At 39.7% G+C, this 144,179-nt stretch overlaps 6 protein-coding genes and 2 pseudogenes across 6 annotated transcripts; 5 read left to right on the top strand and 3 right to left on the bottom strand.

The window, feature by feature from the left end:
* Positions 1-16,694: 16,694 nt before the first annotated feature.
* LOC146723840 (uncharacterized) lies at positions 16,695-20,598 on the top strand. Its single transcript, XM_085480995.1, has 5 exons — positions 16,695-16,798; positions 17,465-17,519; positions 18,102-18,318; positions 19,494-20,279; positions 20,336-20,598. The coding sequence occupies exons 1-5, from the start codon at positions 16,695-16,697 to the stop codon at positions 20,596-20,598; spliced, it is 1,425 nt and encodes a 474-aa protein (XP_085337121.1).
* Positions 20,599-66,129: 45,531 nt separating this feature from the next.
* Positions 66,130-67,358, bottom strand: LOC146723839 (uncharacterized; annotated as a pseudogene).
* Positions 67,359-73,587: 6,229 nt separating this feature from the next.
* Positions 73,588-74,103, bottom strand: LOC146723838 (uncharacterized). The gene has a single exon (XM_085480994.1). The coding sequence runs from the start codon at positions 74,101-74,103 to the stop codon at positions 73,588-73,590; it is 516 nt and encodes a 171-aa protein (XP_085337120.1).
* A 3,260-nt stretch (positions 74,104-77,363) lies between these two features.
* Positions 77,364-96,137, top strand: LOC146723837 (uncharacterized). Its single transcript, XM_085480993.1, is given in 9 exon segments — positions 77,364-77,600; positions 93,680-93,797; positions 93,941-94,202; positions 94,485-94,649; positions 94,804-94,898; positions 94,994-95,126; positions 95,865-95,936; positions 95,938-95,992; positions 96,087-96,137. Coding segments are annotated over 9 exon segments (1,188 nt in total).
* Positions 96,138-97,231: 1,094 nt separating this feature from the next.
* LOC114937904 (uncharacterized) lies at positions 97,232-102,364 on the top strand. The gene has a single exon (XM_029311580.2). It carries the CDS (start codon positions 97,232-97,234, stop codon positions 102,362-102,364), a length of 5,133 nt encoding a protein of 1,710 aa, XP_029167413.2.
* A 1,723-nt stretch (positions 102,365-104,087) lies between these two features.
* LOC146723836 (uncharacterized) lies at positions 104,088-108,791 on the top strand. The gene is made up of 10 exons (XM_085480990.1): positions 104,088-104,257; positions 104,403-104,439; positions 105,349-105,434; positions 105,510-105,627; positions 106,837-107,098; positions 107,251-107,421; positions 107,541-107,631; positions 108,102-108,238; positions 108,536-108,668; positions 108,741-108,791. The coding sequence occupies exons 1-10, from the start codon at positions 104,114-104,116 to the stop codon at positions 108,789-108,791; spliced, it is 1,230 nt and encodes a 409-aa protein (XP_085337116.1). The 5' UTR covers positions 104,088-104,113.
* Positions 108,792-109,336: 545 nt separating this feature from the next.
* LOC114928149 (uncharacterized) lies at positions 109,337-114,793 on the top strand (annotated as a pseudogene).
* Positions 114,794-121,297: 6,504 nt separating this feature from the next.
* Positions 121,298-122,008, bottom strand: LOC146723835 (uncharacterized). Its single transcript, XM_085480992.1, has one exon. The coding sequence runs from the start codon at positions 122,006-122,008 to the stop codon at positions 121,298-121,300; it is 711 nt and encodes a 236-aa protein (XP_085337118.1).
* Positions 122,009-144,179: the final 22,171 nt, after the last annotated feature.

Genomic DNA, 144,179 nt, shown 5'->3' with positions numbered 1-144,179 from the left:
TCGTAGGCTCTTCGGCAGCGAAAGGGGTAAACTCCGATTTGAGAGTAATGGTAAATAATTTCATACACCAAGGAGCAAGTGTTCGTAGGCGCTACACTCTTCGGCAGCGCCCCGGTTATACCAATTCGCTACACCTCTTTGTCAGCGAAAAGGCCGTTCCCCGCTCTCGGAGATGTCCTACGTTGTATATGTAAATTTTACCTCGGATCAGAGCCAATAACTGAGCTATTGTGGTATTAATCAATTAACTTTTATTCGATGAGTGGTTACAGAAATAATTATAAGTCTAAAGTACTGGAGTAGTCCGTAAGAATAGGACAACGGAAAGGATGACAGTCGAAGTTCGCCGGAGAACTATAGGTTACGACAAATGTTTCGTTAAGATTGTAATCTGCGAGGCACAGCGTTTTTCTAGCCCTATTTATACTCGAAATTTTACCACCTCCATCTATGAATTTTGAAAGGAGGGAGGCCCTTATCTCGATTTGTTTATAAGATTTTGTTTATAAGATTTGTTTATAAGGTTTGTTTATAAGGTTTATAAACAACCCTGGCGATCCTGCATATCGGATGTTAGTTTAGGATAGGTCCAGCTGAGAGCGATGAAAATTTGCCAATACGTGGCGATAAGCAAATTCTAGCGATCCCGCGTATCGGATGTTAGTTTGAGTTAAGATAAATCTAACCGAGAGCAATAAAAATTTGTCGGTACGTGACATTTCATTTATATCCTTATTTTTATATTTTATATTTTTATATTCGAACTTACACACACAGTTTAGAACACGAGCGAAAAACGATTTTGAAAAAAATTTATATAAATTGATGAATAACGCCGGTATTCGGCAAAAACGATGGAAAATGTGCGCAATCATATGGATGTAAAATTATTAACAAAAATGGGACGGACGGTACGGTGCGGAGGCAATGATCGCGAAACCAAATTTTCATAGTACAAGCATATTTTCGGAAAAATTAGTTGCCATAGAATTACGCAAACTCGAAGTTAAATTCTACAAACCAATCTACCGTCGACATGTGCATACTCGACGTATCAAAAGTATGTCTTTATGAATTTCACCACGAATACATGTCACCGCTCTATCGTGACCAATTGTAGAGTAATGTACACCGACACGGATAGTTTAATATATCAAATTAAATGTCAGGATGTCTATGAAAATTTGAAACGCGACATCGCTCGATTCGATACCAGCGATTACGCCGCGAATAATGTGTACGGTATCTCGCTCGCAAATAAAAAGGTGCCGGGTCTGATGAAAAATAAGAATAACGGCGCTATAATTGACCGAATTCGTCGGGCTTAGAGCAAAAATGTATGCTTTGCGGGTGGATGATAAAAAAGACACTAAAAAGCAAAAGGTGTCAAAAGTAACGTCGTAGCGCGTAGTATAACATTCGATGATTATACGCGCTGTCTTAATGACGAGATTGAAATGACGCGTCAGCAATCATGTATAAAATCGAAATTGCATAAAGTGTATACCATCAGCGAGACGAAAATTGCTCTAAGTCCCTACGACGACAGCGGTATGTCGTACCTGATTCGACCGACACCTTGCCGTGGGGACATTATCGAATACCGTTGTAAATAAATTATATTGTAAGGACGTATTAATGGGAATTATATATATATATTTTGTTATATATTTCATATATTTCATATATGTTATACAATATATATATTATGTTATACAATGATTGAATAAAATACATTAAATAACATTGTTTTTATGTATCCAAGAGTTGTTGCGAACTGTCGAATCCCAGCCATTTCACATAAACCTCGTCACCCCTCCTGCGCAGTATTTTCTCCACGAGGTACACATCCGGATAATTTGCGCGATGCAGCTCATGCTCGTAAAAACGCTCCAGCGATAGATGTCTTGCGATTAATCCTCGAGTAGATATGTTACGGGATTAGTATGCTGCACTTTAAACAATCTCAAACACCTCGGTTTGTCCAATTTGGCGTGTATCCCTTCTCGAAAAGTTGTTTGTACTTGCTGACGCGTACCTGATCGCCTACTTTGAACTTTGCCGGGCCCGCGATTTTTACACGATTGTTACACGGTAAGCCAAGAATCTTCGGCGATCGCGGGGGGTAACGTCAGCGTGTTGCATACCAATTGTTCGATGCTTGCGTCCGTTGTAATCTGATACGAGGCGTGGCAGCAATGTCGAACCACTTGTAAGTACCATTCAGTCGTAAACATCTTCCACATGTCGTTCTTTAGCGTGCGATTGAATCGCTTCGACGACCAACGCCTTCAATATCGAATAGTAGAAGTGATTAATGTCATGTCTTCGCATAAGTCGTTGCACAATCGGCGTATGTAAAATTCCTTTCCGTTATCGGTTTGCATGTTTTTCGGGCATCTATTGCTATCCCCGAATTATCTTGGCGATTGCGTCAGCTGTCTCGCTTCCTCTCCTTTACTACTTGAGTGGTACAGCCCACGCATACTTGCTCAAAACAATCGATGATGGTGAGTATGTAGTGGTAACCTCTGTTGAAAACGGGAGTACGGACGCATCTCGACAATGTCGGCTTGCCATAGATCATCGTATCTCGCATTATTGACATGTCTTCGAGGGAAATTTTTCTCGCTGACGCGTGCAACTCGTTTACCAACTGCCGTCTCTCCAAATTATGTTGCTCGTTGTTATTTTCACATTCATTCTCGTTCTTTCGGGTTCTTTCGGGTTAAATTCTCGTTCTTTCGGGTTAGTGCCTCGTGTTCGGATTTGTTGCCTGTTCTTTTGATATTAAATTCTCGTTGTTTCGGGTTCTTTTGCGTTCGTTGCTCGTTGTTTCTCGGGTTTTTCGGGTTTTGAAATTCTATTTGTTTCGGGTTCTTTTGCGTTAGTGCCTCGTTTTTTTCGGGTTCTTTTTTGCATTCGTGCCATGTTGTTTCGGGTTCTTTCGCGTTGTTTCGGGTTCTTTCGGGTTCTTTTGCGTTCGTGCCTCGTTGTTTCAGGGTTCTTGTTGCGTTCGTGCCTCGTTGTTCCAAGTTCTTTTTTGCGTGCTTTCGGGTTAAATTCTCGTTCTTTCGGGTTCGTGCCATCGTTGTTTCGGGTTCGTGCCTCGTTCTTTTTGGATTAAATTCTCGTTGTTTTGGGTTCTTTCGGGTTCTTTTGCGTTCGTGCCTCGTTCTTTCGGGTTCTTCGGGTTAAATTCTCGTTTTTTCGGGTTCGTGCCTCGTTCTTTTGATTAAATTCTCGTTGTTTCGGGTGCCTTTCGGGTTCGTTCACATTCGTGTCTCGTTGTTTCGGGTTCGTGCCTTGTTATTTCGGGTTCGTTCTTCGCGTTCGTTCACTCACGTCCTTAGCCCATTCGAAAATCGTTCCTGACTCGATCACAGCCGTCGTCCCAAGTCGGTTCTCTGATCCGTTGTAGCCCGCCTTGGCCCCGGTTCGCAGCCGTCCTGACCTGTTCGCAACCCTTACTGAGTTTGTGATAGCCTTGTATGTAAACCCTTTTAAAAGGACTTTTTGTAGCCTCGTTCGCAGCCCGCTTGACTTTTTTCCGGACCCCAACCCGCTATTAGATGCCTTTAAATCTTTCCTTTTAAAATAGGGGTTTTTTCCAACCCCCAATCCCCAATCGGGAAACCATTTTTGGGAAAACCCGTAAACATAAACAATTTTTTTTTTTAAAAAAATATAATAAAATTTTAAATAAATTTTTTTCTTACCTTCCCATTCGTTTCCCCTTTTTCCATTCTTCGAAGTCATATCCGAAAAATTCCCCCCCATTCTGCACCCTTAATGTATCGTACACCGGGCCCTTTTGACCCCCCAAACCAACAACAATAATAAAATAGGGAAAAACAACAAAAAAAATTATTAAATTAATATTTTTTTCCCCCTCCATATTAATTAATTTTTTTTGCATTTAAAAAAAACCCTACCTTTTTTTTGGTGAAATGTCCCGACACTTCGTTGATGACCTTTTGGGGAAACTTTATGTTTTCAGGGGAAGTTTCCGCTCCCCCACGGGGCCTGTCCCCCCCCATTTAAAAAATTTTTTAAACAAAGAACTATATCTTTTTCCCAAAAAACTTTCCCAAAGGGGTTAAAATTTTAAAAACATCTCGCTTTCGAAGAGCCGCGGGTCGCATCCATGCGAAGCCCCCTTAAAGAGGCCCGCGCTTTTCCCCATCCTTTGGCGAGAGAAAAACGAGTCCAGGGGGGGCGGAAACGCGAAAAAGACAGTGAAGAAAAATCAAAGAGAGAGCCCAGCCTTTAAATTTGGACTTTGAAATAAAAAACCCCAGCTTTGAGAGTGGAGAAGAAGAAGACGGGCTACAGCGAGGGCGCAGGGCGAGAGAGAATGGGATGGGGGCGGCTGGGGGCGAGAGAGAGGATTGGGGTTTTGGGGCCTGCGGCGAGAAGATTCCCATCGGGCCTGCGGAAAAGAAAAGGAGACGGGGAATTTGACGCGAGAAGAGAATGCGAAGGAGGAAAACTTTTTTTTTTAAAAATTTTAAATTTTTTTTTTTTTAATAAATATATTTTTTAAATTTCTTTAAATTTTTTAAACTTTTTTTTTTTTTACCCTTTTTTTTTTTTTTTTTATCATTACCGCTTTTTTTCTATAAAATATCGAAGGGGGGAAAACCCTTTTTTTTAAAATAATAAATTTTTTTGGGATAAAAATATATTTTATTCAAAATTTTTAAATTCCCCCCGGGAAATTGGCTTTAAACCCCAAGGGTTTTAAAGTGGAGGTTCCCGGTCGGATTTAAAACCCCATGTGTATGTGAATTTTGCGTGTGGTTAAACGTGTAATTTTATAAAAATAAATTTATAAAATTAAAAAAAAAGATACAAATATAAAAAAGATAATGAAAAAAAACCTTTTTAAAATAAACATATAAATGAAAATAAAAATTATGCAAAATAAAAATATATAAAAATATATAAAAATTTTTAAAAAAAAGGGCCGTCGGGGCGAGGGGAGGTACGGGGTTTGGGGAATTCAACGCCGGGTTAAAAGCGACGGAGAGCCGGGGGGGTTCCCACCCCATGCTACGACACTTTGCGAGAGGGAAAGACCCAGCGGCCTGCTGCGATTTGGGTAGAGAGAGCTCAATCCCGGGGGGACTTTTCCCCTGGGCACCTGCACACGAAATAAATATTTTATTGTATTTTTTTTATAGTTTTTTTGGTTTTTTTAATTATTATATCCCTCATTTTGGCAAAATTGGGAAAATTTGGGTTGGCCCATAAAATTTTAAAAAATTTTTTCCGGGAAAGTCGCTGCGTACGGGATGGGGGGCACACCCCCAAACCCTTTGGGCCCTCGGGGCCTCTGGAAAAATATTGATGACGCGAATTTTTCCCCCTTATCCTCAAAAAACAGGAAATGCAATTTTTAAATTGACGGCCCTTTTTAACGGCGTAGGGAATAAATTACGCACACCCTCGTTTTTCTCGGGGGAAAAAAAATTAAGCTCGATTCCCCAAAAAATTTTCGCGAGAACGACCCCGACCACGCAAATAAAGATCACTTTCGTATCCTCACGGGGAGTGGTTTTTTCCCAATTCTTTTTTTAAATCCCCCCCCCGCCATCGCCCTTCTTAACAAGGGTCCCGACATCCCCCCTCCATTTTTTTTCTTTTATATCCTAAGATGATTTCACCTCCCTGTGGGACACGGGGTTTCGTAAAAAATCCGGCGTCCGTCGCTGTCGTTTGGTCGGAGATCGTGATGGACCCCCCACTCGTCATCAAAAACCGTCGATCACAATTTTTTTTTCCTTTTTTTTTTTCAAAAAAACCCCTTTTTGCAAAATTTATGAACAACCCTTTAATTTTTTCCCCCCATTTCCCGTAAAAAGTATACCACAAAATTTTTCCGGACTGGTCAGGGTGCGGTCAAAATCCGGGACGGAGGGTTTTGGGAGAGCGAAATGGGTTTCCCCTAAATTTATATATCTCGTTAAAAAAAAACCCCCTTTGTGCTTCACTGCGATCGAACTTATCTCAAAAAGAAAATGACGGCCCAAAAAAAAGACCCATCCGCTGCGAAATTTGGGTTTTTGCTTTTTACACCTCGTGAAAAAAAGGGGTCTCACACATTCACTACAATCCTCTTTTTCACGCGTGAAAAACTTATTTTCAAAAATTTGCTATCCCTTTTGCATATTTTTTAACCCCATTTAATAAACCCAAATAATAGGCTCGGGGTAAAAATTCTGAAAATTGATGCCCGATGACGCCCAGGGTGGGGGGTGCGGTTCTCTCATATCTTTTCCTCTATTTTTTGGGCCCAAAATCATAACCCAATGATTGGGGTTTTTTGGCATGAAAAACCGAGGGTTTTAAGGGGTATTCCATTTTGGGCCCAAATAAGGGTTTTTTCACAGTGAATATTCCCCCCAAAATTTTTGAAAGGACGCTGATAAAAAGCGACTCGCTTTGGTCGTTTGGGAGGGAATCTGGGGCTTTTGGAAAAACCCCCATCACTTTTTTAAAATGTCTTCGTCCCTTTCTGGGAAATATTTTAACCATCTATTGTATGGGGTTTTTTGTACCCCCCAATTTTCCGCGATTTTTTTTACGAATTGACAACTGATTCACCGGCTTCCCGTTTAAAAAAAAAGGGGTTATTTTTTTTTTTTTCATCATAAAATTCCTCGAGAGCCCAAAACCCATCTCCAACATTCTAAAAACACCTCGAAGACTATTCCCCGCTTCCCCCATTTTTTAATTTTCGGCATTTTTTTCACATTTTTTTCCCAACATTTTTTTTTTTAACCCCTCACCCCTATTTTCGCTGACATTCGCGGGAAATCCTAATCACGTGCTGGACCGTCAATATGCGTTCCACCACGGCCAATTGTAGTGTTCGGGCAGCGACGATATGTCTGAACCTCCGGTCCGTCTTAAATATGCCCCAAAAGCTTGCCCCACAAATGCTCAAACAAAAATATTCCCGCCCAAGGTGGCCTTGGGGGAACGCTCCAACAGGCGCGTTCAACATTCCCCGCTTTTTTCCTCCATTTTTGAAAAAAATTCCTTTACTGCACAAAAATAACATTTTAAATTTGCACACTAAACTTTTTTTCCACAGCTATTTTTCCTTGAGGAAAATGCCCTCCCCCGGGTACTTTTGGCCGGGCCAGGGGCCCATCGGTCCTCTTTATTATCCCAAATAAAACCTTTTTTGTTGGTCAACGTACAACAAAAAATTTAGTTTAAACTTTAAATTTTTTTTTGGCGCTTTTTTTGTTTATAATTCCTGCCCCGCTGGTTATGGGCCCCGGGGTTATTTTTTTTTCCCTAAATAAAAAATAAAAAATCCGCCGCTTTTTGGGGGAGGTCCCCGGCTGGGGTGATATACAACTCGGGAAAAAACATTTTCGCAGGGCCCGAGGCCGAAAGCGGCCCGAGGTTGCGGGGCAGCGAGGTCGCAAGCGGCAGGTTCCCGGCCCGGAGGTCCCCAAGGGGCCAACACTTTAACCCTGAAACTTTACCCCCGCTGATATTTCTTAAAATATACGATAACGTATAGTCTTTATAAACCCCCTTTGATTGTGGGAAACCAAAAGCCGTTTTAGGGGGCAGCCCTTCTTAAAATTTTTAAATTATCTTGATTTTCGGAGAATGTTTGTCGGCGCTCGGACCCCAACGGCACCCCTTTTTTTAGAATTTAATTATATTTCTTAAAATTTATAAAAGAAAAACTTGGGGGAAAAAAACCGCAACCCCCTTGTTTTCCCTTCGCATCCCAAAGGGCGGGGGCTCTTTTTAAAAATTTTGGGTTATATTTCTTAAAATTATAAGAAAAACTATGAAAAAGAAAAACGCAACCCCTCCCCCCTAAATTGCCCGGCACGGCCCCCTTTTGTAATAGATTTTGCGGGAAGGGTTTTTCTTTTTTTTTATAAACATTTTAAGGTAACATGTTTCTCCTTATCAGGGGAAACCCGAGCGATAAGATAAGCTTATCTGCTGATAAGACTCCCCCCCCCGGCTTCCCTAAACCCCCCCGCCCCCGAAAAAAACCCCCCCCCCACGCTCTTCCTCATTGCTTTCCCCCCGGGTTAAAACCTTTTATTTTTCCTACTTGCCCGGGGTCACGGGCCCCTAATAAAAATTTGGGGTTTAAACCCCCCGTGGGGGGCTCCTTATTTCCCGGAGGGGCCCCCCGGGCGGGCCCCCCGGGGCCCTGCGAATTTTGCTTGATGAAAATTTTTTCTTGCCCGTTTCTTTTTTTTTCCTTGCCCCTTTCCCCCTCGATTTTTCCCTGTTCCCCCCTTTTTTTTTCCCCCGGGAAAATCCTACGAGCGCGCCCCTTTTTCGTTCCTCCCAAAAAAAACCCCCAACAATTTCGAACTTTTTTAAAAACCGGAAAGGCTGAGGGGGGCCCAGGTAGTGTTTTTTTTCGCGTCTTTTTTTCCGGGGGCCCCCCTTTTGCCTCTCGCGAGAGAGTTTTCCATCCCCTTTTTTTGCCCGGAAACTTTTTTGGGGAAAGGAGGAACAAATTTTGGCCGGGATCTAGGTTTTTTAACCCGGGAGGAGCAATCCCGAAAATCGGTGTGTGAACCAAAATTTATCGGGCTGATCCGGACGTGGTTTGGCCCCCCTTCTCGGGCCCAAATTGTCCTTTTCGGGCCTTTCCTTCCCCCTTTCTTCTCTCTCTTTTGCTTCCTTCCGGGTTTAACACGTACTCTAAAGCAAAAAAGGGTCCCCCGAAAACCCCAAAAAAAACGCTTAAAAAAAAAAATTATAATAAAAGTAAATTTGCGGGGGCAGAGCGCGGGGGGCGCATTCTCCTACCAAAGAAAAAACGCAAAAATTATTTTTCGGGTGCCCCTCTTTTCTTAAAAAAGGGTTTGGGGAAAGAGCAAAGGTTTCCCAAATTTTTCCTGCCTTCCCCGGGCCCGGGGCCCTTTGGGGCCCTTTTGACCCACCCAAAAAAAAAAAAATTTTCCACGTCACAAAATTATATTAATATTATTTTTTTTTTTAAAAGTCCGATTTTTTTTTTTCCCGGTTTTTTAAACCCGGGAATATTTTGGCCGGGATTATCTCCCTCGTAAATTTTTGATTTTCCCAAAAAGATCCTTTCAGAGAAAAGGGTTTTTTTCTTGTCTTATTACCCTCTTGCCATCGTTTTAACCAGTGTGATCCTCATTTTTTGTTTTAGGGGAGTTCCTAGGAGTATGGGGAAAATTTCCCCGATAAAAAGCCCCTGCACTCGAGGAGGGTTTTTTTTATATTTTTTCCCTTATGGAATAAATTTCAATGAGTTTTTATGTTCGACTGAGTCTGTGTTCATCAAATTGTGTGGTGGGACGAATACGTATATAAAAGTATATAAAAGTTTGCCCTTCGTCCCGGTGTATTTTTAAAAAATATATTTCAAACTTTGTGGGCTATTTTTAATGGTTTTTTGGAGACCTTATTTTTTATCCTTTTTTTACACATCAAAGTTCCATAAGGGACCTTCAAGGGAATCACTTGGGTTTTAAATCCATCGATCGGGGGCCCTGGTATTTTTTCTTTTTTTATTTCAGGAGTCTATAAGAGGGGGCTTAAAATTGGCCCCCTTTTCTGTCCCTTTCGAGCAGGTTTAAACATGCAAATTTAAAAGAACAAAAAGGGTATAAAAAAAAAAAAGAAAAAAAAAAGGCCCCTTTATTTTTTTCAAGGGTTTCTTTTAAAGTTAAATTAAATGAATATATGTATAAATTATTAATTTGTTTAAATAAATATAAATAAAAAAATATAGGTTAAAAATATAAAATTTTGAAAATAAAAATTAATAGTACTTCTTTTAAAGCGTACTATTACATATTTTTTAAAATTTTTTAATTTACGCATTTTCAAATAATAGTAATTTTTACGAACGCCTGCGAGAGAAAGGATCGCGCTGCACGAAAGGATGAGTCACTTTTGTATTAAACTGACTTTAATATTTAAAACAATTAAGAACGAACACTTTAACAAACTTTTACAATCTTAATTAATTTACAGAGAAAATCGAACTCAAAATCAAAGTGCGGAATAAGGGCGGTCGTCAACGAATTTTTGCGGTTTTACAAATCTGCGGTTGCGTTATGCGGTTCACGGCGGGAAAAGCGATAAGGCCCGGATTTCGGGTGCGAGCTCTCTTTTATGGGTTTCCGAAGAAAAACCCACCTTTTCGGGAAGCGCCAATTATTGCGAGCAATTTTAAGTGTGCTCGAGGTGGACACGAGGGCACAGCTCATTATTGGCCGCTGTCAAAATTAACGGAAGACGGCTGGCAGAAAGCATGCGCGCGCGGGTGATCGCGATAATTATTGGTAAAAAAGAGGCGCCCGTGGTAAGCCGCGCATGCTCACTGAAACTAATTATTCGGCGGAACAGTTGTGATACCGTTAATTGTTGATATTTTGAGGAATGTTTTTTTGAGACAGATTGATTTATGTCGCTGTGTTTCTCCGCGAAAAACATACAAAAAACGATTTGCTGTAAATATCGATTATTCTAGAATCTTCTAAAATATTATTCGAACAGAATATTTTATTTTATTCCACGGCTAATATTTTCTGATGCATTTTGAACAGTATATTACCTAACAAGTGCGGGGGATCGTAAATCGGCCAAGAGTGCGGATGTTTGGCGCAAGAGGCAAAGCCGAGTGTGACAATCCCCCACGATCGGCCGACTTATGACCCGCACATGTTGGCTATAATATTTTGTGTGACCGCGTGGAAAGGGAGCCCTTTCTAAAATCCCATCATGTGTAGAAAGAGCGACTTTTCGCGCGCGGTTGCACAAAGTAATTTAATATAAATGAGATAAGGAGTATATAAAACAAAAATATATCTATATATATATACACTCTCTCTCTCTCTCTCTTATATAATATATACATATATATATATTGTAACCGTTGATTTATTTATTCCGTCGGATCGATAAGGATCCGAGAAATAGGGCCGATGTAAGTGGCCGACGGCACACCTTCGGCGCGGAAAGCGGGAAATTCGCGAAGACACCAAAATTATGTTTTCTTGGGCGCCAGGCGCGGGATTCGCGCTACTCTGAAAATTTTACAAATCAACAGATAATCTTCATAAACCGTAAATCATCCCCGAAAATTTCCGCGACGGGCGATAATCGCCTCGCTCAGATCGTCAGGGGGTAGAGGGAAAGTTCGGACGGGAGAGAGAACAGAATTCGAGAGTGGCTATTTAAAAATCGCTCAAATGTAACAATCATCAAATATATTTTGAACAATGGTGAACGGAGAACAGACAAAAATAATTGTATAAAAGTGTTGAGTAAGAGGTTGTACCCAAAAGAAAAATTAATATTCTTTCGATAAATTACGGATGGAAATCCGCTCACTGATCGTTCGTGAGAGGACAGAGAATTTTAGTAACGCCGAAAATACGAAGAAAGCGAAGCCGTAATTTTTATTCGGACGATACAGTACGGCTTATTTACGGCCGAGACGCGGCGCGTTGTTATTATTCCGCGCCTTTGAGAAGACCTGACGCGGAGATATCGGGTGACACGCGGGACCCGGAAAGTAAATTCGCAACATCTACATGTCGAATAATTATTAGCGCACGAGACTTAATAAGGTCCGTGCGACGTAATTAATTCTAATGATTTTAGGCAATACAAAATCTCCCGTAATTATAACTAGGGTCCCGCGCGACTTTCCCTCGAGATTGATCACGCCGGTCCGTCCCCCACACAATGTTACAAAGAATCGGAAAAATCTACGAATAATGTGTTGAAAGTTATGTGGGTAGGTCAAATAAACGATTTCTACAGTCGTAATTATAAAGGTTTTCACTCTTTAATGAAACTTTATCTCTCGTGCGCCGTACTTGCCGAACGTAACACAAGACAAGGCAATACTATACAATCTCGTTCGTCTTTCGGCAGCAAAGGGAACAGGTGCCGGAGAGGGGGGAATATAGCCAAAGTCAAGCGCGCTGCTTATACGAGCGTGTTATCGCGGGATATTATAGACTATATACTATATATATTAGAAAAAAAAATGTGAGAGCTTTGATTATTTTAACACCCTCACCGCTTGAACATTTTCGCAAGGTAGACGGAGAGAAAATTTTGAATTGCAATTTAGACGTTTAAAGCGTTTTTTTCGGTCTACAATGCCTATTTCATGTCGTAAATATTTGAACCGATCTCGTGGTAAACCTTTTGTAAGAATGTCCGCCAGTTGATTTTGGCTTGGAATATACTTTACATCAATTTCATGTTCAGCAAATTTCTCTCGAATGAAGTGATAGCGCACGTCGATGTACTTTGTGCGACTAGGAAACTCGGGATTTTTAATAAGCTTTATTGCGCTTTGGTTGTCTATCATAATTGCGATCGCATCTACACATCGACGCCCGGTATCAGACAGATGTTTTCTTAATCAAATCGCTTCTTTCGTGGCTATGCTTGCGGCGATATATTTAGCTTCGGTTGTACTGAGGCTCACGGTTGCCTGTCGCTTTGAGTTCCACGTAACTGGGCCGTTCGCAATTTTAAAAATATATCCGCTAGTTGAGCGACGTGTATCAATATCCGCAGCGTAGTCGGAATCACAAAAACCAGTTAATTGAAGGTCAAACTTATTACCACTATAGATTATTCCAAAATCTGGAGTGTCCAGCAGATATTTAAAAATCCGTTTCACTGCGCTCCAATGGGATTCGTTATAATTATTTAAGCACCGACTAACGACTCCGACCGCGTAGGAAATATCAGGCCTCGAGACAGATGCTAAGAACAATAGAGCACCCACAGCCTCGCGATATGGTTTATTTTGACATTTCGCGTCTTCGACATCAGCTGATCGCAGATTCACGTGAGGATCAGCGGGAATTGACACGGGATTTGCGTCGGACATTTTGAAACGGAGCAGCAAACGATCAATATAATGTTTCTGGTGAACAAAAATGACGTTGTTTGGGCGGTCGCGTTCGATCTCCATTCCGACGAACATGTTTTCACTGCCCTCAGTCATCTCGAACGCGGTTTTTAGGGCTTCTAGAATTTTGTTTAAAATGTTTCGTAATAAGGTTAGTATAAGCCCATCGTCCACGTAAAGCGCAAGATACACTTTCTCTTTTTCAAATTCACCAATGTATATACAATGGTCGGCGTTGCTTTGTTTGAAATTGAACTGTTGCAGAAAATCGTGGAATTGTTCATTCCAGCATTTCGCTGCCTGCTTGAGACCATATAAGGCCTTGTTTAATTTACAGACCATATCTTTGTCGCTTGTTTCGATTCCTTCCGGTAGTCGCATATAAATTTCCTCGCTTAAAACTCCATTTATAAAGACAGTTTTAATATCAAATTGACCTATTTCTAAATTTTCGCATGCGGCGATTGCTAAGAGTACACGAATCGAGTCGTAGCGGACCACGGGGGAGAAGGTTTCGGTATAATCTAATCCGGCCTTTTGCGAAAAACCTTTCGCGCAAAAGCGGGCTTTAAAGCGGATATTGTTTTCTGCGGGGTTTTCTTTATTTTAAAGACCCATTTACATCCGATTGTGTTATGATTTTTGGGCAAAGGGACCAAGGTCCACGTGTCATTCTTTTCATGAGCTTCGAGCTCATCCGCAATTGCCGATTTCCACTGATCCGCGTTTTCCTCTGTGGTCGCCTCGATAAATGTCGTTGATTCATTAAAAATCGCGACGCTCGCCTCGAAACGTTCTGGTGCTTTTACTGACCGACGGTCTCTAAGATTATACGTGTTAGCGCGATCAGTTTGTCTCGGTTCTTCCGTTTCGTCTGTTGGCTCTGAAGGATCGTTTTGTACATTTTCGACAGATGCGGAAACATTTTCAATTGGATTACCGATTCAAATGGACGTTTTCTCGGATCAGGTGTCTAACTTATCATCGGAAATTTCGTTAATTATGACATCTTTTGCCACTATAATTTTATTTGCCGATATATCGAAGAGCCGATAGTTAGCAGATTCGCCTTGATAGCTTACTAGAATTACTAGAATTAACTTTCGCGATTTGGAATCCTATTTCTTCCGGTGCTCTTTAGGCACGTGCGCGAACGCGTCACTATCGAATTTTCGTACGTGTGACAACTCAGGCTTTTTATTATGCCATAGTTCGAACGGGGTAATGTCTCGTGATTGCGTCGAAATGCAACGATTCAATACATACACGGCTGTGTTTACAGACTCGGCCCAAAGACGCGTCGATAGGTTTTTAGCGAGCAACATGGTGCGGGCGCACTCTACAATCGTTTTCATCTCCCTCTGCGCGCGACCGTTTTGTTCGTGAGTATATGGTATTGATGTCTCGAGGGTAATTCCATAAAGGCCGAAATAGCTACACATTTCTTTGTTGCAAAATTCAGTGCCGTTATCAGTTCTGACGGTCTTAATTCCGCGTCCTGTCACGTCCGGCCGTATAAATTTTTTCGTTTACTCCAAGTTCCTTAAACGCTATTAAAAAAGCGCGCCAAAGCCGGCCATGACGCTTAACTCCACCTAAAAACTAAGCGTGGCGCTTCGTAGCGCCTAAGGATCTCCCACCACGGTGAGAGCCCTTACTCCGGAGAGTGGGAACTCCCCCTCTCCAGGCCGCCGCAGGCCCGAGCCGCCGAAACGAAGGACCTCAGTGCAGTCCCGAATTTCGGCAGTTCTCTGCGCGACACCGAACAGTACAGTCGCACTTCTAAATTCTAACTCTAAGTCCAAATTCTAAATCCTAACTCTAATTCAAAAATTCTAACTCTAAGTATAATATCCTAACTCTAAAATCTAAATTCTAAGTCTAAGTCTAAATTCTAATTCTAAGTTCTAGTTTCGAATTCTGTACTACTATACGAATAAACCAGTGTATTCATGTGTGAAAACCAGTGTTTAGTACTCTTCAAAACTTCCACTCCCGTGATAAAACACGACAGCGCTTAAATCTGTCATACGGCGTTTGAATTCAGAACAATTCAAAACTGTGTCTGGAGCGGACCACCGCTCATCACAGTTAGAATTAACATTCTCAGCAATTGCCAAAATAAGGAACTGATAGTGAGGTCCGCCGCATATCAACCCTCCTTATTTGAGTAATTATTCAGAGGATGCATCAAATTCAATATGCCTAAGACCCGTCGCGCAGGAAGAAAGAATCAATTACGAAAACTAAACCGACTTTATCGCGAATCAGCGACCGAGGAATATTCTCAATTCCTCGAAGTGGAATATCAGGCCGATCCTGAATACGAGAACATTTTCAACATTAAAAATAATAACAACGACGAACTCCTACCGTGGAGGTGCATACCAATAACTTTCCGACCACGACGCCTGCCGCCGCCCAACATCCCAGTGAACGACCCTCGCCGCACGCACTACCTCCAAGTACGAGCCGACACGATCAAGAAAGTGCTACTAAAGGTAAGTGAAATTCACGTTAACCTAAGGAATCGCGCGTGTTAGCAAATTCAGAGACGCTTCTACCACGTGGAAGAGAACATTCTAGAAAAATCTCCGACGCATTTTCCTCTTTTCCATCGTCACTGCGGAAGCTATAAAAAAAGGTCGGGCTATAAAACTAGGGTCGACCACCACATGCGGTGCCACCCTCGGAATTCGAACACGGAAAAACGCAAATAGTTCAATCTCTTAAAAATCTTTGTGTCTCAACAAACAACTTCGTAAATCCGTACAACAAAGTAGTCATTTAAACAATAATCAATTGAGAACACTTTCGATTTACCGACATACGTTCTTATACCGACATTACCAACAATATACCGACATTACCGACAATATACCGACATACGTTCTTTTACCGACGTTATCGACAATATACCGACATACGTTCTTTTACCAACATTACCGACGATATACCGACATACGTTCTTTTACCGACGTTACCGACAATATACCAACATACGTTCTTATACCGACATTACCAACAATATACCGACGTACGTTCTTTTACCAATTGGTTATCGACACCTTACTGGCACCTTACCAGTGTTTTACTGAGCAATTACCGACGGTTTTACCGACGACTACTGACTTCTCGATTGCTGCCGGGTTCACCAAAGATCTACGAGCTAATGACGCATTATCAATTCGATTACGCAACAAGCACAAATGTGCCCACTCACCCTTAGAGGTATAACCCCTCCTCCAGAAGTTAATCTCTTTGTACCGTTTGAACCCTTATTCTATTGCCAAGTTGGTGTCGGGTACATCCATTTTGAGACTAAGGCAGCTCTCTGCATTTCATGCTACTCCACCTTACCTAGAGTCTCGAAACTACTTTGGACAAGGATTTGGAAGCATACTTTAATCATAGGCGGAACACCCATTGGAATAAATTGCGGGGTCTGCAACTTCCGACTTACCCTCACGCGAATTGGTGATTTGTGCGAGCTTTGCCAGTCTACGTACGAAGATTACTTACGCAACCCCAACGACGTTTCGCATAGAGCAATCGACGAAGCTATCTTTATTACAGTAGAGTCACAGGTAGGTCCCATGCAATAATCCGATCACCTCAGTTCCAGCGCGAATAACCTCAGATCGCGGGTATCCCCGGGGAGAATCGCATAGATTCGCGTACCCGTAATAGCGATCGTGTCTCGTGGAAAAAGCCGAGCTCTGCATTCAAATTTTCGCAGCCGCGACCCCACGAGACGTAACACATTCTCTGTGTCATGGGAAACAGGGATCGGTTCGCGACCATTACTGTCATCCAGAGGCACGAGACGATGTGGTACAGGGATGTGCCGCATCACCATTGCATCGACTACCTGGAAAGGTTGTTTACAATATTCCTGGGCAATATGTGTCTAGTATGCCAATGATGTAAGTATATATATATTAAAATACCAAAATAAAATATAATAAAAAAATATTAAATTATTATATTTCTGTGTGCAGGTGCGGACAACAATGATTGATGCGGCCCTCTCTATCGGGCCCGTTGAATCCAGGCGTGGATCCCGAGCCACCGAATCTCTCTCGCTGCTACCTCGAGCCACTGGCTCTTTCTCGCCGCTGAATCCAGGCGTGGATCTCGAACCGCCGTAACTTTCTCGCCTCCGACGGCCTTTTTTTTATATATTTTTATATATCTTGTATAATTTTATATATTGTTTATATGTTTATTTTATATAATTTTTATTTCATATATCTTTTTATATATTTGTATTGTTTGGGAAAGATTAAATTTCCGTGATTTCCGCGCGCCTTTGGTATACGCTACTGAGCTCTGTGTAGTTGTGTACACCGATAGATTGTTATCGCGTACGCTCGGGCAAAGCGCCGAATTCTGAGCGAGTTTCCGCGTTTTTCGGGAAGAGCGATGTAGCACGGAGAGACAGTCTTGTACGACGAACCGACCGGTAAACACGTTCACGAATTCCAAATCTCTGGAGAACACTCATATTCCAAAGACAAATAAATATTGCTTGTTCTTAATTAGAATAAGGAAAGACAAGTCCCCGCTATTCATCCTTGCATATCGACGCAGTCCACAAGTGAGAACTAGGGGAAAATTCAAAAAAAAAATTCAAAAACATGGTCCTTTGAGCCGGATCTGTGTCGAGAAATTAACGGATGGATTCAAACAAGATACACGTGCAATCAGTGCAACTACTCCAAGTGAGCAATTCAAAAATTGCGCAGCTTTATTCTACTCAGTGGCAGCTCCATTCTACGCATCTTACGAGGGTCGAATTTCAAGGCCGTTGCGCAGTTTCCGAAAGAAAAGTCCAATACAAGACGATTCAATTCGCCGCTAATTGGCGCATCAAGAAATTTCCGTACGAGAAGAAAGTATTTCGACTCACCGTATATACATTCTACATTCCAACACCGTGTTTACCTTTCAAGGTCGAGCTCTGCAAGACAATAGATCGAAATGGAAAAGGCTATATTTGCGTTCGATACGAATTTACGTTATTTAACGAACTCCATAACGAATCCATAAGGTTGGAGGAAAGGCATTCAATTTCCATAAGGTTGGAGTTGATAACCAAACTTATGCCATCACTAAAGGACGATTTCAACTTTTGCAAAATTACTGGAATAAATGCCAGGAGAATGCCGCTATCATTTAGGCAGAAGCGACCGACGCAGACGCGGAACAGCTTCCTTTCTTCAAGAACAAGCTGCTAGACAAGGCGGAGGTCTTGTACATGCAAGCCTACAACTTCTTTCAAGAAAAAATCGAGGCATTCAACGTTGCTTCAACTTCCATTCCTGTACCAACGACGCCCACAACGACGCCCACCAACGAGATCCAATTACCGAAAATCAACTTGCCTTCTTTCTCCGGTAATGTAATCGAGTGGCTAACCTTTCGCGATTTGTTTCTTGCTCTCGTTAAAAATTGCAGCTCCATATCGCAAGTCGAGAAATTGCAATATTTGTTATCCGCGATTACTGGCGACGCTGCTAAGTTGATTTCCCATTTTTCTCTAACCGATAGTAATTTCGATGTTGCATGGAAGGACCTTACGAATCGTTACGAAAATCAACGCGTTATTCTTGACGCATATTTCAACCGTTTATTTTCCATTCCTACGGTTTCTGCTAACGATCTGTTCGGGTTAAAACAATTATGCTCCAATTCATCGGAATCGATAAATGCTCTGCGTGCCTTGAAATGTTCTGTAGATGAATGGAATATGATTTTAGTCTACATTCTTGTACAAAAACTAGACAAATTGTCGAGAAAAGATTGGGAAGTCAGCTTAGGTTCAGAGAGGAGATATCCTACGATGGAAAAACTATACGCGTTTCTAGATACACAAATTTGTTCGCTTGAGGCTGTATCCAAGGACGGGGATAACTCAAAGTCCGCAAACGTAAACTCATCCGAAAAGAGTTCCGGTGCTCGCTCAATTCCAAATACGGTACGAAAAAATAATATAGTTTGTTCTCACCATACAAACACTACAAGTACGTGCGCTCTTTGTTCCGAAACACATCGTTTAATGCATTGCGAAAAATTTCAAGCATTAAGCATTTCGCATCGACTAGAGTTTGTTTAGAAAAATAATATATGCAAAAATTGTTTGACCAAAGGTCATTACGTTTCTAATTGCCGTAGTTCCTTTACTTGCTTAAAATGTAAAAGACAGCATTATACTTTATTACACGAGGATTCAAGGTCAAGTTTAACTACAACAAAAGACTCTGGAAAATGCGATGACGCGTCCAACGTACATTTACACGTGAACGCGGGAGTTAAACCCGTGCTCCTGGCTACCGCACGCGTTTGTATAGGATCCGAAAACGGTCGATATGTTTACACGCGAGCACTTATCGATCAAAATTCCGATGCCACCTTTGTTTTGTCACGAGTCGCTCAAATGTTGAGAGCTCGCTTAATTTCAACACGCGTGAAGTATCTGGCATCGGTGACACTACATCTAATTACGTTCAACATGCCGTTTCTATTTCTATAAGCGTGACTAATGAAAATGATACGATTCTTTATACCAAAGCATTGGTCGTTCCAAAAATTACAGCGTACATTCCACCTTATTTTCAATTACAAGAGATTCCGTTTCTTTCCAAATTGAATCTAGCCGATCCAAATCCAAGCTCAAATGATGCAATCGAAGTACTTCTCGGTGCTGAATTATACGGTTCAATTTTGATGGGTGATTTAATGAAAGCTTCTAACAATGCTACACTTGCACAAGAAATTATATTCGGGTGGATCATTTCAGGCCCTATTTCAAAACAAAAGGATAGTCAAAGAATTCACGTTCACCAAGCAACTTCTGGCAATCTCGATTTCGAACTCCGACGTTTTTGGGAGCTGGAAGAAATTCCAACGACACATGTTCTCTCCGAGGAAAATCTTTGTTGCAATTTACATTTTCAAGAGAGACATATGCGCGATTCTTCAGGGCGCTATGTTGTCCGTTTACCATTCAAGTCTGGTCCTTCGATAAGAATCGGCGAGTCAAAATCAGTAGCTACGCGTTCCCTTGCGCAACTAGAGCGATGTTTAGCCAATTCTCGTGAAGTTTCAAGGCAATACGTCGACTTTCTTAACGAGTATGAAGAGCTCGGACATATACAAAAAATCGAAAACGTGCAAAACTTCTTCCAACCGACGTTTCTACCTCATCATATAGTTATTCGCGAGGACAATACTACAACCAAACTTCGTGTAGTGTTTAATGCCTCGGCAAATACCTCGAATAACACTTCTTTAAATGATCATTTTATGATTGGTCCAAAGTTACAAGCCGATCTTACGGCGATTATTCTTCAATGGCGTTTATACAAATACGTTTTTTCAGCTGATATTCAGCAAATGTTTCGACAAATACAGGTTCATTCAGACGATCGCCAATATCAATTGATATTGTGGCGTACGAATCCGCGAACAAACCAGCCCATACTTATTCATTAAATACCGTTACTTATGGTACTGTCTGCGCACCTTATCTCGCCCAACGCGTGCTCAACCAACTTTCAATCGACGAGAATTTGCGTTTTCCACTAGCTCAAGCAATTTTGCAAAATGAAATATACGTTGCTGATGTCTTATCCGGCGGCGATGATAAACCGTCCACGATTGAAAAACGCGACTAATTAATCTCCTGTTTACGAAGCGCAGGCATTCATCTCAGAAAATGGGCCAGCAACGATTTTGAAATTCTACATGATATAAATCCTGCGAATCACGGTCTAGCAAGTTCCAAACCTTTCCAAGAAGGTGAACAATTAAAAATACTTGGTATTCAATGGACACCTTGCGATGATAACTTCTCCTTTGAAATAAAATTCCGTCCACCATCTACCGACATTTCGAAACAAAAAATCCTTTCTACGATAGCGAAAATATTTGATCCCCTCGGATGGTTGTCTTCGATCACGATATCTCTCAACATTCTACTGCAAAAACTATGGAAATTTTTCTACGGATGGGATGATATTCTTCCTGCGGAAATAACAACCGAATGGAATGCTTTTTGCGAAAGAATGTTACACTTGAAGACTCTGCAAATTCCTCGTTGGTTAGGCTTCGAGCGTAACATTCAGTGCTTACATTTGCACGGCTTTTGCGACGCTTCGTCTAAAGCCTATGCAGCGGTAGTCTATTCAAAAATTGTCACAAACTCTGGCAATAGTCATGTTCGACTTCTTATGTCAAAAACCAAGGTCGCTTTGATTAAAACGATTTCGATTCCACGACTCGAGCTCTGTGCGGCTCAGCTGCTAGCTCGCTGTATTTCGTTTACTATTGACGCAATGAAATTGCAAAACATTTCTGTGTTTTGCTGGAGTGACTCGACTATTGTATTAGCATGGTTACAAAAGGCTCCATCAGACTTAAAAGTATTCGTAGCTAACAGAGTGTCTTCTATTCAAACAAAGCTTCCTACGGCGACATGGCTACATGTGCCAACAGAAGATAATCCCGCGGATCGCGCATCGCGCGGCATAAATCCAGCTTAGCTAATGCCTTCAAGTTCTTGGTGGAACGGCCCGGCATGGCTAAAATTTAACGAGGATAATTGGCAAGCTCAACCAACAATAAATTGCAACAAAGATGATTCCAAATTGAAAGCTTCAAATTCAGTCCATTCGCATCATTCAAATCAAACGGAACCTTTTGAATTACTCAATCATATGTCCACGTGGCCGCGCTTACTACGTGCCACCGCATACGTCCTTCGATTCAAGTTTTGAACGAGAATCCCGGATGTTGCTCAATTTCTTTCTATTTTGCAAGTCGATGAAATAAAAACCGCGCACAAATTCTGGATTAAACAGATGCAAACGGAATACTTTTCAAAAGAAATCGTCGCTTTCAAAGCCAATTCAAGGTTACCAGTTCGATTCTCCATTCATTCTTTCGATCCTTTTCTTGATCCCTCCGGTATAATACGCGTGGGTGGTCGACTTCAAATGTCTGACCTTTCATATGATCGTAAATTTCCGATTTTACTTCCAAAACATCAACTTTCTAAGCTCATTATTGATCAAATTCATAAGGACACCCTTCACGGCGGTGTACAATTAATGCTTCGCACGTTGCAAGAACAATATTGGATTCTGGGGGCGCGAAGCATGGTAAAAGGTTGTATCCGCAATTGCGTGATATGTACTCGGCATCGCGCCATAACCGGCGTACAATTTATGGCCAACCTTCCTACATTTAGAGTAACTCCGTCCCGTCCATTTTGCCATACGGGACTTGATTACGCCGGCCCCTTCGCAATTCGAGACGCTTCCGGCCGCGGACGTAAGTCGCACAAAACATACATCTCGCTATTTGTTTGTCTCGCTACACGAGCTATACACTTAGAGCTCGTTCATGATTATTCCACGACTGCGTTTCTCGCATCTTTCGAACGGTTCGTAGCGCATCGTGGCATTTCATCCGATCTATATTCCGACAACGCGACTACCTATCAAGGCGCGGATCGCGAACTTGTTACAGCGATCCGACAGACTCAAGCCGACGTAGAACTGCAGGCGAATTTCGCGCCAAAGCCAGTTCAATGGCATTTCATTCCGCCTTCCATTTTGGGGGCATGTGGGAGGCAGGTGTTAAAAGTGTTAAGCACCATTTGCGACGTATTCTTGACCCCTGCACACCTACGGTCGAAGAGTTTACCACTCTTTTATGTAACACCGAAGCATGTTTAAATTCGCGCCCGATCGCCCCACTTCATGACAATGTAAATTCTTGCAATGCGCTTACACCAAGGCATTTTTTAATTGGTAGTGACATTAAATCAATTTCAAGTCCGAGCGTCTTACATATCTCCGAGTCACGACTCAATCGATGGCAATTAATGCTTGCGAAATACGAACAATTTTGGAAATTGTGGAGTCTTGACTACTTGAACACTTTGCAGCAGCGTTTCAAATGGCAGAATCGATCTGATGAATTTCGCATAAACGATATTGTTCTAATAAAAAATCCTAATTTATTTCCCTGCAGATGGGAGCTTGCGAGAATAATCGAATGTAAGCCTGACAAGGATGGCTTGGTGCGAGTTGCTCAGGTCAAGATCGCGTCTTCTACTTTTGTAAGATCTATTGTTAAACTTTGTAAATTGCCAGTAAGTCCGGATGGTTCAGCGTAATCTAAATTCTATAGGTTGTCTCCAATGATTGCAGTTCAATGTGTAAAGATTTATCCCTTACTGTCATTTGAATCCCTTGGCGATTCAACCCGAGGGGTATGTTTGGGCCCTCTCGTTGTCCGCCACCTTGTCGTGGTGAGAGGGCTCACCCTTTGCAAGAGGATACTCTTGCGAGGGGTGCCAAGAGCGGACCGTACCTCCTGTAGGGAGGTACACCGGCTCTCCGGTATAGGAGGGCACCCTCAGGGACTCTGCAGGGGGGGGGTCATGTGCCCCCTCCTGTGGGATACGGGTCTCGCGCACCCGGAGGTCCCGAGCTGGTGTGTGTGTTTATGTCGGGAGCGCTGGATCAATGATCCCACAGGCCATGTCGACGGGGACTTCGGTCCCCGGCAGGGTCTCCCATGTCGAACGGGTGTGGGTGAGATCTGGTTGGCTCCCGACATTGGGTGAATGTGTGTGTAGATGAATGGGCCTGGTGGGGCCAAAAGGGCTTCGGCCCGCCACCCTTGGAAGGCCACCAAGTAAAAAAACCAAAAATCAACATGATGGGACGACGACGTTTTAAGAAAAACGTTACCGGCCCAGGGGTTTCGGATGCCCCAGGGCCCGGCGGAGAGGGGGGTGTCATCCCGGCCCCCACTCCGTCGTCAACAAGCGACGGGTGTGAGGACGATGACACGAGGTCGACGGGTTCGTCGACAGACATGTCGGTGGTGGGGTGTAATAACCCCAAAGCGGAGAGGCCGAAGATGCTCCTTCCAGGCCTCGAATGGGAAAGGGACCTGGCTCCGTAGTGGAGCGAAGAGGATATCGATGTCCCCACGGAGAGGCTCTTCCGGAGGTCGATGTACGTCTGGAAGACAGTAAGGAAGGAGGTTGATGAACTCAATGAGTTCATCTATGAAGAGGTCCAGACGGAGGGAAAAATGAGTCCCATGCTGAAAGAGGCGACGGGCTTTGCCGGGCGCACATGGCGCATGGCGTATCAGCTGGTGAGCGTCGTAGCAGAGCTTACGCGTAGGGAGTGCGTCCGCCTCGGGCGGGACGAGGAGGAAAACGCAAGGCTCTGCAGGGACATGGGGACTCAGACTCAGGAGGAAAGGGGGGTACCAGCGTAGACCCAGACCGAGAAGGAGAAGGGGACGCCTGCGACAGTGACTCCTCTGCCGGGGGAGTTGGTGAACAGATTCGAGGAGATATCCTCGGGACTGGCCGCCAGCTCGGACCGGCTGGAGCTAGTCGAAAGGCGTCTCGCGAGGATGAAGGCTGGTCGAGCTGGAAGAAAGGCTCGGGTGGCTCAAGAGGTCTCTGGGGAAGGGTGCCGGATGGAGATCGGCACGGGGACAGAGACAGAGACGGGGACGGGGACGGACGACACAGGGACGGACAAGGGAAGGACGGGGAAGGGGACAAAGGGGAATATGGAGACATGGGCAAGGGTGGTGCGGAGAAAGAGAGGGGGGAGAATGAGGGAGGAGAATGGAGGAGGGGCTGCCTCAGACGGAGGCAGTGGGAGAAGGAGGGTTGGCGATAGGGCGACAGTCGCCAATGTGATGGGGGCGCCGAGGTGCTATCGGTGCCTGTGTGTTGGGCACACATGGCGTCGGTGCACCTCGGCGGTGGACAGGGGTAGCCGCTGCTACCGCTGCGGCTCCCCTGGCCACAAGGAGGTGGGGTGCCTGTCCGGCCTTAGGTGTCCGTTTTGCGTGGACTTCCGACGGCCGGCCAGGCACCGACTCGGGGGTCCGGGGTGCCTGACGGCACCTCCGGCGGGGTCGAAGGGAGGGGGCGTGCCGTCCTGTTCCTCTCCGTTGCTGGCTGTCGCGCCCACGGGCGCGGCTGGTCGCGGCGGTGGGGGTCGGGGGGCCCGCCACATACCGGCGTCGACGATCGACGCCGGATGAGGGTGGGGGGGAGCATGGGAGCGCCTAGGTGGGAAGGAGGGGCCCCACCGGTTGCGGGTGAACTCTGACTCCTAATGGGGCGGAGGGAGGTCGCAACCGGGGGGACCAAGAATGAGGGGGGCCACGTGTCCCTGGCGGGCGGGCATTGCCCTCCCGTCCGGGGCGCCTGGGCCTCTCTCAAGGACGGAGACGTGACGTGTGGGGCCCTCTTACCGGGAGCCATAAGGCACCGGTGGGAGGGCAACACCGTCCACGGAAGGGGGTTTCTCTCCTTCTGAGAGGAACCTCCTGATGAGGGCTCTCTCAGTGAACTGCCGAACCGGACCACCCTCTTGGGGGTCCGGGGGTTGCGATACTGGGGGGGCGAGGGGCGATGGCTTGAGCGGGAGTTCTCGAGCCATGGCTCCGCCCCTCAAACTCTTTGAGAGGGCGCGGCGTGAGGTCGATGTCGCCTTGCGCCGCAACCGCGAGGAACCCGTACGATGACGGAGGGAGGGTGTCGCCTTCCGCGGCACCCTCCCAAGGAAGGATAAGGCGGGGGGGCGGCCAGTCGGCATGGGATACCAGCATCCTGGTCGTCCCCCATTAACGCCCTGTGAAGGACATCCTCTGGGGTTTTAGTGCGGTAGGTCCTGTCCCGGCTCTCCGGCCCGCTACGGCGGACCGGCCAGGCGGGGCAGGGAGTCCCACATAACCCCCGCCTCTACCCGGAGGCAGATGGTACCATGAGGTTTCCCCAGAGTAACAAAAAAAAAAAAAAAAAAAAGGGGGTATGTTTGGGAAAGATTAAATTTCTGTGATTCCCGCGCGCCTTCGGTATGCGCTACTGAGAACTCTGTGTAGTTGTGTACACCGATAGATTGTTATTGCGTACGCTCGGGCGAAGCGCCGAATTCGGAGTGAGTTTCCGCGTTTTTCGGGAAGAGCGATGTAGCGCGAAGAGACAGGCTTGTACAACGAACCGACCGGTAAACACGTTCACGAATTCCAAACCTCTGGAGAACACTTATATTCAAAAGACAAATAATTATTGCTTGTTCTTAATTAGAATAAGGAGAGACAAGTCCCCGCTATTCATCCTTGCCTATCGACGCAATCCACAAGTGAGAACTAGGGAAAAGTTAAAAAAAAAAAAAAAAAAAAAAATTAAAAAACGTATTTTTTTATAATTTTTTATAATATATAAATTTCTAATTTATACAATTTTATCAATTTTATATTATAATAATTACACGTTCACACACACGCGCACACACACACACAAATTTTTGTAAATATACAAATACACATTTTTTTATAATAAATTACATATTATATATAAAAAAATTGTACAATTAAACCTTGTCGTTTTTCTATCCCTTGCAACACCCCGCTAGCATATAAAAAAGTAATTAAAAAAAAAATTAAAATATAAAAAATCATTCTCTGTATCAGCATCTCTTCTTTCTCTCGCAAATGCATGGGAGAGCGCGCGCCTCTCCACGTGGGCCTGTCTTTCGCCGCGCCGGCTCTCTCGAACGCGAGATGTAAACATTCGGCACTTGGTTTGTTTTTTGAAATAGATAGCGCCTGGCGATATAGTCCTTTGTGAAGATTTTTTAAGTGGGACCTGTGGAGAGCGGTCTGTTTTTGCAATGGGCATCATGTTTCGAGCGGTCGTCGAAGAAAGTGATATAGCGTCAAAAATGGGACCACGTACAGTAGACAGGGTCTTCCACAATTTAGTAAGTATAGTAATTTAAATACAAATAAATGTAATATTTTATATATTTAATAGTAATTATATTTCAGACGATCCAAGCCAATTCTCTTCTTGAACGAGGATACTGGCTATGGAGAAGTGGCAGAAAGGTAGGGAGTGGCGGGAGCCCACTGAGGAACAGTGGGTGAGATGGCAGAGGGCGCGAAGGCGGGAGGAATTGGATCACCTGTGGAGCGACGTTCAGTGGCTCCGCGATTTAGAAGACCATTGCCCGGATATCATGGCAAACACGTTCGACCTGATGGAACTGTTCGATTTACCAAAGCCGTTCATTTGGGGCTCGATTCTCCGAGAACTCAAAGGCGAGGACTGGAACGGTAAGAATAAAATTTAAAAAATTTTTTAAATATAATAAAATATTATAATGTTAAATTAATACATGAGCTTCCGGTTTCAGTGAGTAGAAGAACAGATCGTGTAATTTTTTTCCTGCGTATAAGAATTGATCCTCGTTTTTTTCTGGCCCGTAAGGGCAGTCATTTACAGCTATTGGCCTGGCAATCTGGAGGCCCTCCCTTGAATAGAGGAGGACCCTTAGTTAAATCATTGCCCCTAACTTACGAGGATTAGATTAGATACGTTTATTGTTGCCCCAATTGGAGATTACAAGGCGCTTTTTTCTTATTTAAAGGAGCGATCCCAAACCTTTATGCTTCCATTTATATACAATCCTTAACCTATAACTTAAACCTATAACTTAAACCTAATTAATACATTTAAGACAATTCTATTACATGACACGGAGGGATTGGATAGGATACAAGAAAGTTATTTGAGATGGATGCTAGAAGTGGATTGGGGAACGCCTGGGTATATGGTAAGGGAGGATTAACTCCTCCTCCATGTCTGCTATCAACATATTAAAGAGAAGTGGACTAAGCGGGCACCCCTGTCTCACTTCCCTCCCCGTTCAGAACTTCTCCCCCACCTTCTCCTCTATTCTAACCCTGAATCCTATTTCTTCTAACACTTCCTCACATCTCCTCACCGTCTTTTCCTTCACCCCCCTCCCTCTTAACGCCGCCATCAACTTTACCCTGTCCACCGAGTCAAACGGCGCTCTCAGGTCTACAAACAATAGCACCAATTGTCTTCCTTTCCTGCTTATTTGCTTGTTTATCAAATAATTCAGCACATAGATGTTATCCACCGTTCCCATCCCTTTCCTGAATCCAGTTTGATTCGGCGGCAACATTTCTCCACCTCTCCCTTCAACCTCTCTGCTAACACCGTCGCATACACTTTATACAATGACGGTGTCAACGTTACCCCCCTGTACTCTGACACCTCCCTTTCCTCTCCCCTCTTCAAAATTGGCACCACCAGCCCCTCACTCCACTCCCTAATCCACCCTTCCCCCTTCCAAATCCTATTGCATATCTCCCATACCCACTCCCCTATTCCCTCTCCTCCATATTTCCACACTTCTCCCGGTATCCCATCCACCCTTTCTTTCTTTTATCTTGTCTATCGCCCTCCTAATTTCTCTCTTTTCTATCTGATCTTCCCTCTCCTTCTCCACCCTGCTTCCTCCCATTACTACTCTCGACTCTGCCCCTCCTAATAGATCCCTAAAATATCTGTTCCACTCTTCTATCTCAATCCCTCCTCCCATTCCTCCTTTACCCTTTCCCCTTTCCCTCCTAACTACCTCCCAAACCTGCCCCTCCGTCCTCGCTTCCATTGCCTTCCTCGTCTACTCCTCATTCTCCTCCTCTTTCTCCTTTCTTTTTTTTTTTTTTTTTTAAGTCAGGAAATTTGTCTAAACCAAACTTCGCGTCCTGACCCTTGAGGGAGGGCCAGGAAGCTTCGTGGTGGATTCCCGCCCGTAGTATCCCGAAGGACTATCGGACGGGGTACCGACCTAAAACCTGACTATAGCCCCTGGTCGTTAACGGGTATTGTCCACCGCGGAACCACTAACGCATTACTTCACGGTGGACACCCATGACCTGATTCTGTAAAGGACACGTCCCCGGGCAGCAATCGCTGACCCGTCCAATGCCCTCACCCAGAGAGGGTAAAGAGGAGTGAGCCGGGCTATCAGCTCACCCCCGACCATCCCGAGGCCAACGTGCAATGGAATTGGAGCCCCCACTCCTCTTCCTGCCGGCCTGGTTGGCGAGGTGACCGCAGTCACCAAACCCCACATGAATTGACGTCACAGGACATCACAAACTCGACGTGTACATATACACAACCACAATAAAACCAACTAGGGGCCACAGGCCCAGCTCCTAAAGAGCCCATATTATGGCGCAAAGGCCATCCACAGATAAGGGCACTATGGCCGACCACAAAATAAGAGGGTGGAAAAATGGACATCCACCCTAAATGTGTACAAATGCACAACACAAACATTAACTTGGCGGGAGCGAGGAGTACACGGAGCTGCCTCACGACAACCTCCCCGAAACCCCCGCAACCCACCGCTACCTACTAAACGTAGAAACGGACTAAGGACAGAGGGCGTAACCGGGCCAAAGGTCCCCATTTTACTGGGGAGCAGTAAGGCCGCAGCCCTCATAACAACATTAGACAAAAATACTAATCCGACATTAACTCCGTTGGGGCACAGGAGGATGCAACGGACACACTCCTTGGCACACTCCGTCGCCCCTCCGCAATCCCCGACGGGCCCGCCACTGGACTGGGGACTCTCTCCTCAGTCCCTTTGTCAGGGCGCCCTGGAGTCTGCCTACGCTTGGAGGGGGCAGACTTCCTACCGCCAACTAATTTGCGAGGGGGCATGTACCTCTTCGCACATGCGCTGGAACCTGCGCGATGATTCGCCGGCTTCCCGCTGATGCCGCAGGAGAGACAATGGGGTGGCGCTTCGCATCTAGCTGCCAAATGCCCCATTTTACCGCACTTAAAACAGCAATTGCTGCGATCAACCTCAGAGCCACACCTATTGGACGAATGTCCAAAGGCATGGCATCTGAAACACTGAATGGGTCGACGGGCCAACGGAGTAACCGTCAGCCTCGTCCACCCCACCCCAATGCTGCCCTGAGTCCCTACTTTGCGAGCAGCAACCGCCGGACACCGGACCCAAAGAGATCCAACTCTGGATTTAGGGGAGACACGTATCTCCCCCGCCTTCAGGTCAGCAACACTGCATCCTCCTGATGCAGCCACAGCTGCTAGGATTTCCTCCCTACCCATGTAGGGCAGTATCCCCCGCACTCGCATCTCCTCCATACGAGAGGGGCGGCCAACCCTTACACCACTATCAGGCGGGAACAACCTACGGAGTTCGCTCGACAGGGCATCCGCCTTACAGTCGGAGTTCCCTCCAGGGATGGACACCAGGATGCTTCCCGTGACACCCCGGCGCAAACGGGTGCCAGCAATCCCAAGGCTGGTCAGGTCCACCTCCTTCATAGCCCTTGATAGGAGCGATGCGTACGTTTTCTCCCGCCTCTCCCCCTCAACCGTCAGCGGAACCACCGACTTAGAGGGGAGCCTGACGGGAGGACGGATCCGCTTCCCCCCCTGGGCAGAATTGCCCAAAGGAGCAGAAACATCTTTAGAGGAGGCACGTCTAGGCCCACGCCTACGACGTCGCCTCCCACCCTTCTTGGAGGACCCGGGGCCAGGGACATCCGCCGGAACCTCCGCAGAAGCGGAAGCGGCGGAGCCCCCAGCCACGGGACCAGGCCCCGGCACAGGGCTCTCAAAGGACGCCGGTTTATGTGCCATCCCCACCTTTACGCGGTGAGAGCTGGAAACGTCGAGGTACCCCCTCGGCGGCTAACGGGGCAATGGTTTCGGGCAGAGTGTGTGTACCGACATACATCTCTGGGCATTGGCGGGGTTTTTCGGCTCCTCTCCCGAGTGTTACGGTCACGCTCGAACGCCGGGTGAACGCCTAGGCCTGTAGGGCGGGGACAATTGTCCTTAAGCCGTGGCCAGGGGAGCTGAGGACTCTAAAAGTGTCTCGCGGCGCACTAGGCGCGAATCCGAGGGAGCTTTTCCCTTCGGATTAGCCGTCCATAGGAGGAGGGACCCATAGCTTGGCTCAAGTCCCAAATCTTATGGAGACACGGCACGGGTGCCTCATTTGTGGGGCACTCACGGGGGGGCGGTGGCTTGGGGGGAGACGGCTTAGCACCGGCGAGCCTCCTGGGAACGACCGTCTCCTCGGTAGTAGACCATATCTCCAGGATGGGAGATAAGCGGGTAGGCGCAGCCCTCCGTGGGACTTGGGCAGTGGTGATGTACCGGCGGGCTTTAGCCGTGCCGGGGTGATCCGCTGACCTTGTCCCATAGATCGCCTGGGGTTTGCTCGCGTGACCACCTTCTCACTCACTCAAAAGGGTGTGGAAGGAGATGGTCGTGAGGATTGTGCTTAATCCTCCGGAAATCCGTAAGCACTTTTATTTCGAGCCATTTACATCGAGACACGGATGCCCACCGGGGCGCGGTGATGTCAAGTGACGGGACATGATCCCAGAGGCTGACATCGCCAGCAACAGGGGTCCGCCTTTCCCCTCGTATAAAAACGCGGAGGCGGGGACACGGGCAGGGATGATGATGGTTGCTCGAAATTACTCGAGTGATCAGACATCATACAAACAGGGGTTTACTTTCCCCCTCGTATAAAAACGCGGAGGTAGCCGGGACGGAAGTGTTTCTGTTTGCAAACACTACCGGGGCTGCGATCAGCCGACAGCACGGGGGTCCGCCTCCCCCTGAAAAACCGGAGAGCGACTAGGGACTTTGGCAGCGGGGAAGAAGAGGGTTGTGCTTCACCCTTCGGAAATACGGAAGCACATTACTTCGAGTCACGGATGCCCGTCGGGGCGCGGTGATGTCAAGTGACGGGACATGCTCCCAGAGGCTGACATCGCCAGCAACAGGGGTCCGCCTTCCCCCTCGTATAAAAACTCGGAGGCGGAGACACGGGTAGGGATGATGATGGTTGCTCGAGCTCACCTCGAGTGATCAGACATCATACAAACAGGGGTCTGCCTTCCCCCTCGTATAAAAACGCGGAGGCAGCCGGGCTGGGAGTGTTTCAGCATGGTAAACATTTCCAGGGCTACAGAACGGAGGTCCGCCTCCCCATGAAAAATCGGAGAGCGGCTAGGGACGTAGATCGCGACCCTCCACCGGGAGGTCCGGGTAGATTCCCCTGATGCTCAGGCAACAGGGGTAAAAGGGCTGAAATACCATCACCTGAGCTCGCTAAGGGCGCACTCATGGAAACCCCTCCAGTTGGAGGGGCCCCAGACCGCCCCGCAAGCAAGGACCTAACATTGGTCAAAACCGCTGACGCAATGTCGACTCTCAGTTCGGCAAGCCTCCTATCCAGGATTGCCGAGAGGTCCGCAACCGTCAAAGGATGCGATCCCGGCAACACCTCTTCTCGTTCCGCCACGTTCGATGTGGATTCCGGAGAAGACATCGCTCGCCTCCTTTTCTTTGGAGCCTTCTCTAAGACCTTATAGAAGGCCTCCTCCTCCAACTGCGGGAGAACAGCCCGAACAGCAGCCATCTCACCGGCCACTCTATCGCGCTCCCGCTTGAGAGCCGAGATCCTGTTCCTAAGCCCCAGATTTTCGCTCCAAAGAGCTTCAATCTGGAGGTCCGCCTCGAGGACAATACGTCCCTCCATCTCGTGGAAAATGTTCCCTAGTCTCATTGAAGATATCCGGAGATCCCTGGCCACGATCGGATCGAGACCAGTAACCTCGGACACCTTCTCCACTTGGGAAGCGGACGTCTCAGCCAACCTGCGAAGCTCCTGGTTGGTCACGTTCTGCAGGCTGGCTCGGAAAACTTCATCTGACGGTATGTTTTCCACACCTACCGCAGACAGTTCCGGGCCAAGATCTGGGTCCAAGACCCTGCGAATGTCCGCAAGTTGGAGCTCCCGCTCCACCGCTCTGTTGAGGCGCTCCTTAGCCTCGGCCAGCCCAGCGTAATCCCCGGTTTTTTTTGGGCGACCCCGCGTTTTAGTACGTGCTTTCGACTTACCCGATCCCCTGACTGGGTACTGTTTCCTCCCAGTCAGGAGCCTCTTGTCATGTGGGGTCCACTCCACATCCATCACGTCCTCGGCAGAGGAAGGGGATGAGATAGAGAGAGCAGAGGGTCCCGCAGACTGCTGGTCCTCATCTCCACTGACCCCACGCACCACCTCCGGAGATCGAAGAGGTTGTGAACAGACACTGTCCACCTCATTCACCTTCCCAGTTAGCGAGTCCGACGAGTCAATGGGCACCACCGGCTCAAAAAACTGCACACACACATGATCGGCACAAAAGACCGTCTCTCCTCGCAAACATTTCTGGAAAAAATCGTCCACATACCACGAAAGTACCTTGTATTCGCTCAATACAAGATACCTCCGCACTTCCCTTTTCAAGAGAACTTGGCGGATAGACGCAGCAAGTTCTCTTGAATCGACACCACGGTCACGAGTGTCCCAGTCACGAGCTAGGCTTTGTAACCGCGTACGCACCATGGCTTTCTCACTACTCGGCACTGTAGCTGTCCTGTCTGCAGCCCCAGCCGGCAAAGCTGCAGACGACCTGTCGTACGATGACGACATGGAGGGAGCCAGGCCTGCACCCCCCCCCACGCCGGTTCCCAGTATCCGATCCTGGGACGATCTCTTCTTTTTCGGACCTCTCTATGTTTTCTGAAAAAGAAATTGGTTTTTTCTGTCGGGGGTTTTCCTTCCCCTTAGGAGGTTGCCTTACTCAGCTAACGGGGCCTCCCCCCCGGGTGTTATCTTCGGTGTTTTCCTTCACCTAGTGCAGTGGACAAGTCCTTATTAGGGTCTGCACACCCATCACTCCTCATTCATCCTTCGCACGCACTCCAGCTCGGGTACCTCGGGATTGCGACACCCATACACTGCAGGGATGAGTCCGCAGTGCCCCTGAGGGGTCTTTCTCCTTCCTACATTATCTCTTGTACTCCTTTTTTCTTTTTCCGTATTTTTCTCCTTTCCCCTCTATCCTCTTCTACCTTTTCAACTCCTTTGCCACCTCTCTTTTCTCTCTTCTACACTCCCTGTCAAACCACCCTCTCTTTTTCTCTTCCCTCTTCTTTCCTTCCCCCTTTTTCCCCTTTTCTAGTACTTCCTGTATCTTCTTTTTCTTCTCCCATTCTCCTTCTATCCCTTCCTCTTCTTGTTCGTTCCTCTGCTTCTCCCATATTTCCCCTATCCTCTCCCTAAATTCCTCCTTTCCCTCCTCCGTCCAGCTCCATCTCCTTTTCCTCCTTTTCCCTTTTCTTTCTCCTCCTCCTCCTTTCCCTGTAAACCATACTATTACCGGCATGTGATCCGAGTCCACCTTTTCTCCTATCTCTAACTTCACAATTTCCTCCCTTACTTCTTCATTCCCTATTACATAATCTATTACCGATCTTCCATTCGGCCCCATATACGTCCACCCCCTTCCTCATCTCCTGCTACTCCTATATTCATTATCGCCCACCTCCTCTCCTCCAACCTTTTCACCATCCTTTTCCCTTCCCCATTTATCTTTGTATCTTTTGATTTTCTCCCTTTTCCCTCTCCTCCTTCTTTCTCCCCCATCACTACTCCTCCCCCTAAATTTCCCGTTCTTGCATTAAAATCCCCCCCCCCCTACTACCGTTCTGACCCTGCTTCCCTCCTCCTCCATCCACTCGTTCATCTCCCCTAGTTTCTCCTTCAGCTCTCCGTTAATGTACACTCCCACCAACCTCCATCTCTCCCCTCCTCTTTCTATCATCACCTCCACCATTCCCCCTTTATCCGCTTTACACTTTCCTTCTATTCTTATCCCTTTTCTCACCCCCACTATAATTCCACCCATTGCTCTTCCTTTCCTACTCTTTCTCTTCGCATATTGCGCCTCCCACTTAAATCCTCCCGGCATCCTCCCTTTTAATTTTTCTCACCTCTTCTCATCCACCCATGTTTCTAGAAAAAACATTACATCCCATTCCCCTACCGTTTCCCAGAAATCCGCGTCCTTATTTTTTAAACCCGCCACATTCCAATATGCCACCTTCCATCTTTCCTCCCTTCCTCCTTCCTCTTTTCCTTCTTCCCCGCCTCTTCCTGGCCCTTTACCTCTCCCTTCCCTCCTCTCTCCCTTTCTCTTTTTCACCCTTCCTTTCCCATTCTCTCCCTCCCATCCTTTCCCGTCTCCTGTGTTGTCTCCATCCCTTTTCCTTCCATTTCCCCCTCTCTCCTCTCTTCCCTCCTCTCATCCCTTGCTCCTTCTTCCTTTATTTCCTCTTTCATCTCGTCCCACCTCCACCATTTACCCTTCATCCAAATTCTTTTATATCTTACCCATGCCCTCCTTCCCTCTCTTTCTTACCCTCTCGCCATCTCTCCTAATCTCCACATCATCCTTCTTTTTTTCCACATTAGATCTTCCTCAATCCTTTCCTCCCTCCCTCTCAATCTTCTTTTCTTTTCTATTATTTTCCTTTTAACCTCCATCTTTCCCACCCTTACTAAGGCTATACTTGTCCTGTCCCTTCTCCCTTCCCCTATTTTCCTCACTTCCTCTATTTGCCCCTCTACCTCTATCTCTTTTAATAATTTCTCCACCTCCCCTTTCACCCCCCTTCTCCTCCCTTAATTTCTTTTATAAAAACATTTTTTTTCTTTTCTTCCCTTTCCTTTCTCTCCCATTTCCATTCCAACCTACTAATCCTACCTTTTCCACCTCCTCAGTCTCTTCTCCCTTCTTCTCCTTCCCTCTCTCCCTTTTCTTTCCCATCTCTAGTTCTTCCATTCTCTTCCCCATCTCCTTAATCTTCTCCATAAACTCCTCCCTTTCCTTCCCCCACCTTTTCTCCCTCTCCTCCATTTCCTTTTTTAGCCCTCTTACCTCTTTCCTTATTTCTTCCTGTCCTCTTATTCCCTCCTTAATCTCTTCTCTAATCTCTCTTCTTATCTCTCTCATTTCCTGAATTATCTCTTCCTTCCATTCCCTCCCCATCTCTCTTATCGTCTCCCCTATCCCTCCTATCTCCTCTCTCCTTTCTACCTTTGGCGATTTTATCACCTTTTTGCTTCTCCTGAACGCCCACTCTAAATCCCCTATCTCCTCTCTCTCCTTTTTTAGCCCTATTTCCTCTAATTCCTCTCTTTTCCTTTTCAAAACTTCCTCCGTTGTCCCTGTGTTCCCTCTTCTCTCTCATTTCTCCACCTTCTTTATTCTTTCTATCTTCTCCATTTCTTTTCTTTCCATCTCTCTTCTATATCTCCTTTACTCTATGCCTAGTGACTTCCCCTATACCAGCGACTCGTTCCTCTGCTACTAGTGACTTTCTCCGCACCTACACTTGTCCCCTTTCTTCCCACTCCTTCTACACCTGCTCTCCCCTTTCCTAGTTCCCTCCTATCCCCTCGTTCCCCTGACCTATCTTCCTAAACGCTGACTCACTCTTCTTGCATCACTTCTCTTGCTTCTCACTGCTCTATTCCCTTCTCACCCCACTTGCTTGCACTCCCCTTGCATTCACTACCTCCAGCCTTTCACTCTCTCTCTCTCTTTCTCTTCCTCACACCTCTAATACTCCACTTAGAAACACTCACTGACAGTACCTCAACCTTCTATCACGCAACCGGAAACGGAAGTTCCCCTAACTTACGAGGATCGGTGAGTGGTAATGATAAACATAACCTATAGTCGATGATCTGTCGGAAATAGCGCTGGTAATTTCGACCCGGCAGGAGTACCGCGCGCACGCGCATCTCAGCATAATCTGGCGCCATATATGAAATATATTATCGTTAGCTATGCAGAACCAAGGTCCATCTGAAACTCACAGCTCGCACACACAAGAGGCAAACTGACACCAAGTGATTAATAAAAAAAGGGAAAAATCTAGCCCGGGTACAACGACAACTAACAAAAAGCAAACCACGATAAACGATTATTGGCTTAAAAATTCGGTCACTACGAGCAACTCCTTTGAAGCACTCGATATAGAAGGGACGCAAGAGTCAGCAACCGGAAATACGAAGATTGACATAAATGGAGAAGAGGAAAAGATAAAATCACCTCCCATATACATAGATGGGGTAGAAAACATAGCGCCACTAAAAAAAGAACTGGATAGAGTCGCGAAAGATCAATATACAATAAAAATATTAAAAAACAATCAAATTAGAATTCAACCGTTATCTACAATTAAATACATTTCTATCATGGAATCTCTAAAACTAAAAGACAGTCATGGATGTACATACCAATGTAAACAAGACAAAAAATTTAAAGTGGTGCTAAGAAACATGCACCCATCAACCGATATTCAGGAAATTAAGTCAGAAATAGAAGCATTGTGAATCATAAGGTTATAATAATAACAAATATATTGGAAACGAAGACAAAAAAACCGCTACTGTTATTCTTCATTAAAATTTAGCCAAGAGAAAATAACAAAGATATTTATAATATTAAACAAATACGCGTGTGTCTAGTGCCGTGCTTCGTTGCCTTCTCGCTTCCGACCGTCCTTTCCCGCTTTCCGTCGCGCACAATTTTTGGTCCTTCGAGCCGGAGTTATCCGGAACCTCCTGTCAATCCGGTGCCACGGAAGCACTGGTCACCGACACTTAATCACGATCGCTTCCGTGGCACCGGATTGACAGGAGGTTCCGGATAACTCCGGCTCGAAGGACCAAAAATTGTGCGCGACGGAAAGCGGGAAAGGACGGTCGGAAGCGAGAAGGCAACGAAGCACGGCACTAGACACACGCGTATTGTTCGACAAAATTATTATATTTACACTAACAATAATTACAATTTAATAAACCGCACAGAGATTAATCGAGAGAATTAGCCGAGTTTAGAATTGCCGATTGAACTGTAATTGAGAGAATAGCAGTGTCGAATATAAAGTACTGAGTGTCCGCAAGCAACGGAAATAGAGTACGAGAAAAAACAAGCGATTCCTTTTGTATAAGCACACTCTGTTCGCGACGAGCAATCGGAAAAGAAGCACCGCGGTCACAAGAGAGGAGGTTTATATAGGCCCGTATTTCGAGAACCTTCGCGAACATTTTTCCTTGTTCGATCGAGATGTTAAGGGCGAAAGTACGTTTACGATAATTATTTACCTTTTAGCAAGTCTTATTTTGTTGTTATTGGCACTTGGTTTTCTCTCCTCTCGCGCGACCGCGGTGTTTACGATTTAAATGAAAGTTAACGCAAGCGCTTCTTTTTCGCAGGCGCGAGGTATATGTATACTTGTGCGGCCGAGCGCGATTTAAATAATATTAAAATCTGCCTGTTACAATTTAAGGTTTTATATAAGTAATGTTAGTTATGTGCATGCTGCATGCTTATATTGCATGAATTTGAATGTAATATATTAATGCCCTTCCTTTCAGCTTTCTTTATCCGTTTGATTTCGAACAAACAACTTTTAAACATGATAATCTCGTTCAAACAACCCTATAAAAGGAGGGATATAGTCCAATGCATCAGATGTCAAGCTTATGGCCATACAAAAAATTTTTGTTTTAAAAGTTCTAGATGCGTGAAATGCGCAGGAAAACATCAAACTGCGGACTGCTCCATGAAGCAGAAAAGTAACGAGGTTAAATGCTATAATTGCGGAGATAATCATCCCGCTAGCTATAAGGGTTGCTCAGTCCGTAAACAACTCCAACAAAAACTCTTTCCCAGTCTAAAACAAAAGAAAATCGAAGTACAAAATATCTACTCAAACCAGTACAAGGAACATACTAATAAAGAGGAACCAAGCCCGCCTCAACCCAAAGCTAGTTACTCACAAGCACTAAAAAATGGTAAACAAAAGCAGCAGCAATCCACAATAAACAGAAATATCGATACTAATAATAATAGACAAACATCAACCATGACAACTACGCCCGAACATTGTGTAAACAATAAACTCGAGGACGTAATCACTCAACTTATGGTAAAAATGGATATAATTCTAAATTTACTTACAACAGTAATTGCAAAATTGTAGAGATGGCTAAGTTAATTAAAATAGGTATATGGAACGCTAACGGGCTTGCCCAAAGAAGCCGTGAACTAAAATATTTTCTCTATGAACAAGATATAGATATAATGCTAGTTGCGGAAACACATTTCACAAAGAAAAATTACGTGAACATTCCGAGATACACAGTATATAACACCTTGCATCCCGATGGCAAAGCGCATGGAGGGACTGCTATCTTAATTAAGACTAAAATAAAACACCATGAAAATGAGTCATTTAATCAAGTCTTTTTACAAGCCACCAGCATAACCATTCAGGATAGATATAGTCCGATAACGGTAGCGGCCATATACAGTCTGCCTAAACATACTATTAAGCAGAAACAATATTTCCGATTCTTTACTACCTTGGGAAATAGATTCGTGGCAGGCGGTGACTTTAACGCCAAACATTCCTTGTGGGGCTCAAGGTCTGTTGTATCCTCACCAAAAGGAAGACAACTATATCAATTTATGATCAAGAATAATCTACATCCAGTTTCCACTGGTGAGCCAACATATTGGCCTTTTGATCGCAGAAAGAATCCAGATGTTGTAGATTTCTGTGTAGTGAAAGGTATTCCTGCGGGCCGGTTCGAGGCAGAATCCTGTCTTGATCTGACCTCGGATCATTCACCAATTATTGTTACCATTAACGAGGAGGCAATCAAGAAAGAAAATTCTCCAACTTTACATAATTTCAAAACTAATTGGAATTTGTTTAGGGAGCTACTAAACGAACGAACTAATTGTAAAATAGCTCTCAAAAATGAAGAAGACGTTGAAATTGCAATCGAATATATTAATAAGACTATTCAAAAGGCAGCCTGGGAATCAACCCCTGTTAAGAGCGGAAATAAAGATGCAATTTTATGTCCAACCAATATTAAAGATAAAATATTAGAGAAGAGAAAACTGAGGAGAATTTGACAGAGGACGAGATCGGCGAGTGACAAAGCGAAATTGAACAAAGCAATCAAGCAACTTAAAACCTTGATTAATTACACACAGAATAAATCTGTTGAAGAATATCTTGAGAAGCTCACCCCGACCGAAGCTACAGACTATTCGTTATGGAAGTTAACAAAAAAAAAAAAGTCCTCAACAATTTATTCCTCCGATTAGACAGAGAAATGGCTCCCTCAGGGGCACTGCGGACTCATCCCTGCAGTGTACGGGTGTCGCAATCCCGAGGTACCCGAGCTGGAGTGCGTGCGAAGGATGAATGAGGCGTGATGGGCGTGCAGGCCCTAAAAGGACTTGTCCACTGCACTAGGTGAAGGAAAACACCGAAGATAACACCCGGGGGGGAGGCCCCGTTAGCTGAGTAAGGCAACCTCCTAAGGGGAAGGAAAACCCCCGACAGAAAAAACCAATTTCTTCTTTCAGAAACATGAGTGGCTCCAAGAAGAAAGCGAACGTCCTGGGTTCGGATACCAGGAACCGGCGTGGGGGGGGGGGGGGTGTAGGCCTGGCCTCCCCCTCGTCGTCATCAGACGACAGGTCGTCCGCGGATTTGCCGGCTGGGTCCGCGGATGGGAAAGTGACAGCGCCGAGGAGCAGGACGGTAGACAAGGTGGATGACCAACTCATCCGACTGGCCACTGCCTGGGAGGAATTAGGCGAGGATGACGATCCGGATAAGCTCGCGATCGAAATCCGGCATGTTCTCCAGGACGAGAACGTTCGCGCCTTCCGATGGCTTGGCATATACAAGCTCCTGAAGAAGTACCTTCGAAGGTATTCGAAGGAGTGTGCCTCAGAGGACAGGTGTGCCCTGGAGACGGTGCAGGAGGAATCTGACCTCCGGAAAAACGAGGTGGAGGAGACTCGTGGGGACTCGCCGAGGGACACGATTCCTGAGGTGAGCCAGCTGGGCGATGGCGCGTTGGGCGCTGTCCTCTGCCTCCCCTGGGAGGTCCGATGGCGCGCTTGACGTGTCGGAGCCCGGTGTCTTCCATAGCCCGGTGGAAGTCTTTGACAGGGAGCAGGCCCTGTCGGATAACTGCCGGGCTTACGCGGAGGAAATTCGGAATCTCAAGGGGCGCATCTGTGAATTGGAGGCAAGCAACCAAAAACTCCGTGAGGAGTTGGAGGTTGTGCGTGGTGCGACGGCCCACTCTCCTCCCTCTTCTGGGGAGAGGAAGGCGCCTCCTGCTAAGAAAAGGTCGCGACGGAGGCGGGACAGGGAGGTGGTCTCTGAGCCGGAATTTTCTGGTAAGGAGACCACTTCTGAGGTGCGGAGGACTCTGTTTGAGTCCTCCTCTGAGGCGACTTCGGGGGGAGATCCACACCAGCAGCTTTTAGCGCGGGTGGATCTCCTCATTGAGAGGCGCGTAAGTGGGGCGCTCGAGGACCTGAGGAGGACTGTAGAGTCTCTCAGGTCCTCTTTGGATCTTCGGGGGAGGGGGACAGGGTCGCCTGTCTCTGTTCTCCCGGTCAAGGAAGTTTCCCCCGTCCTCTCGACGCCTGTGCGTGGGAGGCAGGGTCGTGGTACGAGAAGGAAGGTTTCCTTCCCGGGACTCGGGTCTTCGTCCCCGTCGGTGGCTGATTCGGCTGTCGGGGGGGTGCGGGGCCCGGGTCCTGGGAGGGTTCGTGTGTCCGGACCTTCCGGTTCCGGACTGGGTGTTCGGCGGGGTTGTTTAGCGCGGGCTGCACGCGTTCCGAGTACGTCGGCGGTGCAGCTCGTTTCGACGGGGGGCCGGTCCTACTCGGACATTTTGAGGGAGGCGAAGTCGCGCGTCGACCCTGCGGAGTTGGGCATTGGCCCGATGTCAATGCGTTTCGGTGTGACTGGGGATCTGCTTCTGCAGGTCCCTGGAAAAGACACGGTGGAAAAGGCTGACTTACTTGCAGGTAAGTTGCGAGAGGTCTTCCTGGAGAAAGGCGTGGTGGTCTCCCGCCCCCAGAAAACCATGGAGCTTAGGCTCCGTGGGACTATGGGGGAGGGGATCATCACGCGTGAGGAAGTATTGGAGGCGTTGGTGTCTCTGGGGGAATGCAGCGCGGGGGATTTCCGGATCGGGTTGATCCGGCCTCTGCCGCGGTCCCCTTGGAGCACCCTATGGGTGCGCTGCCCGGTGGCTATTGGCCGTAAGGCCTTGCTGGCGGGCAGCTTAAAGGTAGGATGGAACACCCTTGGGGTGGAGCTGCTTCGCGCCCGCCCCTTGCGGTGTTTCAAATGCCTCGAGTTGGGGCATGCGCGAATAAACTGCCCGTCTCGGGTGGATCGTTCGCGGTTATGTTACCGCTGTGGTGTGGGTGGACACCAAGCGGCGGGGTGTGTCGCCACCCCTTGCTGTCCGACTTGTGCGGACGGCGGGAGGTCGGCTGACCATGTCCTGGGTGGGCGGGGGTGCGGTTCGCTCCCCTCTCCATCCGGGCAACTAAACTCCGGGGTGTCTGATAGGCGCCGGTCTCCGGGTCGTCCCGATGGGGGACGGCCTATGGAGACGGAGGCTGCCTTGGCGTGCGCGCAGGCTCCGGGGCCTCCTGTCGGGGGGGCTCCTGATAGTCCCGAGTGGGTGGGGGTGGACTGCAGTCGGGGGCGGGGGAGGTCACGGAGAGGTGGCTCCCCTGTGCCGGGCTGCAGCTCTGCTCCCATTGTCTAGTGTTGTTTCTTGTCCATTGATCGTAGTGTGTAGCGGTGGGTGCGGGGGGTTTCCGGGGGGGATGCCGAAAGGTGACCCCACGATCTCCCTGTCCCGCCAAGTATATGTATAGTAGGTAGCGGCGATGGGTGTTGAGTGTCAGGGAGGCTGCCGAAAGGTGACTCCGCGGCCTCTTCACCCGCGCCAAGTCCATGTTGATTGTTTAGTTTTGTTGTCTTTCGTTCATAGGTGGGAGTAACAACCCTCCCACCTTTATTGTGGTCGGCCTCTGTGCCTCATCGTTGGCCCCTAGAGGGCTGGGTCTGTGGCCCTTATTTGGTTTTTGTTGTGGACGTGTATATGTTTTGTCCACTTAGTTGGTGACGTCCCGTGACGTCTAAGTGTGGGGTGGGCGGCTGCGGCCGTCTCACTTACCGAGTTCGGCAGGGAGAGGGGTGGGGGCCCCGATCCCATGGCACGTCGACCCAGGGAAGTCCGGGGGGAGCTAGTAGCCCGGCTCCCTCCGATGCCCTTTCGGGGCAAGGGTATTGTCTTCTCCGGGGGGATGCCTGTAGTGTCCTCTCGGGGGGATGTGTCCTACCTACAGGACGCCGGTCGGGTGTCCACCGTGAAGTAATGCTAACGCGGTTCCGCGGTGGACATAACCCATACGACCAGGGGCTTCAGTCAGGTTTTAGGTCGGTCCCCCGTCCGATAGTCCCTCGGGATACTACGGACGGGAATCCACCACGAAGCCTCCTGGCCCTCCCTCAGGGGTCAGGACGGCGAAGTTTGGTTTAGGCAAATTTCCTGACTTAAAAAAAAAAAAAAAAAAAAAGACAGAGAAATGGCAAATGGGCAAAAACTAACAAAGATAAAGTAAATATTTTCACGGAACATCTAAGCAAGGTATTTGAACCGCATTTCACAGAAATTCCTAAAGAGAATGAGATATTCGATTATCTTGAGGCGCCTATACAAATGGATCTTCCTATTTCAAAAATTAAACCTAATGAAGTTGGTGAAGTAATATGCAATAATTTAAAAATTAAAAAGGCACCAGGATACGACCTAATTACGGTAAAGATATTGAAAGAGCTACCATCAAAAGTCATAAGATTAATAACAATAATCTAAATGCAATAATAAGACTAAACTACTTCCCAAAACAATGGAAAGTTGCCCAGATAATACTTATACCCAAGCCTGGAAAAGAACCTGAAGAATTAACATCCTACAGGCCAATAAGTCTATTGCCGGTCTTATCTAAAGTGTTAGAAAAACTACTTGTTAAAAGAATTAAACCAGAGATAGAACGTAACAAATTCGATAAAGCATTCGATAAAGTCTGGCACTTAGGACTGCTATATAAAATTAAAAAGTCTTTACCGCACAACTTTTATCTTCTTCTAAAATCGTATCTCACTGATAGACATTTCATGCTTAGTTACCAAGGTGAATTCTCAGATCTACAGTCCATCAAATCTGGTGTGCCTCAGGGAAGTATTCTTGGCCCTCTGTCATATCTTCTCTTTACTGCCGACATACCGACAACTAAGCAAACCGTTACAGGGACATTCGCAGATGATACAGCCATTCTAGCAATTCACGAAAACCCAGAAGTTGCGTCTAGGAATCTTCAGAGAAACGTCGATAGGCTACAAGAATGGCTAAATAAATGGCATATTAAAGCCAATGAGCTTAAGTCAACACATATAACATTCATCCTCAAAAAAGGCAGTTGTCCTGTGATCAAGTTAAATAAGAAGGAATTACCACAAGCTGATAGTGTAAAACACTTAGGAATCCATTTAGACCGTAAACTTACGTGGAAGACTCACATCTGGAATAAGAGAAAGCAGCTAGGATGCAAGCTCAGGAAAATGTACTGGATACTAGGCAATAAATCCAAACTATCACTCCACAACAAAATACTTCTCTATAAAACTGTTTTAAGGCTAATCTGGACTTATGGCGTTCAACTATGGGGATCAGCCTTTAATTCGAACATTGAAATCCTTGAAAGATTTCAATCCAAAACATTGAGAACAATGGTAAATGCGCCTTGGTTCGTAACAAATAAAATCATACGAAGAGATCTTAAAATTGAAACTGTAAAAGAAGTCATATCTAAATACACCTTGAAGTATGCATGCAGACTTGATATCCATCCTAATCTTTTAGCGAAGGATTTTCTTGAGGAGAAATCCGACGTAAGAAGATTAAAGCGATACAAATTATTGGACTCTAGTTTGCGATTTAATCACACTAACTTTTGACATTTTGTTTAGTATAGTAGGTAATAGATCAACGTAATGTTGGTAGTACTATGGGTGACCTCCAGCGGGAGCTAACCCACACGTTAATTTTGTTCCTGTTAGACCTTTTACTGAATGTCTCATCAGACAGATTGTAAATATTCTCTAGAAGTTAAAAAAAAAAAATTAATACATTATTATTTGTTCTGCTTACAGACCCACCGTCCGACGTTCCAGTCAGAAGACCTCAGCCAACGCCGTCGCCCCACCACCGCCGCAACTCTCGTCTCCGCAATCACCCTTTTTATCATTAAGGTTTTATTTTTTATTTTTTATATTTTTATATTTTCATATTTTTTTATTTTACATATTTTATTTTTTAATTTTTATATTTACACACACACACAGTAGAGAGGGTTTGGAGTCTAAATACCGCGGGAGTAACGAACCGTGAGGTCCTTATCTCTACTGTGACACACACACACACACACACAAATGTAAATTTACTCATATTTTCTAGATTAAAAAATATTATTATCAAATAAGTGTATTTATTTTAGATTAAAATGTCCTCCTTACCTCTTGTTTCCTTTTAAATTATAAGTCAATAAGTAAATATATAAAGAAATTATTAAAAATTATTATAAATTATTTTAAAAGCTCTCTGAGATGAACATCTCGCGTCTTTTCTCTCGCATCATCTTGTCGCTCCTCTTTCCCTCTCTTTGCGCTCTCCTGTGAACGCCCCGCGTTACCTATTGCATGTGTCTTGCATTATCTCACGCGCTATCTCTTTCTCTCTTGCGTGCGCCTCTCTTCTCGCGCGCGCCTCTCTTGTCTCGAGCCGTCTCTCTCTCACTCTCACGCTGCATCTCTCTCACGTCTCTCTTCTCTCGCGCTCGCGTCTTTTTTCTCGCTGTGGTCCGTATTCTTTCTCTCTCGCGCTGTCGACGAATCCAGACATGGCCCGTCTTCTCTCTCACGCTCGCGTCTCTTTCGCTGCCGCCGAATCCAGACATGGCCCGTCTTTTCTCTCACGCTCGCATCTTCTTTTTTTTCTAGTGGTTGCTCTCTCGCAATCCCTAGCGTAGCGTTCTCGCATGATAACTCTAGCAAGGAGCTATGCATGAAAGCTGGGAGAGTGCGCGCGTATGTAAAAAAAGTACACCATGATATAGACATATAAGTATTTATTTGCCTTATATTTAATACATAATTATATATAAATTTTTCTTCCATATTAAGAACTAAAGACTAAAGCTCGCAATCGAGTTGGTGCTTGTTGAAGGCATTGCTAGCGCGTATCGCATTCGGCAATTCTCTAGCATCTGTTACAGCGGATGCAATATTAGAGAATTGCGTAAACTTGATGTCTACTGTTGCAGTTAGTTTTGTCAATCGATCAAACGTTAGCTCGATGCATGGATCGAGCTCGAACATTCGGTGTAACTCAATTCGACCATCATCATGCGCACGTCCGCTGATTCAAGACTTATGAGTTTGGTGTCGTTTATTTTGTGAAATCGCACTGTTAGCGGCCCGACACTTATGAAATTATACACATTGTTGTTGGGGGAGTCATTGTTCAGATAATTTTGAATATCGCGTGATGTTGCTCGTAGAGTCCTTTTCACGTTTTGATAGATAGTATTAGCTGTTTTCCCCGATGATCTCCTACGGCGATCTCCACATAACTCGGCAAATTAACTCTGATGCCAATTTGTGTGCGTGCGTGCGTGCTTGTGTGTGTGCGTGTGTGCGCGCGCGCGTGTGTGTGCGTGCGTGTAAGTGTGTGTGTGTGAACGTGTAATTATTATAATATAAAATTTATAAAAAGAATGATAAATTATTAAATTAAGGCCATGTGTAACAAGCAATACGATATTATTTTATTATTTAGAAGAAAATTCTTAATTTGAAATAATAATTACACAAACGTTTCGAGCACTACTTGCTCCTCTTCAGTGCGCAAAAAAATAGTGATAATAAATAACGATAATAAATAAATACATAAAATTCTAATAAAAAATCCGCAATACATAGTCAATATAAGTTATATAGTTAAGTCATAGTTAAAACGCAAAATATATTTACAATGAATTGAAACCATCAAAATAGTTCAACAAAGTAAGAACCCAATTAGAAGCAGAATGATTCGTCCGGTTATTCATAAAATATTTTAGAATTATTAATAAAAACTCGGAGTGACACTTATACATTGCTCCAAACGAACCACTTATCGTTATTTGACGAAAGTCCCTCGATCTGGCAATGATTATGTCCATCCTCTCCAAATTATTTGATATTTGTTAACTGAATTTAGAGAATTTATTCAATTGTAAAATAGGATTCCACTAATGTGTATGTAAAAAAAGATTAAAAATTACAAATTAAACTAAATACTAAAATATTGAACCTTTATGCTTACAAATTGTTCCGAATAACTTGAGATGACGATGCTTCTAATTGTTGTTGGCCTTATTGTTAGTACTTGACTGTTGTCTAGTCTTTTAAAAAGTCGAATAAATAGGTGTCAGATCTCACAAAATAAACATTTACATAAGTCTAAAAATTCGATATTTCTTCTAGAATGTCGAAATACGCGTTGTTAAGCAATTCGGTGTCTGTGTTATTATTTATACCATGCCTTTGTTCCTTGATGTGTATCATTTCCGAGATAAGTCTTTTATAATAATTAGATTCAATATCAAGTATTTTAACGTTATCCCAATCAAAAGCATGTTTTTTATCTATAATATGTTCAGAGACCACAGAATGCTTGGAGGAATCAAATTTAATATTATTCATATGCTCTTTTAGTCTAGTGCGTAATTTTCTTTTGGTTTGCCCAACATACGAAGCTTCACAATCCTTACAATTAATTTTGTAGACAACATTATTATTATTGTTATGCACGTTTTTGTCCTTGTGGACTTTAATTAATTTGTTAAGATTATTTAGACAACGGTATCCTACTCTGAAATCTGATTTTTTTATTGTCGATGCTATTGTCTCAGAAATGTTATTAATGTATGGAATGACAAAAAATTTTCTCTTGCTATTATCTTCTGCAATTTCTTTTTTTCTATTGTTGTTAAACTGTCCATTGTTTAAAACTCTTATTCTCTTATTTATTTTTTTATAGATTAAATGAATAGGGTAACCGTTGTCCAATAATATTTTAATACACAGTTCTAAATTTTTCTTATGATATATGGGATGAGATAATAACAATGCCCTATTAATAAGATTATAAATTACTCCTATTTTATGGCACATAGGGTGACTCGATAAAAAAGATAGTACTCTACCTGAACATGTCTTTTTTTGAAACCAATCTAAGTGTATGACGTTATCTATTATTTTAATGTTTAAATCTAGAAAATTTATGCTTCTATTAATTTCGTATTCAATCGTAAATTGTAGTCGTTGATTGTAACTATTAAACTTATTTAGTACACTATCAATTTTATTCTTTGGTGCCACCATAATAATGTCGTCTACATATCTATAATATATTCCAATACCAATGTCCAATTTATTAATTATTGATTCTTCAAGATCTTGCATAACAATATTAGCAATTATTGGCGATAACGGGGAACCCATAGGTGTGCCATAAACTTGCTTGTATACAATGTCATTGAATGTGAAGTATGTTGAAGACAATATAAATTTAACCATGGAAATGAATTCATTTTTTGGAATTAATGTATGTGTATTGATATAATTCCATCTATTGCTCACACTTTCTATTGCAAGATCTATCGGAATGTTAGTGAATAGTTAAACCACGTCTAATGATATTAGAATATCTTCCGCACCAATTTTCTTACCCGCTAGCTTGCTGTAAAGTTCAAAACTATTATTTAAATTACTTTTTCCCGTAGGAATACTATTTGAAATGATTTTATGTAAAAATGTGGCTATCGAGTAAAGCGTGGTATTAATCGATGACACAATTACTCTAAATGGAGTATCCTCCTTGTGTATTTTTGGGAGACCATAACATTTTGGAAGAAGGGAGTCGCTGGAACGTAGTGAGTAATATTCTTTATTAGAAATGTACCCTTTTTTTTGCCATTTCTTAAGAATATCGTTTAGTTCCTTTTCTATTTTGGAGGATGGGTTCTTTTTTATGATAGAATAGGTGCTATTGTCTTCAAGTAAACCTTCCATCTTATTCGTGTAATATTCTTTTGTCATCGCGACTGTTACGTTGCCCTTATCAGCCCTTGTAAAAAGAATATCCGGATTATCATGGCAAAACCTCCTTGTATATTTATGCATACTAATCAAATCTTCATGAGTTAAATTAAACTTAGTTTTGCCGTGTAAAAAATAGGAAAGTTGTGGAACCAGATTGTTACGTAATGTATTTAAATTTTTCATGTTAGAACTAGTGGAATTCCCTTCTATATCTTTGATAAACTCGTGTATGGCCAACTTTTTGTCATTCTTAAACGGCAGGCCGAATTTACTTCCAAATTGTAATAGATTAGTGACATTGGTAGGAATTATTGTGTCAGTCAAATTAATAAACCATTTTTCGTTAGTACTGGTTAGAGGATTAATATGTTTGTCTCTGAATTTATTAGGATATATGACAATGTCTTTGTTTCTATTATTGTTTACTGAAATTGTTGATTGTGGAATGTCTATTTTGTTGATGGAATAACTAAGTTTAATCGGTTTGATATTTTTCAGATATTCGTCTTGTTTCTTTTTAATTAGCCAATTAAATTTGTTATTATGTTTGTTATGTAGTCTGTTATGAAACATGTCAAATGAGATGAAATGATGTCTTAAAATTTCGTTCCATATGTGTACTGGCAGTTTGTTAGCCACATATCTTGAAATATTGTAAAGTTTACCATGTAATAAATTAATTAGTCTATATAAATCTCTGATTTCAATATTTAAAATTTGTTTTTTGAATCTGTACAGCAAGCTATCAAGCCTTTTTTTCGATCTAAAGTGATGTAAACAAAATTGATTCCTACAATACGACGTCAAGTGGTTAGGTAAGACATCAAAATTTTTACAATGTTTTAAAAAATTCAACTTTGATCTAGCTTTGATTATTTGATAATTTAAATCAATCCATTGCTTTAACCTCCATGTTATTTCTCCCCCAAATGAATTATATAAGAAATTAAAATTGAAACGATGAAATTTAAACGGAATATTAGTATAACGCATTTTCAGGCCAGCGTAAAAAGCAATGCAAAATTAATACCTAATCAAACCATCACATACCAATGTTCAGCTCGTATGACAATAAAAACAATGATAAATTATTAAATTAAGGCCATGTGTAACGAGCAATACGATATTATTTTATTATTTAGAAGAAAATTCTTAATTTGAAATAACAATTACACAAACGTTTCGAGCTCTACTTGCTCCTCTTCAGTGCGCAAAAAAATAGTGATAATAAATAACGATAATAAATAAATACATAAAATTCTAATAAAAAATCCGCAATACATAGTCAATATAAGTTATATAGTTAAGTCATAGTTAAAACGCAAAATATATTTACAATGAATTGAAACCATTAAAATAGTTCAACAAAGTAAGAACCCAATTAGAAGCAGAATGATTCGTCCGGTTATTCATAAAATATTTTAGAATTATTAATAAAAACTCGGAGTGACACATATACATTACTTCAAACGAACCACTTATTTGACGAAAGTCCCTCGATCTGGCAATGATTATGTCCATCCTCTCCAATTTATTTGATATTTGTTAACTGAATTTAAAGAATTTATTCAATTGTAAAATAGGATTCCACTAATGTGTATGTAAAAAAGATTAAAAATTACAAATTAAACTAAATACTAAAATATTGAACCTTTATGCTTACAAATTGTTCCGAATAACTTAAGATGACGATGCTTCTAATTGTTGTTGGCCTTATTGTTAGTACTTGACTGTTGTCTAGTCTTTTAAAAAGTCGAATAAATAGGTGTCAGATCTCACAAAATAAACATTTACATAAGTCTAAAAATTCGATATTTCTTCTAGAATGTCGAAATACGCGTTGTTAAGCAATTCGGTGTCTGTGTTATTATTTATACCATGCCTTTGTTCCTTGATGTGTATCATTTCCGAGATAAGTCTTTTATAATAATTAGATTCAATATCAAGTATTTTAACGTTATCCCAATCAAAAGCATGTTTTTTATCTATAATATGTTCAGAGACCACAGAATGCTTGGAGGAATCAAATTTAATATTATTCATATGCTCTTTTAGTCTAGTGCGTAATTTTCTTTTGGTTTGCCCAACATACGAAGCTTCACAATCCTTACAATTAATTTTGTAGACAACATTATTATTATTGTTATGCACGTTTTTGTCCTTGTGGACTTTAATAATTTGTTAAGATTATTTAGACAACGGTATCCTACTCTGAAATCTGATTTTTTTATTGTCGATGCTATTGTCTCAGAAATGTTATTAATGTATGGAATGACAAAAATTTTTTCTTGCTATTATCTTCTGCAATTTCTTTTTTTCTATTGTTGTTAAACTGTCCATTGTTTAAAACTCTTATTCTCTTATTTATTTCTTTAAAGATCAAATGAATAGGGTAACCGTTGTCCAATAATATTTTAATACACAGTTCTAAATTTTTCTTATGATATATGGGATGAGATAATAACAATGCCCTATTAATAAGATTATAAATTACTCCTATTTTATGGCACATAGGGTGACTCGATAAAAAAGATAGTACTCTACCTGAACATGTCTTTTTTTGAAACCAATCTAAGTGTATGACGTTATTTATTATTTTAATGTTTAAATCTAGAAAATTTATGCTTCTATTAATTTCGTATTCAATCGTAAATTGTAGTCGTTGATTGTAACTATTAAACTTATTCAGTACACTATCAATTTTATTCTTTGGTGCCACCATAATAATGTCGTCTACATATCTATAATATATTCCAATACCAATGTCCAATTCATTAATTATTGATTCTTCAAGATCTTGCATAACAATATTAGCAATTATTGGCGACAACGGGGAACCCATAGGTGTTGCCATAAACTTGCTTGTATACAATGTCATTGAATGTGAAGTATGTTGACGACAATATAAATTTAACCATGGAAATTAATTCATTTTTTGGAATTAATGTATGTGTATTGATATAATTCCATCTATTGCTCACACTTTCTATTGCAAGATCTATCGGAATGTTAGTGAATAGTGGAAACCACATCTAATGATATTAGATAAATACTCTTAACAAATTAATTAAAGTCCACAAGGACCAAAAACGTGCATAACAATAATAATAATGTTGTCTACAAAATTAATTGTAAGGATTGTGAAGCTTCGTATGTGGGCAAACCAAAAGAAAATTACGCACTAGACTAAAAGAGCATATGAATAATATTAATTTGATTCCTCCAAGCATTCTGTGGTCTTCTGAACATATTATAGATAAAAAACATGCTTTGATTGGGATAACGTTAAAATACTTGATATTGAATCTAATTATTATAAAAGACTTATCCGGGGAAAAAAAATAAGGAAAAAGGCTGGAAAATAAAACACGGGGAAACCAATTGTTAAAACGCGGTTTCGACATTCTAAAAAAAATAGAATTTTAGACTTTTTAAAAAGTTTTTTTGTGGATCTGAACCCTTTTTTGACTTTTAAAAGACTAGACAACATCAATACAACAAAAGGCCCAACAATTAGAAGCATGTCCCCAAGTTTTGGAAAATTTGTAAAAAAAAGGTTCAATTTTTATTTTTATTTAATTTTTCAATTTTTAAACTTTTTTTCATACCATTATTGGAACCTATTTTACTATTGAAAAAAATTTTCAAAAACATTAACAAATATCAAAATTTGGAGGGGAGGCCCCTAATCATTGCCCGACGGGGACTTTTGCCAAAAACGAAATGGTTCGTTTTGGGGCAAAGTTTTGTGTCCTCCAGTTTTTAAATAATTCAAATATTTTAGAAAACCGGACGAACTTCTGCTTTAAAGGGGGTTTTTTTTAACATTTTGATGGTTTAATTCTTGAAATAATTTTGGGGTTTTAAAAAAGTTAAAATTAAACATTTGACTATGTTTCGGATTTTTTTTTTAAATTTTAGTATTTTTTATTTTCGTTATTTTTTTCCCCCTTTTTTTTGGCATGAAGAAAAGGGCCAAAAAGTTTGGTTTTTTTTTTTTTAAAAAAAAAATTTTCCTTCTAAAAAAAAAAAATTTGTTTGCTCTTTTCACCCTTTAAAATTTAAAAATTATATTTTTTTTTGTCATACAGCATGGGTTTTAGGTTTATTGTTAATTTGCATTTTTTTTACGGGCCTAAAAAAAGGTTAACAAATTCCTTTAAAAATTTTCTTTCAATTTAATTTCTTAATAATTCTTTGGGGGGAAAAAAACAGGGGGGTTAAAGCAAGGGATTGTTTTTAAATTATAAAAAAATCAAGCAAAATAAAAAAAAATTTTTTTTAAAACTTTTTGTAAAAATTTTGTTTGTCTTCCCAAAACCATTTGACGTCGTATTGTGGGAAAAAAAATTTTTTGTTTCATCACTTTTTTTTGGGAAAAAAAAAGGTTTTTTTAGCTTTGTACAGATTCAAAAAAAATTTTTTTAAAATATTGAAACAGAGTTTTTTATGACAAAAAAATTTTTTCCCTGGAAATTTTACAATTTTTAAAAGATAGGGGGTAAAATCCAGCCCCGGGGGAAAAAAAAATTTTTAAAAAATCATTTAAATCTCTTTTACATGTTTCATAACAGACTACATAAAAAAACTTTAATAAAAAATTTTTAATTTTTGGAAAAATTTAAAAAAAAAAAAAGGGGAAAAAAATATTAAAAAATATAAAACCCTTTTTAAAAACCCTATTTTTTTCCTCAACAAAAAAATTTTTCCCAAAAATCAAAAAATTTTAAAAAAAAACCAAAATAAAAACCAAAGCCCTTTGTCATTTTCCTAAAAAAATTTGAACAAAAAAATTAAAACCTCTAACCGTAAAAAACAAAAAATGGTTTTTTAAATTTGACGGGACACAAAAATTTCCTCCCAAATTTTTCCTTTTAATTTTTACCCCCAAATTGGGGGGTTTTAAATTTTGGGGCCCCCGTTTAAAAAAGAAAAAAAAGGGCCCATACACGGTTTTTCAAAGTTTTTAAAGGGGGAAAACCCCTATTCAAAACATAAAAAATTTAAAACTTTTCCAACCCCTTGGGGTTCCCCCAAAACTTTCCTTTTTTTCCCCCCGGGGGAAAAAAAAATTTTTTTTTCAACCCTGAAGTTTTTTTTTAATTTCAAAAATATAAAAAGGGGGTTTTTCCCCGGGGAAAAACCCGGATATTTTTTTTTCCAAAGGGGAAAAGGGGGGAAATTTTTAAAATCGCGATGACAAAAAAATTTCACGAATAAGATGGGGTTTCTTGGGGAAATAGCCCCATTTTAAAACTTTAAAAAAAAACCCAAACCCCCCAAAAAAAGAAAAAACAAAAAAATTTTTTAAAAAGGAAAAAAAAAAAGGGGGCCCTTTCTAAAAAAAATTTAAATAACAAACGTTCCACCACCCCTTTTTTCCCAAAAAATTTTTGGGGCCCCCCAAAAACCAAAAAGGGGAAAACCCCCTTTGGGGTAATTGTGTTTTGTTAATCCCCCCTTTTCTCGATAGCCACATTTTTCAAAAAAATCATTTCAAAAATTTTTCCTACGGGAAAAAGAAATTTTTAAAAAATTTTTTTTTTAAAACTTTACACCCCCAAAGCGGGAAAAAAAATTGGGGCGGAAGTTTCAATTCATTAACTGGTTTTCACTTTTCCCCCTAACTTCCCCCATAGATTTTGGCAAAAAAAATGTGGAAATAGAGGGGAATTATATAATAACATACTTTTAATTCCAAAAAAATTCTTTTCCCATGGAAAAAATTTTATTGTCAAAAACCCAATTTTCCCCCTTTAATGAAATTTTTAACAAAAGTTTTTGGGGGACCCCCATGTTTTTCCCCCTTAAATTCCCCCAAAAATTGCAAAATTTGTTTTGCAAATTTTTAAAAAATCAAAAATTAAAAAATTTGGGGCTTTGGGTTTTGGGAATTTTTATGGGATATGGCCCCACATTATTTTTGGGGGGCCCCAAAAAAAAATTTTAGTGAAACTAAATTTTTTAAATATTTCAATAAAAGACTAAAAAATTTACGATTAACCCCAAAATTAAATAAAACATAAATTTTCTGGATTTAAAAAATTTAAAAAAAAAAAACCCCATCCCCAAATTTTTTCAAAAAAAAACATTTTCCCGGGGGGGGGTTTAAATTTTTTTTTTTTTGATCCCCCTAGTGCCTAAAATAGGGGAAATTTTTAAAAATTTTTTAAATGGGCTTTTTTTATTATCTCATCCCATTTCTAAAAAAAAATTTTGAAGGGGGTTTTTAAAAAATTTTTGGACAAGGGTTTTCCCTTTTTTTAACTTTAAAAAAATAAAAAAGGAAAAAGATTTTTAAAAAAAAATGGAAAGTTTAAAAAAATAGAAAAAAAAAAAAATTGGAAAGAAAATTTAGAAGGGGGAAAATTTTTTGAAAATTCCCCTACTTTTAAAAACATTTCTGGGGGCAATAGCATGGGCCCAAAAAAAAAATCAGTTTCAAATTTGGATACCGTTGTCTAAATAATTTTAACCCCAAAAAATTAAAGTCCACAAGGAAAAAAAAGTGCAAAACCCCAAAAAAATAATGTTTTCTAAAAAATTTTAAAAATTTTTAAAGGGGGTTGGGGGAAAGCTTCTTTATTTTGGGGAAAAACCAAAAAAAAAATTTACCCCCCTAACAAAAAAAGGGGGATATGAATATTTTAAAATTTTGTTTCCCCTCCAAGCATTCTGTTTTTTCCTGAAAAATTTTAAGAAAAAAACAGTTTTTGTTTGGGAAAAAGTTAAAAAAACCCCTTATATTAAAACAAAAATTTTTTAAAAAAAGACTTACCCCTTTGGGGAAAAGATACCCTCAAGGAAAAAAGGGGAGGGTTTAAAAATAATAACCCGACCCCAAAACCCTTTTAAAACCGTTTTTTGCCCCTTTTAAAGGGGTAATAAATTTTTTTGATTTGAAAAAATTTTTATTTTGTGAGTTTCTCCCCCTATTTTTTCGATTTTTTTAAAAAGACTGAAAACCCAATAAAAGACTAAAAAAAGGCCAAAAAAAAATTTAAACATCGATCTCAATTTTTTCGGAACAATTTTTAAGCATAAAGGGGTTCCCAAAATTTTTTGTATTTTTTTTTAATTTGTTTTTTTAATCTTTTTTTTCAAAAACCCCATTATTTGGAATCCTTTTTAAACAATTAAAAATTTCCCAAAATTCAGTTAAAAAAAAAAAAATTAATTTTGGGGGGGGGTGGACATTTTTTATTGCCAATCAAAGGGCCCCTTTGCCCAAAAAACCCCAAAAGGGTTTTGTTTGGGGGGAATTTTTTTAAATGTAAACCCGATTTTTTTATTAAATTCTAAAATTTTTAAATGAAAAAACCGGACAAACTTTTTTTCTTCTAATTGGGTTTTTTTTTTGGGGAATTTTTTTTAAAGGTTTAAATTTATTTTTAAAAATTTTTTTGGGGTTTTAAATTTTGACTTAACTATATAACTTATATTGACTATGTATTGCGGATTTTTTATTAGAATTTTATGTATTTATTTATTATCGTTATTTATTATCACTATTTTTTTGCGCACTGAAGAGGAGCAAGTAGAGCTCGAAACGTTTGTGTAATTATTATTTCAAATTAAGAATTTTCTTCTCAATAATAAATAATATCGTATTGCTCGTTACACATGGCCTTAATTTAATAATTTATCATTGTTTTTATTGTCATACGAGCTTGAGCATTGGTATGTGATGGTTTGATTAGGTATTAATTTTGCATTGCTTTTTACGCTGGCCTGAAAATGCGTTATACTAATATTCCGTTTTAAATTTCATCGTTCAATTTTTAATTTCTTATATAATTCATTTGGGGAGAAATAACATGGAGGTTAAAGCAATGGATGATTTAAATTATCAAATAATCAAAGCTAGATCAAAGTTGAATTTTTAAACATTGTAAAAATTTTGAGTCTTACCTAACCACTTGACGTCGTATTGTAGGAATCAATTTTGTTTACAATCACTTTAGATCGGAAAAAAGGCTTGATAGCTTGCTGTACAGATTCAAAAACAAATTTTAAATATTGAAATCAGAGATTTATATAGACTAATTAATTTATTACATGGTAAACTTTACAATATTTCAAGATATGTGGCTAACAACTGCCAGTACACATATGGAACGAAATTTTAAGACATCATTTCATCTCATTTGACATGTTTCATAACAGACGGACCTCGTCCGGGATCAAACGAACAACGAGCTACAAAAAATAATTAGGAAAATGACCACCCAACATTCGCCCAGACTAACTCGTTCACAAGCTCCGCTGCGAACGCCATCGAATACGGAGACTCTTTCGGAGGAAAATGTGCTGCAAACTGCGCTCCGGGAAATCAGAGAGCTGCGAGAACAACGAGAGCAGGAGCGCACGCAATTCGAAGCTTTACTGCGACAACGCGACGAGGAGCTGCGCCGGCTAGAGCAGAGAATCGCCTCGCGGAATGAAAACGAGCTAAGTCCTCCCAATAATATCGCTTGTAACTCCGATAATAGAGCTTGCGGAGATATTAGTAGTGATCTTCGCGCGAGAATCGGTTTTAAAGTAAAACCCGATACATTTGACGGGAAAGTTCCGCTGCGGGAGTTCCTCTCCCAATTTCTTTTGGTCGCGCGCGCGAATAATTGGGACGAATCCGCGAAGACCGTTGCTTTAGCCGCGAATTTAAGGGGAAAAGCGCGAACTGTGTTAGAAAATATAGAAAATTTAGATAACCTCAGTTTTACTGAATTAAAATCAAAATTAGAATTACTTTTTGGGGAGAAAATCTTACTCAAAACTATTATTCTTTAGTCACGAATCGGAAACAAAAATTCGGGGAGGATCTCGCTTCTTTTGGTGCCGAATTAGAAAGATTGTCGCGACTCGCATATCCCGAATGTCCTTACGCGGTGAGGGATAAAATCGCGTGTGCGCAATTTATCTCTGCTCTCTATGACGGTTTCTTGAGGAGGACCCTTCAATTAGAAGGGATAACCTCTTTAAATTTGGCCGTTGAAAGGGCAAAGATTATAAAAACTATTCAAGGGGAAAATTTTGAAAGAAAGAAGGAAAATTTCGGAAAATTTAACAGCGCGAATTTCCATAAGGTGGAGAGGAACGACGCGCGAAAGGATTTTGATAAAAAATACGGGAACGATAATAAGAACCATGAAAACAGCGCGCGAAAATCTGATTATGAAAATAGAAATCCTTCGAGAGGGGGATGGCGAAGAAACAATTTTTCCTCAAAGGGCAAAGAATGTTGGACGTGTGGTAAAACGGGACATTTTCGATTTGAGTGTCCTGAGGAGAAGGGAAACGCGGTTTAGTTGAGCTGTGCGGGGTGAGCTCGACTTTTTCCGAAAAAGCCCCGATATCGATTCGATTTGTAGATTTTAGTGTTGGTAGAATTAGAGAAAATGATTTTTGTTATCTCGGAAAGATTAATGATAAAAAATGTTCTTTGAAAATAGACACGGGCTCTGATGTTTCACTTGTAAATAAAAAAATGTTCAATAAGGATGTAGAGAAGATTCGAATTAAAGATTGTAATTTGAAATATCCTACAGGAGAAAAAGTTTTAATTAATTTTCTAGTAGAAGTTAGAGTAGATATTGGAAGATATTGTGTTTCTATTTCTATGTTTGTCGCCGCCATAAATGATAATTGTATTTTGGGAACAGACTTTCTTAAAAAGATTAATTTACAAAATATTTTTGATGATGAATTTAATGAATTAGGGTCAAAAGAAAATAAAACTTTTAATTGTTCTAGAATTGAAAACTCTTGTAAAGTTCCAACTATTTTAAAAAATCTTTTTGAAAATAATTCTTTGAATTTGAAAGAAACAGAGAAAGAAATTTTTGCAAACTTTTTAAATGATTTCTCTGATGTATTTTCTGAAAACATTGTGGCTGGCAACTGTAGTGTTGTAGAACATGTTATTAACATAAAAGACTCTCTCCCCATTAAGCAGGCACCTCGTCGAATTCCCATTCATTTAAGGAAGGAAGTAGATAAAATTATTGAGGACATGAAAGAACAAGGAGTTATAGAGGAATCGCGAAGTCCATGGATCTCTCCGGCCGTTATGGTGAAAAAGAAAGACGGCAGTATAAGATTTTGCATCGATTATCGAAAATTGAATAATGTGACGGTAAAAGATTCATATCCTCTTCCCAGGATTGACGATATTTTAGATCAACTCTCAGGTAACTCTTGGTTTTCCACATTAGATTTAAAGAGCGGTTATTGGCAACTAAAAGTCCGTTCCGAGGACAAAGAAAAGACGGCTTTCTCAATCGGCAGGGGTCTGTGGCAATTTACAGTAATGCCGTTTGGTTTATGTAATGCTCCCGCGACTTTCGAACGATTGATGGAAAAAGTCTTACATGGCCTTTTATCAAAAAAATGTTTAGTATATTTAGATGATATAATAATTTTCGGTAAAACTTTTGATGAAATGTTAGAGAATTTGAATTTAGTATTTTCGCGATTGAGAGAAGCTAATTTAAAAATGAATCCAAAAAAATGTATTTTCTTTCAAAGAAATACGAAATATTTGGGACATATTATTTCAGAAGAAGGCATTACTACGGATCCCGAAAAGATTATAGCCGTGAGAGATTGGCCGGTTCCCCATACTAGAAAACAGTTACGAAGCTTTCTCGGTTTTTGTTCGTATTACCGTAAATTTGTGAAAGGATTTTCTTCTTTGGCAAAACCCCTTTATGTATTAACAGAAAATCAAGTTAAATTTGTTTGGGGAAAAGAATGCCAAGATGCTTTTGAGAAATTAAAATCGATGTTATCGTCTTCCCCGATACTATCTTTTCCTAAGGGAGAAAATGAATTTATTTTAGATACTGACGCGTCTAATATCGGTATTGGTGCAGTGTTATCCCAGAGACAGATGGGAAAAGAGAAAGTGATCGCTTATTTTAGTAAAACGCTTAGCAAGACTGAGCGGAATTATTGTGTGATTAGGAGAGAATTGTTAGCAATAATAGATTCCTTGAGATTTTTCCGTCACTATCTTTTAGGTAGAAAATTTGTAATTCGTACAGATCATGTATCGTTAAAATGGTTGATGTCTTTTAAAGATCTGGAAGGACAATTAGCTCGATGGCTCGAAAGACTTCAAGAATTTGAATTCGAAATTATTCATCGAAAAGGACAATCTCACGGGAATGCCGATGGATTATCCAGGCGATCATGTGAAGCTTTCGGATGCGAATACTGCGCTAAAGTCGAGACGAAAAACGCAGAAGAAAGAGAGAAAATGGTCGCTCGCATTATGCTTGTGGGAGAAAATCTGGAAGAGTGGCGTCGTGCTCAGCAAAAAGATCCAAACATTTCATTTATTATACGAGGGAAAGAAACAGGAAAAAGACCATTGCATTCGGAAGTTCCTACCAAGAATGTTTCGGCTCAGATTTATTGGTCTTATTGGGATTCTCTCGTTTTAAAAAATGGAGTTCTCTATAAGAAATGGGAAGCCCCAAATCTTCAAACTAGTTTCCTTCAGTTGATAGTTCCTCAAGATCGGATCAAAGAGATTTTACAGGAAACTCATGATTCTCCGTTCGGAGGACATTTCGGAGTTAACAAGACTCTTGAGAAGATTCGAAAAAGATTCTTTTGGGCAAATTGTAAACAAGACGTAGAGAAGTGGTGCAGAACCTGCAAGATATGTATAGCAAAGAAAGGTCCTTCTGGAAAAGGAAAATCCCCTTTGCAAATTTATAGTCTGGCTATATAATCCTAAGAGAAGTAAAGGGAAAGCCCAGAAATTGCAGAATAATTGGGAGGATCCTTATTCGGTTATTAAAAGATTTAACGACGTGGTATATTGTATCCAAAAGACTCCTAGGCATAGGAAAAAGGTTGTGCATGCGGATAGGATAACTCCTTTTCTGGAAAGGGATAAGGATTGTTAGAATAGATTAGAGCCCGAAAAATGTCTATTCTATGGAAGATTCAGAGGAAAATTTGAACAGATAAAAGTAGGGTGAATTAATTATTGCGTAATCTTCTTTTTCTTTTACAGAATCTCCGAAGAAGAGAAATTTCACTCGAGGGAGAGGTTTCGATTAAAGGAGTGTTTGCGATTTTGCTTTGGGGAGAAACGGAGTTTTCTGGACATGGCGGAGAAGCCGATTTTCGAACTGAGCTTTCCAGGAAGAAGGGGTTTCGTCTTCAGTTCATTCTACGAAGACTGCCTCTCTCGCGGTTTTTGATCCGTGGTTTTCCCGCGGGACTTCGGGCAAATGCTGAGGCAGGGACTTGAGGAGTCCATAAGGGAGCACAAGATGACTCTACGCGGGATTTCGATTGCATGTATTTCCTTTAGATCGTCCGCATACGCATCCCACGCTTGTTGAATCTCGTGCGTCAACTGATCATCCCAATTTAAGTTCGAGGACCATGTCCCTTGCATGATCAACTTAGCACAAATTGAAATAGGACTAATTAAACCTAACGGATCGAACAGTTTTGAGATTGCCGATAGTACTTCGCGTTTTGTTTTAATAGAATTGTTTATCAGTTGACTGGAAAAGTGAAAGATATCGCGTTCAGGATTTCAATTTAATCCCAATGTTTTTATGGTATCTACAGTGATCGTGACCGACGACGATTCTTCGTCCGAATCAATCGTTGCAAATTTATTTACGATTTCTTTGCAATTCGAATGTAATTTATGAAGTTCGAATCCGTCGCTATTTAGCAAATTCTTTAATTGTGCAATTAAATTGATTGCGTCAGTCGTGCACTTGACGCCTGTCAAAATATCGTCGACATATAAATCATTTAATAGTACATGTGACGCTTCGCTAAAGTCACTGATTGCATCGCCAGCCAATTGTCTAACGCACCGTATCGCTAAAAAAGGCGCGCACGCTAGTCCGTATGTTACGGTGTTTAATTGAAATTCTTGTATAGGATCGCTCGAAGAGAATCGCTACACGATTCTTTGATAGTTTCTATCTTTTTTGTGTACCAAAATTTGTCTGTACATTTGATTTTAATCGCCTTTTACTTTGAACGTTTTCAAATTTCGCTCTTCTTTTTTTTCCTGATTTCCAATATTCAATGACTTTTTGTTTATATTCATCATCAACTTCATCATCTTTGGAAGAGTCTAACTGTAAGTCAGAAGATGTTTCATCCGCAAAATCAGAAATGTCGTCATCTGTGATTAAAATAGGACCTTAAATATCATTTTGATCTTCAAAAATTAAGGTTTCATGTGTTTCTACAAAAAAGGCATCATTCATTGAATCTTTTATTAGAGTTTCTAATTGAAAACTAAAAGTCCTCTCATCGTCGTTTACAGCAGATTCAAAATCATACTGCGATTGATCAAACGCTTCTTGCAAAAACCGTATAATATTTTTTAGATTCATAGCGGACAGTGATACCAAACGGCGGAGAATTTCCTTTTTCATCAATTAAAAGTAAAACGAGACGGTAGCGCGGAGAGAATTCACATCAGACGAACACGCCGTGTTTGCTTGTGTAGCTTCCGCGCGGCCGAATGGTGGGGGGCAGTGTTGGGGAGCTCATGGTATAAAAGTGGGTATATAAAAGAAAAACCGTTGGAATTTGATAATCCTGTTGACTTCTGTTTTAAAAATTGTGAGACATCTTGCGGGTTCTGCAATGTGTGTGCAGTAATAAGATGTGCTTGGTGCAAAAAATCTTTGTGCATAATACATTTTTTTAACGAATATCATGTATGCAAAATTTTCAAACAATGATTTAATCGTCAAATCAGCCATTTATAAAATAACAGTAATAATAAAAAAAATTAATGAAATAAAAACACAAAATAATAAAATTAAAACGACAAAAACATAACAAAATTGAAATAACAAAAACCAATCTTTCGTTATCTGTACATAAACGTTCTAACAATGAATCGTGTTCTGACACACTTACAGAAAATAGTGAGAGGCAAGGGGACTCACTCTAATCAAGCACCTCGAAGAGATGTAAATCCGACCGTGCAACTTCCGCGCGGTACATCTCGGGTAACGCTAACGCCGGCGGTTATAAACAATTAATATTTTTAACATGTTTAATTCACTTCACATAACTAACAATAAATGTCATAAGTTGATTTTATTGTATTTTGAAAGTCGCATGTCGAGTTACTGCCTATTCAAGTAATTTTTAGAGTTTTCGTCCGCCATATTGGATCCGCCATATTGAATTTTGAAAATCTGATTTCAGATTCAGTTTCAGCGACTTCAAAAACCAATATATTAAAAAGATCGAACAGTTCAAAAATATAGTTTCACAAGGTGTTTCATGCGCAATGTCAAACGAGTGCGGCAATATAGAGGTTATTAACCCCCCAAATATTTATATATAAAAAAAAAAAAAATACATGTTCCTTAATTAGCTTTCCTTTTGAAGTTTTAATAGATTTCACTTCAATTAGATCAAAACTGATTTTTTGCAGCAAAAAATTGGTCACTTTAGGGGTAGTTAGCCCCCTAATTTTCACTCCCCCTCCAACATACCTAGGTCGATTTTCGTCTTCTATCAAAAGATACTTTCATACCAAAAATCATTAAGAAAGATATTGCAATTTTTCCATTTTACCCCCTATTTTGGGGGGGTCGTTTCACCCCCTAAATATGTTTTTCCGCAGCTAAAAAAAAATACGTGTCCCTTAGTTTTTCATGTATCATAACATATTCAAATTTCAGAAAAATCGGAGAGTGACACTTCCGTAGGTTTACTTGTAAGAGTAAAATAATTACGTTACCGAGGCTAAAATTATGCGGCGCACTGACTTTAATTAGATTAGTAAGAAATGTTGTCGAAGCGCTAAAAATCGAGTTTGACGAAATAACGGCGTGGAGCGATTCCGCGATTGTGTTGGCGTGGATATCCGGCGATCCGTTACGTCAAAAAACATTTGTATCAAATCGAACGGCAAAAATACAGACGAACCTTCCGTCAAAACATTGGCGTCACGTTAGGAGCGAAGACAATCCTGCGGATTTGATTTTGCGAGGCACGAGTCTCAAGAATTTGCAGTGTTGTGCCTTGTGTGAGACACAGAAGGGATGTTGCCGGATTAGGAAGTAGACTTCTGAATCGTCGGGGTTTCTCCGTAGATTTTAGTCTTGTTTAATGTAGAATTACTTCTTTATTCAATATATATATATATATATATATATATATATATATATGTATATTGGTATATATAATCTTAACAAGACTCGGCGTATGGTTATTTAAAAAAACCTCTGGTAACTTCGTTTCTCTTTTTCGTTCGTTTGACGCGACTCTAGATTTATTCTGACTTTAGCTAATTAACGACTCGTCTGGTTACGAGTCGGGAGTTATCCTCGATGTGTCTCGGTAGGTTGGTCTAATTCAACTCGCTCTCTGTTCACTCCCGAGTTCTTACGTGAACTCGGTTTTTCGTTATTTCATTTGGATGGGGTGCCTGGCGACAGGCACCCGATTGGTGCATAGCTTTTGCATACGCGGCTAGATTTTGAGCTAAGAGCTGTTCGAAAGATGAAGCTCTTAGCTTGCGTCTTCGCGGTTTCCGGCCCGCTGCTGCATCAGCGGTCTCCACGCGGATTTTATATCCGTTAACTTGTAATTATAGCCTTTCGGGCTGTAACATTCCTCCCCCGTTAAAAAAGAAAAACGGAGGTACGAAGTTTTTCGTTATACCATTGGTTTTAACAATATTTGATTATGTTGATATCTTATTCTATGTATAATTATAGTTTCTCCGATACATAGTAGGTTTTATAATCGTTTCTTAAAATCTAGTACTTTGACTTCTTTTTAGTATTGATCGCGGTATTTCGAAGTCATCGTTTATTATTACTCTTGGCTATTTTTCGTTTTTATTTTTATTATTTTTTTTTCTTTTTACTATTATCTATGCTATAATGGCTATTGCGGGTACTGTCGTTGTTATTCCGATAAATGTCATTGAGTAGACAAATTGCTTTTGTGCAAAAAAAAAAAATTTTTATTCGTTGTTTTGTAAGTCGTTGTCTATAGTTTCTGTCTGTTTCATGTAATTGTCAATTTGCTCGAAATATATTCCTGGACTATGTTTGAATTCTGTTATCTCATACGGTTGACCCTTCTCACTTTCTTTCTTGAGTACTGCAGCGTTGCAGGCTAAGAGTGAGAGTGCCTTGTCGTAGCGTTTCATCGTATACAAGTACCTTATTTCCGACTTTAAATTTTATTTCTTTCGCGTTTTTATCATAATAGTTTTTGATTCGATTTTTTTTTCTTTGTTTACGCGATGTCGAGTTATACGCGTCACCTACTCGTATAGTATATATCTCGTGTGCGTTATCTTTACATATGTCTTCTACAGTTACAAGTGGCGTGTCAATCTCTACGGTAGTATCAGTCGTATAATCGTAATCATCGTAAATTTTTTGGTTTGACTAGGCATCGTCCGATAAAAATTCCTGGCGCGGTTTGTTCGGCTTTTATCACGCCTATTTTGTTACAATTTGTTGTAGCTTGTACAATAGTTTTACTACGCGGTTTTAATAGGATCTTTTTATACGGGCGCAATTTTATTACCGCGTTTCCTATTTGCAGCTTCTGTTTCCTATAATCGCACGAAACTTTTTTCAGGAAATCTATTCCTATTATTCCATCATATTCCATCGGGAAATCGTCTTTCACGACGTAGATTGCGTGTTTAATTTTTCGGTCGTCCAGATTGATGGTCGCGAAAAATTTTCCTATTGTTCGCGCTTTGTGCCCGGTTATTCCGATCAAAGTAATTTTGTTTTTATGGATTTCGGTTTCGCCTTTTAAATGTTTGACCTTTATTAGGGAGACAGTAGCACCGGTATCGTAAAGCATATTAATTTTGCCGGTTTTTACTTCTTGTATCGGTAGGGTTATCAAGTTCAAGCTTGCCTTCTCGCGAAGCGTCGAACGCACGTGCGTCACCTGATATTCGAGCGCGCGAGTCTTCTTAACCTTATCTCCGCGCTCTCCGTCTTCATCGCTGTTTCGCTCATCCTTGTCGCTGCTTTGCTCGTCCTCGTCGCTGCTACGCTCGGAATCCGTATCACTGTTTCTCGTTTTCGGATTCTTACGACTTTCGGTTGCATTAAATTAAAATAAATAAATAATTCGTTCACACAACTATTCTAAATCAAAAATCAAAAATCACAAACTCAAAAAAAAAAAAAAATTTCAAAATCTAATCTCTACTAATGTAATATAATATTCAATCAAATCAAATCAAATCTGGAATAAACTCTGGAATAATCTCTAAAACTCTAAAGTTAATTAAACTCTGGAATTAGCTATAAACTTCTTATTCTTTGGCTTTAGCTTTTCCTTCCGTTTCCTTTCCCTTCTCCTCCAGTCTCTTTTCTTCTCTTATTCTGTTTATCCTCTTCATTACATCCCTTCCTTTTCTATCTTTTTTCAAAAATTCTTCTAATGTTATTCCGTCCTTTGTCTCTTCGCATTCTTTCAAAATATGTAACATATTTTCTATTCCTTCTCTGCATATTCTGCATCTCCTTTCTGCCTCCTCCAACCAGTGCTGGCTCTCTTTCGTTTCGTTCCCGCATCTGTATCTCACTATCATATTCCTTTCTTTCTTGTTTCTTTTTCCTCTCAAATATGTTGATGTTTCTTCTCTGTCATTATATTTTTATATATTTCATTATACTTAGATTCATCTATCCTCTTTCTTCTTATTTGCTCTTTTTTTCTTGCTATTCCTTCCATCATTTTCTGTACTATCTTCTTCGTTTCTTCCTTTTTTCTCTTTTCCTTCAATTCTTCCTTTCTTATTTCGGTCTCCTCCAACACTTTTTTTCTCCTTTTTTCCCATTTGCTTTCCTCCCTACTTCTTACCTCTTTTTCTAGTTCTTTTATGCATTCTACTACAAGCTTCTTTTTCGCATTCCTCGCTGTTTCTTCATACTTAATGGCTCTCATTAAAGCTTCCATCCTTAATTCCCTCATCTTTGTTTCTTCCTTCATGATATAATTCGGTGTCCTTCTATCTAGTCCTAGAATCCACTTTACATATTTTCTCTTTATCCCATCCATTCTTTCTTCCTTGTTCTAACCCCATATTTCCGCTCCGTATAATGCTATGCTTCCTACCAATGCGTTAAACATCTTTATTCTTCTTGTGTAATCATCTCTGAATAATTTTTCTCCAATGCTCCATGTCATTTTCATCGCTATTGTTGCTCTTCTTATTCTTTCCATTATATGTTTCTCTGCTCCTCCGTTCTTTTGCATAATGTATCCTAAATACCTCATTTCCTTTACTTCTTCTATGGCTTTTTCTCCCCATCTCCAATCTCTTTTTCTTACTCGTCCCCTTCCTCTCTCAAATACCAACACCTTCGATTTTTCTGGGCTCAAGATCAAGTCCTTCTTTTCTATATATTTTTTAAATTATTTTATTATTTCTTTCAATTCCTGCTCACTTTGTGCCACCAGAACAATATCATCCGCGTACGTAATCGTCCAAAACTTTTCTTTGCCCACTACTATCCCTCCAGTCTGTTCCTTCCTCATTTCTGCCTCCAGATCCATAATATATATATTAAAGAAAGTAGGGCTCATAGGGCACCCTTATCTAACTCCTGTGCTTGTCCAGAACTCCTCCGATTTTCTTTCTCCTACTTTCACCGTATTCTTCGTTTCTTTGTAAGTTTCCATAATCCTCTTTCTCAATCTTTCTTCTATTCCTGCCTTTTTCAGCATCTCTCCTAACTTTATCTTATCTATTTTGTCAAACGCTGCTTTGAGGTCCGCGAAAAATGCAAATATCTTTAGATAATTCTCTATTCACTATATATAGTTCAATACGTATATTGCATCTGTCGTTCCTCTTCCTTTTCTAAATCCAAACTTTCCTTTCTCTAGCTTCTTTTCTATTTCCTTCTTTAATTTTTCATTTAATATGTTCGCGTATATCTTGTATGCCGTGTCCATCAGTGTTACTCCCCTGTAGTTTTTCACCTCTCCTTTCTCTCCTTTCTTATATATTGGGCTGATTAGTCCTCTGTTCCATTCCTCTGAAATTCCTCCCTCTTTCCATATCCTATTTATTAGTCTCAGAAACACCTCTCCTACCTCTTCAGACATCAATCTCCACGCTTCGTTCTCTATCCCATTCTCTCCTGGTGCTTTTCCTTTTTTCAATTTCCTTAATTACATTACGAGTTCATCCCTCGATATTTCTTCATCTTCTTCGTCACTCCTCTGTATCGTTTCTTCCTCTTTTCTCTCCCCCAGAATTATCTTTTCTTTCGTTCCTTCCAGCAGCTCCATAAAATGTGCATTCCATTTTTTCATATCTATATTTTCGTCTATTCCTTCTCTTTTCTTCCTAAATTTATTTATATATTTCCACGCTTCTTTCTCTGTTCTTATTGATTTTATCTTCTGTTCTTCTTCCTTTTCATGCCTTCTCTTTTCCTCTTTTCCTCTATTCCTTCCTTTTTTCTGCGTATTCTCCTCTGCCAATCTTATTTTTTTCTAGTTTTCTCAATTCTTTTCTCAGTTCCCTCTTTTTTATTTTCCATACTTTGCTGTGCCATTCCTTCTTTTCTAATTTTCATAGGTATTATTCTTTTCTCCACTTTCATAATCGAATCTTTTACTTTCTTTTCTATTTCCATATCTCTCCATTTTTCTCCTTTGTGTATACCCATCCTTTACATTTTCCATGATAGTACTCTACTCCTTCTTCTAACCATATGCTTCTTTCTATCTGAACCACATTACTTTTTCTTCTCTTTCTCTTTTCTCTACCTTCCAATTCAACTTCTACCGGTACATGATCCGACTCTGTTCTAATTCCTTCCTCCACCTTCTTTACCTCTTCAATTGCCTTTTCATTCGATACCACATAATTTATCACTGATGTTCCCATCTCTCCGATATATGTCCATCCTCCTTCCTTTTCAAAACTTCCATTCAGAATCATCCAACCTCTTTCCCTTATTTTATTTAACATTACTCTTCCTTCTCTATTTACCACTTTGTCCTTTGATCTTCTTGTCTCTTCTTTCTTTCTTTCTGTTTCTATTCCTATTCCTACCGGCCCTCCTTCCGTCTCTGTTCTTGCATTAAAATCTCCTCCTGACAACAGATATCTTTCCTTTTTCTCTTCTATTTCTTTCATTATATTGTCCAATGTTTCCTCATTATCTTGACTATATAAAGTTACAATTCTCCATCTATTTTTATTATATATAAAACTAATCTCTATTGCTCCTTTGTTTATTTCCTTTACCTTGATTCCTTCCAAATCCTTCCTTATTGCTGTTATAATTCCACCTTTAGCTCTTCCCTTTATATTTTCCTTTATTGGCGGTACACAGTTCCATGCATAATTATTCGACACTTTCTTGCAGATCTTCTTCCATTTTTCTTCCTCCATCCACGTTTCTGTTAATCCTATAATGTCAAAATCTTCTAAATATTCCCATGTTTCTTCACATTTATTTGATAATCCTGCGATATTCCAGAAACAAATTTTTAAACCCCTCTCTCCATCCTCCTCCTCTTCGTCCTGTTTCTCTCTTTCTCATTCCCTTCTCACTCTCCTTTTCTCTTTGAGTTTTTCTTTTTTCTCATTTTATCTGTACCATTTTTCTCTTCAAATTGATCTTCTTGTATCCAATTTTTGCTTTGCTGTCTCCTTTCTCTCTTTCTTCTCGTGCCATTTCCTTCAATTTTTGTTAAATCTCCCTCTCTCTTCTTGTTAAGTCATCCTCTATTATAATACCCTTCTTCAACTCTTTCTTCTTGTACATAACCTCTCTTTTTTGCTCCCAGTTTTCTATCTCCGCTATCACTAAACTTTTCTCCTCGTTCTGCCTTATTTTTCTTGTCTTACTTACCATTGTCTTTACTTTTAAGTTGACCTCTAAAAATTCTATCACTTCCTGCTTTAAATTCACTATTTCCCATTTTACACCTTTTATAACAATATTATTTCTTCTATCCTCTCTCTCCTTTTTTTTATTAATACATTCCATCGCTGCTATTCTCCTCTCCATTGATTTCTTCTTTTTTCTGCACTCTTCACTTTCTTTCTTTCTTTCTCCCTCCCTTTCTCTTCTCTCCTCCAATATTTGTTCTTTCATTCTTTCCATCTCTTCTCTTATTTCTTTTCTCATTTCTTCTATCTCCCTTATTATTTTCTCTAAACTTTTTGTCCATATATCTTCTCCTGTGACATATTTTTCCTTCGTCCTTTCATCTCCCTTGTTCTTGTTCCTGCCCGCTGTCGTCGCTGTCTGCTTTTGTAGCGCTCGTGCACGTGTATATATATATATATTTAGCGGGAAAGAGATTCCTACTCATGCGTCTTGGATGCAGGTAGATATATAATAACTATTTGGAAACCACTGCTGAGGCGTCCCGGATCGATAAATATGTGATGAGTATATTTTTTATATGTATAAAAAATACTTTATTTTTTCTTTGGTAACAGACAGTATCACAGTATTAAAGGCAGACAAAAGAGAGTGTGTTCGGTGAGGAAGAACTTAGCTTACTTAATATCTAGACAGGAATCATCTTTGGCTAGTGCGCATGTGAGGAAGAACTTAGATTACTTAATATCTAGATAGGAACCATCTTTGGCTAGTGCGCATGTGCGCGGTATAAAGTTACTAGAGAGATGCCATATTACTCCCTCCTTAGCAACTTTGCCTAAGTTGCGAATGTGACCTTTTTGGCTAGAGGATAGGCCTTCGTAGGTTGCTGTGCTGTGGCGGGTATGTTCCCGGTGCATATTGCGTCTCCCGGGGGTATTATTTCTTGGTAGGCCGGCTTCAGTCTTTTCGTGGAAATGGTTACCTCCTCTCCTTTGATTTTGAGCTTAAAAACTCGATCGGATATCCTTTCGATAATCTCGTACGGGCCTTTGTAGGGGCAGTCGAGAGGCTTTTTGACGGCGTCCACTCGAACGAATACATGGGAACAGCTAAAGAGGTCCTTATAACTGAATACCCTGGGCCTGATGTGGTGAGCTGGCGGTGTTGGTCGTATTTTACGCATGAATTTGTGTAACTTTTCGATGAATATCTGAGGGTCTTCTGGTGGGTCTTCGTCTATAAAGAATTCTCCGGGTAGACGGATTGGAGTTCCATAAATCAATTCCGCTGCACTGGTCTTCAAGTCCTCTTTGACGCTGGCTCGTAGTCCCAACAGGACCGTGGGGAAGATGTCTACCCACTCGGTGGATGCATGGCAGCGGATGGCGGATTTAAGAGAGCGGTGAAACCGTTCTACCATCCCATTCGAGGACGGATGGTAGGCTGTAGTCTTGGTCCTGTGTGCGCCTATAAGCTGAATGAGGGCCTGAAATAATCTAGATTCAAACTGAGAACCGCGGTCCGTAGTTACGGTTGCTGGAGCACCGAAACGAGAGATCCACGTTGTATGGAATGCGTCCGCGATTGTATCTGCGCTGATGTCCTTGATCGGAATGGCTTCCGGCCATCTGGTAAATCTATCTATTGCAGTTAGGCAGTACTGGTACCCGCGGGACGGCGGCAGAGGACCGACGATGTCGAGATAAACCTGGTGGAATCTGCTGTCCGGGACTCGAATGTGTTCTAGCAGGTTTTTGTGATGTCTTTGGATCTTTGCACGTTGGCATGCTAAACAGGTCTTGACCCACTCTGCGGCGTCCTTATTTAGACCTGGCCAAACAAATCGGCGTGCGATTAGATCTCGGGTAGCTCGGACTCCTGGATGCGATAGGCGGTGGATTGTGTCAAATATTCTGCGGCGTAGGATGCGAGGTATGTATGGGCAAATTTCTTCGGTGAAAACGTCACAGAATATTGTGTGTTCTGAGTCGTCGAGGCGTAATTTACGGAGTTGCAAATTCGTCGTTAATGATTTTACTAGTTCTTGCAGCTCTTCATCCTTTAGTTGCTCGAGTGCGATGTCCTCAATGGAGATAATTGTAGGCATGTGTATCTCTTGGATTCGAGATAGTGCGTCTGCGACTGTGTTTTGCGTTCCAGGAAGGTGAACCAGGTGAGTAGTGAATTGTGAGATATAATCCAGTTGGCGCAGCTGTCTAGGAGATGCTCGGTCTGACTTCTGGTCGAAGGCATATATTAACGGCTTGTGGTCCGTTGCTACTGTACATTCACGACCTTCTACGAAATGCCGGAAATATTTTAGGGCTTTATAGACCGCTAGAAGCTCACGGTCGTAGGTGCTATACTTTCTTTGTGTCTCGGTTAGTTTTTGTGAGAAAAAACTTAAGAGTACGTACACGTCCTCTTGGAGTTGTTGCAGTGCGGATCCGAAGGCTGTGTCTGAGGCATCTGTTTGCAACACCAGAGGTGCTCTTTCTTTTGTGCCAGGAGAGTAGCTTCTTCTAGTTGTCTTTTGCTTTGTTCGAATGCTTTCCGCGTCTCCGGTGTCCAAACTATTGTTCGGTTGTCTCGCTTGGTTGCTCCGGTTGTGAGTTTGTGTAGGGGTGCTTGAATTAATGCTGCTCCTTTAAGTAGGCGTCGGTAAAAATTGATAAAACCAAGGAATCTGCGTAGTTCCTTAACGGTATTCGGTATGGGATAGTCCCTAATTGCAGTTATGCGCTCTTGGAGGGGGGCGATACCCTCCTGACTAATGGTATATCCCAGGTAACGGACCTTACCGGCTCCGAAGGTACACTTTTTCACATTGATGGATAGGCCGTGTTGCTGTAGCCATGACAGGCTTGCACGCACGTGTGTTGCGTGTTGCTCTGGGATTGTAGATGCGATCAAAATGTCGTCAATATAGCAGAACGCATATTCCACCCCTCGGAGGACCGTATCCATCAGGCGCTAAAACGTCTGCGCAACGTTGCAGAGACCGAAGGTCATCTTGTTGAACTGGAACAAACCAAAAGGAGTGATTACGGCGGTCTTGGGTCTGTCCTCTGGGGCCACTGGAATTTGGTGTAATGCTTTGTTGAGGTCAAGCGTAGTAAAGATCTTGCATCCATGTAAACGGTGCGTAAAATCATGTAAATGAGTGACAGTATATTTGTCAGGTATCGTGACTTTGTTTAATCGACGATAACCGCCACATGGTCTCCATGTTCCATTGGATTTCTTCACCATATGCAGCGGAGAGGCCCATGGGCTAGAGGATGGCTCGCAAATACCCTGCTGGATGAGGTTTTGGAATTCGATTCGGGCTGCCTTATAACGGGTTGGTGAAAGGCGCCTAGCTCGCTCTGCTACAGGGTGTCCGTTGGTGATTATATAATGTTGCACGCCGTGCGTGGGTTCCTGGCTTTTGATTGGACGTGTCACTTCGTCGAATTCCAGTAGAATTTTTCTGTAACAGTTATCGTAGCTGATTTTTGTTAAACTTGGAGTGTTGCATGTTGTGATTGCACCTAGCACGTGCAATTTTGTTTTTGTATCGATTAGTCGGCGGTTGTGGAGATCGACAAGCAGTTTAAAATGCTTTATAAAGTCGGCACTCAATATCGGTTGTTGGACGTCAGCTACAATGAATCGCCAAACGAAATCTCTGCGTAGTGCAAGGTTGAGTTTCATTTTGAGCTCTCCGTAAGTGGGAATAATAGTGCCGTTGGCTGCGTAAATTGTAAATCTAGCACGGGTAGGTTGTTTGCCTTTCATGAGTTTTGGTAGAACTGAAACGTCTGCACCGGTGTCCACTAGGAACTTCATCCTTGAGTATTCATCCATGACTGTGAGGCAGTTTGACGTCTCATTGATCTCCGTAGTCGCCCCTATGTACAGAGATTTTATTAGTTTTCCTGCGGCTTAGCTCCTTGAGTCCACGTACAAGGGTGCTGGCACTTCTTTGCGTTGGCACCAAATCTATTATGATAGTAACAGAACTCAGGCTTATTTGTATGCGTAGGTGCAGGTATCAATGTTCTAGGTTGGTTTTCTTTTCCTCTGCTACGGGAGCGACGGAATCGTTCGTTGCGATCTAGTTGTTTCTGCATTTTTGAGACCTGTAATGTGAGTGCGCTAGGTGACTCTTCTAATGTAGACAGCATACCTGTGGTAGCCTGTGTGTTTGAACTCTTTGCAGGCACGATTTGGGTTGCTGCCACCATTGGTCTCATTGCGTCTAGTGCCTTATCAGCCATCTCTGCTAATCGCTGGAGATCTGATGTGTCGGAGATTGCAAGTATTACTCGAGCAACTTCTGGTAACTGCTCAAAGAGCAGAGAGCGGATGATGGCGTCTTCACACTGGTCTCCTGCAAGGGCTCGTAAACAATGTAGATAAGCCGTCGGTTTCTCATCACGCATCTTGTGGCCACGGAGTAGACGTCGGAGGCGTGCTTCATCTCCTTCGTCATAGGCGGACATAACGCGCCGCTTGAGGCTTTCGTACTTATTTTGAGCGGGCGGATTTATGACGAGATCGGACACGCTTCGCCGGATAATTGTGTGGCAACGTACCTGTACTTTGTGGTATCAGACGTTATATTGTAGTTAGCAAAAACAAGATCTATCTGGGCGAACCATAGCCGTGGATCGGCTTGAAAAAATGGCGGCAGTTCGATATGGCGGGAAGATACCGCTAAAACTCCGCCGTTGAGTTTGCGTCCTTGGGGTGTCTGGTTGCCAACGGGTTTATTCTGTGTTGTGCCAGCGCCCGGGGCGTCTGTTCCTTGTGTAGGCGATCCGTCTACAGGCATCCTTTATTACGCGGGATCACGTCGGGGTCACCAATGTAGCGCTCGTGCACGTGTATATATATATATATATATATCAGGAGACGCGGTAGTGTCTCCGGCCATGTTCAAACCCTAAAAGACCTTAAAAGACACTACAAGTCTCCTTATCCTGCACCATTAAAGTCCATTTTTTGGGGGTGTAGAACTACTAAAATATAAAAAATTTTGAATTGCACGTAATATAACCTGAAAGGCGGCATCGCCACGAGTAATTTGAGCCAAGAAAAAATAAAATCGGTCAAGCCGTTCTGGAGATACAAGCGGTCAAAAAGTGACGTTTTTCATGAAAAATTAAGAAACGTCGTCTTCTTCTTCTTCTTCTTCTTCTTCTTCTCTGTCCGCGTCCGCTGACGTCATCAGGATTATATATATATATATAAATCTCTTCTCACCTTTCACTCACACCTCCCTCAACTTCCACCCACCCCTTTCCCTCCCACATCCCGCCCCCACCCCCACCGCCACTCCCACCCCTCTTTCGCCCTAACTCACCCTCTTTCGTCCTATTTTTTCAGTCTTTTTGTTCTCTCTCACCGTCTGTTGTCCTCTTTCACCCTCTTTCACCCTCTTTCACCCTCTTTGTCCTCTTCACCATCTTTCGCCTCTTTCACCCTCTTTCGTCCTCTTTCGTCCTCTTTCGTCCTTTTTCACCATCTTTCGCCTCTTTCACCCTCTTTCGTCCTCTCTCACCCTCTTTCATTCTCTCTCACTCTTTCATCCTCTTTCACTCTCTTTCGTCCTCTTTCACCCTCTTTCGCCCTCTTTTACCCTCTTTCGTCCTCTCACCCTCTTTCGTCCTCTTTCACCCTCTTTCGTCCTCTCTCACCCTCTTTCGTCCTCTTTCACCCTATTTCGCCCTCTTTCACCCTCTTTCGTCCTCTTTCGTCCTCTTTCACCTTCTTTCGTCCTCTTTCGCCCTCTTACACCCAATTTCGTCCTCTTTCACTCTCTTTCGTCCTCTCTCACCCTCTTTCATTCTGTCTCACCCTCTTTCATTCTGTCTCACCCTCTTTCATTCCCTCTTCACCCTCTTTCGCCCGTCTTTCACCCTCTTTCGTCCTCTTTCACCCTCTTTCGTCCTCTCTCACCCTTTTTCGACCTCTTTCACCCTCTTTCGTCCTCTTTCACTCTCCTTTGTCTTCTCTCACTCTCTTTCATTTTTTTCACCCTATTTCATTCTCTTTCACCCTCTTTCGTCCTCTTTCACTCTCCTTCGTCCTCTCACCCTCTTTTATTCTCTTTCACCCTCTTTCGTCCTCTCTCACTCTCTCTCACCTCTTTCACCCTCGTACGTCTTTCTCACCCTCTTTCGTCTTCTTTCACCCTTTTTCGTCCTCTTTCACCCTCTTTCGCCCTCTTTCGTCCTCTTTCACCCTCTTTCGTCCTCTCTCACCCTTTTTCATTCCCTCTCACCCTCTTTCACCCTGTTTCGTCGTCTTTCACCCTCTTTCATTCCCTCTCATCCCTCTTTCGTCCTCTTTCACTTTCTTTCGTCCTCTCTAACCCTCTTTCATTCTTTCTCCCCCCTTTTAATTGCAATGAGTTTAAAAGTAACAATTTAATTTTAATATCATTAGAATGTTATTTAGCAGCGCGCCCAGTTTTTTTAACTAAAATTTTATTATTTCTTTTTATTTTATATTAATTTTAAATTTGCATAAGTTTTTAAATTTTAATTTTTGACTTGGCATCTTGCATTTTAGAGCAGATAAATTTTCCAATTTTTGCTGTATCAAATAATTTTACTTTTTTTTTTAACTTTATCGGTGTGTACACACAAAACATTTCTTTGAGTAACATAATTTTATATCAATAAATCATCAATGCCTCTTAAAAATTCTTGTTTAATCTGTAAGTAAATCCTGTATTTATAAATCTTGTTTGTACAGAAATACCTATTTCATAAGTATATTTTGTACTTATTAAATATCTCGAAAGTATATAGGAAAATTTCAGACAAAAGTTGTTTAGTTTAAAGGGAAATTCATAATTTTGTGCATAAAAATCTTGAGGTAAGATTATTGAATCAAATATTGTGAAGAATCGATATATTAAAAAAAAAATAAAATGTTTCTATTTATAAAAAAAATTAGATTTACTTCAAATTTTCGATTATGATTTTTAATTTTAAGAAATTTTAGGTCTACTGCATTGATGATTTATTTACAATAATAATAAATAAATACTATTTTGACGTGTCAATGTGATTACGTGAATTACAAGTACTATACAAAAGAAAAATGAACAGATGTAATTTCATTTCTTTTTAACTGCAGTTTCTGAAGTATTGTTTAATTAGTGTAATAATTTTGAATCTTTGCATATGTTTATTAAAATAATTTATAATGTATTTATATAACTTTTTTATTTTACAGATCCGGAAAAATAAAAAAAAATTAATCGGCTGCTCTGTATAAAATAGGCGCTGTATAAAAGCTGCCATAAGCGCTGAATTAGAACATCGGCTGCTAATAGCGCTGAATTTTGGCTTGCCCTAGACGCCTGCATCCAATTACAAAAATTAATTTTGTTCGGCCTATTACGTATCCAAACTAAAATTATTCGCTATTATAGCGTTTTCGTCTGTAATAGCGCAGATTTTTGGCTTGCCCGTGGCGCCTATACAATTAGAAAAAGTATTTTTGTTTTGGGTCTATTACACATCCAAATTAACAGTATTCGCTTTTGTAGCATTTTAGTCTGCAATATCTCAGACCTTTCGCCTGCCCTAGGCGTCTAATTAGAAAAATCTTATTTGATACTTGCATCACTAGAAGGCTGCCCCAAACGCCGTATATCTATAACTAAAACTGTCCCAAACAACTGAAAATGGATCATCAGTGTCACAAGTTCCATTATGGCAATAAGGAAAAGAATATTTTGGCTTCCAAAGAATGGTTGACGGAAACGATGATAGACAGTTTCCATGCGCTACTCGAAAGCAATTCTGATTATGCACCTCGACCTGTATGGTTGACAATATTTCCCGATCAGATTGTTCCACTGAATAATTCAAAGAAGAAGCATTTGCAAATACTGCACAGTGATTTTGGTGGTGGACATTGGGTTGCTTGCCATTACGATGCAAAATCTATTATTATATATGATTCTCATGAAGGTAGTCGTAATGCAAATATACAAAATTTGAATGGAGAAATTCGAATTTTTGTGGACAGATTATTTCCCTTTCATGATTGTCAAAACAATCCAATAGTTTTTCCTAAAGTTCAGTCGCAAGGTGACGGTTATAATTGTGGTCCTATGGCAATTGCGATTGTTACATCTATTCTGTTTGGCGTAAATCCTTGCATCGTGACGTATAATCAATCGTTGCTAAGACCTCATTTGTCCGCAATGTTTGAAAAACAAACAATAACTCATTTTCCGTACCTCTATGATTCAATTGCTCCATTAACGCTACTGCCGTTGGAGACATTGAAAAGACGAGAGAAGGATGCACTGAGAAAAAGACTTGCACGTAGTAAGGAAACTGAGGAACAACGTTCGAAACGAATCGAAAAAGATGCTTTTTCTCACAAAGAAAAATATTTTATAAATCATGCAACAAAACGTCAGATAATGCGTGATCAGTACCTTAAGGATCCTGAAACAAAACGTCAGATGGTGCGTGATCAGTACCATAAGGATGCTGAAACAAAACGTCAGGTGGTGCGTGATCAGTACCATAAGGATCCTGAAACAAAACGTCAGATGGTGCGTGATCAGTACCATAAGGATCCTGAAACAAAACGTCAGATGGTGCGTGATCAGTACCATAAGGATCCTGAAACAAAACGTCAGATGGTGCGTGATCAGTACCATAAGGATCCTGAAACAAAACGTCAGATGGTGCGTGATCAGTACCATAAGGATCCTGAAACAAAACTTCAGATGGTGCGTGATCAGTACCATAAGGATCCTGAAACAAAACGTCAAAAAATGCGTGATACATATAAAAAAGATCTTGAGGGATTACGTAAAAGAAATCGGGGCGAATACCAAAAAGATGTAGAAAATAAACGGTACGTCAAAAGAAAAAATTATTTAAAAAATGCTGCCCGTGAAAGAGACCGCCAACGAAAATTCAGACAAAAATATCCCGACTCAAAAAAATTGTACAACAAAAAGTATTACGCAAAATGTGCCGAGAAGTCTATCGTACAAAGATGGAAAATGTTCAAGAGAATGAAGGAAAAATTTTATACCGTTCGATCTTGGCAAAAGTGTTTTAAGTTTCCAAAATATTCAGAGTTTTATATTCAACAGATGTCGAGAAAAATTAATAAATCAACAGTATGTGCTCGATTGGAAGCCGAACAGATATTTAAGTGGTGTGTAATAGCAAAAAAATCGTACCTCAATGCAGCAAGAAAAGTGTTTTCATATTTGAAAAACGTTGCTGAAGCTGCGTTATTGCGATTCAATGAATGTAAGACTTTGAAATATCCAAAAAGCGATCAACTTAGAGCTCTTTGTGGCTTATCCAAACATACTTCATCTTCCGAAGCGTACTTTTATGAAACTGCTTACGAGCAAAGGAAAAAGTTTGAGCAACCACTTATAATGAGACAATCCTCTCCTCACGGAGTAATAAATGTTTTGCCGTTAATAGATAACAATGGTAAAAAGTTAAAAATGTGGCATTGTGATGAGAACAAATGCCACATAAATGATACTTCCATGGAAAAGTTTGTAAAATTTTTGGAACTGTTTGAAGAAGGTACTTTGAAAAAGATAATGAATGTTAAATTCATGGCGCAGCTAAAAAATTGTTCCGTTTCACGTACGAGTAGCAGATTAGGACATCCTCCGGAATGCTATACAAATCCGAATCTTTGCAAGTCATACATTGCAATGATAAACACTTTATCACCTCATTTTCCTTTCGTGAGGAATATTCGAAGAAATGTTTACAAATTGATCGACAATTATAATAAGTTTTGTCAACTGTTTTCATCTTTGAGATTCCTCAATATGGATAAATTAGTTGAAATTTCCAATGATTTTAAGAATAAAGCAAGATTTTATCCAAAAAATGTAACTGATGTTTGTTTGGACGAGGAAAAGATTTTCTCGCAAAATTACGAAGCATTTAAAGTCATGAAAAAGCGATTGTTGGATTTACCACGTATCCCTTGCATCTCTTGCGAAAAATTATGCTTGAGAAGAGACGTTTCTAAGCTCGAGAAGCTGAGGAAAACAATAGACGGACCTTTTTGGAAAGATCTGATAGCAAACGTAACAGAACACAGTAATAATACTGAATTCGTTTGTAAGCTTTGTTTGGGTAAATTTCAAAAAGGCGTGTTGCCTTCTACTTGCATTTTGAATAATCTTGCGATAAAACCATTACCAGATGTTTTGTCAGATTTCAATGATTACGAAAAAATGTTAATCAAGAGAATGAGCAGCTTTCAAGTAGTGCAATTGATGGGCAAAGTTTCGAACAAACATATACCGCATAGACAAATGATCCGCAAAGTAAAAGGTAGAACATTTCATTTGCCTCTACCTTTACAAGAAACATTGGATAAGGTATGTCCTCCGGAAGATCCTATAAATTTGAATCACGAGTTGCACATTCTCGTTCGAGGTATACCCAAGAAATCTAAAGTGGTTTGGGAAAATTTGGTAGATATTAATAAAGTGTATAAGGCTTTACAATGGTTGAACGAAAATAATCCTCATTACTCGAAAATTCGTCTTCCGGCGTCATCTGATGATCTATTAAATGATAAGTTGCAGGAAACAGAATATCGGATTGTCGATGACGAAAGCGACAATGACGAAATAAATGAGGTGGTTGAGAAATTACCAGCATTGAATTTGTACAATGTACAGGAAAACAAAAATAATAATGATCAAATCGTTTTAAAACGTAGGGCTTTCCTCACACAAATCACTGAAGATTCGGATATTAACGATCAGTATACAATATACCCAATACACGCGAAAAGAATCGATAACGAATCTGCATTGAAGCTTTATCAAATGATGAAAATTGAAGATTTTCCAATGGATAATCGTTATAAATATCTGGATGTCATGTGTTTCCCTGATTTATATCCTGATGGTGTCAATGGACAACGAGAAGATAGAAACTTTGCATTGCCGGAATATTTATTTATTAGAACACGATTGATGTCGAAACATAGTAGATTCAGGTTGAATCTGCAGTATCTGTTCTTCCTTCTCAATGATGCTAACTACCGACAGTTGAAAAGTGGTATCTATTATACGATGATGGTTACTAACCCACGAGAGAGATACACTGCTGGTAAATACTTGAACGAATTGAAAGGTTACGAATTAGAATCGAATTTAATGAGTATTTTCGCAAAATTGAGAAATACGGATCAATTTTGGCGACAACCGTCCAATAATGTAAAATGCATGACTTTGCATTACGGTCCAGCGACGTGGTTTTTGACTTAGAGTCCTAGTGAATGGAAATGGTCCGATTTGGGTGAATATTTACGAGATATGAATCCCGATAAAGAGAAGTTAGGCATCAGCGAACTAGTCGCATACGATCCTGTAAGTACTTCTAGATTCATGTGCATAAAATTCAAAGCCATGATTGATTTTATTTGTTCGTCCGATAATCCAATAGGAAAGGTTATTCATTACTTCTGGCGACTGGAATATCAAAGTAGAGGTATTCAGCACATGCATTGTATGATTTGGATAAAAGATGCTCCAGTAATAGGAAAATCGCTGGATGAAGAAGTTGCTACGTTTATTCGAAAATACGTAACGTGTGAAATTCCAGATGAAAATGTTTCGCCAACGTTGTACGATACGGTAATAAGTGATCAGAATCATAAACATAACTCGTATTGCATGCGTACGAAAAAAACGGAAACTAATATATACAGAAAGTGTCGGTTCGATTTTCCTCGTCCAGTTACTGAGAATTTCGTTTTAAGAGACGTTATCACTTCGATAGTCGGTAGAAAAAATTTACGCAGTAAGAGCAGATTGTACGATCTTCCTCGCAAGGAGTCGGAAAGGTTTATAAACGATTATAATCCGGCTATCAAATTAGCCTGGGAGGGAAATATGGACATACAATTTATTGGAGAAAAATCAGAGTTTTTAAACTCATATTTAACAAAATACACGACAAAGTCGGAAAAATGCAATACAGACTTTGAAGTGATAGATTCGAATAAGTCCTTGTCATCGAAACTGTGGAATTTTGCAATGCGTTCATTAAATAACAGAGAATGCGGTGCTTTAGAAGCTGCGGATACACTATTAGGGAATCCCTTGTACGGTATAGATAATGATACCGTGGTCAAATGGATCGATGTTAATGAGGTGAGAAATAGAAAAGTTAAAACATTTAATGAAATTAAAGCTCTCGATGAAAATTCTACGAATATTTACTGTTCGTCACTCATCGATGATTACTATCCAAATAGACCTCAGGAATTAGAATCATTAAATTTGTACGATTTTGCCAAATTCTGGGAAATTACGAAACAGATGTCAAATAATGACGAAGTCAAGTGTTACAAACTGGCATCGGGTTTATTTTTAAAAAAACGAAAAAAGGGTTATTTAATTAACCATTATCGATTTAATATAAAAACTGAGCCCGAAAAATACTTTTACTCGCTGCTTCTTCTGTTCAAACCATGGAGAGATTTGAGTGAACTCAAAGGTACATTCGAGACTTACACGGATGCCTTTAAGAATTCAGAGTCTGTTTTAACGAAGGCAATGAAATATCACGAAAGGCTCGAAGAAATACAGAAAGCTTTTGAGAACGTTGCTGAATTAATCGAGAAGCGCGAAAATGATCTGAAAACAGCAGACAGAGACAAATCCGATGACGATGAACTGGATTGTAATCCGATAGAAGCTGACGACGCGATGAAAGATATGGAAGATTTTGGTAAGATTGACGACCCGATTGATTTATCGCAAATGATGTCGCAATTGAACAAAGACCAGAAAAGAGTCTTTGATGGAGTATGCCAAGTTTTACAAGATAAGAATCAGATTCTGCGACTGTACGTAAGTGGCGAGGGTGGTACAGGGAAAAGTTTTCTAATTGAAACGATTAAACATTGGATCAGAATAAATTTGGAAAAAACGACTGCCATATCTGCTCCCACGGGTATCGCAGCATTCAATATCGATGGCTTGACAATCCATAGAATGTTTCAACTACCCGTTAGTCATGAATCTACACCAAAATATACGCAATTGTCAGACATGGTCTTGAAAACTTTGATAGACAAGTTAAAGAATGTCGAATTATTTATAATCGATGAAGTATCCATGATTTCAAATGTGACACTTATGTTTATCAATCTACGATTATGTGAAATCTTTGATACGACAGATACAGATGATGGTTTCTTTGGCAGAAAACACATTCTCCAGTTTGGGGTCTTGTTGCAGCTTCCTCCTGTAAAAGGACAATTTTCGTTTGTTAAAATGTCTCGATCAGAGATTTAGAAGTATTTAGGTACCATGGGTGGATGTGATTTGTGGAGATTGTTCGAGTACGACGAACTTTTGATTAATATGCGACAAAGATGCGATAATACATATCGTGATATACTTTCTAGAATACGAATAGGTTTAGTAACGGATTCTGACATCAATGTTCTTCAGTCTAGAAGAATCAATTTTAAAGAAAGTAGTTGCGACGAAAGATTGAATGAACTTTGCACTTATATGAATCAATTACCGATTGATACAATTTGTTTATTGCCCACGTGTTATTTGTGCAAGGTTTTGAACACAGCAATGCTCGATAAAATCGACAGCGATGAAATTCTACTGATAGCAGAAGATGATGTCGACTGTGCTCCAGCAATGAAAAAAAAGGTGCATAAAATTTTAGAAGACAAAGATGATAAAGTGTCTGAAACAGCTGGCATTGAAAGAGTAATAGCGATTAAAATTGGCGCTAAAGTGATGATTCGACGAAACATTGACGTAACTTTGGGACTTGTCAATGGAACGATAGGCAATGTAGTTGCAGTTAATCGCTCTGCTGACGGCAATCGTATTGATTCCATCAAAATAGTTATTTCGGGTAACAAAGAAATCGCAATAACGAAAGTAGATATTAAATTTGAAGTATTCCACAAATTAGTGGTACATCGGAAACAATTTCCATTGTCTCTCAGTTATGGAATAACCATACACAAAAGTCAAGGAATTACATGTAACAATGCAATGATGGATTTAGGAACGACTGTATTCAGTGATGGTCAAGCCTATGTAGGTTTGTCACGAGTAAGTAAATTGGAAGGCCTACATTTGATAAATTTCAATCCAGCATCAGTTAAAGCAAACTCGAGAGCCATTGTGGAATATAATCGACTGAGATCTATATTCAAATCTGAACTGCCACAAATCAATCGGTCCGAGAAAAAGGTTGTGAAAATGTACGATCGTCGATGGGCTATCCCTAATATCATTGATGATGTGCAGAATTATGATTGTGAGGAACCAGAAGGTATAGTTACGTGGAAAATATATGGCCTTTGCAATAACGATGCTGTTTCGTGTTACGCTAATGTAATATTACAATGTGCGTTTCATTGCGTACGTATTAGGCAACAAATACTGAAAAATAAAGCATCGAATGCATTGACTGATGCTATCTGCGCGTATGGTGAACGTAAATATTGCAACATTCAAGCGGTTAGAAGATCTGTCGGAAAACGCTTCGAAGAACGAACACAACAAGATGTTTCGGAATTTTTTACGGCTCTAATGTCGACGTATTCCGACATCAATGATGTATTAGAACTCGAATTAAAGCACGTAACATGTTGCTCGAATGTCAAATGTAATTACAATGTAACTAAGCTGGAAAGCAGTAGTTTGCTAATATTACCTATACATTCGACATTAAAAAGGAAAAAAGGTGTCACTCTACAAAGTTTGATTAATGTAGAATTTTCTAAATGGGAAACGATAAACGGCAATTGTAACGAATGTAAGGGTACCGTGTTGAAAAGGAAAACCGTAATCGAATCAACTTTATCCGTCGTAGTAATACAGCTCAATTTATATACTTTTGTAAACGGTGCTTCTAAAAAAATTATCAACAATCGGATTAACGCCGTGCCGACGAGTAATATCACGATTAATAAAAAAAAGTACAAGGTAATAAGCGCTATATTTCACGAAGGTGAAGAAATGAATCGTGGTCACTACACGTGTATGTTGAGAGCTGACACAAAATCGGAATGGTATTATTCTAATGATATGGAAGTGTTCAAGAAAAAATGGCCCAAAGGAGCACAAGGGGCATACATATTGTTCTTAGAACAGATTAAATAATGGCGCTGTATAAAGGCTGCCGTAAGCGCCGAAATGAAACATCGGCTGCTCTGGCGCTGTATAAAGGCTGCCGTAAGCGCCGAAATAAAACATCGGCTGCTTTGGCGCTGTATAAAGGCTGCCGTAAACGCTACATTAAAACATCAACTGTTCTAGCGCTGTATAAAAGTTGCCGTAAGCGCCAAAATAAAATATCGGCTGCTCTGGCGCTTTATAAAAGCTGCTGTAAGCGCTGCGTTAAAACGAGTGCAATAAGTTTCTAATTTGACCTAGGCTTCATGACATTTCAAAAAGTATCATCAAGAAAAAAATTATCAGACATAAATATGTATGTCGTGTTAAAATCGGAGAGACGAAGAAAAATATATGGTTGCGTTCTCACGAGAATGGGCGATGGAGGGGCCCATTCTTTATTTTCAATATTCATACAAGAATATAAATTCATTCTGTTGCAATTGAAATAAATGTGCAATGTATCGTTAAAAGTTATTACAATTATACAAACATTTACATATATGATTAAATAAAATATATATGTATACTATAATATAATTATATATTTTATATATGTACATATATACCATATATTTCAATTATTTTGAACTGTATTGCATAAATTGTTACTTATACAAAGTTATGTGATAAAAATCGAAAATACATATTATATATTTGTGATACTTGAATTACTATTAATTTATACATGAATTACTATTATAGAAAGCTGCTCTATATATCTGTACTTTAAAAAGTAAGTGATATCCTAAAAAAATCATAAAAATGAAAAGGTCAGGCCATGTTCAAAAGAAGGCACTCAAAAATTTAAACGATCTAATAATAAATTATCACGAAAAGTAACTGATATGTTATTCAAGGTGCCAGTTCAAAGTGAACATACGTAAAGTGTATATTATCTAAATTTAGTAATAATATATTTCCATGAAAAGTAACTGATATTTTATTCAAGATGCAAGTTCACATTGAACATACATACATATAAGTAAAACTGATTACAATTTGATTCTAGAAAATAAGTGCGATATGTTATTCTTAGTGCACAAAATATAATAGTCGTTTATAGAGATTTGATTTGAAATTCATACTAGCCCGTACAATGAAAAATAATTGCTCGTAATTCCAGAGTACCAATTTGTTAATGACTCAGAAAAATAACATGGCATCCGTGTAAGTCTCGAATGTACCTTTCAGTTCACTCAAATCTCTCCATGGTTTGAACAGAAGAAGCAGCAAGTAAAAGTATTTTTCGGGCTCAGTTTTTATATTAAATCGATAATGGTTAATTAAATAACCCTTTTTTCGTTTTTTTTAAAATAAACCCGATGCCAGTTTGTAACACTTGACTTCGTCATTCTTTGGCATCTGTTTCGTAATTTCCCAGAATCTGGCAAAATCGTACAAATTCAATTATTCTAATTCCTGAGGTCTATTTGGATAGTAATCATCGATGAGTGACGAACAGTAAATATTCGTAGAATTTTTATCGAGAGCTTTAATTTCATTAAATGTTTTAACTTTTCTATTTCTCACCTCATTAACATCGATCCATTTGACCATGATATCATTATCCATACCGTACAAGGGATTCCCTAATAGTGTATCCGCAACTTCTAAAGCACCGCATTCTCTGTTATTTAATGAACGCATTGCAAAATTCCACAGTTTCGATGCCAAGGACTTATTCGAATCTATCACTTCAAAGTCTGTATTGCATTTTTCCGACTTTGTCGTGTATTTTGTTAAATATGAGTTTAAAAACTCTGATTTTTCTCCAGTAAATTGTATGTCCATATTTCCCTCCCAGGCTAATTTGATAGACGGATTATAATCGTTTATAAACCTTTCCGACTCCTTGCGAGGAAGATCGTACAATCTGCTCTTACTGCGTAAATTTTTTCTACCGACTATTGAAGTGATAACGTCTCTTAAAACGAAATTCTCAGTAACTGGCCGAGGAAAATCGAACCGACACACTCTGCATATATTAGTTTCCGTTTTTTTCGTACGCATGCAATACAAGTTATGTTTATGATTCTGATCACTTATTACCGTATCGTACAACGTTGGCGAAACATTTTCATCTGGAATTTCACACGTTACGTATTTTTGAATAAACGTAGCAACTTCTTCATCCGGCGATTTTCCTATTACTGGAGCATCTTTTATCCAAATCATACAATGCATGTGCTGAATACCTCTACTTTAATATTCCAGTCGCCAGAAGTAATGAGTAACATTTCCTATTGGATTATCGGACGAACAAATAAAATCAATCATGGCTTTGAATTTTATGCACATGAATCTAGAAGTACTTACAGGATCGTATGCGACTAGTTCGCTGATGCCTAACTTCTCTTTATCGGGATTCATATCTCGTAAATATTCACCCAAATCGGACCATTTCCATTCACTAGGACTCAAAGTCAAAAACCACGTCGCTGGACCGTAATGCAAAGTCATGCATTTTACATTATTGGACGGTTGTCGCCAAAATGGATCCGTATTTCTCAATTTTGCGAAAATACTCATTAAATTCGATTCTAATTGGTAACCTTTCAATTCGTTCAAGTATCTACCAGCAGTGTATCTCTCTCGTGGGTTAGTAACCATCATCGTATAATAGATACCACTTTTCAACTGTCGGTAGTTAGCATTATTGAGAAGGAAAAACATATACTGCAGATTCAACCTGAATCTACTATGTTTCGACATCAATCGTGTTCTAATAAATAAATATTCCGGCAATGCAAAGTTTCTATCTTCTCGTTGTCCATTGACACCATCAGGATATAAATCAGGGAAACACATGACATCCAGATATTTATAACGATTATCCATTGGAAAATCTTCAATTTTCATCATTTGATAAAGCTTCAATACAGATTTGTTATCGATTCTTTTCGCGTGTATTGGGTATATTGTATACTGATCGTTAATATCCGAATCTTCAGTGATTTGTGTGAGGAAAGCCCTACGTTTTAAAACGATTTGATCATTATTATTTTTGTTTTCCTGTACATTGTACAAATTCAATGCTGGTAATTTCTCAACCACCTTATTTATTTCGTCATTGTCGCTTTCGTCATCGACAATCCGATATTCTGTTTCCTGCAACTTATCATTTAATAGATCATCAGATGACGCCGGAAGACGAATTTTCGAGTAATGAGGATTATTTTCTTTCAATCATTGTAAAGCCTTATACACTTTATTAATATCTACCAAATTTTCCCAAACCACTTTAGATTTCTTAGGTATACCTCAAACGAGAATGTGCAACTCGTGATTCAAATTTATAGGATCTTCCGGAGGATACCTTATCCAATGTTTCTTGTAAAGGTAGAGGCAAATGAAATGTTCTGCCTTTTACTTTGCGGATCATTTGTCTATGCGGTATATGTTTGTTCGAAACATTGCCCATCAATTGCACTACTTGAAAGCTGCTAATTCTCTTGATTAACATTTTTTCGTAATCATTGAAATCTGACAAAACATCTGGTAATGATTGTGCCGCAAGATTATTCAAAATGCAAGTAGAAGGCAACACGCCTTTTGGAAATTTACCCAAACAAAGCTTACAAACGAATTCAGTATTATTACTGTGTTCTGTTACGTTTGCTATCAGATCTTTCCAAAAAGGTCCGTCTATTGTTTTCCTCAGCTTCTCGAGCTTAGAAACGTCTCTTCTCAAGCATAATTTTTCGCAAGAGATGCAAGGGATACGTGGTAAATCCAACAATCTCTTTTTCATGTCTTTAAATGCTTCGTAATTTTGCGAGAAAATCTTTTCCTTGTCCAAACAAACATCAGTTACATTTTTTGGATAAAATTTTGCTTTATTCTTAAAATCTTTGGAAATTTCACCTAATTTATCCATATTGATGAATCTCAAAGATGAAAACAGTTGACAAAACTTATTATAATTGTCGATCAATTTGTAAACATTTTTTCGAATATTCCTCACGAAAGGAAAATGAGGTGATAAAGTGTTTATCGTTGCAATGTATGACTTGCAAAGATTCGGATTTGTATAGCATTCCGGAGGATGTCCTAATCTGCTACTCGTACGTGAAACGGAACAATTTTTTAGCTGTGCCATGAATTTAACATTCATTATCTTTTTCAAAGTACCTTCTTCAAACAGTTCCAAAAATTTTACAAACTTTTCCATGGAAGTATCATTTATGTGGCATTTGTTCTCATCACAATGCCACATTTTTAACTTTTTACCATTGTTATCTATTAACGGCAAAACATTTATTACTCCGTGAGGAGAGGATTGTCTCATTATAAGTGGTTGCTCAAACTTTTTCCTTTGCTCGTAAGCAGTTTCATAAAAGTACGCTTCGGAAGACGAAGTATGTTTGGATAAGCCACAAAGAGCTCTAAGTTGATCGCTTTTTGGATATTTCAAAGTCTTACATTCATTGAATCGCAATAACGCAGCTTTAGCAACGTTTTTCAAATATGAAAACACTTTTCTTGCTGCATTGAGGTACGATTTTTTTGCTATTACACACCACTTAAATAGATAGATAGATAGATAGATATATTTATTGCCGCCCCAATTGGGGATTACAAGGCGCTTTTTTTACAGGAGCGTTCCCAAACCTTACCTTCCTTTACCCTTTTTCCTTAGCCTAAACTTATATCTATAACTTAATCTAATTACATGTTTTTCGCCACGCCTCTCCTCTTCGCCGCCTTTCTCATCTTCTCTCGCATTTCTACCCTACCTACACACACACACATGTCCGCCTTTCCCTAACCTTTCTTATTCTAAATTATCTTAACCTACGCAATCTTACATTCTACTTAGCCTATGTTGGACCTCGGCTTCCGGTTACCGTTATTCTTCCACTCCTTTCCTCTCCCTCCCTCTCTCTCTCTCTCACACTCACTCACACACTCACTCCCTCCCTCTCTCTCTCCCCCTTATCCCTACCCTCTCTCATCCCCCTGTCCTCCTTTTACCTCCTTCTCCTTCTCCCCTTCCCCCTTTCCTCTTGCTTCCTCTAACCTTTTTAACCATATTTCCCCTTCCCCCTCCTCTCCTAATATCTCCTTTACCATTTCCTGCCAGCTCTCTTCCCTTCCCCAATCCATACATTCCTCCCACACATGCTCCCACGTCTCTAACCCTCTCCCACATATCCTGCACTTCCTATCCTCCTCCTTTTCCCAATACCTATTTCCCTTCATTTCATTCCCCAGTCTATACCTTGCCATCCTCCTCCATCTACCTTCCGCCCACCCTTTCTTCAAATAACCCGGAATCCCCTCCCCTTTAATCTGTTTGTACCACTTATTATATTCCGATTTTATCATTTTTCCTACCCTCTCCTCCCTCTGTTCCTTTCCTTCCCATTCCTCAACTTCTTCCCATCTGAACTCCCCCTTTTCCCTTCTTTCCTCTATCTCCCTTAATCCCATCCCCTTACCCTCAAAAAATTCCCTTCTTTCTCTCTCCCACCCTGACAATTCCCCTCCTTTTTTTGCCCTTTCTTTAATCTCCCCCAAACATATTCTCGCCAACCATCCTCCCTTACCCTCTTCTAACCTTCTCTCATATCCCCATGCTCTTCTTCCCATCCTTGTCCTTATCTTTTCCCTTTGCAATTCCTCCCTTACCATATATCCAGGCGTTCTCCAATCCACTCCTAACATCCATCTCAGATACCTTTCTTGTATCCTTTCCAATCCCTCTCTCTCTTCCCACCCCCATATCTCCACCCCGTATCCCAAAACCGTCCACACTAACGCATCGAAGAGCCACAACCTCCTCCCCCAGTTATTCCCAAATCTCCTCTTACCTATTCCCCATACCTGTCCCATAATTGCTGCCCCTCTCTTTATTCTGTCCCTTACCTGTCCCTCTTGCCCCCCCTTCCTTTGAATCACATATCCTAAATACTTGTACTCCTTTACCTCCTCTAATTTTTTTCCCTTCCAAAACCAACTAGCCTTTTTTAACCTCCCTCCCCCCCTTCTGCATCTCATCACCTTCGACTTCTTCTCATTCAGTTCCAGTCCCTTCCCCTCCAGATATCTCCCTAACCTCTCCATCATACACCTCATCCCCCCCTCATCTTCTGCCAACAGCACCACGTCATCTGCGTACGCTAATGTATAGACCTTGCCCTCTCCTAATCTCACACCCCCCCACCTCCCTTTCTCCATTTCCTCCTCCAAGTCCGCCATCAACATGTTAAACAGGAGCGGGCTCAGTGGGCATCCCTGTCTCACCCCCCTCCCCGTCCAAAACTTCTCTTCCAAAACTTCTAAAACTTCTCATGAAAACACTTTTCTTGCTGCATTGAGGTACGATTTTTTTGCTATTACACACCACTTAAATATCTGTTCGGCTTTCAATCGAGCACATACTGTTCATTTATTAATTTTTCTCGACATCTGTTGAATATAAAACTCTGAATATTTTGGAAACTTAAAACACTTTTGCCAAGATCGAACGGTATTAAATTTTTCCTTCATTCTCTTGAACATTTTCCATCTTTGTACAATAGACTTCTCGCTACGTTTGCATTGCACCTCTTGTTGTACAATTTTTTTGAGTCGGGATATTTTTGTCTGAATTTTCGTTGGCGGTTTCTTTCACGCGCAGCATTTTTTAAATAATTTTTTTTTTTGACGTACCTTTTATTTTCTACATCTTTTTGGTATTTGCCCCGCTTTCTTTTACGTATTCCCTCAAGATCTTTTTTATATATATCACGCATTTTTTGACGCTTTGTTTCAGGATCCTTTTGGTACTGATCACGCACCATCTGAAGTTTTGTTTCAGGATCTTTATGGTACTGATCACGCACCATCTGACGTTTTGTTTCAGGATCCTTATGGTACTGATCACGCACCATCTGACGTTTTATTTCAGGATCCTTATGGTACTGATCACGCACCATCTGACGTTTTATTTCAGGATCCTTATGGTACTGATCACGCACCATCTGATGTTTTGTTTCAGGATCCTTATGGTACTGATCACGCACCATCTGACGTTTTGTTTCAGGATCCTTATGGTACTGATCACGCATTATCTGACGTTTTGTTTCAGGATCCTTATGGTACTGATCACGCATTATCTGATTGAAATAAATATACATATATATACATTCTTTATTTTATTTAAATAAAAACCCTATAGATAAAACTTTATAATCCTAACATATTATGAATTGTTAAATAAATCGCAAAACATAATTGATACTATAATTATTTGGTGAATAACATTATTGATAATAATAAGAGAAATAATAGAAAATAGTATTGTGATTGTGATTGAAACAAACATTCTTTCTAAACAGAGTTCGATTATAGTATAAGTTTCTTGATTTAAAATGTGCTATATTTAAATCATTTAATTATTTTTTTTGTTCAAGTACATTTAACAGCAAAAACTGCATATACGTAGATATGTATTTAACTCTACTGCCATTACTTGAAACAAATACATTATTCGATATTAACAAATTGGAACTCGGAATTACGAGTAATTATTTTTCATTGTACAGACTAGGTTTAAATTTTTGAGGACCTTCTTTTGAACATGGCTTGACCTTTTCATTTTTATGATTTTTTGGAGATAGGGTGAGAGAGGACGAATAAGGGTAAGAAAAGACGATATAGGCGAAAGAGGGTGAGAGAGGACAAAAAAGGGTGAAAGAGGCGAAAGATGGTGAAAGAGGACGAAAGAGGGTGAAAGAGGACGAAAGAGGACAAAAGAGGACGAAAGAGGGTGAAAGAGGACGAAAAAGGGTGAAAGAGGGTGAGAGAGAATGAAAGAGAGTGAGAGAGGACGAAAGAGGGTGAGAGAGGGCGAAAGAGGGTGAGAAAGAATAAAAGAGGGTTAGAGAGGACGAAAGAGGGTGAGAGGACGAAAGAGGGTGAAAGAGGGCGAAAGAGGGTGAAAGAGGACGAAAGAGAGTGAAAGAGGACGAAAGGGGGTGAGAGGGAATTAAAGAAGGTGAAAGAGGGTGAGAGAGAATGAAAGAGGGTGAGAGAGGACGAAAGAGGGTGAGAGAGGACAAAAGAGGGTGAAAGAGGCGAAAGATGGTGAAAGACGACGAAAGAGGACGAAAGAGGCGAAAAATGGTGAAAGAGGATGAAAGAGAACAACAGAGGGTGAGAGAGAACGAAAAAACTGAAAAAATAGGACGCAAGAGGGTGAGTTAGGGCGAAAGAGGGGTGGGAGTGGTGGTGGAAGTGGGGGCGGGGGGCGGGATGTGGGAGGGAAAGGGGTGGGTGGAAGTTGAGGGAGGTGTGAGTAAAAGGTGAGAAGAGATTTATATATATATTATATATATATATATATATATATATATAATCCTGATGACGTCAGCGGACGCGGACAGAGAAGACGACGTTACTTCATTTTTCATGAAAAACGTCACTTTTTGACCGCTTGTATCTCCAGAACGGCTTGACCGATTTTATTCCTTCTTGGCTCAAATTACTCGTGGCAATGCCGCCTTTCAGGTTATATTACGTGCAATTCAAAATTTTTTATATTTTGGTAGTTCTACACCCCCAAAAAATGGACTTTGATGGTGCAGGATAAGGAGACTTGTAGTGTCTTTTAAGGTCTTTTAAGGTTTGAATTAAGGTCTTTTAGGGTTTGAACATGGCCGGAGACACTACCGCGTCTCCTAATAAAAGAAAAACCGTGTCTCTTGTCTCGACCAGCACATCCCAACAGATACATGTCCAAACATCGTGCAAATTCGTAAAATGTAACAACATGGAATAATAATTCTAAACACTTTCCATATATCTTTTTCCACTTTTAAATCTTTTAGGTACGAAATTTATTTTCTCTGATGGAATATCATTGGAAAGTGTTTAACAATTTTACGGACGTCAAGATCTTAGAAAATTACGTTATATTCACTAGAAAAGTGGTAGTATTTTATGCAAGTAAGAAGCCAATCATCCTCATTTTTGCTTGATCGGGTATTTAGAATATCGTAAATTTATTTATTTCGTGAATAGCTGTCATTATAAATATTACATGATAAATGTGGATCAAACGATAGCACAGTGCGAATCGTTGTTCGCAGCTTACGTTTACGTGTCGACGTCATTGTACCTGATAATGCCAATGACGCCGCAGATTATGGACCTTGTGATGCCTCTCAATGAGAGTCGTCCGCGAAAGTTTCTATTTAAAGTCGAATATCGCATAGATCGGGAGAAATATTACTATTTCATCTTATTTCATTCATATGTGGCGATTGTAACACTCATGTCAATTGTGGTCTGTGTTGACACTACTTACATTGCTTACTTGAAACATGGATGTAGTTTATTTGCAGCCATCGGGTAAACATAGTTTTAATAGTTACCATAATGTATAAAAACAGTTTTTTTTTATTACATATAATTAAAATTATACATACAGTAACAAAATTTGCATTTCATATTTAGAATTCTATATTTATAGAGTGTAAAGTGCTAAAATTTGAGAGTGTAAAGTAAAAAAAACTTTAATAAAAAAAATTTTGGAAATTCAGTATCTATTATTATTATGCAATTGATTTATTTTTTTTCTATAATCACAATACAATTCTTAGAAAAACCCAGTTGAAATTTAATTTGTTTTAGACATCGATTAGAGCATATAGTTACGAGAGAATTCAGTCAGACGAGCTACTTGAAGAGAAATAAAGAAAGAACGTATGACATGGAAGATATCGATGATATTGATTTCAAAGAGAGAATTTTTCGTGAATTAATTATTTGCTTGAAAAAACATCAGCTGGCATTAGAGTACTGCTTTTCAATTATTTCAATAATGAGCATGCGCTTATAAGAAATTTGAATATTAATTTATCTGAAAATTACAATTTTAGTTAAGAAATAGATTCGTAAAGAATTTATCGAATATATTCCTAAAAATCACGAATTATATTCTTGTCATCAGATATACCCACATATTGGAATCTTCGTTCATGTTATCAACAGGCATTCAATTGGCATGTAATATGCTCGCCATGAGCCTCTCATTAATTCAAGCAAGTATATTATTACATGTCTTAGAAAAAAAGAGGAAAAATTTATTTTTAACACACAGTATATAATTGTTGTATCAAATTCTATTTGTATCCAGGTAGTAAGTAATCTTGATGATATCAAGGATTCCATTAGATATAGCTGTATGTGCTTAGGAGAGTTTTTCCATCTTTTATGCATGTCTCTGCCGGGACAAAGATTGATGGATCACAGCATAAACGTATTTGATAAGGCATAAGAATAATATATAAGATATTTGATAGATAAAAGTTAAGAAAAATATCGTTGGAAAGTATATACATGTAACATATGTTTTGAATAACATTATTTAAAATAATATAATACGAGTACATATTATTTACAATAGTTATATACATTTATAACAGTTACTAGATATTCCATGATTTTTAATAGACAGCAAACTCCCAACACGATATGCAGCATTCTCATATATTTTTCAATCCTGTTCAATATATATATATATCGCGTTTCTCTCTATAAGAGATATTTTTTATATAGATATTTTTAAAAAATATGTATATTAACAGAACGTGGAAAAACTATCGGACATATTTTTAATAGTAAGTTCTTTGATCTTTGAGACAATTTTTTCTTAAGCAAAAGTGTCGAGGCATCAATAATTTCCTGTCATAAGCAATTATAAAAAAAGGATAAAGTATATTTTGTGAAGTTAGCAAATCGACACTATTAAATCAATTTTAGATGAAATTTATTTTAATAAAATTTTAATTCGATAACTTAGTTAAAAACATATGTGATGGAGATTTAAAACACGCAACACACTTTATTTCTTTTGACATTTTTAGTAACAAAAAGTCCAGAATGTGATCGGAGAATCTGATATTAATAAAATATTCGATAATTGTGGAACATGCTACATTAATAATTATATATTTATATTAATGTATATACAATTTTAAAAAACTCTTCCTTAGACAAGAAATCTTTCAGTTGTAGATCACATTGGTATACATTCTCGTTAAAAAGCAAAAAACTCTTATGGATATTGCTTTACAGGAGTACCTTGTACGTTAACCACCGGGAAAATATACATAATGTCAATGGCCAATTTTAGAATGGTAAGAGTCACATATGACAAACTATATATTTACAACGTCCTTGTCTTTATAATTTAAGATAGCACTAAAAGAATAATATTCTCCTTTTTTTAAGATAGTACAAAGCGCTATGTCTTACTACATGACGTTTTCCTCTCTGAAATAATTATAATGCATTTATTATTATTCTAATCAAATATCTGTAGTAGATAGTTTTATATTGTAATAAAAATAAATTTTTAAATGTTCTTAAAGTTATATATAAAATGTGTGTGCCTTTTTTAATATATTATATATCTTATAATTCTTGTAATTGCGTGAATGCGGTGTAAAATATAGAAGATGGATATATTAATCAATTACAAAATAATAACATATTATATATTATTATATATTAATAACATATTATATATAATAACATATTTATATATTATTTATTGTTTGAAACGCATAATAGAAAACTACTTGTGTAATAAAATATTATATTTTTATATGGAATATTCTAGAATATTCGCTTCCGGTCGCAAGTCAACAGGCATATCGTTTTTTTATATGTTTTTTCTGGAAAACATATCGCGACACAAATTATCCTGTCGTATAAAAACACGCTCGAAAATAAACAATTAACGGTGCCGCAACCGTTCCGCCGAATAATTATATTTTCTTGAGCATGCGCGGCTTCTCACGGGCGCCTCGTTTCGCCAATAATCATCGTGATTGCCAGCTCGCGCATGCTTTCTAACAGCCGTTGTTCTGTCAAATTTGACAGCGGCCAATTACGCGTAATACGCTCAGGTCACCTCGCGCAACTTTAAAAAGACGCAAATTTATTGGCGCGTCACACGAAGGTGGGCTCCGCTCCGGAAATTATAAATGAGGAGCTCTCACCCCGCTTGCCAGCTTTATCGCTTTTCCGTCGTGAAAACATATCGCAAACCGCTTATCTGATAAACCGCAAAATTCGTTGACGACCGCCGCTAATCCGCACTTTGATTTTTGATTCCGATTTCACTGTAAAGATAATTAAGGTTTTGTAATAAGTTGTTATAGTATTTTGTCAATACGTGTGTGATATTATTAAAGTCTTTGTTTTACAAAAAAAGTGACTCAGCCTTTGTGCAGCGCAATCCTTTGCTCACGCAGCGCGTTCGTGAACATATTTTTGGTCCTTCGAGCCGGATCCGTCGCACCGGCAACCGCAAGTTCGTGAGCGTGTCTTCTCGCGTGAGTGACAATAGTGCAGTTTCGTGTGCAGTCATCATGGATGTACCCACGCTGGTTGATTGTCAGCGTGAGCTTCAAGTCCGCATCTCACGTTCTGTGGAGTACTTGAAGAAGCTGGGCAGCTCCAATATCACCGCCAGCGCTATCTCCACACGCACCAGAATTCTGGATCAGCTGTGGACAAAGTTCGAGGCGCAGCATGACCTTATCCGGGCGGCCTTGAAGGAAAAGTTCAGTGAGAGCGAGTACTTTAAATCAGAGTTGCATGCTGATACGGAGAATCTCTACGTGTCACAAAGAAGCATACTAGACAGCTACGCTGAACACTTTCGTACAGCAAACGTACCTCCTTCTGCCGACGCCACGTCAAGGTCATCACTGCCGCGTATCAAAGTGCCGCCATTTTCTGGTGCCTATGCCGATTGGCCGTCGTTCCGAGATCTCTTTCTCTCCGTCGTGAGTGGCAATGCGATCTCCAACATCGAGCGCTTTCACCACCTGCGCTCATGTCTGACGGGGCAAGCTGAAAGGTTAATAAGGTCATTGCCTGTCACCAGCGACAATTACGATCGCGCTTGGGCGATTCTGGACAAACACTACAACAACAAAAAGGAATTGATCCGCTCCAACTTCGCCACGTTCATCGCCGTGCCGAAGATGAAGGGAGATACCGCAGAAGAATTGAGACGTATTCACAACGCCGTTACTGCCGCCGTCAATGGTCAGGAGAGCATCGGACGTCCAATCAACACCCACGGAATGGACCTCTTCAACTTCCTGGTCACCGAGCTGTTTGATGCACGCACACGTCTTGAGTGGGAGTCGTCCACGTCAGACTCATCAGAGCCGGCACAAAACGAGGCACTTGTGGACTTCATCAGCCGCCGGATCCTGACGCTCAACGCCGCACGACCGAAGAGCGCCAGCAAACCGCCCGGAGATGCTCCACGGGTAGCCAAGGCACATGTCACGAAGCACCAAGGAACCGAGTCGCCGCACTGTGCACTGTGTCGCGAGAAGCACACCTTGATGACGTGCCGAGATTTCAAGGCCAAGACTGTCAACGACCGCAAGGCATTTGTCGAGAGTAACAGGCTCTGCTACAATTGCTTAGGCAACCATTTTCTCTCTCGCTGCCAGTCAAAGAAGAACTGTCTGACATGCGACGCACGACACCACACGATGTTACACGGAGCACCCACATCGTCAGCGTCAACTGAAGCCACCCGCGCCACCACGTTGACTGCTACGCAGCAAAATCCAGAGTGCAAGGCCGTTCTTCTTGCAACAGCACGAGTAAACATCGCCGATCGGTACGGATCACCACAAGACGTACGCGCCTTGATCGACCAATGTTCTGAGGTGTCGATCATTTCGGAGACCTTGGCACAACGTCTTCGCCTTCCTCGAGTCTCAACGGGCCTCTCCATTTTCGGCATCGGAGGGACTCGCTCGGGATCCGCTCGTGGCAAGGTCACGCTGCACGTAACGTCAGACGTGACCAACGCCAAACTCAGCGTGGTGGCCTTTGTGCTGCCCCGCATATCGCTGCAGCAAGGCTCAGTCTCGCGGGAAGAACGCAGCTGGCCTCATCTCAACGGACTCCAACTGGCCGATCCTCGCTTCTTAGACGACGACCCAGCTGAGCTGCTACTGGGAGCCGAGGTCTATTCCTTGATCCTCGAGGAAGGCCTCCGCAAGGGAGAATCAAGGATGCCGATCGCTCAGCAAACCAGCCTGGGATGGATCCTTTCTGGCGGCTACGACGCAGCAGCAGTCAAGGGACATCGCCGCACCTTCCGGTGCACCGCCGATCATGACCTCGCCGACCTTGTTCGCCGCTTTTGGGAGCAGGAGAGCGAGCCAATATCTCAGGCTCCACTCACTCCTGACGAATCCAAGTGCGAGGAGCTTTACGTGCGCACCGTCACACGCACGCCCACCGGGAGATACATGGTGAGGCTGCCCTTCTCATCGCCGCCAACGACTCTTCAGGATACTCGCCGCCCAGCGGAGCATCTACTGAAAGCCATGGAGACCAAGGGCAGCCGAGATCTTCGCTTTGGCGACCTCTATCACGGCTTCATGCAGGAATACGAGGACCTGCAACACATGAAGAAAGTAAGTACTTCAACAACAACGGAGAATTTCAGATGCTACTTACCACATCACGGGGTCCTGAAGGAATCGAGCACGACGACAAAGCTCCGAGTCGTGTTCAACGGCTCTCAGCGCACACGGGCCGGCACTTCGCTCAACTCGCAGCTGCTGACTGGGGCAAACCTTCTGCCAGCGCTCACCGACGTGTTGCTGCGATGGCGTTGGCACCGGTACGTCTTCGTCACCGACATAGAGAAGATGTACCGCCAAATCCTCGTACATCCTGAGGACTGCCGTCTCCAAACAATTTTGTGGCGTCACAACAAGACGGACGAGATCGGAGAGTACGAGCTGCAGACGGTGACCTACGGCATGGCGTGTGCACCGTTCCTGGCCATCCGAACTCTGCAACAACTTTGTGCGGACGAGGGAGCGCAGTTTCCTCAAGGTGCCACAGTGCTTCGGCTTGATTGCTACGTCGACGACGTGGTCACCGGCACGGACAACCTCGACGATGCCGTCAGCCTCCAGACGGAGCTGCGCAACCTCTGCATGGCGGGCGGATTTCCACTGAGGAAGTGGGCCTCGAACCATCCAGAGGTCCTCACAGGAGTCCCACAGGAGCATCGGCTGCAGCAAGGACCACATTCCTGGGAAGGAGAGAGCCATTCGACATTGGGCCTGCGATGGCGTCCTCAAGATGACCGGTTTGCCTTCGCGATACATCCTCGGCCAGTCAGCACATTCACGAAGCGACGAGTCCTCGCCGAAACTGCACGCCTATTTGACCCGATGGGCTGGCTCGCGCCTGTCATCATTCGGGCGAAGATCCTAATCCAAAGCACCTGGCTTCAGCAACTTGATTGGGACGCTCCACTGCCGGCCAAGGATGCTCGACATTGGCAACAGCTGTTGGATCAGTTGCCGCTGCTCAGGCACATACGCGTGAATCGCTGGCTCAGCACCGACAACGACCACTCGAGGTTGCAGCTCCACGGTTTTGCTGATGCTTCCGAACGAGGATACGCCGCAGTAGTCTACCTCCGCACCACTGAAAGGGGAAAACCGTCAATTAATCTACTCATGGCAAAATCCAAGGTCGCACCCGTCAAGCAGGTTTCGTTGCCGCGACTTGAGTTGTGCGCTGCTAGCCTACTCACCACGCTCACGCTGCATGTCCGCGACATTCTCGGCTTGGCAACTACTCCAGTATATCTGTGGTCCGATTCCCAGGTCACGCTTCATTGGATCCAGGGACACGCCACTCGCTGGAAAACGTTCGTCGCCAACCGGGTGGCTCACATCCAGACTCAGCTCCCGGACGCTCAGTGGAGACACGTGGCCGGGAAGGACAATCCTGCAGATTGCGCATCACGAGGAATTAATCCGGAAGAGTTAGTCAATCACACGCTATGGTGGACGGGACCTACCTGGTTGGCACTGAACGAGACAGCATGGCCCAGCTCAGAGGTCCACATCGCGGAGGATGACCTTCCTGAGCAGCGCACCACCAGCCTGATGACCAAGGGTTCCGTCGTCGTCGAACCGGACATCCTTCTTCGGTTCTCTGCGCTTCATCGGCTGCTACGCGTCACGGCTTGGTGTCGTCGATGGCTCAACGTGGCGAGCCGGGAGGTCACACCTGGTTGTCCACTACACCCCGACGAGCTGGACGCCGCCCTACTCCAGTGGCTTCGAGTAGTACAGGCGCTCCACTTCCCGGACGAGATAGCTGCTGCCACCGCAGGACGCTCCGGCCCACCACGCAGTTCACTGATCAAGCTGAATCCGTTCATCGACGGCCAAGGTGTACTGCGCGTTGGAGGACGTCTCAAACACGCACTGCTGCCCTACGACGAGAAGCACCCGGTGATCATACCGCCGGCCTCCTGGATGACACGACTGCTGATCGAGTCCTGCCATCGTCGCTCTCTGCACGGCGGCGTCCAGATAACACTCGGTCTGCTTCGCCTTCGGTTCTGGGTACCACGCGGAAGGACCGTCGTCAAGCAGCAATTGCATCGGTGCGTCACTTGCACTCGCTGGCGCGCTGCCACGCCACAGCCTCCAATGGGCCACCTTCCTCGGGACCGAGTGACGCCAACTCGACCTTTCTTGAGCACTGGACTGGACTACGCGGGACCAATTTCCATCCGGACCAGCAAGGGACGCGGACACCGCTCACAGAAAGGATACATCGCGGTCTTCGTCTGCTTTTGGTCGAAGGCCATCCACCTCGAGGTCGTCTCGGATTACAGCTCCGAGGCCTTCATCGCCGCCTTACGCCGCTTCGTCTCTCGCAGAGGACTGTGTACTGACGTCTACAGCGACTGCGGCACAACATTCGTTGGCGCCGATCGCACCCTGCGGGAGCTCTTCAAGGCGTCGACCTCCGAGGGCCTTCACATCGCCCGCGCCGCCAACACTCAAGGGATCCGCTGGCATTTTAATCCGCCAGCGGCCCCTCACTTCGGTGGTCTTTGGGAGGCTGCCGTGAAATCCACTAAATTTCACCTCCGCCGAGTAATCGGCGACACCACGCTCACTTTTGAGGAGCTCAACACACTCCTCACACAAATCGAGGCGTGTCTTAATTCTCGTCCGTTGCAGGCTCTGTCAGACGATCCAGACGACACTTCAGCACTCACTCCAGGGCACTTCATCATCGGCGCGCCTCTATTAGCTATACCTGAGCCGTCACGGATCGGACAATCATCATCCACGCTGTCACGCTGGCATCACCTGCAGCTGATGCGGGACCATTTTTGGCAGCGGTGGTCGGCTGAGTACGTGCACGGGCTCAACCCCCGCACCAAATGGGTCAAGGCCGAGGCCGCACCTCACGTCGGGGACCTTTGCATCATCCGCTCGGAGCTCACCCCTCCGACTCGATGGCCTCTTGCAAGGATCACGAGACTGCATCCCGGGGACGACGGTGTCGTCCGCGTGGTCTCAGTACGCACCGCCACATCCGAATTCGTACGCCCGATCATTAAATTGGTCATGCTCCCGGGCGCGGATCGTATTCCGGACACGAATAACGCGGACACGCCGTCCGCCGGCACGTAACACATCACTCATCAACGTTCGACACTCATTCACGAGATTTATCACATCATACACTGTATCATTTGTCACACCTCACTCTCATCATGCACCACCGCACTTGCAATTGTTCCATAATCACCACACTGCACTACACGTTCGTCATTTCACATCAAACACACACTCGTTACTGTCTCAGCTGATCATCACATTCCACGCGATCACCACGTGTTTCCGCGGCTCAGCTGATCGATTCGAATTACACGCAATCATCACGTGAATCTCGCCGCGCCGGCGCGCCTGCCCCACCATCGATCACTATCGACTTGCGATTCCGCGACCGAAATACCAAAAACATGTTGTCACTGCGCGACAAGGCGGGCGGGAATGTTTGAAACGCATAATAGAAAACTACTTGTGTAATAAAATATTATATTTTTATATGGAATATTCTAGAATATTCGCTTCCGATCGCAAGTCAACAGGCATATCGTTTTTTTATATGTTTTTTCTGGAAAACATATCGCGACACAAATTATCCTGTCGTATAAAAACACGCTCGAAAATAAACAATTAACGGTGCCGCAACCGTTCCGCCGAATAATTATATTTTCTTGAGCATGCGCGGCTTCTCACGGGCGCCTCGTTTCGCCAATAATCATCGTGATTGCCAGCTCGCGCATGCTTTCTAACAGCCGTTGTTCTGTCAAATTTGACAGCGGCCAATTACGCGTAATACGCTCAGGTCACCTCGCGCAACTTTAAAAAGACGCAAATTTATTGGCGCGTCACACGAAGGTGGGCTCCGCTCCGGAAATTATAAATGAGGAGCTCTCACCCCGCTTGCCAGCTTTATCGCTTTTCCGTCGTGAAAACATATCGCAAACCGCTTATCTGATAAACCGCAAAATTCGTTGACGACCGCCGCTAATCCGCACTTTGATTTTTGATTCCGATTTCACTGTAAAGATAATTAAGGTTTTGTAATAAGTTGTTATAGTATTTTGTCAATACGTGTGTGATATTATTAAAGTCTTTGTTTTACAAAAAAAGTGACTCAGCCTTTGTGCAGCGCAATCCTTTGCTCACGCAGCGCGTTCGTGAACATTTATATAGAATGTTTCAAAACCACCAGATATCATATTAATAGCAGATTTTCCGGATAATTTGGACTTTTCCTCAGTGAAAATATCGAGAAAACTCATCATTTTTTGCAAATTTTTAACTTATATCTTTGAAATAAAACTTCAATTTAATTATTTACAATTTTAATTAATACAGCGACATTTTCGCCAAGAGAAGGATATTTTATAACTTTAAACTTTAACACTTGAAACATTACAAATAAAATATTTAACAATATGTGCATAATAATAGATTATTACAACAAACCAACCTGGGTGTAAAAATTAAACAACAAAAATGTTTTGCTTAAAAGTTGAAATAATTTAAACTTACTCGGTTCGTTTCTGTGCACGCTTATCTGAAACGACTGTATTGTTTTTGCTGAAGAAATGCTACTTCTTTATCATTTCATGAACAATTTGCAATTTCTATCCGAATTATTCAATCTTCTGCAAATTGCTGGAATGTAGAGACATCTCATATCGATCAGCTAAATGCGTGCCTTTTATGGCTCGCTTAAGTTTGACAATTCGGTATTATCGTAACTACATTGTTTTTGTTATCTACGTCCGTTCTTCCTCATATCAGACATTTAAAAAGAAGACTGATTCGCGACGAGATATTCGTACAAGAACTACCTGCGATATAATGCACGCGGAAATGGAAAAGTACTATGCCAGAAATAAATTCTACTTGTCGAGAATTGGTAGTTGGCCATATCAGCATAAGGTACTCAAAATTCTGCTACCATGTATCTTAATAATGGTACAGTATTCTTTCATGGCAACCGTGGTAACGTATCTACTAATATACTAATTGTGCAAGTAGTGTAAACGCGTTTTGGCAAATAAAATTCATTAAGAAATATATCATTCAATATCTATTTTTTAATTATTTTTTTGTTATTGATCGATGTATATGTATATTTAATTCATAGATACTTGTATTACATGACACTTGGGGTGATGTACAGGGTTTGTCCGGAAAGTAATGCGTCGCATTTTTTTGTGACGCGACTATACATCGCAGAGCGATGGGACCGGTTGGGGAGGAAGGGGGGTACCCTTAGCTTTCCAACGGTAGGTCGCTCAATTGTTTCCATGCGCTTGGAGGGTTAGGACGGCTTATTCTGTGAACCTCTGCTTAGTGGTCGCGTCGAACTTGTGATGGAGAGAACGATAGAGCAACGCTATGCGATAAAGTTTTGCGTGAAGCTGGACAAGACGCCGCTGGAAACTTTTGAAATGCTCAAGAAAGTTTTCGGGGACGATTGCCTTTCCAAATCGCAGTCAAACAGATGGCACAAGATGTTTAGAGAAGGTCGGAAGGAGGTCGCCGACGAGGCCCGCGCAGGACGCCCGTCAACATCGCGAACGGACGACAATGTGACTCGTGTGCGCCAATTATTGAATTCAGACCGTCGAATGAATGTTCGCTTAATGTCGGAATTATTGAACTTGCCGAAAACGATTGTTCACGAGATTGTATCGGAAGACTTGGCCATGCGGAAGATTTGCGCAAAACTTGTGCCCAGAGTGTTGACCGATGCGCAAAAGCAACACCGAGTGGAAGTTTGTGAAGAACTCAAGCAACTCTGTGCAGATAATCCCAATTTCTTTTTTTTATTTCCTCGGCTGAAAAGGGAGCTCAAAGGACAACAGCTCGAGTCGGTTGACAACGTACAAGCTACTTCGACGGCCTCCCTGAACAGCATCCCAGTCAAGGAGTTCCAGAAATCTTATGACGCATGGAAATCGCGTTGGCAAAAATGTATTGACGCAGAAGGGTCATACTTCGAACAATTTTAAGTTGTTTTACCTATGCGATCAATAAATTCTTTTTTAAAAAAATGCGACGCATTACTTTCCGGACAAACCCTGTAGATCTAGCTGTAGAAAGTGTAATTACCATTATTCCTATCGTTGGTTCCAACACAAAATTGTTTAATATTGTTGTATATAATGATAAAGTGAGTTTTTAAATACATATAATATATATGTGTATTTATTTATTGTTAATCTTTTCTTTTTCTATTGTTTATCAGTTTCGACATTTATTGCAACTCATGAATGATCATTGGAATGCCTTTAGTAATAAATCTGATCGTTGTGTCTTGAAATATTATGCTGAGATTGGTCAAAAGGTGACGAAATATTACACAGGTAATGAATAATATTTTGAAATGACAATAAAAAACCTACGTAACACTATTGCAAGATTGACTTTGGTTTTTTTAATATAATTAAAAACACATTTTTTTAATTTGAAAGAAGTTGGTTCAATTTGAACAATTTACAATCATGAGTTACACATTTAATTTTTAGAGAATGATGGAAAATTACATAATAATTTATAGTAATCTAAAAATCGGGCTAAAATTTCTTTTTTCATCGAGCTGTCAAAGTTAACATGTTACCATTATGTTATATCAGAATATTATTATCAATATGTTTAGTATATCCTAAATACGGTACTTAATCGTTTTAAAATAACTTAATGTATTGTAATTTTAAAATTATTTTAACATTTTTGGATAAGCCTAACGTCTCGCATAATCCTTTAATATATTCGCGAACAGCTAATTTACAACACTTTTTTTAAAATTGAGTTTTAACATTATAAATTGTACTCATCCTGCTATTTTTTCACCCGATGACTTTTTCTTTTTATTCATTCCTTGCAGCTCCTTCACCCTCACTCGCGAATTATCGAACATTAATTAATCGCGCAAGCTGATAATTAATTGTAAAAATTCGTAGTATATGTACATATGTCGCGATCGCGTATCGAGAAATAATGCAATGTAAGAAGCGGATCGCGCCGCTACCTACTCGTTCGAGTGTCACTGCACGAATGACAAGACGAGCGTGTAAACACAATATAGAGGGTGCTACAAAAATGTGCTGTTACTTCAGGAGCGTGCTTTGTTCATCGAGCAAAAATGTTCATATAAATATGTTCCAAAATTGCTAAGAAGAATAAACAGAATATTTTAGCTGAAGAAAGTCACTTTGAACATTTGCTTTGAGATTTGTTTTATTTAACTTTTATTTTCTATCTGCTGGTTTTTTTGTTGAAAATAAAATAATATGCTTTATAATTATCTTAAGTTTCAAATATATGACTAAATATGTGACAAAAACGGCGCAATGTTCAATGTTCTATTTTATGCTGTGTAATTATATAAACGTTAAATTCTATATGTGATAATTAAATGCCATCATAAATATAAATACTATAAATTAAAATAGATCAAGTTTTTTTCAAGTTTCACGTTTTTAATATTTAATTTATAAAAAAATTATAAATAAAAAAGAAATTTTTTGATATATCTAATGCAATATAAAATCAATATATCTCTTTTTTCATAGCATACTGTTGCACAATGGTGGTGCTGTATTTATTTATTCCATTAACTCCGAGAATCTTAGATATCGTAAGACCATTGAATGAATCGCGGCCATTGAAATTCATATGTGAAGTTGAGTACAGAGTGGACAAAGAAAAATATTATTATCCGATCCTGATGCATGTTTCTTTGACGACTGTAATCACTGTCGGGATCATATTAGCCATCGATACCATATATATAATATGTGTGTTACATGCTTGCAGTTTATTCACGGCTATCAGGTGAGTGATATATTGAAAATAAACTATAAATTTATCATGTTTTTAAAATTTTCTTTGTTCTTAAAAAAGAGCAAATAAATTTAAAGGTTTTCAATATAGATTACATTAATAGTTTATATAAATAATAACTTACATTTTATTTTATTTCCAAGCCATCGTCTTAAAAAAATTATGGGCCAGATAAATGTTAAAACCAACAATAATGAGAAAATGCGCACAAGAACGCACAATCATTTATTAGAAAGATACGATGCTATCAATGACAATTGCGATGATTATCGCGAACTGATAATATGCTTGAAAAAACATCAACTTGCATTAGAGTTTGTAATTTTATCGCCGATAATAATATTAATGACTTTAATGATCATAACAAAATTGCTTGATTAATAAAACTATTTTATTTAATTTTTAATATTAAATTATTTTAATATTCTCTTAGATATGCTCAGATATTGAACTCCACATTTACAAAAGCGACGTTTGTTCTTCTATTTCTGAATGTGTTAATTATGAGTATAATTGGATTACAAGTAAGAATGATAAAAAATACGATTTTATTGAAAAATCGATTTCTTAGCATTACGCAAGATGTTTAAATATGTCAAATGTTGTAACAATAGAACAGTTTTTGCCCAATTTAAAATTGATTTTACCAAAAATGTCATAAGACATCAATAATTTTCTAATTATAGATGATCAAAAAAAAGTTTTTAAAAATTAAATTTTGAGAAGAGTCAAATGATTAAAAAAATAATGTTTTTTAATTATTATTTCAAGTAGAGTTAATTTAAAATAAACTTATAATTTAACATTTAATGATAAAGATACAAGTATGTGTCCAAAAATTAGAAAGTTACAAATAATAATTTCTTTCGAACTTAATTTTTATTTCAAAATTAATTCTAAATTGGTCAAATAATTTGTAATTAAAAAGACAAATTCGCCTTATTCTAAAATTATAGAATTTTAGACTAATGTATATTTTTCGTAATTGTTGCAGGTTATCAACAAACTAGGAAATACAGAAGAAGTAGTAAGATACATGACTATAGCTGTGGGTGCGCTTACTCATCTTGTATGCATGTGTTTTCCTGGACAATTGTTGATAGATAAAAGCACAGAAGTCTTCGACAAGGCGTAAGAATTATAGTTCTATTATAGTTCTTAGAATAATAGTTCTTTAACCACTTTATCATAAACAGCTTAAATTGCATTGCAATTACAATATACACTGTCCAGATTCATTACTTCCGTATCAATCAACAAAATAACGAGAAGTCTTAACATAATTAATTATTCCTTTAAAACTTTATTAATTATTCCTTTAAAACATGTATTAATATAAGCATTTTTGAATTTTTTGCTATTTTAATGTTATAAACAATTTGCATAGTTGCTAAGAAGATAATCGTAAAAAAAGTATTTGACTTTTAGCTACAGTTCACGGTGGTACACCTTCTCCATAAAAAGCAGACAATTATTAAAAATACTTCTTTATCGAAGTCTCGTTCCTTGTACACTCTCGGCAGGAAAGATGTTTATTATGTCAATGACAATGTTCACTACGGTACGCCTGGTTGAAATATAAATACTCTTTACAATAACTATTACATAACGCTGCAAAGAATCTAATTTTAAGGTGATGCAAACTGCCATGTCGTACTTCACTGCCTTAGGATCCATAAAATAAAGACGCGGTTATAATATAGACGTCTTTGCAAAATCATTATATTAACGAAATGTCATTTACGAAAAAAAACATTTATAACAATAATAAAACGACATATCTGATATTAGAAATATGAGTGTGTATTTTATTTGTTCAATATCCTGCGAATGTCTTAGAAGAAAATCGTTGCCGTAGTTTACCAAGTCAGTTTTAGTCTATAAAAAATTTATAATTTCGTGTTCTATCATTTTCCTTTATACGACTGAAGATCCTTACAATAATTTTAGGTTGGTTCGAAAACGTTTGGAAATGTTTTTCGTTGAAAAAGAGAGATATAAATATTTAATAGCGGACAATGACACACACACTCTCTCTCTTTATAGATTGATTGAATATCTACCTATCGTGGATAGCGTAAACATTTCAAACGTTTTCTGACAACCCGAAATTATCGTAATGATATATCCTTCTCGCCACTGAATTCGCTTGACATTCTTCTTTACAATCGGGTACCTAACAAGAGGGCGATCAGTCTCGCGATTGTTTTGCGCGACATGCAAGAGGACATGCTACAATACTACTCTAGAAATCAATTTTTCTTGTCGCAGATGGGCTTTTGGCCTTATCAGTCTAGGATGATAAAGATATTGCTACCGTTTGTTTTTGTAAGCGCCGAGATGTCTGTTCTTGCAACTCAGGTGAACACAATATTGTACAAACAAGTGTGTAAATAATATATATGTCACAGATAAATTAAGAAATATTGTTAAGCGATTTCATATAATTCTCTCTCTCCCTCTTTCTCATTATTAGTATCGTCGATCGATAATGTTCAGTCTTTAACTTATAGGTGCTTTTCTTGTATGATACTTGGGGTGATATGAGTATGACTGTTGAAGGTATAGTTAATGTTATCCTTCTTGTTGGTGCTACTTTAAAATTAGTTAACGTTGTCCTAAATAATAAAAAGTTTGACATCGATGTGTATGTGTAATGTGTAAATCGCATGTATCATTTTTTGTTCAACGACGAAGAATATTTTTGACAATCACGAATTTTTGACCAAATCATTAATCATTTTATAGCATGTCATGTATACATATGTGGTAATTATTTAAATTAATTTTTTTTTGTAGTAGGCACAAATTTTTATATTTTATACACTACTAAATTTTATATTCAATCTACTGCGCGTGTTTATAAACAATAAAAATTATATTATTACTTCGTTAATCCTTACTAATTTTTTTTCTTTTTTATTGTTAGTTGCAACATTTATTACAACTGATGGACGAACATTGGCAGCTTTTTCATAGCGAATCCGAATTTCACATTTTGAGGCAATATGCTAACATTGGCCACGAAATAACAAAATTATTCAGGTAATTGAATAAATTAATTTAAAATCGCAAAAGTGCATTAAATGATGTCTATTAATTTAGAGTGCATCAAATAAACTCTCTTAACCCTATTAATTTATTAAGATATATCAAATTTGAAAAAAACATTTCTATATTACGAAAAATAATGAGGAATAATAAGATTATTGTGGCAACATGTGTTTTCTTTGCAGTGTACATTAACATATTCGTAATAATGTTTATGACAATACCATTACTACCAAAAGTTCTAGATATCATAATACCGTTGAATGAGTCACGGCCATCAGTATTTGTGATTGCGGGAGAATGGGGAGTAGATAAAGAGAAATATTATTATCCAACTAGCTTTTCGGAGCCTCATATAGCCTATATTAAATCCGTTTTAACACAAAAAATTAATAATTTTTTTTGTATTACCGCAAACTACTTCCACATTTGTTGTCCGACTTTCACGAAATTTATACCAAAATAAATGTTTAAATTTTTTTGTGGATGACTACTATGTTATCTATTTCTTTCTCCCATATATTTTATTTTACACCGCGTTTTGCATATATTTAAATATTTATTATATATTTTTATTTTTATTTTCTTGTTTATTTTAATTTCCACACAATTTCATATTTTTTAAATATAAAACATTATTTTAGTTAATATATACTTTAAATATTTTTTTTATTACTTAATCATTATATCCTTTTTTAGATTTTACTCAATTTTTTTAACTTATATATATATAGATATATAGATATAAATAGATATCCAATTTCGAGAAAATTAATCAATAAATGTATGAATGCGTGGGTGAATGCGTATGTAGTATTGTAAAACTTAAAAAAAAACACATAGTAGTGATCCTCGAAAAATATACAAAATTTGGGTACCAATTTCGAGAAAGTCGGTCTATAAATGTGTTGGTGCGTGGGTGAAAAAAAACACATAGTAGTGATCCCCAAAAAATATGCAAAATTTTGGTACCAATTTCGAGAAAATCGGTCTATAAATGTGTTGGTGCGTGGGTGGTTGCGTAAGTGTGTGTGAATAGGGTGGTAAAAATAAAAGAAAACACATATTATCGATCCCCGAAAAATATTCGAAATTTTGGTACCAATTTCGAGAAAATCGGTTTATAAATTTGTTGATGTGTGGGTGGTTGCGTGGGTGAGTGAATAGGGTGTTAAAAAATTTTTAAAATTATATATTGACCATCCCCGACAAATTTACAAAATTTTAGTACAAATTTCGAAAAACTTTGTGAATAAATGTGTGAATGCGTGGGTAGATGCGTGATTGGAATAAAACTTAAAAAAACCACACAACAGCTTTCTATTAAAAATTTGCAATATTTTGGTACCAATTTCGTGAAAATCGGTCAATAAATGCGTATGCATATGGGTGCATGGATGCGTGGGTGGGTGCGTGGGCGGATGAATAGGGTGATAAAAATTTGTTAAAATCATATAGTAGCCATCCCCGACAAAATTTGAGTACAAATTTCGAAAAAATCTGTGAATAAATGTGTGAATGCGTGAGTGGATGCGTGGGTGAGATAAAACTTAAAAAAACCACACAGCAGCTTTTTCAGAAAAATTTGCAACATTTTTGTACCAATTTCGTGAAAATTGGTCCATAAATGCGCATGCGCGTAGGTGAATGCATGGGTGGAGGTGTAACATTTGAAAAAACCACATCGTCGCCATTTCCAAAAAATTTGCAACATTTTGGTACCAATATAAGAGTTTTAACAAGGCTCTGTAATATAAATATAAATTTAACGTATAAGACGGGCAACAAGAGCCAAATCGCGGATGACAATGCGTTATCCTAACGAAACTAAATAATTTTCCGTTAGAATTAAATACCGGTGCACAAGGCACCAAATTTTTACTTGGACACGGCCAAGATTTTAAATATGTGTAGGCATTTTTTTATAAAGACGTTAACCGACGATGAGATTAGCTGATTTACGTGTTTTGTTTGTCGACCTCGTGCCGGGTACTTATTTATTTGTAATATTTATTATTGAAAGCGTTCTGAGCGATCCTTTGTTTGTCGAGAAAACCGAAAACACAGTTCTGCGCGATGAACGAAGGTAATTCTGATTGGTCCGATGTTTCGGGTAGGGAAGGTTTTAACACCGGGTATAAATATGCCGACTTTTTGGGAATCGGGACAGACAATAGAGAACCGAACAGAACAGATCATATCTCTCTTCTTCGAAACATCGAACGACGGCGAAAACGGCAAGATACGGCTCTGAAGAATTGTCGACGTGAAGACGTGTAATATTCACAATTGCACATTATACATACATATACATACTATCATTTTGCGTTGGAATAAATTAAACCTTTGGCCTATCCATTGAAACACGATATCCTAATCGAAACGATGAGAGAAACATTCTATTTCTCTCTCTCACGCCCATCAGACCCCTACATATGAAATAATCTCATATTTGAGATTTAATTTCAATACCCCTTTTAACCCCCCTACGGAAAATAAATAAATGAATGCGTTTGTTTACCAACATTAATATATATAACAGAGAAAAGTATAGAATCGAAAGGATCTTAATGGCTCAGCTGGAAGAGCAGTCGCCCGGCAAGCGAAAGGTCTCGGGTTCGATTCCCGATTCAGCGATTTTCGGATCTATATTTTTCTCTTGCATTTATTTATTTATTTTCCGTAGGGGGGTTAAAAGGGGTATTGAAATTAAATCTCAAATATGAGATTATTTCATATTTAAAATCTTGGCCGTGTCCAAGTAAAATTTGGTGCCTTGTGCACCGGTATTTAATTTTAACGGAAAATTATTTAGTTTCGTTAAGATAACGCATTGTCATCCGCGATTTGGCTCTTGTTGCCCGTCTTATACGTTAAATTTTGGTACCAATTTAAAAAAAAATTGGTTCATAAATATGCGATTGCGTGGGTGGGTGCGGGGGGGGGGGAGGGGGGAAGGCGTAAACTTAAAAAAATAAAACAGTAGTTTTCTCAGAAAAATTTACAACATTTTGGTACTAATTTCGTGAAAATTGGTCCATAAATGCGCATGCGTGTAGGTGAATGCGTGAGTGAGTGCGTGGGTGGAGGTGTAACACTTGAAAAAACCGCATCGTCGCTATCTCCAAAAAATTTGCAACATTTTGATACCATGTGTTCAGAAATATTGCAAAAAAAGATTTTTTTCGCAAAAACATACCCTCCTCTAAAGAAAAAAAATTAAAAAATAAAAAAAAAAACCCACAGCAGCCACCCCCGAAAAATTTGCAACATTTTGGTACCAGTTTCACGAAAATCGGTCCACAAATGCGGTAGTAGTTCGGGTACATACAGACAGACAGACAGACGGTGCTTATATATATAGATTTTATTGCATAATTATGTTGCAGCTATAGTTAGTATCAGATGTATGGTAAACGTTGATACCATGTATATAGTATGTGTGTTACATAGTTGTAGTTTATTTTCCGCTATAGGGTAAGGGAGTAAAGTAAGGGATATATTTTATGTTCAATTAAGTTATTAAAAAATTAAAGGTTATTCCGGCTTGAAAAATATCTCGATGCAGACTGCTTGTGATTTTATCATATATATTTTTTAAGCATCCGTATTGAAAATATTTTTGATAAAATTAAACTTAACGATGAAGAGGAAACAATGAGTAAAAAACACATAGTAATAAAAGAATATAATTCTGGAGAGTATTATGCGAGATGATTGCATGTTTGAAGAAACATTAAGTCGCAATAAAGTTTGTACTATAGAAAATTTTATTATAAATAATGATTTTATCAATATTATTCAATTATGATTTTACCATATATTTTACATAAAGATTCTCGTATTTCATCATTATTTTTTTGTTATCTTTTAGCTTCATTCAGATGCTAGACTCAGCATTCAAAACTGCGATGTTTCTCATCTTGTCTTTGAACGTAATGATTCTGAGTTTAATTGGATTACAAGTAAACTCTCTCTCTAATATACGTCAATTATTAAAAATATTTACAATAAAAAAATTTCAAGTTTTTTATAATATTTTATGCGTACCTCTTTCGTGCGCGCATGCTTAAGTGTGTGTGTGTATGTTAAGAATTATAAAGCAATATATAAGTTTATATTCTTGTTAGTACGTATGGATCTTTTTGCATTGAAAAAAAATCGATAAAAAACGAAATAAGAATTTAATAAAAAAATATAAATAAAATTAATGAACAAACCCGAAATAAGAATATTTATAAAAATGTCAAAACTCATACACGTTGTAGCTTCTCAATAAAATGGGACAAACTCAGGAAGTGATAAGATTCGGATGCATAGCTGTGGGAGCGGTTACTCATCTCTTGAGCATGTGTGTACCAGGACAAGTACTCTTGAATAAAAGTTTAGAAGTGTTCGACAAAGCGCAAGTATCAAAATCATATTTTGATCATGTTTTAAGTTATAATAATTTCGGGATGATAACACTATACCTATCCTTCGAATTTTATCATACATAATATTTAATCGTGTAGGTATAATGCACAATGGTACACGTTCTCGTCGAAAACGACTAAATTATCTACGACAATACGAAATTATAAACGACTAATTAGTATTGCGTCGCGTGGTTTGCCGAACAGCTTAAAAATTTAGCAATTCGTGTAAAAAATATTTTAACGACCAATGTCCCCATGGTAAATTTAACGCCTGACGAGTGGTTAAAATTTCGCATCGCGACGCATTGCCACATTTGTGAGAAACCGTTTGACGAAGACGATACACGCGTCCGCGATCATTGCCACCTCATCGGACGGTACAAGGGTTCCGCGCACTCAAATTGTAACTAAAATTACAAAGAATCATTTAGTATTCCTATAGTCTTTCACAATCTGTCCGGCTATGACGCGCATTTCATTATCGAGAACATAGCCACAGCGTTTGAAGGGGAAATCGAATTACTACCGATAACAAAGGAAACATATACATATATCATTCTCGAAAACTGTTAGATTGACGCAAGACAATAATTCGAAAAATTATATTAAATTATGGTTTATCGATTCGTATAAGTTTCTCAGCGCTAGTCTCGACAAATTAGCGTCATTTTTGGATAAAGATAAACTAAAAATTTTACATTCGGAATATCAAAATTTATCGACAGATACGTTTAATTTATTGACACGAAAGGGCGTCTTTCCGTATGAATACATAGACTGCGTGGACAGATTACAAGACACACGTTTACCGCCGCGCGACTCATTTTACAGTTCCTTAACCGGCGACACAGTATCCGAGAGTGATTACGCGCACGCCGAGACCGTCTGGAGCCGATTCTCTCTTCGAACGCTAGGCGAATATAGCGATTTATATTTAAAAATTGATGTCTTGTTATTGGCCGATATATTTGAAAATTTTCGCGACAGTTGTATAAAAAGTTATGGACTCGATCCAGCGTATTATTATACTCTCCTCGGATATACATGGGACGCCATGTTAAAACATACAAATATAAAATTTGAATTATTAACAGACATTGACATGGTAATGTTTGTCGAACGAGGTATACGCGGCGGTCTTAATCAATGTTCAGGCCGATACGCACAGGCAAATAACAAGTACATGCAATCGTACGACCCATCGAAACCCTCATCTTATCTCATGTATTTTGATGTAAATAATTTGTACGGATGGGCAATGTGTCAACCATTGCCGTATGCCGATTTTCGGTGGGTCGACGATGTATCGAATTTTGACATATCGAGTTCGATTTACCTATAGGCTATGTTCTCGAAGTAGATTTAGAGTATCCGCAGCATCTTCATGACGCACACATTGACCTACCGTTTTGCCCAACGCGCGATAAGCCGCCCAGCAAGCGGGAGTATAAACTCCTCGCAACGCTTTACGATAAGAAGCGCTATGTAATACACTATCGTAATCTACAGCAGTGCACGCGCCACGGGCTTCGCATAACAAAAATATACCGCATACTACAATTCACGCAGTCAGCGTGGCTTCAAAAATACATCGAACTCAACACACAGTTTAGAACACAAGCGAAAAACGATTTTGAAAAAAATTTATATAAATTGATAAATAATACGGTATTCGGCAAGACGATGGAAAGTGTGCGCAATCATGTGGATGTAAAATTATTAACAAAATGGGACGGACGGTACGGTGCGGAGGCAATGATCGCAAAACCAAATTTTCATAATATAAGCATATTTTTGGAAAAATTAGTTGCCATATGTTAAGTTTATAGGATATCGGTGGAAAGAATTGTAACTTGTGTATGATATATAAATGCTCACAAGGATATATATATTCGTCTAACTGTTAGGCCAGGCGGAATACAAGTGAAGTGGCGAGAGTGTGCGCGAGTCGATCCGGTCTGATCGCGAACGTCGCGCGGTGCGCTGCGGCTTCGCCATCTGTTGTCTTCCTTAATTATAATAGCGCGCCTATTTCGGATTACAGTAGCGCGCCTATTCGAATATCAATTTGTATCAATTATCCTAACACCTTCCTTTCTTGGGAAAGGCTTACTATTTACGCCGCACTTACATATGTATATATATTTTTCTTCGCGCTTACAATATCTTGGATCCTATAGATCCTACGTTTCCGTAACGCGATGGCGGTTGACGCTTCCTAGTCGAACGCCGTACGCTATCACTTAAATCTACTTTGTCTCTTTCGTGTTCTGGTTGTGGCGTGGCGTTTGGACTTAGTGGAATCTGTGATACCGTTTCGCCTTGTACTTCAGCATCCGCTTCCTTATTTTGAACTTTATTGTCCTGTAATGTTTCCTCTATCGGCCCGTAATCAGTGTCCTCCTCCGACTTTAAAGATCGGTCACCGATTGGCCGTAACTGATTAATATGTCTTTTCCATATTCGATCATCGTCGAGTTTAATCTTATAATGTAGTTTGCCTATCTTTTCTATTATTCTGCCGAATTTCTACAACTCTCTTCCTATGTAGTTTCTACACGCTACTCGCTTGTTTAATGCCAACTCTCTCGCTTTAATTTCCTGATTAATTCCTATCTCTATCCTCTTCTTTCCTCGGAAAAATCAAGTCTAATTTAGTACGCACTTTTCTGCCTAAAAATAACTCCACAGGTGACATTTTTGTGCTCGCGTGTGGAGCTGCGCGATATTGTAACAAAAATTGCTCCAATTTGACAGCTATATTACTTTTGTTTGCATTCGCACGTTTTAATCCATTTTTGAGTGTTTGTATAAACGTTCGGCTTGACCATTAGTGGCCGGGTTATATGGCGCTGTACATTTATATATAACTCCTCTACTTCTGAGAAAATTCTCAAATTCCTCAGAAATGAATGTTCATCCATTATCTATAACCCATATTTTTAGAATGCCGTATGACGCAAAGATATTTGTACATTCTTTAATGATCGTCTTAGCCGTAATATTTTTCACGATCCTCACTTCCGGCCATTTTGAGTACGCATCTACCATTACAAATAGCCATTTCCCTAAGAAGGGCCCCGCGAAGTCCGCGTGATCTCGGTGCATTGCTGCTGCCGCCGGTTCCCAAATGTGTTGCTCCACTTTTGGTGGGTTATTTCGTACTTTATTGCATGCTACGCAATTTTCTACTTTTAAGCTTTGAATGTCTTGATCAAGGCCCGGCCACCAGCAATACCCTCGTGCAATCGCTTTCATTTTATTTATGCCAAAATAGCCCGTATGTAATTGTTTTAACGCTAATGTACGCAATGTTGGTGGAATTACCACTCTAAACCCTCTCATAATTACTCCGTCTTGTAAATTAAATTCCTCCTGACTTAAATTGAATCTATCTTCGCTAAGTGTCTCTTTTCCTGTCTGCAATGCACATAATAACTTTTTCAGTTTTGTATCTTTACGCGTTTCTTTTTCGATAAGATTTGCATCTAACAACAACTCTTGTAATTCTTCAATTTGAAATGCTTCTACTACGTCTGTATTACTATTACTTCCTGAAACCGGTAGTCTTGAGAGACCATCTGCATTGCCGTGCTCTTTAGAATTCTTATATTTAATCATATAATTAAATCCCTATAAAATTTTGCATAATGCTGCATCCTCATTGCACTATACACGGGCAGACTTTTATTCGGTGCAAAAATTTGTATTAACGGCTTGTGGTCGGTAATTAACGTGAATCTATTGCCGTACAAGTATTGATAAAATTTCTTAATTCCGTAAATTATGCCGAACGCTTCTTTGTCTATTTGCGAATATTTTTGTTGCGTGTCCGACAACGTTTGCGACGCGTATTGTAGCACTTTTTCCGTTCTGTCGGGATGTAACTGAGATAAGACGGCCCCCACTCCGTAAGGGCTTGCGTCCGTCGCTAAAATTAGAGGTAATTTCGAATCGTAGTGTGCCAATATTTGGTCACTTAGAAAAGCATCTTTCGCTTTTATAAACGCTTGTTCCTGCGCTTTAGACCATATGAACGGAACCTTTACATGTAATAACTGATTCAACGGATACAGTATCGCACTTAAATTACGTATAAATCTCCCGTAATAGTTTATCATTCTAACGAATGCTCTCACTTCTTGCACGTTTTTAGGCCGCGGCATACTTTTAATCGCTTCGACTTTGGCCCTATCTTTAAGTATTCCATCCTTTCGTAATGTAAATCCGCAATATTGTATTTCATCCATCATGAATTTTGACTTCTCTAAATTTATTCTTATATTGCGATTCTGTAACCGTTGTAAGACTAAGTCTAATCTTTGTAAGTGTAAAGCTTCTGACTCACCCGTGACTACAATGTCGTTCAGAAACACCGCCGTTCCTGGAATTCCCTGTAATATATTGTCTATGGTTCTCTGCCATATTGCCGGTGCGGACGCAATCCCGTACATTAATCGATTTACTTTAAATAATCCGCGATGTGTATTCAATGTTAGTATTTCACTACTTTTCGAGTCTACCTCTAATTGTAAATATGCTTGACGCAAGTCTATTTTGGAGAATTTTATCCCGCCTGCTAATTTTGCAAATATTTCGTTAATTGTCGGAAGTGGGTGCTCATCCACAATTAATTTTGGGTTTACCGTAGCTTTGTAATCCCCGCATATTCGTATTCTACCGTTTGATTTTAGAATCGGAACTATCGGCGTTGCCCACTCCGAGTTTTCAATTTTTGTAAGCACTCCTACCCGCGACAACTCTTCTAACTCTTTATCTAGTAATGTAATTAACTTAAATGGCACCGGTCTTGCCTTGAGAAATATTGGAGTTGATTTAGGACTTAACCTTAACTTTACTTGCACTCCAGTTATCTTCGCCCACTCGTCTGATTTTAAATCTCTGTATCTTTCTAACATTACTTCTAATTTTAATTCCTTATCTTCTATATTATCCACGGCATTGCAGTCTAGAAAATCAGGCACTCCGCCTGGAACAGCGAGTTGGTGTATCCATTCTCTACTTAATAGCGGTTTCCTATCTATTTCTGTAATGTATATATTTAATTTACGCTCGATTTGATCGCTTCTAACTGATACTGTAATATAACCTTTAATTCCTATTACCGTTTTGCAAAACGCGACTAGATTTAACTTTGTAGGACAGATGATCGAACGTGGAAAGAATCGTCGTGCATTGTACCTGTTCATTACGGTTACCGCTGATCCACTATCTACCTCGAATTTAATACTCTTCTCCTCGACTCGTAACGTGCAGTAAAATTTGTTTCTAAATTGAGAATGTTCGAGCTGTAGTATGTCCTCTAATTGATTTGCCTGTTCCTTTGTTTTGAAACATACTTTCTTCAAATGTCCGTTTCCGCCACAGCCAGAACAACGAATTTCCTTACTCAGTGTACATTGCGAGGCCAGATAACCTCGACCGCATCTGAAACATGTTATTTGTTTACAAGTGTAACCTTTCAAATAGTTCGAGTTATTTGTCCTATTTACGTTCGCACGACATTTCTGTCCCGCATTATCACGGAAATTGATATCGTTATCCGCGTGCTTGAAAGGACCCCGCACTAAACCACGTGATTTTGGGCCCCGGTGAAAATGGCTGAATTTTTAATATGTTGTACTTTTTGAGTCACTGAACAAATATTTCCTCAGGCAAAATTACAAAAAATGGACAGTTTTAGCGTTTCAACTCTTAGAAGCTTGAGGTCAGACGAGCAGAGATATCACTTTCGGATCAATGCGGTTACTGTTATAAGGGAACAATATGAATTTTTAGTGAACAAAATAATTAAAAAGTAATTTGTTTGTGATAATATTGTTTAAACAATATGATAGTATTGTATAAACAATGGTCGTTCACTTGGCACCTTCTTACATACAGGATAAGATTCAACGAGACGAACAAGAAGAGTTTCAGTTAGATGAACTCATTGACGAACCTGGTTTTATAAGAGTCAGACTATATTCTAGATTTCGCAATGCTGCAAAATATCAGTTATGGATAGCATACGACAGCATTGAAGAGAATGAACACGATAATGATATTCATAACAACATTATTCATGGATACTACTGTACTTGTAAAACAGGTGCTAGGAGTATTGGCTCGTGTGCTCATGTTGCTAGTGTATTATGGCTTCTTGGATACGCACGTCATGAACCAAATGTTTCGTATCCTGCTACGTCTCTACTAAATAACATTTTAGATGCAGCTCATAGAGCGCAGCCTATCAATCCAAATGATGCTATGGAACTAGGTGAATAGAAGAGCGAGATTTATGAGTCGTGACTAGGGGTCGTGACTATGAGTCGTGCAAGGGGACTCACGTACAGAAAGCACCCCGAATCGTGAGAGGCAAGGGGACTCACGTACAGAAAACAACCCGAATCGTTCATGTAAATAATGATGTTTTCAAATTGTTTAGACAATACTATCATATTATTTAAACAATATTGTCATAAACAAATTACTTTTTAATTATTTTGTTCACCAAAAATTCATATTGTTCCCTTATAACAGTAACCGCATTGATCCGAAAGTGATATCTTTGCTCGTCTGACCTCAAGCTTCTAAGAATTGAAACGTTGAAACTGTCCATTTTTTGACATTTTGCCTGAGGAAATATTTGTTCAGTGACTCAAAAAGTACAACATATTAAAAATTCAGCCATTTTCACCGGGGCCCAAAATCACGTGGTTTAGTGCGAGGTCCTTTGTAGACTTTCCTTTTTGAAAATTATGCTGCCTTTTCCTCCCGTCTTCCGTGGTTGATTCGCTCCTGCTCGGACGACATCCACTTGGGCTGTAGGTTGTACCACCGATACTTGTAGGGATGCTGAACCTCTCTCCGAGAGTTCCATTGTTGTAGCAACCTTCAATGCTTCCTCGTACGTTAGATCCTTTTTTTCCAATAGCCGTGTCTGTATTTTCTTGCTGGATAGGCCAAACAGCAGCTGGTTTCTGAGCGCCGTTTTTAAGTATTCGCCAAATTTGCAGTGGATACTTAACTTATGCAGTGCAGCTGCAAACTGCTGCACGGTTTCCCCGCTCTCTTGACGCCGTTGGTGAAACCGGAAATTCTCTGCTATTTCTAAAGGCGGGGGTTCGTAGAATTCCTCCAAAATTCCTGTGAGTGACTCGTACGTTTGGCTGAACAGGTCCCCCGGATCCAATCGGTCGCACAAGATGTTGAATGCTGCTGACCCCACATAATGCAGCAAGTAGGGTACATGTTCTCCATCTCGAATATTAAAAATCATGAAGGCACCTTGCAATCTTTGCAGCCATCTTCTCCACGTTGTATTTTCGGAGTCGAATGCCTCGATTGTGAGAGAGCCCGGCACCGCCGTCCCCGGTGCTCGTAATGCGCCAGCACCTCCTGACGCCCCTGATCCATCGTTTAATGACATTTTCTTTTCTTATATGTACCTCTGGCTTTTTTTTCTGTACACGCTTCTTGAGCTGATCGTTGCCGAGCGAGAGAAAAAAAAATTCCTCGGCCGGCACGTGGCACGCGGCTCTCGTCGCTTCACAGTTCTTCCTTACTGCCGTTCTTCGCGACCACGCACTTCTGATCGTAGATTAATTTACTTATGGGATATCGGGTGTACCCGATCCCATCCTCGTCGCCAATTTGTTAAGTTTATAGGATATCGGTAGAAAGAATTATAACTCGTGTATGATATATAAATGCTCACAAGGATATATATATGGAGCATTCCACGTGAAAAGGGCCCACCTAAAAATAAACTTTTTAGGATTTTTTAAATAATCGTGGAGACTTGTTAGGGTACATATTGTATAAGGTTAAAGCAAAAAAAATAAGGATTATATGCCTCATATCCAAGATATCGAAGGTAGAATGTTTTAAGTAATTTTTCTTTCTTTGACATTTATAGCTAAAATTATAATATATATAGAATTTTTATAGACATGATTTTTTAGGATTTTTCCCATACTTTCAGATGAAAAAGTTAATTTTAGTAAAAATTTTTTATTACCATAAAAAAAAATCAATTTTTTATTTTGAAGTAAATAAACGGAAAATTATATCCACTTTTAAAAATCTGGAAAAATTCTCAAAAATACTTCAATATATGTAGAATATGATGCCATAAAGGAAATTTTGGGATCGCAATTGGATCTACTCGAAAACGAATATTTTTTTCAAACAAAATAGAAGTTTCAGACAAATTTCAACTAAAAACTCAATGATGTCAAATTTTTAATTAATCTAATTATTTCATACTACATGAATAATATATTTTTAACAAACAGCTATAAAAAAATAATGTTCAAATTTTGTTATATTTTTATATGTTGATAAGCAAACGCTGCTACGGTATTATGAGTAAAATCGTCTGAAATGATGGCTAAACTGTAATGACTTCCTTATTTTGAACTTTATTGTCCTGTAATGTTTCCTCTATCGGCCCGTAATCAGTGTCCTTCTCCGACTTTAAAGATCGGTCACCGATTGGCCGTAACTGATTAATATGTCTTTTCCATATTTGATCATCGTCGAGTTTAATCTTATAATGTAGTTTGCCTATCTTATCTGTATCAATTATCCTAACACCATAGAATTACGCAAACTCGAAGTTAAATTCTACAAACCAATCTACGTCGGCATGTGCATACTCGACGTATCAAAAGTATGTCTTTATGAATTACACCACGAATACATGTCACCGCTCTATCGTGACAATTGTAGAGTAATGTACACCGACACGGATAGTTTAATATATTAAATTAAATGCCAGGATGTCTATGAAAATTTGAAACGCGACATCGCTCGATTCGATACCAGCGATTACGCCGCGAATAATGCGTACGGTATACCGCTCGCGAATAAAAAGGTGCCGGGTCTGATGAAAGATGAGAATAACGGTGCGATAATGACCGAATTCATCGGGCTTAGAGCAAAAATGTATGCTTTGCGGGTAGATGGTAAAAAGGACACTAAAAAGGCAAAAAATGTCAAAAGTAACGTTGTAGCGCGTAGTATAACATTCGACGATTATACGCGTTGCCTTAATAAAGAAATTGAAATGACGCGTCAGCAGTCATGCATAAGATCGAAATTGCATAAAGTGTATACCATCAGCGAGACAAAAATTGCTCTAAGTCTCTACGACGACAAACGGTATGTCGTACCTGAGTCGACCGACACCTTGCCGTGGGGACATTATTGAATACCGTTGTAAATTATTATATATTTATTATATTTATTATATTTATTATATTTATTATATTTATTATATTTATATTATATTGAAAGGATGTATTAATGAGAATTATATTTTTTGTTATATATATATATTTTTTTTTGTTATATATTTTATATAAATATACAATATATAGTATGTTATACAATGATTGAATAAAATACATTAAATAACATTGTTTTTATGTATCCAAGAGTTGTGCGAACTGTCGAATCCCAGCCATTTCACGTAAACCTCGTCACCCCTCTTGCGCAGTATTTTCTCCACGAGGTACACATCCGGACAATTTGCGCGATGCAGCTCGTGTTCGTAAAACGCTCCAGCGATAGATGTATTGCGATAATCCTCGAGTAGATATGTTACGGGATTAGTATGCTGCACTTTAACAATCTTAAACACCTCGGTTGTCCAATTTGGCGTGTATCCCTTCTCGAAAAGTTGTTTGTACTTGCTGACGCGTACCTAATCACCTACTTTGAACTTTGCCGGGCCCGCGATTTTTACACGATTTGTACACGGTAGCCAAGAGTCTTTCAGCGATCGCGGGGGTAACGTCGGCGGGTCGCATACCAATCGTTTGATGTTTGCGTCCGTTGTAATCTGATACGAGGCGTGGCAGCATGTCAAACTACTTGTAAGTGCCATTCAGCGTAAACATCTTCCACATGTCGTTCTTTAGCGTGCGATTAAATCGCTCGACGACCGACGCCTTCAATACCGAATATGTAGAATAGTGATTAATGTCATGTTTTCGCATAAGTCGTTGCACTTCGGCGTTGTAAAATTCCTTTCCGTTATCAGTTTGCATGTTTTTTCGGGCATTTCTTGCTATCTCGAATTATCTCGGCGATTGCGTCAGCTGTCTCGCTTTCTCCTTTACTCTTGAGTGGTACAGCCCACGCATACTTGCTCAACACATCGATGACGGTGAGTATGTAGTGGTAACCTCTGTTGAAACGGGAGTACGGACGCATCTCGACAATGTCGGCTTGCCACAGATCATCGTATCCTCGCACTATGACATGTCTTCGAGGGAAATTTTTTCTCGCTGACGCATGCAACTCGTTTACCAACTGCCGTCTCTCCAAACTATGTTGCACGTTGTTATTTTCACTATTCATTCTCGTTCTTTTGGGTTCTTTCTCGTTTTTTCGGATTCTTTTAATTTAAATTCTCGTTCTTTCGGGTTTTTTCACGTTCGTGCCTCGTTATTTCGGGTTCTTTTGCGTTTGTGCCTCGTTCGTGCCTCGTTCTTTCGGGTTCTTTCACGTTCGTGCCTCGTTATTTCGGGTTCTTTTGCGTTTGTGCCTCGTCCTTTCGGGTTCTTTCACGTTCGTGCTTCGTTATTTCAGGTTCTTTCGAGTTCGTACCTCGTTCTTTTGGGTTCGTTTTTTCGGGTTTTTTCAAGTTTGTTTTTTCGGGTTTTTTCGTTCACTCACGTCCTTGACAGTTTCGAAAATCGTTCCTGACTCGATCGCAGCCTTTTTTCGCAGTCGCTTCTGACCCGTTCAAAGCCCACTCTGGCCCGTTCGCAACTCTTACTGAGTTGTTGATAGCCTCGTATGTAACCTTTAAGGACTTGTTCGTAGCCTCGTTCGCAGCTCTGCTTGACATGTTCGTAACCTCGATCGCAGCAGCCGATACGCCGTTTACTGTTAGACTTGTTACTGCAGCTGTCAGCGGTCACATAACTACCGTCGCTGCTCATTGTAGATTAGTAGTACGCTGATAATCCTTCGTAGCTGTTCAACAACTGTTTGCTACTTGAAAATCCCTTCTAGACGTTTCACAATTGTTTGATAGACGTTTCTGAGCCAACCGCTCATTAGATGTCTGTGTCTGAAGTAGTGTTTGGCGCACGCAAAAGTTCTTTTATCACAGTCTCCAACGCTCGTACATCCTTCTCTAACGCAGCCAGCTTCTCATCTGACTTTCTGTTGGATCATCAATGTTTTAAAGCACTCTTTCAGATACAATTTGTTGACGGCATCGGTATCCGCCTCAGGTAGCGCTACACGGCAAATCTTGCGCGATCTCGCGTCATAATCTGTAGCGACGCGACATAGAGCGTTTTTACGCACACATCTTCTCATCAATGTGTACCAATGATTGTCGGTTGTATCAATTCTCCTCTTGAATAATCCAAATTTATTGATAGACATTGTTTCAATGCTTTGTAAAGTGTCACGCGATAAACTGAATAAATTGTCGGGACCTCGTTTAATTTATAATAATGCCTGCTTCCCGCAGTTCTTCGATGATCGACAGGATCTCGTTGTCGTGTGCGTTGTTGCCGGCTTGGCGCGAAGCGTCGAGCAATCGTAGACGATCCACTAGCTCGTTGGGGTCGTCCTAGTGCACATAATCAATCTTATTGTCGGTTAGCGTCATAGCGCGAGGCATTCCCATGCCAGATTTTGGGCTCTCCACCCGCGTCAACGGTGCAATTATATATTTGTACTTGTCACCCTTGCTACTTTTCACACGATCTTGCGCATCAAAATTGCGTTTATGCGCGTTTGTCACCAATAATATGTGCTTGTATTTTTACAAATTATCCTCCTGGTAATCAGGTCTTTTCTTGAAGATCAACTCGTACAATCCGGGCGTTCCAATGTACCGCGTGTCGCCTATGATTATATTGTCATCTTTGTCAATGTCGAATCGCTTGCTGCCGAGCCGCATTTTATTCTCGCCGAAATAGACTCCGTATACATTATCAATTTCTTTTTTCTCATCAGCACCGAGGAGAGCGTCCATGTACTCTTGTCCTAATGGTCCCCAATCCTTTCGCATCATTTGTTGACCTTCCGATGATTTTAACCAGTGTCGAAGAGATATTTTGGGCGGGTTACGCGTGGTTTCGAAAACATTTTCGTCTACAAGTGTTTTGGGTATCACAAGTTGTGCGTTTATCGGTGTAGATGTTGTCGGCAATGAAGCGTCCAATGGCTTCGAAATATCATATTTTCTCTTTTTCGATGTCTCCTCCTTCTCTTTATAGTTTGATAGTTGGCCACCATGGTTTCGAGACTTTCGCTAAAAGTTACTAATCTCAGGCTTACATAGAGCATACTAACGGCGGCTCTTATTTCACTGTGACCGGACGTGTATGGGTATGTATCCCTCCTTCCGACTTACCGATCAAACAGACGCTCCGCTTTCACCTTTATGGTCGCCAGTTCCTTTGACCTGTATAAGGAACAAAGTGGTTGAGTTATGTGTCAGGTTCCTTTGATGCCGCTCGTCCCTTGTAGGTTGCCTAGACGTACGAATATAACAGATACTAATATAACAGATACTAATAATACTAATACTAACATTAAATATTTTGTCATACCATATATAGAATCAATATCTGATAAAGTTGCTTCAGCAATAAGAGAGCAGAGAGAGAGCAATAAGAGAATTATAAGAGTTCAAAAGGACAGAAATAATTGCCCCACGAATTCTAATGTTGTTTATAAATTGAATTGCAACGATTGTGACGCCACATATGTCGGACAGACAAAAAGACAGTTAGGAACGAGACTTAAAGAACATAAAAATAATATTAAATTAGACTCTGCTAAACATTCGGTTGTCACGGAACACATTCTAAACGAACAACATACATTTGACTGGGACAATATTAAAATTATGGATCATGAAAAGAATTACCATAAAAGGCTAATATCTGAAATGATCCACATTAAAGAACACAAAAATGGAATTAATTTAAATTAGGAAAATCGCCGGATGAAGAAGTTGCTACGTTTATTCAAAAGTACGTAACGTGTGAAATTCCAGATGAAAATGTTTCGCCAACGTTGTACGATACGGTAATAAGTGATCAGAATCATAAACATAACTCGTATTGCATGCGTACGAAAAAAACGGAAACTAATATATACAGAAAGTGTCGGTTCGATTTTCCTCGGCCAGTTACTGAGAATTTCGTTTTAAGAGACGTTATCACTTCGATAGTCGGTAGAAAAAATTTACGCAGTAAGAGCAGATTGTACGATCTTCCTCGCAAGGAGTCGGAAAGGTTTATAAATGATTATAATCCGTCTATCAAATTAGCCTGGAAGGGAAATATGGACATACAATTTATTAGAGAAAAATCAGAGTTTTTAAACTCATATTTAACAAAATACACGACAAAGTCGGAAAAATGCAATAGAGACTTTGAAGTGATAGATTCGAATAAGTCCTTGGCATCGAAACTGTGGAATTTTGCAATGCGTTCATTAAATAACAGAGAATGCGGTGCTTTAGAAGCTGCGGATACACTATTAGGGAATCCCTTGTACGGTACGGATAATAATACCATGGTCAAATGGATCGATGTTAATGAGGTGAGAAATAGAAAAGTTAAAACATTTAATGAAATTTAAGCTCTTGATGAAAATTCTACAAATATTTACTGTTCGTCACTCATCGATGATTACTATCCAAATAGACCTCAGGAATTAGAATCATTGAATTTGTACGATTTTGCCAGATTCTGGGAAATTACGAAACAGATGTCAAATAATGACGAAGTCAAGTGTTACAAACTGGCATCGGGTTTATTTTTAAAAAAACGAAAAAAGGGTTATTTAATTAACCATTATCGATTTAATATAAAAACTGAGCCCGAAAAATACTTTTACTCGCTGCTTCTTCTGTTCAAACCATGGAGAGATTTGAGTAAACTCAAAGGTACATTCGAGACTTACACGGATGCCTTTAAGAATTCAGAGTCTGTTTTAACGAAAGTAATGAAATATCACGAAAGGCTCGAAGAAATACAGAAAGCTTTTGAGAACGTTGCTGAATTAATCGAGAAGCGCGAAAATGATCTGAAAACAGCAGACAGAGACAAATCCGATGACGATGAACTGGATTGTAATCCGATAGAAGCTGACGACGCGATAAAAGATCTGGAAGATTTTGGTAAGATTGACGACCCGATTGATTTATCGCAAATGATGTCGCAATTGAACAAAGACCAGAAAAGAGTCTTTGATGGAGTATGCCAAGTTTTACAAGATAAGAATCAGATTCTGCGACTGTACGTAAGTGGCGAGGGTGGTACAGGGAAAAGTTTTCTAATTGAAACGATTAAACATTGGATCAGAATAAATTTGGAAAAAACGACTGCCATATCTGCTCCCACGGGTATCGCAGCATTCAATATCGATGGCTTGACAATCCATAGAATGTTTCAACTACCGGTTAGTCATGAATCTACACCAAAATATACGCAATTGTCAGACATGGTCTTGAAAACTTTGAGAGACAAATTAAAGAATGTCGAATTATTTATAATCGAAGGAATTACATGTAACAATGCAATGATGGATTTAGGAACGACTGTATTTAGTGATGGTCAAGCCTATGTAGGTTTGTCACGAGTAAGTAAATTGGAAGGCCTACATTTGATAAATTTCAATCCAGCATCAGTTAAAGCAAACTCGAGAGCCATTGTAGAATATAATCGACTGAGATCTATATTCAAATCTGAACTGCCACAAATCAATCCGTCCGAGAAAAAGGTTGTGAAAATGTATGATCGTCGATGAGCTATCCCTAATATCATTGATGATGTGCAGAATTATGATTGTGAGGAACCAGAAAGTATAGTTACGTGGAAAATATATGGCCTTTGCAATAACGATGCTGTTTCGTGTTACGCTAATGTAATATTACAATGTGCGTTTCATTGCGTACGTATTAGGCAACAAATACTGAAAAATAAAGCATCGAATGCATTGACTGATGCTATCTGCGCGTATGGTGAACGTAAATATTGCAACATTCAAGCGGTTAGAAGATCTGTCGGAAAACGCTTCGAAGAACGAACACAACAAGATGTTTCGGAATTTTTTACGGCTCTAATGTCGACGTATTCCGACATCAATGATGTATTAAAACTCGAATTAAAGCACGTAACATGTTGCTCGAATGTCAAATGTAATTACAATGTAACTAAGCTGGAAAGCAGTAGTTTGTTAATATTACCTATACATTCGAGATTAAAAAGGAAAAAAGGTGTCACTCTACAAAGTTTGATTAATGTAGAATTTTCTAAATGGGAAACGATAAACGGCAATTGTAACGAATGTAAGGGCACCGTGTTGAAAAAGAAAACCGTAATCAAATCAACTTTATTCGTCGTAGTAATACAGCTCAATTTATATACTTTTGTAAACGGTGCTTCTAAAAAAATTATCAACAATTGGATTAACGCCGTGCCGACGAGTAATATCACAATTAATAAAAAAAAGTACAAGCTAATAAGCGCTATATTTCACGAAGGTGAAGAAATAAATCGTGGTCACTACACGTGTATGTTGAGAGCTGACACAAAATCGGAATGGTATTACTCTAATGATATGGAAATGTTCAAGAAAAAATGGCCCAAAGGAGCACAAGGGGCATACATATTGTTCTTAGAACAGATTAAATAATGGCGCTGTATATAGGCTGCCGTAAACGCTACATTAAAACATCAACTGTTCTAGCGCTGTATAAAAGTTGCCGTAAGCGCCAAAATAAAATATCGGCTGCTCTGGCGCTTTATAAAAGCTGCTGTAAGCGCTGCATTAAAACGAGTGCAATAAGTTTCTAATTTGACCTAGGCTTCATGACATTTCAAAAAGTATCATCAAGAAAAAAATTCAAGAAGCACAAAGTCAGATTAGATATTTATGAACTCGTTCGTTACATCATGATAGATCTCCCAGTGTTTTATTGTGATGGGTTTTTCGGTGAGCAAAGCAAATCATTACATTATTTTTATAATAAGGAGCGGGTTCGACTGGATGATAAATTTAGATGGCTCTTAGATAAACAAAATAAATTCAATAATAGGAATATCCGTCCTATCCAATATTATTACACGTGTACGAAAGAATTTTCTTCAAGGCCATGTGAGTCAGGGCCGTCTCAGTCTCTTAGCGTTTCCTTGAGCCCGACTTCCTTTGTTTCTTTAAATCCTGATGTTGCTGACAAAAGAGATAAATGGTTTTTAAATTTATCATCCGTATCGATACCGTGTGAAATTCGAGATTTGTTGCGGTTAGGAGAGAATTTCTGTCTGCCAGTATTTGACAAAGATAAAACCACCATAGAGTTGTTGAAAAATATGGAACAAAATATTTTTAAACTCCCTGTGGAAAAACGATCTGCAGTCAGAAGTAGAGCCTTTCCCATAATAAATAAATTCCATATTTCCATGTCAGAAAAAGCTCACACAAAAAATAGTTTTTGTAAGGCTTACAAATTGACGGGTAAATTCATCCAAGACAATCCCGATATTTTATTTATGAAGGCGGATAAGGGTAATATCACGGTTGCGATGAACAGAGATATGTACATGGACAAAATGTGTGATTTGCTGGCTGACCGGGATACTTATACTGTTGTTAAAAAAGATCCGACTAGGAACCTAATTAATCAATTACACGGAATTTTAATGAGATGGAAAACGAAGAATTACATTTCTTCAACAACATATAAATCCCTGAACTGCACGGACGGGGTTTTACCGAGAGCGTATGGTCTGCCGAAGGTGCATAAACCGAATTGCCCTTTACGTGTCATCGTGTCATCTAGGAATACACCTCTTTATTACTTGGCAAAATTTTTACATAAGATAATATATAAGGCAATTCCGAAACCTGATTCGGCTATTTCTGATAGTTTCCAATTAGTGAACAAATTAAATGGTTTATGTGTGGATAGTGATGTGAAGCTAGTTTCACTAGATGTTACATCATTGTTCACCAACGTACCATTGGATATGGCTATTGATAGTTTAATTAACAGATGGGGGTATATTGAAAAAGAGTGTATTATTCCACGAGATGAATTTTTATTGGCAATTCGTTTTATTATGAACTCGACTTATTTTATGTTTAATAATGTATGTTATCAACAGACTTTTGGCACGCCTATGGGTTCACCCCTCTCACCAATTATTGCGGATATCACGTTGCAAGATTTGGAGAGTAGAGCGATTGCTGCGATTCCATTGTCATTTCCATTTTATTTTAGATATGTTGACGATATCGCGTTGGCGGCCCCACCCTCCATGCTTAAAATAGTTTTAAACACTTTCAATTCTTTCCATCCTAGATTGCAGTTCACCATGGAGGAGGGGGTTGACAACCGATTGAATTTTTTAGATGTCACCATTATTATAAATAATGGGAGCATTGAGTTTGATTTGTTTCATAAGCCGACGTATTCAGGTAGATATTTAAATTTTGAATCGCAGCATCCTCTCTGTCATAAAAAAGGCACCATTATCAGCCTCATAGATAGAGTTTTTTGGCTATCTCATCCGAAATTCCATAAAGTTAACTTTGAGTCTATGATTGGAGTTCTTTTGTCTAATAATTATCCTCTCAATTTGATATTTCACACATTACAAGCGCGGTTAAAAAAGTTGTTCTTCCGCTATAATAATAAGTTGCATAACAATAGAGCAAATGTATGCAATGACAAGATTCTAACGCAGAAAAAAGTTTTGTACTTTAATATTCCGTATATTAATAATGTATCGAAGAGAATCGAGGACATTACACGTGATTTGGATGTCATTCCATCATATACAGCAATTAACAGTCTCCGTAAATTCATTAAAGTACACAAGGATAAGTTACCAAGAGAACTCCATAATAATGTAGTTTATAAAATTGATTGTATGGATTGTGATGCGTCGTACGTAGGACAGACGGGTAGATTGTTGAAAACTAGGATGAAAGAACATCGCAACAACATAAAAAGAAACGCGTCACAATTATCAGTCATATCGGAACATAGATTATTGAACCATGAATTTAATTGGGAGGATGTAAAAGTCTTAGACGAGGAGCCTTTTTTAGGTAAACGTTTGATATCCGAAATGATCCACATAAAACGTCAGAGGAATAGTTTAAATTTACATAGCGACACTGATAAGTTAAACGAGAATCTTGATCTGTTAATAGAAAAATTTACCAAAATCTAGCTTTGTGATTTTACATAGCCGGGTTTTTTTGTTAGACTTTTGATATGAGTGCCGATTAGTTTAGTTGTTTTTATTTTTATTTTTATTTTCATATTTTTTTTTTATATTTGTTTTTTTGCGTATATATGTATCGACTGTGTCGAGGTAGAATACCGCACAGTCGTTAGAGTGATGTGTCACGTGTAGCATCGTCTTCTCTCTGTTTTTGCTGTCGGGGTGAGTGTTCTTCCCGGTTCTTAATTTTTAATTCTTGTGAATTGTTCTACGTTTAATTTATACCATGTTGATTAGTGTTGGTAAGGGAGTCACTGCTCCGCTTCCTTCCTGACGATGGTCACCGTTAGGGAGACACTCCGACGGCCGGACGGTTTGAATAGGGAGGAGAATGATATTTAATTTATTTGCGGATTGTATGTATACGAGTTTTATAATTTTCTGATTGTACCGATTATCTTCTATTTTTGTTTCTTTGTATTTTGCAGCTACTGAAGAAGACCCGAAGTGGGTCGAAACGTTTAGAATTTAATAAATGAGTTTGACTTGAGATCTCATTTTAATTTATTAATTTTGTGCATGTCATCCGCATAGGCTCCGATTGCCGTCGAGATTTTATTTTTATTGTAACACAATAATTCGAGCCGAGATTAATAGTTTTTTTATAAAGAAAAATATTATCAGACAGAAATATGTATGTCGTGTTAAAATCGGAGAGACGAAGAAAAATATATGGTTGCGTTCTCACGAGAATGGGCGATGGAGGGGCCCATTCTTTATTTTCAATATTCATACAAGAATATAAATTCATTCTGTTGCAATTGAAATAAATGTGCAATGTATCGTTAAAAGTTATTACAATTATACAAACATTTACATATATGATTAAATAAAATATATATGTATACTATAATATAATTATATATTTTATATATGTACATATATATCATATATTTCAATTATTTTGAACTGTATTGCATAAATTGTTACTTATACAAAGTTATGTGATAAGAATCGAAAATACATATATTTGTAATACTTGAATTACTAAAAAGCTGCTCTATATATCTGTACTTTAAAAAGTAAGTGATATCCTAAAAAAATCATAAAAATGAAAAGGTCAGGCCATGTTCAAAAGAAGGTACTCAAAAATTTAAACGATCTAATAATAAATTATCACGAAAAGTAACTGATATGTTATTCAAGGTGCCAGTTCAAAGTGAACATACGTAAAGTGTATATTATCTAAATTTAGTAATAATATATTACCATGAAAAGTAACTGTGATATTTTATTCAAGGTGCAAGTTCACATTGAATATACATACATATAAGTAAAACTGATTACAATTTGATTCTAGAAAATAAGTGCGATATGTTATTCTTAGTGCACAAAATATAATAGTCGTTTATAGAGATTTGATTTGAAATTCATACTAGCCCGTACAATGAAAAATAATTGCTCGTAATTCCAGAGTACCAATTTGTTAATGACTCAGAAAAATAACATGGCGGCCTGCTCTCAAAAAACTATGATGTTTCTCGATGTCCATTTAGAAATAATGTCAAAGCTCTTACAGAATAATTACTACAACATTTGAGATACGAAAAGTATTACATTAGAAGAAGATTAGATTAGAATAAGGATTCAACGTATTTTTAAAAGCTCTACACACAACAAAGTGAATATACAAAACTATATACAAATACCTTTTTCTTCTGTGTTTCTGAAGAAAATTGTAAGTCAAATGAAACCTTGCACTTTGAGAACCATGTCACTTACTTTTCAGAGTCAAATTGATAAATTTTTTTTGTATATTTTAATGATATTTATTTCTCACTTGTATCTTGAATAATTAATATGTAATTTTTTATTGTATATTACGACAAATAATCAGTAAACTTTTTAAGCGTATAACTTTATTGTAGTTGACCTGAGAACTGTACATTTATAAATTTTACTTAATATACACCCGTTTACTACCGTTTTACTTACCGTTTTACTAAAGAAAGATTGGAGGTTTTTAATTTATACAATTTTCACAACTCTTATTTCAATTATTTATTCTACCCATCGAAAGTTTTTTGAGAGCAGGCCGCCATGTTATTTTTCTGAGTCATTAACAAATTGGTACTCTGGAATTACGAGCAATTATTTTTCATTGTACGGGCTAGTATGAATTTCAAATTAAATCTCTATAAACGACTATTATATTTTGTGCACTAAGAATAACATATCGCACTTATTTTCTAGAATCAAATTGTAATCAGTTTTACTTATATGTATGTATATTCAATGTGAACTTGCACTTTGAATAAAATATCACAGTTACTTTTCATGGTAATATATTATTACTAAATTTAGATAATATACACTTTACGTATGTTCACTTTGAACTGGCACCTTGAATAACATATCAGTTACTTTTCGTGATAATTTATTATTAGATCGTTTAAATTTTTGAGTACCTTCTTTTGAACATGGCCTGACCTTTTCATTTTTATGATTTTTTTAGGATATCACTTACTTTTTAAAGTACAGATATATAGAGCAGCTTTTTAGTAATTCAAGTATTACAAATATATGTATTTTCGATTCTTATCACATAACTTTGTATAAGTAACAATTTATGCAATACAGTTCAATATAATTGAAATATATGGTATATATGTACATATATAAAATATATAATTATATTATAGTATACATATATATTTTATTTAATCATATATGTAAATGTTTGTATAATTGTAATAACTTTTAACGATACATTGCACATTTATTTCAATTGCAACAGAACGAATTTATATTCTTGTATGAATATTGAAAATAAAGAATGGGCCCCTCCATCGCCCATTCTCGTGAGAACGCAACCATATATTTTTCTTCGTCTCTCCGATTTTAACACGACATACATATTTCTGTCTGATAATTTTTTTCTTGATGATACTTTTTGAAATGTCATGAAGCCTCGGTCAAATTAGAAACTTATTGCACTCGTTTTAATGCAGCGCTTACAGCAGCTTTTATAAAGCGCCAGAGCAGCCGATATTTTATTTTGGCGCTTACGGCAACTTTTATACAGCGCTAGAACAGTTGATGTTTTAATGTAGCGTTTACGGCAGCCTATATACAGCGCCATTATTTAATCTGTTCTAAGAACAATATGTATGCCCCTTGTGCTCCTTTGGGCCATTTTTTCTTGAACACTTTCATATCATTAGAGTAATACCATTCCGATTTTGTGTCAGCTCTCAACATACACGTGTAGTGACCACGATTTATTTCTTCACCTTCGTGAAATATAGCGCTTATTAGCTTGTACTTTTTTTTATTAATCGTGATATTACTCGTCGACACGGCGTTAATCCAATTGTTGATAATTTTTTTAGAAGCACCGTTTACAAAAGTATATAAATTGAGCTGTATTACTACGACGAATAAAGTTGATTCGATTACGGTTTTCTTTTTCAACACGGTGCCCTTACATTCGTTACAATTGCCGTTTATCGTTTCCCATTTAGAAAATTCTACATTAATCAAACTTTGTAGAGTGACACCTTTTTTCCTTTTTAATGTCGAATGTATAGGTAATATTAACAAATTACTGCTTTCCAGCTTAGTTACATTGTAATTACATTTGACATTCGAGCAACATGTTACGTGCTTTAATTCAAGTTTTAATACATCATTGATGTCGGAATACGTCGACATTAGAGCCGTAAAAAATTCCGAAACATCTTGTTGTGTTCGTTCTTCGAAGCGTTTTCCGACAGATCTTCTAACCGCTTGAATGTTGCAATATTTACGTTTACCATACGCGCAGATAGCATCAGTCAATGCATTCGATGCTTTATTTTTCAGTATTTGTTGCCTAATACGTACGCAATGAAACGCACATTGTAATATTACATTAGCGTAACACGAAACAGCATCGTTATTGCAAAGGCCATATATTTTCCACGTAACTATACTTTCTGGTTCCTCACAATCATAATTCTGCACATCATCAATGATATTAGGGATAGCCCATCGACGTTTGTACATTTTCACAACCTTTTTCTCGGACGGATTGATTTGTGGCAGTTCAGATTTGAATATAGATCTCAGTCGATTATATTCTACAATGGCTCTCGAGTTTGCTTTAACTGATGCTGGATTGAAATTTATCAAATGTAGGCCTTCCAATTTACTTACTCGTGACAAACCTACATAGGCTTGACCATCACTGAATACAGTTGTTCCTAAATCCATCATTGCATTGTTACATGTAATTCCTTCGATTATAAATAATTCGACATTCTTTAATTTGTCTCTCAAAGTTTTCAAGACCATGTCTGACAATTGCGTATATTTTGGTGTAGATTCATGACTAACCGGTAGTTGAAACATTCTATGGATTGTCAAGCCATCGATATTGAATGCTGCGATACCCGTGGGAGCAGATATGGCAGTCGTTTTTTCCAAATTTATTCTGATCCAATGTTTAATCGTTTCAATTAGAAAACTTTTCCCTGTACCACCCTCGCCACTTACGTACAGTCGCAGAATCTGATTCTTATCTTGTAAAACTTGGCATACTCCATCAAAGACTCTTTTCTGGTCTTTGTTCAATTGCGACATCATTTGCGATAAATCAATCGGGTCGTCAATCTTACCAAAATCTTCCAGATCTTTCATCGCGTCGTCAGCTTCTATCGGATTACAATCCAGTTCATCGTCATCGGATTTGTCTCTGTCTGCTGTTTTCAGATCATTTTCGCGCTTCTCGATTAATTCAGCAACGTTCTCAAAAGCTTTCTGTATTTCTTCGAGCCTTTCGTGATATTTCATTACTTTCGTTAAAACAGACTCTGAATTCTTAAAGGCATCCGTGTAAGTCTCGAATGTACCTTTGAGTTTACTCAAATCTCTCCATGGTTTGAACTGAAGAAGCAGCGAGTAAAAGTATTTTTCGGGCTCAGTTTTTATATTAAATCGATAATGGTTATTTAAATAACCCTTTTTTCGTTTTTTTAAAAATAAACCCGATGCCAGTTTGTAACACTTGACTTCGTCATTATTTGACATCTGTTTCGTAATTTCCCAGAATCTGGCAAATTCGTACAAATTCAATGATTCTAATTCCTGAGGTCTATTTGGATAGTAATCATCGATGAGTGACGAACAGTAAATATTTGTAGAATTTTCATCAAGAGCTTAAATTTCATTAAATGTTTTAACTTTTCTATTTCTCACCTCATTAAGGGGATGCCGGAGGTCTACTATTATCGGCCGAACCGATTATATTTTCCAACACCAAGAAGTTTTTATTGCGTTAATAGAATAACAAATGCTTTTCCACGATTAAAGTTAATACAATAATAAACTGCGAAGCTGTCTCAATTTGTGATAAAAAGACAAAAAATTTTTAAATACGAGTTTTTTTCTGGCTTCTCGCGTCACGTCATAACAATATTTGCTTGTATAAAAGTTTCACAATTTATACGTACAAAATAAGACCACTTCGCGGAAAAGATTGCATAAAGGAATATTAGTGAGCTTGCAGAAATAAGTTTAGAAGTCTAATAAAAAAGATCTTGGTTATGGAATATTTCATTCACATGTGTATGTGCGAAATGACATTTGGGAATAATACAGAGCACAAAATTAGTTGCGCGATGTCGCGATAGATGGAGCTGCAATCGTGCAGTTAGACAAGGACAGACAGTCATATTATCTTTGTCTCTCTCATGCTGTCTTGTCTTCTGATACACAGTCTCTCTCTCTCTCTCTCTCTCTCTCTCTCTCTCTCTCTCTCTCTCTCTCTCTCTCTCTCTCTCTTTCTCTCTTTCTCTCAAATTGCTCGTTCATAATTGTATGCGAATGATTTGAGAGAGAGAAAATATGGTATAATATGCCAATATTATATTTATGTGTATATATATATATATATATATATACATATATATAATATTGGCATATTATATACCTACATACTTATATATATATGTAGAAATAATAATAAAAAATAATAAATAATAATAAATAAATTAAAAAATAAGAAAAAATAATAAATAAAATAATAAAATAAAATAAAATAATAAATAATAAAATAATAAAATAATAAATAATAAAATAATAAAATAAAATAAAATAATAAATAGTAAAATAAAATAAAATAATAATTATATATAATATAAGTTGTAGAAATCTATACTTATAGAATAGAATATTGTTGTTTCACATTGTGTGAGCAGATAGCATGGATGGCATATTATATATATATATATATATATATATATATATATATATATATATATATATATTAATATATAATATGCCATCCGTGCTATCTCACACAATGTGAAATAACAATATTCTATTTTATAAGTAGAGATTTCTACAACTTATCTCTCGGCAGGTGTTGTTATAAAATAAAATATTCTTTTATATTTTTTTATTTTGTCAATTTTACAAAATACATTTCATCATACCATATAAAAATAAAAAAAACCTTATACCATATTGTCATCAATTATATATAACTAAAAAAAAAAAGTGTGACTAATATGTAATAAAATGAAAAAAAAATATTATAAAATAAAAATCTAGGCAGGCATATATCCTGGTGCTGCCGGCGGTGCGGATATATATCCTGGTGCTGCCTGCGGTGCGGACATGTATCCTGGTGCTGCCGGCGGTGCGGACATGTATCCTGGTGCTGCCGGCGGTGCGGGCACGTATCCTGGTGCTGCCGGCGGTGCGGACATGTATCCTGGTGCTGCCGGCGGTGCGGATATATATCCTGGTGCTGCCGGTGGTGCGGGCACGTATCCTGGTGCTGCCGGCGGTGCGGGCACGTATCCTGGTGCTGCCGGCGGTGCGGACATGTATCCTGGTGCTGCCGGCGGTGCGGGCACGTATCCTGGTGCTGCCGGCGGTGCGGGCACGTATCCTGGTGCTGCCGGCGGTGCATATATATATCCTGGTGCTGCCGGCGGTGCGGATATATCTTGGTGCTGTCGGCGGTGCATATATATATCCTGGTGCTGTCGGCGGTGCATATATATATCCTGGTGCTGCTGGCGGTATATATCCTGGTGCTGTCGGCGGCGCAAGCACGTATCCTGGTGCTGCAGGAGTATGAAGGCGGCGATCGGCGTATTTTCTTTGACGCGCCCGCTCCTTGTTCACCGCCTTACGTACCGCGGTGTTAATTCGCTGCAAAAAAAAAGAAATTTTATATTTACATATATACATATTTATATACAGGTATGTATAGATATACAGGGTGTCCCAGAATTGGCGAAAAAGTTTATGGCAGATTCCTGGTATCATTTGAAGACGATTTTTCCTGAGTGATATATATATATATATATATATATATATATATATATATACATATATAGTATATATATATATGTTCCTGTCTCTCTGTCTCTTCTTTCTTTTCTACATTCTTTCATACATGCACACGTATATAGTAATAAATATTTTCTACACTACATAAATAAAAATAATTACATACATATATACATACATACATGTATGTAATTATTTTTATTTATGTAATGTAAAAAATATTTTTTATTATATACGTGTGCATGTATGAAAAAATGCAATGTAGAAAAGAAAGAAGAGACAGACAAAAACACACAGAGATGTGTGTGTGTGTGTATGTGTGTGTAAATATACATACACAGGGTGTATAGAAAAGATCGGATATATACATACATACATACATACCTATCGTTTTATTTAGCTATGTACCTGTCTATCTATCTATCTATCTATCTATCTATCTATCTATCTATCTATCTATCTGTCCCTCTGTGTTCCTGTCTCTGTCTCTCTGTTTCTTCTCTTTTCTACATTGCATTCTTTCATATCTGCACACGTATATAATAATTTTCAACATTACTTAAATAAAAATAATTACATACATACATACATGAAAATATATATATATATTTATATGTATGTATGTATGTATATATGTAGTAGTAGTAGTAGTAGTAAATTTTATTGGTCCCCTTGGGGTTTCAATTCCCTTACAATTTAACAATACAGCAGCCGCATATACAAAGGTGCTAATTCAAACAAAAACAAAAAAAAAACAAAAAATATAAAACGCACGCTACCATGACCTCTTCGCTATTAACCTCTTAACCTATCTTATTGCTAACTTAACCTATCTGTCCTAAGGGGTTGGACTTCCGCTTTGGGTCGCCCGTTGTCCAGGCCATCTCCCCTTGGCTTCTGCCCAACCCCATGTACACACACACACGCTTCTTGGACTTCCGTTTCCTCTTGCTTTCTTTTCTTAAACATTCTTCCCCTTTGCCCCCCTCACGTCATTCTCTCCTCCATCATCCTCTTTCCCTCCTATTCTCTCCACACTTCTCTCTCCTCTCCCCTTTCTTATCTCCCTTTCTCTCTCTATCTCTCTCATCCATCCTTCCCCTTCTCCCTTTTCTCCTAGTATCTCCCTCACTACTTCCTGCCAACTCTCTTTCCTCTCCCCCCTCACTTCACACCTCTCCCATACATGCTCCCACGATTCTACCTCCTCTCCACATATCCTACATTTCCTCTTTTCTGCTTCCTCCCAATACCTGCTTTCTAAAATCTCACTTCCTAATCTGAATCTTGCTATCCTCCTCCATCTACTCTCTCCCCAATCCTTTCTTAAGTATTCTGGCACTCCTTCTCCTCTAACCTCCTTGTACCATCTGTTAAATTCCGATCCCTTTATTCTCTCCTCCCTCTCCCTCCTCTGCTCCTCCAGATCCCTCCTTATTAACTCCCCAAACCATCCCTCCTCCATACCTCTTCTCTCCTCCACCTCCTCTATCCTCCTACCTCTTTTCCTGAAATATTCTTCCCTTTCCCTTTCCCACTCCGATCCCACTCTTCCTATTTTCGCCCTTTCTCTCATTTCCTCCCAGCATTTCCTCGCTAGCTCGCTTCCTCTTCCTTCCTCCATTCTCTTCTCGAAATTCCATGCCCTTTTTCCGGCTCTTATCCTCAGCTTCTCTCTTCTCAGTTCCTCCCTCACCATATAACCTGGCGTTCCCCTCTCTACTCCTAATATCCATCTCAGGTATCTTTCTTCCATCCTTTCCATTCCCTCTCTCTCCTTCCACCCCCATATTTCCACCCCGTAGCTCATCACTGTCCACACCAATTTGTCGAAAAGCCATAATCTTCTCCCCCAATCTTTTCCAAACTTTCTCTTTCCTATTCCCCATACTTGCCCCATAATAGCCGCCGCTCTCCTCATCCTATCTTTCACTTGTCCTTCTTGTCCTCCATTCCTCTGTAGTCTATATCCCAGATACGTAAACTCCTTTACTTCCTCCATTTTCTCTCCTTTCCATCTCCACTCCCTCTTCTTCCATCTTCCTCCCTTTCTCCTAAATCTCATTATCTTCGTCTTCTTTGCGTTCAGCTCCAATCTCTTGTTGTCTAGATATTCTTCTAACCTTTCTACCATACTTCTCAGTTCCTCTTCCTCCTCTACCAACAACACCATATCATCCGCGTATGCCAATGTATAAATCCTTTTTTCTCCTATTCTTACTCCTCCTCTTTTCACCTTCCCCATTTTTTCCTCTAAGTCCGCTATTAGTATGTTGAATAGTATTGGACTCAATGGGCACCCCTGTCTTACTCCTTTCTCAATCCAAAAACTCTCTCCAACTTCTTCCCCTATCTTTATCCTGCATGTTGTCTCTCTCATCACCATCTCTACCCTTCTTCTCAATCCTTTCCTTACTCCTCTCTCCTCCATTGCCTCCATTAATTTCTCCCTGTCTACCGAGTCAAATGCTGCTCTCAGATCTATAAACAATGCCGTTAGCCTTCCCTCTTTTTTTTCCAGTTGTCTATTGATTAGATAATTCATCACGTATATGTTGTCTATTGTTCCCATTCCTCTCCTAAACCCCATCTGATTTTCTGGCACTATCCCTTTTTCCTCCACATCCTTCCTCAATCTTTCTGTCAGTATCATCGTGTAAACCTTATACATTGATGGCATCATGGTTACTCCCCTGTAGTCTTCCACCTCCTTTCCATCCCCTTTTTTCTTTATCGGTGTAATCACTCCCTCTATCCATCTCTTCGGCCATCCTTCTCCTCTCCATATTCTATTACAAAAATCCAGCATCCAATCCTCCACGTTCCCTCCTCCATACTTCCATACCTCATTCGGAATCTCATCTATCCCTGTCGCTTTTCCTGCTTTCAGCTTTTTTATTGCCTCTCTCAATTCCTCTCTACTTATTTCCTCCTCCTCCTCCTCCCCCTCCTCCTCCTCCTCTGTCCTGTTCCCCTCCTCTCTTCTTTCCTTTCTTACCTTTCTCTCCTCTGTTCCTCCTAACAACTTCATAAAATATTCTCTCCACTTTCTCATCTCAATTTCTTCGTTTATTCCTTTCCATCTTCTTCTCTCTCTGTTTATTATCTCCCATACCTCCGATTCTCTTTTCACCTCTGCTGCCTTCTTTTCCCATTTCTCATTTTCTTCCTTTTTCTTCCTCTCACACAATCTCTTGTAATCCCCTCTTCTCTTCCTATATTCCTCCCCCTCACCTCCTTCCCTCCACCATCTCCTCAGCTCCCTCCTTACCTTTCTTTTCTCCTCTCTGCACTCCCCATCCCACCATCCTCTTTTCTCCTTCTTTCCTTTCCTCCAGTCCTCCTCTGTTGCTCTTAATACTTCCTTCATCCTCTCCTCTATTCTTTCCCATTCTCCATCAATCTCTTCCTCTCCTCCTCCTATTTCTCCTATCTCCTCCACTTTTCCCTCAAAAATCCTCCGGCCCTCCTCATTCCATACTCCTCTCCTCCCTCCTCTCGACTTTCTTCTCTCTCTTCTCTGCCATCCTTCTATCTCCACTTCTATTGGGTGATGATCTGAGTCCACCTTGTCTCTTATTCTTAACCTTCTCACCTTCTCTCCGCTATCCTCATTCCCAATTACGTAATCTATAACCGTGTTCCCTCTTCCTCCTGTAAAAGTCCATTCTCCCTCCTCATCTCCCTTTGTGTTACCGTTCATTATGCTCCAACCTCTTTCTCCCATGAATTCCAGTAGTTTTCTTCCCTCTGCATTGATTAATTTGTCTTTCGACTTTCTTTTCTTTTCCTCTTTCCTCTCCTCTTCCGCATTCTCCTTATCTCTTATTCTACCCCCCTCTCGTCCTGTCCTCGCATTAAAATCTCCTCCTATTATCGTGTAAACCTCCTCCTCTTTCTCCTCCGTCCACTTCTCCATCTCCCTGCACGCCTTCTCTATTCCTTCTCCTACGTATACTCCTATCACCCTCCATTTTTCCTTCCCTATCTTTACTCTTCCTACCACAAAGCCCTCCTTACTCAGCTCCATCA

This window comes from Nylanderia fulva, unplaced genomic scaffold (assembly GCF_048542155.1).
Source record: "Nylanderia fulva isolate GAGA-0341 unplaced genomic scaffold, ASM4854215v1 Scaffold165, whole genome shotgun sequence".
NCBI classification, from domain to species: domain Eukaryota; kingdom Metazoa; phylum Arthropoda; class Insecta; order Hymenoptera; family Formicidae; genus Nylanderia; species Nylanderia fulva.
This window is presented reverse-complemented; position numbering and strand designations above follow the sequence as displayed.

Excerpts from the sequence above, each read along its gene's own strand:
- LOC146723840 (XM_085480995.1), top strand. The coding sequence starts at position 16,695 with ATGGGAAACAGGGATCGGTTCGCGACCATTACTGTCATCCAGAGGCAC. Across the intron at positions 16,799-17,464 it reads TGCATCGACTACCTGGAAAG|AATAAGGAAAGACAAGTCCC; the intron begins GTTGTTTACAAT and ends GTTCTTAATTAG. Across the intron at positions 18,319-19,493 it reads CAACTTGCCTTCTTTCTCCG|CATTGGTCGTTCCAAAAATT; the intron begins GTAATGTAATCG and ends TTTATACCAAAG.
- LOC114937904 (XM_029311580.2), top strand. The coding sequence starts at position 97,232 with ATGGATGTACCCACGCTGGTTGATTGTCAGCGTGAGCTTCAAGTCCGC.
- LOC146723838 (XM_085480994.1), bottom strand. The coding sequence starts at position 74,103 with ATGCGTGATGAGAAACCGACGGCTTATCTACATTGTTTACGAGCCCTT.
- LOC146723835 (XM_085480992.1), bottom strand. The coding sequence starts at position 122,008 with ATGTCATTAAACGATGGATCAGGGGCGTCAGGAGGTGCTGGCGCATTA.
- LOC146723836 (XM_085480990.1), top strand. The coding sequence starts at position 104,114 with ATGCACGCGGAAATGGAAAAGTACTATGCCAGAAATAAATTCTACTTG. Across the intron at positions 104,258-104,402 it reads ATTCTTTCATGGCAACCGTG|ATACTTGTATTACATGACAC; the intron begins GTAACGTATCTA and ends TTTAATTCATAG. Across the intron at positions 105,435-105,509 it reads TTGTTGTATATAATGATAAA|TTTCGACATTTATTGCAACT; the intron begins GTGAGTTTTTAA and ends ATTGTTTATCAG.